Source organism: Zerene cesonia, chromosome 13 (genome assembly GCF_012273895.1).
Source record: "Zerene cesonia ecotype Mississippi chromosome 13, Zerene_cesonia_1.1, whole genome shotgun sequence".
NCBI classification, from domain to species: Eukaryota; Metazoa; Arthropoda; class Insecta; order Lepidoptera; family Pieridae; genus Zerene; species Zerene cesonia.
In genome coordinates this window covers 9936490-10080668 of record NC_052114.1, presented here as the reverse complement: position 1 = coordinate 10080668, position 144179 = coordinate 9936490, and the positions used below count along the sequence as shown (strand labels likewise).

Genomic DNA, 144179 nt, shown 5'->3' with positions numbered 1-144179 from the left:
CGATAGCTCATTGTACGAATACGCCATTGAACAGCGGCCTGCGGTTACGCATACTTGAAATATTCTATCATTGTCTGTGGTTAACTGGATTCGCGCCAATGCTCCGCGTCTAGGAGGTAAACGGCATTCGTGTTTGAAAATACATTTTGTAACGAGATAATTCTAGTGTGGAATTAATTGTGAAGGTTTAAAATAATTGGAATTGACAGCTGTTACACAAAACAGGTTGTGGGATTTATAAATGTCAAAGAGTCGATCGAGGAGACGATTTGATTTTCTCGGATGATTTCAAAGCTTGTTAGTTTTTCTCCAGGAATTGGTAATGATAGAAGATTGCTTGATTTCTTATAAAATCAAAGGGCAATCTTAGCCTTACATTTAATTTAATTTAAGTAGCAAAGACAAAAATTTCTTGCTATATAAATTGTTGCTTGTCAAATTCATATTTAGGCGAAGGTTTTTATGATTTTTCCACAAGTTTAATTTTCATTGCTATACAAAAATTTGCTACATTAAAATAAAACATAATCAAAACCCGTTCATCCCACATCACACGGTTCGCAGACTTTATCTGATTTGTTGTGCCTTTTAACTAAATACTCCAACCATTAGTATGATTTAATACGATATTAGCGCAACAGTAACACGCAGTGACTAAATAAAGCGTGTTCACACTAATACCTCTGCAAGTTCTGTCTTTGATGTCGGCTTGGCGCGACACCAATGTGTATCAATCTTTAGGATTCATACTTCGTGAGCGGCTGATTGAACGTCTCTCAATAGATTTACAGTAATTGGCGAGATGGTATTAATTCGTTAAATACATGTTTCCTGTACGGCGGTGTTTCAAACGGTGCAAATGCAGCGCAATCTGAGGGTACAAAGTTGATTGGAAGAAATTTAAAAAAGAAAATAGTGGGAAAAAACTTTTTGACTTTAACTCCTTGCTACTTTGGAATACGTTATAGGCATTAATTTTAGTTAATCATTTCTATTTGTGTAAGTTGATAAAATTTTAATTAAATCAGAATAGTGGAATCAATTACGTCAATTTGTCACTCTTGTCAGAATATTTTTATGTTTTAGTTTTTTTTTAGTTGCGAATTGTTATAGAAATCACAGTGTGTCGGAAACCATTATTATTACATCGCAGTTTTATATAATATATGTTCTGACAATTGCTCCAAACCTTCAGGTAATTATATTTAATTCTAGCATTAGCGACTGCGATTTCCACCGTTGACAACATTTCTTATAGTGACGTTGTTCCAATACTATTCAAGAACGCGTAGCTTTTTGCACAAGCACAATTAAAGCAACATTGTAATTACACAACTAGACACAAAGAATTTCAAATCAGTCGCACATAGGCCGATGTTTACGGGCGGGCTGCTGGCCGATGCATCTCCCGTGACATATTTACGGCGTCCCCACTCCCGCAGTCTTGTTGCATTGCGGCGAGCGAGCAAATAAATTAAACTAAATGGAGGAAACGTCCAGTGCCTCTGCTGAGCTGTTTATTGTGTTAAGACGAGTAGATTTATCGAGCATAATCGCCGACAAGTGCGCTTGATCGATCGCCGGCTGCTCATCAAATGCTGTCGTTATGCAATGGTATTGCAGATCAGTATTGCCCCTGGCTTAACTGACCATATGCTGTAAAGTTCGCTGCCCGGTGTATGGGGGAACGCATTTTGCATCTGTTTCGCTGATTGTCTTTAGGTGTTTAGCGATTTGAATTGACACTATTTCTTTATTTTTCCACAAATTGGTCGAAATGGAATATATAGATTATGTAACGTTAGGAAAAGCATCAGGCAAGTATACATTCCTAACATTGCTGTCTTGTTTCGGTATCAAATACAATTAAGATTAAGAGGATTGTTTAGTAATTTAGTTGAAATGACTTAAATAAAACCCATCTTAATTCAATTTTAAAATTCTTTTATTAGGCATGACACTTATAAATCATATATGTTGTTATTGATGAAGAAAAATAGTTTCTCAATTAAAAATCAAAAACTTTATTGCTTTGAGGAGAAACATCACACAGTAATAGCCGCAGAAAAAAGAGAACATAGACAATGAAGCAATAATTCATATTTACAGATTAAACAATACATAAGGAACGAATTTATTACAACAATTAGCTTCACCTATCAAGGATTCATGGGAAACCCTTTGTACACAATCTAAACTATATGAAGTTATTAAGGTTGTGGAGACGTTTCACTTGTAAAATCTGACCATCAATGGGCGTATTCGAGCACTATTGTCTCGTTTACTGGGCACGTGCGCACGCGCAAGTCGATAAATCACGCGGTATCGCGGCCGCATAAATCCTTCCCCTTCCCCTCCCCCCGACACTTCCCGTTTCAAATATAAACGTTAAGTATTGTAGCAGCGGTTTAAAAAATCTTTTGTCTCGTTTCGGTTATTGCGGGAATTTTGATGTAAAATAAGTACTGTATCAATTGATAAAGGAACATAAGGTTCTGGAAATAAATCTATATATATAAAATTCTCGTGTCACAGTTTACGTTGCCATACTCCTCCGAAACGTCTTGACCGATTCCTCTGAAATTTGGTAAGCATATTGGGTAGGTCTGAGAATCGGCCAACATCTATTTTTTATCCCGATATTCCTACGGGATACGGACTTACGCGGGTGAAACCGCGGGGCGCAGCTAGTTATATATATATTAATAAGACTCCTTTGATGTTAGTACTATAATTGTACAATATTTCGTTTGTATTTAATAGTATCTTATTTTATACGCACTTAAAGATGTTGTACCTATATTCGGAACATTAACTAAACATTATAGTAATAGAAATCAATGAGCTATATTGTCAATCCCTTAGATTAGATCATACGTTATATACGTATATAAAGATATATAATAGGTTCGAATTCATATTGCAGAACACGTAGACAAAAGATCTCTCTTAAATATTGGTTCGGTGTTCCTAAGTGATAATGACAAAATACATATAATTATGTAATATTAAATAGGATCACACCCTCAAAAAAGATCGGCGTGAAATTGTAGCATGCTAGGGAACTCTAGCCCTTTGCCCTTTTCTTTATCCTTCCCAGTTATTTCCATTATTCCTATCAATTCTTTCTTTATGCCACACGTTTTAAAGCCAGGTATCCATTAGCAGAGACTAAGGGTCTTACGTTCCTGCACATTTTCGTGACTTTTTATCAGGCGACCCTTTGCCAAATATAATATAAAAAAGATCAAGTAGATACAGGTCACGTACAGTACAGAGTTTGTTTTTACAGCTAACTTAGTCGCTGGGCAAATAAATAAAGGAACGAAACGAAGATTCATTATATTTGTTCGCAAATAACCAGATATGTGAGTGTACGTGATTTATTCTGATCTGCAGCTGCACTGACACTAGCTAGGTTCACTGCATCTTGCAAATGAATTTATGACAATGTCATAGTAATAATTAATTGTGGCCGTAATATGGTCGTTCTATAGAGAGAGTTATAGAAATTCGATTGCTAGCGTGGTTGTGGGTAACCCAGAGGTGGGGTATATCTTTAACATTAATTAATGGGACAATAGCGCTTCTGTAAGCGTCTGTGACGCTGCTACACTTAACCATGCTATCGATGTTTTTTTAATAATTGATTGAGGCTCTACACTTAACCATGCTATCGATGTTTTTTAAAATAATCCTTTCTGATTTGCGCTTATACCTATATACCATTTTCTACCACCGATATAGCATTTTCTTGTACGTACCTAGCAATTGCAAAAAATGTTTTTTATTCTCATTTTAATCCCTTTTAAATTTTATTGCAATCATTCGGGGAAAACAATACGAATCAAAATTTAGTTAAACTTTAAATTTTGTTAGGTTGTATATGATGGATAAATATACAATTCAACTATATATGTTCCAGTAGAGCAATAATTATCCCTTTAAATTTAGTGATTTTCATATCGAATTGTAGGGTGCATTCCTATCAGTGAATTAATATTGCACAAATTATGCACTCGATGTATCCCGGTTATGCAGCCCGCATCCCTCTTTCTAATACACATTCAAGCTGTTGTATGTCCTATAATCAGTTGTTTAGAGTCCGTTTTTCTATTCGCTACATAGCTTTATCAAGTAGGTCACCGATTCTCTTATTAAAATTGCAAATAGTACCCCTATTGGCAGGAAATTTTCTAAAGATAAAAAAGCTAATGGTTTTTAAATTTGTTTAGGTTTTTTCAAGTAGATATCTATTAATTCATTATTATGGCCTTTTCATATAGTGATTACTATGCGATTGGTTCATCGGTAGGTTCTTTTATGCTCTAGTTATACGCATAACAGAACATACACTGAACACTGATTTCTATAGCATAGGCGATAGCTAATATAATTCAGTTTATACGTAGTGACTACAATGTGAGAACAAAAGTAGTCTAGTAACGCTCAACATATGCTCCTTATCCAGGGCTGGGAAGTCCCATGGGCTCCGTCGACTTGCGTCATATTACCGGGGTTCGAAGTGGTATATCATATAATAACTATACAAAACACGTATAGACCTCACACTTACGTCGCTAAGCGGGCTGAACACCACATCTCGTGTCACGTTATCTCATTTGCCGTCCTCTTAAAAATGCCGCCTTAACATCGCAATTGTGTCAATATTCCCACAAGTTCATGTGTGTGCTAGTGTGCGGGTAGGCGGGGCTGGGCCACGCCCACCGCACCATCTCTGTGACGTAACCCTCCCCCCCGCGAGCCGGGGATTCCGAGCGTTCTCCGCGACGACATTGCAAGGTTAGAAGTGCGATACGTGTTGACACTTTTCGTTATAGGCATTCATTGTGCGGATAACATCGCTGATGAATTCTGAACGTTTCGGTTTTGGTTGGCCGTGGAAATCAGGGGGTTCATTTTTAATGGTAAGCTTTCAAATTGGGGAGCAAATTGGGTTTTTTTTATGTTATAATTTTTTCTAAACTCTTGGTGACCAAACACTTAAATTACCTAGTAATTAACAGCATGGTCGGAAGGTTTTCCAGACTTTATAAAGCAGACAAAAATATTTCACTTGATGCTGAAACATTTAAAGTAGTGTTCCTCAAGGAAAAGTTATATAAATATCTAGCGGCAAAAGTTTGAGTTATTTTTAGATTTATCTGTAGATTATGTCCTCTTCAATCAAAAACAGAATTTTTTTTTTTTTTTTTTTAAAAAAAAAAAAAAACAGAAATATAGTGAGGAATCCGATAAGAAGAATAAAAAGTTTGTGGACGTGTGTCATGTGCAAACTCGCACTTGCCAACGTGGTAGGCTCTACGCCCCAGCAATGAGAACAAATATAGGACTTATGAAATTAGCAACACTGTTTTCATAAATAAATCATAATATTGTAGTTATAATATTCATAATCAAGGATTGTCTACAACCCCATCCACGATAAGCTTAGAAAAAGCGTATATAATAATAATCCCTAGATATAAGTGTACAGATTAGATTATATATTTAAACAAACGCAAAAGACAAATAACCGAAAGCCTTATAATATTAATAGTATTTACACATTATGTATAAAGTCATCTAACAAACTCTATGGAATGTATTTTCATATTCTTGCTTACGTGAAAGGGTATGAATATATCTAGAATGCTATCCAGCTGGAAGAAGCCAATCTTGAGTAATTGCTCTACAAGTAGCTGTTCCAAAAAGTTCGATATTCGATCTAGACTCAGTCCAATTTACGTTTTAAAAGAACCATTTTCAGTTAAACTAATTATACTAAAGCGGCAAGTTATTCTCAATCCAATAAAACTAAAACATGAAGCACTCCAATCTTAAAAGTATGCGAATTTCATGTTTTTAATTCATTAAAATCATTACATGCTGTAATCGTACGTTGACACCAATATGGCGGCGCCGAGACAAATCTGTATCTAGGCTAATGTCGCAATTTTCATGACGTGCGCGCCACTCGCAAATTGAATAAATAGTTACGACAAATGTTGGTGGTCACTCGCATCAGTCTAATCATTGTAATCGAAATAATGTGTTTTTCATCAGAAGTTCGACTTCTGTAACTAGGGTTGCTTTTTTGATTTTTTATAATTTCTGTTTGCAACTATCAAGAAATAAGCCGCCGAATGGTTAACTATAAACGAACGTTACAATTCCTGTCTCCAATGTTACTCCTTCACTGACTGTAAATGGCTCTCTCATTAGATGGGTGAATGCATTTGAAATTTACATATGTATTGTCTATGTTTCTCCTACGCAGATATTCGTACTATATGATATCCCTTTACTGATATAATGCACTTGATGTTTAAATTCTAAGATTCTAGAAAAAGTGCTTCAATATCAATTTATTTAATTTCTTATTACATATACAGTCTAGATGAATCCATAGAATCACGGTCTAAATAAATAGGAGAAAATGTGTCCACTTTATGGTTCCTATTAAGTATGACCAAAGATTATATTTTTGATGACAAAAACACATCGACATACAATATTTTTAAAAGCATGCTCAAGTTTAGAGGAAATATATTTCAAGCAAACCAAAACATGTTACAAGAAGCAATATTCCTAAGATCTAAGTTTAAGTTTCCAATTGAAAAAGGCAAGCGTTTTTATCAATACCATTTGAATTTATAAGTTAATACTCATTAGTTATAATAGCTTCTTGATACAAATATCCACTGATTGCCTCTAGATGCTTCCATGTACCACCAGCGCAGTAATCACGGTCCGATTTAGCAGAATCTATTGAGGCGCGGCTCGCTTGATTTAGATAAATGGCGACTGGACATTGGCGCGCGAGGCATTCATATCGATGCTATATGGATGCGTTGTAGGTTCGAGAATGTTCTAGTCTGTTTTAGAAATGCCTCAGAGTAGGTACTATATAATTGGTTTGTTGGAGTAAATTTTTGCGAAATCGCATGCGTTGCGTTTCGTATGAAATGTGATGCAAGTTTCACTGAAATTTCAGGTTTTTATCTTAGACTAGTGTAATTTAAAATATCAAACATGTATGATGTGAAAAAAATTGAGTTGTTTTACTATCTCTCTCTCTCTCAAATACATATTTTCTTAAATCTGATTTTTTAGACAAATCCCAAGAAAGTTAAATCAATTTTACCTTGTCACCTGAAAACTAGACCTTTACCAACCCCCACAATGTCAACTTTAGCCGCAACACTGCCACACACGGTACGTACCCACGTATATAAACGACCGCATTAGCATTGCATTATGAACGAGCTCGCTATTAACTACCTGTAGTACTGAGAAAATTGTGATACTTGTTATTTTTTCGTGAGACCTGCAACCCTACACTACATTGTAATTAGGGTTGTCAACGACAAATCTTCGAATCTCAGATACCTTGGACCCTTAATTTTAGGAAAGGACCTTACGACTCTCCAAATGTTCATGGGCGGGAGTACCACTTACAACCAGGCGACCGACCAGCTCCATTGCCGACGATGATATAATAAAAATCATCATCAGGTCAAATATGTTCCCACTACTGGGACACGGGCCTCCTATAAAGGTTCACCTTTTCCACCACGCTGGCCACGTGCGGGTTGGCAGATGTCACATGTCACATATCGTCGAAATTTTGATTGTTGGACACAGCGGTTTCCTCATGATGTTTTCTTTCGCCGTTTCTAGCAGTGGGGATGTGGATCATGTGAAAATAATAAAAAAAAAATTTTTTCTTTTCTTCCGCTCGACCGGTCTCGAACCCCAGAATTATCTACTGCCCAAGCACCACTGCTCATATATACTATAAGTGAATAATTCAGTAGGTATCTATTCTATTATGACAAATATTCATTTCATTTCATAAGATCTCCTTGAAACAAGGAAAGTTTTATCGATGTTAAATCGCAGAAAATGTATGTATTAATATGAGAATGTATGCTGGTATTTATCGTTATGACGCAGGTTTAGATATAATGACATTACAGTGACATGTGATATTCATTACACATGTATTAACTATAATTGGAATTAATTTAAATACAAATTTGTTCACATATAGATGTGTTCAATACAGTTTTCAAACGATGCTATATACTAATTTGAAATTAATAAATTACTTTTTGAATAAACTCAAACTGTAACTGAAATTCAAACATTTGATTATTCATCTAGACTTCGTTGAAACACTTTTAAATAGACAAACAGAAATATTATAATTAAGCACCGATTCAGTAAGCAATTTCTACAGAGAAGAGCCGGCTGTGTAACGATATTTTACATATAAAATAATCATACCAAAAAGTTGTCCTGAGGTTGTTAAGCGGCAATATTCCATGGGTCCATCTTGCATAAATTCATAAATAACCCTTACAAGTCATACTATATTTTTAACAGAATTAAAATTAGGCCTTCTAAACTCTTTGATACTGTCAGCAATTAATTTTTTAACGGTTTAACATCTTTCAAAAGTTTCAATATGCCCAAACATCTCCTATATTAATATCCCATATTCAAAGGATTTTCTATAAAAGAACTTTATCTATGAGAATAAAAAACTTTAATTCATAGATCCAATTGTTGTATCCGCACCTCTCCATTAAGCCACAGTGCATCAAAAGCAATCAATCGCACCAATACTACCTTATTGTCGGCGCCTTTGTAGCCGAACGAAACCAGATTCCTAACCCTCTTGTAATGGATACGGAGAGCGCGGGGCGTGGCCTGAGGGAAAGGGGGGGAGAGTAATTGGAGAGGTTTTTGCACAATCTAGAGGCGGTGCGGTTCCGCGAAAGCAATTACGGTCGCAGCCATCTTGCTGGTGACTTATGAAGCTCAATTATACGCTATTAACATAAACAACTGATTTACTGAACTGTTGGGTGCCTTGTTTTTGTTTTTCGTTTGGTATCGTAACTGTTTGGTTAATCGATTGGGTTAGTATGGGTAGTGGTGATATTTTTGTCATCTTAGTTACTGTATAGAAGAAAATGTTTGTTCTATTTGTATGTAATAATGGGTTGCAACTTGCATCCTTATTAAAGTGGCTTATCTATAATAAAGGTGGAATCTGTTTACGAAACTTGATAAATCATATGGCAGGAAAACGGTTATTACGAACCGTTGTTTCATTGGTGTTCCACTATCGTTGGTCGAAGCGTAATTTAATATAACAGCCCATAGCCCGATCTCGATAAATAAACTATCCAAAAATAATATTTCAATTCAAAATTTTCATTTCTAGAGCTCTATCAATAAAACAAATATATCTACATATTTGGCCGTATTTTATGTAAATTATTATCATACATCAATTGTGAGACCGCAGGATTATAAATTATTACAGTCAATAAAAATAGATTCGAATAATTTTTTTATTATTATGAAATCACCATGAAATGAAACCATCATCAAGATCTTGCGCCTATACTAATTGCTACTGTAAGTACACGGGCTGCTGTGAGCACTTTGGGAGTTCAGTCACTTTTGATCTAGGACTAGTCGGCACCCCCAGGATTTTTCTTTACCGTTGGGAGCTTTCAACATAATCCCAAACTCAAACGTACATTTATCCAATTAGATTTCTAATAGAAACAATTTTGAATCGTCATAGCATAGATTTAACTTTTACCAACGATTGGGAAAGAAGTTTCTATAGAGAAGAGCCGGAAAGAATTTCTGTAAAAGATATACTTGTTGAAACATTTGGCGATTGTATTCACAATTACAAATCTCGTTGGAATGTCTCAGTCTCCTCACAGTCTGGACCGCTCAGCATCTGTTTACATATTTAAATAATAAGCTAAATGTTTCAAATTCCGCGCGTCATATTGGCATGCTTCTGCAGTCCGTATTTACATATATTTCGCGAACGACCTATGGGATGTAAGAGCGATGTATTTTATTGAATATGAGAGCAACAAATAGATAAATTAAAGATAATTTATTGATACTGTAATATAATTGGCTACAGAAATATTTCATAAGACCCCGTACGAGGCAACATGAAACGAAAATTCCATTAAAATCGGTTCACCCATTTCGAAGTTGGCTGGGAATATTAAACCCGTAGGTTCGACAAGCAATAAAAAAAAAATGTTTGCGAAAAGGTACAAATCAATAGGTTTAGTTAACAAACAAGAGATAGGAGACTAAAATGTTATGTATTCCATGGTTAAGAAATTAATTTATTAATAGTGTTACGGCAAAACACGTGTAACTATGCCAGACATCTTGAAAACTCACAAACAAAACAACATCACAGAATGTGTCAAAGTATTTTGTAATTAAGAGTCTTTATTGATTATCAATACCAGAATCTTAAGACGTACACACGTAATTGATGAAATGTTCAATCATGCAGGCAAACACTAATAAAATATTGAAAAATAATAACCTTAGTTTATCCTCTCTGATTATAGTAACTCGGATATATGTTTGAGTAATTATCACTAGATTTGCTACCTTCTTTCATATGCTATTAACATATATTTTTTTAATAAACACACCCTCAAATATTTTGTATCTTGTATCTTTAAATTGTTATAAGTAATACTCAACAAATCCGATAAATTCAAATACCAAATAAATTCCAGCATCCTAACTCAATACTTAACATAAAAACCCTCTCGAAAAGCATCAAACACGTCTCCAAGCCCGCACCCATCTATATCAATAAGAAGATCTCAACAAAACGTGTCATTAACTTGAACGCGGCCTTTTTATTAATTAGAAGTATTCGGTAGCGATCGGACAAACAGACAGGTGGCCCATTGAATTTAATTAGCATCCGACGATTAGAGTACACGGAGATAAGACAGCGCGGCTTGCACCTTACTGCGACGAGATAAAGACCAGATTGTACACATCAAAGGGTGTCGAAAGAACCCTAAACCCGATAAGAGGGTTTAGTTATAGCGACCGGCTCGCAGACAAATCGTCACTCGGTCTATCGCTCCCGACATCACGTTATTACCGAAAATCTTATCAAAAATATCGCCCAAAAATGTTAATAGACTGAGAAAGAATGTTATTATAACAACAGCGTTAATTTTAATTGTTAACCGTGGACAATTTCAGCGCGCCGGCGAGATGCAATCAACGTTCCTGAGAGCACTAATTGCGTAAACAAATGTAAGTGTAGCTGGCTGGGCAATAAATTAGGGTAATTAATTAGTTCGCTTGAAAAATTAGAATAAATCACGCGACGCCCCCCTCCACTTCCGCGGTTACCAAGCCATGCCAAGGAATGTTTGTTGTTCTGCACAGTACGAGCTATGAAAGTTTCCGCCGTAGGGTTTACGGCCCGCTTATCATGTAAGAAACAATTGTTGAACGTGTAGCTAGATAATAAAACGGTGTTCGAGTTTTGTAACCGCATGTTCAAGGGAATTTATAAATGTAGCTTCAATATGGTAACTTGTTCGTAATATGCTATTCTAAAATCACTTATTTTGTTATCTATATATTTCAAACTGAATTTTCTTATCGATTTTGTCAACGAAATCATGTAGAGGAAAGTACTCTCCATTATTAGATGTAAGTTGGACGGCATAGTTTCAATGATGTTTCAGTTTTATTTCTCTAGTGGATCGTGAACGAATCATTTTTTGTCTGGTGATTTTTTGCAAGTGACAAACTAACGATTATAATAATAGACCAAAGTTCTACAATATCTTCTTTTTGTTTGCTTCATTCGGATCACGAGGAACGAATCCTATTAATATTATAAATGCGAAAGTTTGTATGGATGTATGGATGTTTGTTACTCTTTCACGTAAAAACTACTGCACCATTTGCCATGAAATTTGGTACGTAGACAACTGGATAACTGGAATAACATATAGGCAACTTTTTATCCCGATATTCTTACGGGATACGGACTTACGCGGGTGAAACCGCGGGGCGCAGCTAGTATTTAATAAATCTACTATACCACAAAATGCCATAGTATTTCTAACTATCGAATATAATATTTGTATGTGTTATTTCATCAATTAACAGTTAGACTGTTAATTGATTCAAAGAAGTGTTATTTTATTAGTGAATTTCTATTTAAAATATCTTCACGTGTTTTACAGTTGATCTTCTGGTTCAAAATCGACGCGAGCAACGAAACTCGGTAAAGATATCACCAACTGGTATAATCTCCTGTTTACATACATTCACGTAAATACCGATGAGACCAGAAGCTTGCGTTTAAACGTCGTTGAAGAAATAGTTTCGGCCACAGTAATAACGTGGCTTCTGTTAGCTAACATTAGATAGATGCTATCTATGACATGGCAGCTATAAATTAAGACAAGTATGTGGCTTTTAAATTAGATTACAAGCTCCGTGGAGCGCTTTATTTGTTTTATTAATAGAATCGATAAATCGATTGTGACATGAAAAAGTTTTGAATATATATTATTACCGAAATATGCGGCCGGGGTCAACGGTTCGACATTCTTTACGTGTTTGTCAGAATTGATGTCTCGAATATTTGCTTTTTATATAAAAACTTTGACATCTCTGTTCTTCGTTTTTGTGGCAGAATTTAGATATGTGGTGGCAGGTGAAGGTTATCTATACTAGAAGCAAATATCATTAAAAGCATTTAAAATCATTTGTGTCATCAATCAAAATTAAAAAACATTCAAATAGAAATTAAAACTTTTTAACGGATTTTAAACGCGATTTATTCATTATATTATTAACCCGACGTTTCGAACACTTTACAGCGAGCGTGGTCACGGGGAGACTGGTCGTTCAACTGTGTGTGGCTTCATTCGACTTCTGTGATGCCGTGTCTGCAGCTTGTTTTCACGTAGTACTCGCTCGACATGCTGCAGTTCCCCGCTGAGGTGGGCAGCATCACAGAGGTGGCAGGCTCTCTGAAACAATGATTTACCGACAGAAGCGAGTTGACAGGGGTGGTGGTGGGATTCACCATTGAGGTACCTATCAGTATGTGTGGTTTTCCTATACACTGTGTGATTAAACATCCAAATTTCAATAGAGAAGATGGTTTACATCTTTCCAACACCTGGGATCCTGTTATCAAGAATTTAAAACCCCATGTCAGACATACCAAAAGAACAGACGACACTATCAGCCAATACTGCCAACATCCAGAAAAATACTCCACATACTAACTGCGGAGAAATAGGTGGAGGTAGTTAACAAACAACAATTTTTGTATGACCTTCAAGACATATAACATCTCAGTCTCCGCGTGACCACGCTCGCTGTAAAGTGTTCGAAACGTCGGGTTAATAATATAATGAATAAATCGCGTTTAAAATCCGTTAAAAAGTTTTTAATTTCTAAATGTATAATACTCGCGAAAAATCAAACACAAGAAAATACTAACATTCAATAATTAATTGATATATTTTTTGAGTGGGGAATATTGCATAGATACCCACGGCCACCGGGGAGGCAGCCGTGGGTTGTGTCGGATTCCTACCCACTAAAACCCTATTGTATTCCGTCGAACCGCTTTAGTGAAGAGGCCACGGGAGCTGGGAGCTGGTAAGGTAAGGTTCTCGATCAAGAATAACAACAACACTTCTTTTTTTAATATTAAAATTGTGAAGGTAAAATGCACTTTCTCGTGTTTCATATAAAACATATATATTTCAATATATAGATAGCATCACTTAGAATATATACAAAACAATTACGGTTGCCTAGTAGAGATGACTTTTAGCCATAAGTCCGCCATTTGTGTACTAGTTTTAAGTTACTGCTTTTAATTTTATATCTGTTTAATATTTTTGTAAATGCGCTATGAAGAATAAATAAATAAATAAACAATACAAACAATCGTAAGCTTATAGTCATATAACATACACTATAGAGGCATATATTTTATTTGCATTCCAGTAAATAGTGTTGATATTTATGAGTTTGGTAATATTCTGTAATGGCTAGCCCGAAGCCGAGCGGCTCTTGTCTTATCGTTCATCGATGACTTTAAATCAATAAAGGGTTTTTGTTTTTTGACCTCTACTAGATTCAGGGGTCTAGTTTGTCTATTGGTTAGTTGTGTTTTGTTATTTTTTATTGTGTTGATTTATTGATATGAGCGTGAGTATTTATTTATTGATTTCACTAAACCTTAACGTCTATGTCGGTGTGATACTAAGACCAAATCTATTCAATCAAAAATTGCACAGCAAGAAACCTAGAATATATTCGAGACGACTCGATTAGTTTTACCTAGTTTAACTGAGAGCCAGAAAGGATAAGTCTTGATTTGAATTTCATACTTCGTTCCAATTACGATACTTCATACGTACTTAGAATGGATCACAACCCATGGATACAAAATTAAAATCAATTGTGATAAAGAAATATTGTACAGAAAAATCAATTGTCATGAATGATTAAGATCCATTATATTAATAAGTACCTACTTATTACTAGTTTTTAGGAATAGGGACGTGGTATAGCTGGTGGGAGTTTATTTATAGCAAGGAGGGGGTCTGACGATCATATTGAAACTGGTCGTAGTTTTTGTCTTTATATTAAAATTAAAGCGAACAAAAGTGGAGCTAGTGATTTGAGCTTTTTATATTATAAATCTCAACCCCTACAATAATCCTATTCAAGAATCTGTATCTGCCAAGTTCGAAACAGTACAGCTCCCATCATCCGCTCCCATCGGTTCATTTAAATTAATTAGCCACTGATCTCGCCGGTGGAATGTCATCGAGATACAATCTGGGTCTATTAATCAATTATTATTCGTCGTAATTTTCCTACGGGGCGCCACCTACCGGCCATAAATCGTAGACAATGCGATGTGATCCTTGATATAGACGTTTAGGGTGCACCCGCGGTGACTGCAACTGTCTCGGTGCGCGGCGGGGGGCGGGGATGGTTTGTCGCAGCTTTGTTTGATATATTGGTATGTAATTGGACGAGAACTCTTGTGCATCATCCACTGCTTGAAACAGTGAAGGAAAACATCGTGAGAAAATCGACATGTCAAAGAATCAAAAGTTCGGCGATATGTGACATCTGCCAACCTGCAGTTGGCCAGCGTGATAGATTGTGGCTTGAACCCTCTCATGATGCTCGTGTCCCTGCACACAGTATATATTTATAACATCTTACACGTAGATAATAACATCGACTTACATACAAAAGTAGGTGATAGTCATAGTTATGACACGAGGAACAGAAATGACATTGAAATGTCTATTTTCCGGCTTATTAAAGTAAAAAATTCATTTATGGGAGAAGATATACGCTTGTACAATAGAATTCCTCATAGTATTAAATCGTATAGTAGTGCTAAATTCAAAAACTATCTTAAATGTATTAGTTCAGAGAGCCTACTATAGCATTAATGAATATATGGAAGATGACAATCCATGGAATGTTGTCGCTTAAGAACCACAGGACAGTTCTTGGGCATCATTGTTATGTATATGTTACATATTATGTAGAATTAAAATGTAAAATTTAGGTATATTATTTTAAAAAATCAACTACAGAGTTTCTTGCCGGCTCTTCTCTGTAGAAACAGCCTTCCGAACCGGTGGTAAATGTTATAACTGTGTAATATGACGTTTCAAAAGTGCTTCTATAAGAAGTCTAGTTGAATGAATAAATGTTTGAGTTTGAGTTTGTAGTAGGAATATCTATGTGAGCTGATGATGATAATGATGATCATGTAGTGAAAAACCATTAGCTGATGTCGTCCTACATTTGTGGGTTTGTGTATTTGTGCTTATATGAGTGTCTACCATGAGACGTAGGACTACTGGATCTCACATTTAATGTGTAGTTGAAATTTCAATATTTTTCATTGGTGTTTGCTTCACAAGTTTTTTCGAGAATATTAAACTACCTTCGCCTAAAGAATAATACCTTCCTTCTTCCACAATGTATCAAAATACACACAAATTAAATTACCATATAGTATATTAAAGCTGTAGTCTGTAAAAACAGCAGTAGTATCAAATTAATTTTAATTAATACCACTTTAAGGAAATAAATTTGTAAATTTTCCCAGACTGCGCTAAAGAATTTTCCATATTTTTTGCATAAGCTCGCTATTTTAGAACAAAAAATTATAAACATTGCCAACTTTACTCTACATGCCACGCGTTTGCGTCTTATAAGGATACAACGAAAACGTATGGAATATTATATGACTAAGCGAGCATAAGATTTGACTAAATTGGAATGATTTGAAAGTATTTAATGATTATTAATTAATGTACGTTTCGATTCCCACGTAAATCGGTAGCTAGGTATGCTACCGTGAGATATCGAATGCTTATAGTTTAGAATGTAGGCTATATTAATATGCTTGTGCTCATTTTAATAAACACATATTGCAAATGCATGAATTACTTTTTCAATCATTACTCCTATTCGGCTACACAGCCTCGGATGGCTGGCTTAAGAACTAAGGGTAAAATTCGAGATGTGAAAAAGACATATAGGTTTTCTAGGATTTACGTAATCTTACAGATGAGGGACTTTGGGAAGGCTTATGTCCAACAGAGGACGTCCTAAAGGGTGGATTAGGGAAAAACACTTGTATCGTGAGCCATGACTCTGTTAATGTCGCGGAGATAAGCAGAGGTGGTAGCGATAAATATCATATTTTCAACTGTTTTTTTTTGGCTTTATACTGATCTTTTTACCGGGTAAACCAATTTTGATAATAATCTTTTCTTTTATTTCATTTCTCTCATTAAAGATCTAACCACACTATTCCAGGCTATGAATAACCCTCTCAGTCTAGTTCATATATTAAACTATCTTCACGAAACGTGGCGATTTAAAACAAAGGAACATTAATAGTCTGTGGGATTAACAGAATATATCGGTATTGGAATCAACGTGGAATCCCTAAATAGTCGCCGGCGGTTTGGGAAACACACGTTTATTAGTAGGGCTGTCCAAAATTTTATAAGGAAAATATCTATTTATAATTAAAAAATTAAACATATTGATTATAAAAGTAATGTTATTGTTCAGCCTTTTTGTTGTTAGGCCATAAATATTTTAGGATTGAGTCTAAAGCTAAGCTCAGTCATATAAAGTAAGAAACATGTACGAAAGGCGCGGATTTTCAGCTGGCCACTTGACTAGGATTCGAAAGCGGTAAATTTACCATTTTACGATACGCGTTTTTCTCTTGAACTAGGTAAAATAAGTGTAGCTTATATTAATTGAACGTACTTATTTATAAATATTAGTTAATATGACAATAAGTAAACAAGCAACACTACCTTTATAGATTACGAGATTAGTTGTAAAATTCTTTGTGGAAATCGAGCCCACATCCCCTGGAGTAACAAGAATCGTTACCACTGCAGCAATAGATACCTATTTATTATATAATATATTTTTTCTGAAACAAAAAACTTCAATAACATTTTCTATAATAATAAGCTAGCACAGCTGTTAGATATTTTCAATTATTTTTATAACATTAATATGTTAGTTTTTTCTCTGAATGTCCAAGGTTTTTATCGCATTCCGCATAATAATTCATTATTCTAACGCTCAACTGTGAAAACATACCAGGGGTTAGGTAAAAAACAACGGTATGATATCTAAACTAATTAATTAATATCATGGAACAACCCTAGTGGAACCGATGTTTGGAAGCCGGCAAAAAATGTCCACCGACTGAAATAAAATTAGAAGTATTTGATATCCCAGATATGGGGAAGTACCAGCGGGCGACGCATCTGCCCTAACAATTTATAATAAACATGTCATTAGCAACTGCTTTTATTTTTTACTTGTAATGAAGACTTCTGAGTCAGGTGAAAACCGAATGGCTGAAAATCGGCGCTGTTTGTCGGTATAATTGAGTTTTCGACAGTTCTAACGAAGGCCTCTCGCCTTTATTATTTGAAGAATACATCAGTTTTTTATAGTTATGTAATGTGTGCGACTCACCATAGTTTTGACTTTTAAAATGCTTGGATCATTTAGTTGTAGAGTTGTGAATTTTGAACGATTTTCTACATTGCTAAGTTAAGGTTTGTTAAAAGATCAGTGTTATATCTCATAGTAGGTAAAACATATTGTGATTTCACCGATATCTCATAAAAATGAAACATAAAAAATGTAATTCTTAAAAATGGTCATAAGGTATAATTTATATTCATTCGAAGGTATAATTGACCTATGTTTAAATAAAATGACAAGCAAGTTTACGTTCTTTATGTATTTTCAACTACGCCTTGTATTCGTGTTTATAAGCGAAGATTCACCGCTAATGCCTCTTTTAAAATCATCCAATTACAATTAATGCAATACTCATAAACTTTTAATTTTTTACTGCTTTAATCTCGATTCTTATGATTATGAAAATCGAATAACCGTAACTTGCGTGATATACTCAATTATATATAAAGAATAAAACGAGTCTTGCATAGTTATTGATTAAAGGAAAAAACTAATATCACTTCAAACAACCAATTAGATTAGAATTGGTAGCGTGGTATGCGCAGGAGCATATAGGAGCGAGCCGACAAAGCACCCGCCATATTTTTTGTACGCCGTCATTTTCGCGGGCTTTTTGATCGTTTGGTATAAGCCGATATCATCCTTCCCCTGCCTATTGCCTTGTAACATTTTATTGCTTGCAGAAATAAGTACATTTGTAATACACTTTTTTATATAAGTGTAGTTCAATGAATAAAATATAAATGATAGTTAATTATCGTATATTAAAGTTTCCATCGAATGTTAACATTGTTATGTAAGAGGAAGACTTTAATAGTTTATTGCTATAAGTAACGCTGTGTTTCAAATGCTTTGTGGAACTTATTTGAAAAGGAATGGAGTATAATAAATGATTACAAGATGTTTCTTGTGGTTCTACAATGTGCGTTAATTGTTAGTTAAAAAATTGTTACAATAACATAGGTAAACGAGAATATATATATCTAGCTTTCCGCCCAGGGCTTAGCTCGCGTAGTCAATGGAAAGTAGCCTATGTCACCCTCCAGCCTCCCAACTATCTCCAACACATTCATGTCATATATTCGCTCCCTTGACACGTGAAAGAAAGAAAACAACCCACAAACACACTGTCGTATTTATAATAAACTTGCTTTTGCCCGCGGCTTCGCACGCGTTAAATTCAGAGAAGTTTAATAGATGTTATTATACATATAAACCTTTCTCTTAAATCGCTCTACCTATTTAATAGAAAACCTTATCAAAATCCGTTGCGTAGTTAAAGATCTAAGTATACATACATACAGACGCGGGAAGCGACTTTGCTTTACAGGTACTATGTAGAAAAGTACATATTGTAAGGAAGAAAAGAACATGTAAATTAAGTACTGATCTATGTCTACATCGATTAATGTAAATTGGTTAATATTAATCTTAAATCTCAGGTTAATATTGTCATATTCTATTATTTGGTTTCCGATCGATTCCTGCCACATATTTGAATATCTATCCATAAAAATACATATGAGCATTGTATAGTACACACAGTAAGTTGACCGCTAATGGGATTGTTACATACAAATGACACGTCCGTCCAAAGCACATTTCTCAGGCCGCCAAATAAACAGCGGCTTTATCGGGAACAAATTTGCGGTAAACCTTTACACGCGACACCGCTTTTAATTAAATTTATCGCGTTTATCTCTTGTGGGAAACGAATGCAAAAACTCGGCGAATATTTCGGAATCTTCGGGTCTGTGAGAACTGTCCGTGGACCGCAAAAAGGTGAAGCAAACTGTACATAATAGATATCGCTCAAATATCTGTTAGCAGATTTGTTCTTGCAATATTATTGATTGGTAGCTACCGGGTCTCAGGATGGAGGTCTAAATAATATTTTCGGTGATGTTACACAACCAGTTAATACAGCTTTATGTATAACTTTCTATGTAGCATTGTTAAGGAAAAATGTTGGTTTTTAGTTGGTAGTAGTTGTCGGTTCATTTGCAGTAAATGTGGATATAGGTATACTCAAGATCTAGATAAATATTTAAGTTATCCAAATCAGCTTTTCGAGTATTTTAGAAGTTCATAATTTAAGTATGAAAAATCTACTTAGGCCTTTTGAATAGGGCAGGATATTAAACGTGCCAATGTTAATTGTATTAATTTGTTTTAACACTACGTACCTCTAAAAATTCACTTTAATTAACTAGGTGGCATTTACTATTATGAAGAAGTGAAAGTAGTGAATTTATTGAACAAAAGAAGAATATAAACATTTCAACGGCATCATCATTAAGGAGGTGATATAACATTATAGCCGACATTTCTATGTATGAAAAAATAGAATAGTGCTCTCAAGACTCAACGCAGTTTGAATTTATCTTATTTATAATGGAGGTTAAATGACAGTTCTGTAATTAATTTATGCGTAATAAATACGTTTTTATAAACGTTTTTAGTTGAAGAATAAGGGAAAGGAAAGGTTTTTTGCATTCAGTTGAATTATCGCTAGATTGCCATATCTTGATGTTCGCTGTTTATATATATCTCCTTGCTCTAGCTAACTGGACATGACAGTCCATTGGCAAATAATTACATCGAGTACATTTATAACTCGACACGGAATTTCATTGTGTCGGTTTGTTAACTTGTATCGATGTCATACAGGGGTTATTAATTCAATGCATGTACTGATAGGTAAAATCTATCGGAATTACAGTACGTTAATGATTATTATAGTTATATAATATACAAAGCATTATCTACTATATTTCAGTGCTCCAGTCGTAGGTAAAGTTGGTGTAGGATATAGAATAGAAAATGACCTTTAATATTGTTTTAATCCCAACAAAGCCTTCCCAATATTGAACACTATCGAGATGTATGCCGCTTTTTGACTGTAGTAAAAAACAATACAAATCGTCAAACAAGATCAACGCAATTGGCAATGACGTAGCAGGTCCGGTAATTTTTTACGAGTGACAAATGATGGGACGTCACGCGCGCGAGACGGGACGGGACGGAGGCGACCCGACAAGATTGATGTCGTTACACGCTATCGGTCGGATCGGATCGGTCCGGCTTCGTTCCGTCGCCGCGGGGCGTCCGGCGCGGCGAGTTGCGGTTAGGTTGTCACCACCTTCCTTGTAACTGTTGTTGGTTTAATGAACATCGTTATGAGAGACTTGCATTCTTTATATGATATCGAGTTCTTTAAATTCGTATGTTGTTTTTAATATTTTTTATTCCATAAGCGGTCAAAACCGCCCATGAACATTCGCTGGGATAGTGCCTCTGCGAATGCGCTGACCGCATTGAGGGGTAAAGGGTTAAGAAAAGGATTGACGACTGGAAAGAAGGAATGGAATGTAAAGGTTGGGGAAAAGGAAACGGGCTCCCTCACCCACCGTACGAAACAATACTGTGTTTTCAGTGGGGGTGTTGTACTGGCCCAACTCCGAAGCGTGCTTGACTCCCACATACAAAGGTTTAAGCTCCTCAGAGGCGGAATAATAATAAAAATGGTTGCGGGTTAACGCAATACGAGAAAAGGCGAGTTTACTGTACCTACATACTTCATATATTTGAGATCGATCTATTGAGTTCCTATCATAAATAACCACATAGAAATAAGATATTCCTTTTATGATCGATTTGCAAAAACCCTCGACCTGCATGAAATTTAAGCAATAAACCCACTTACGAATGAATTACCAATGAAATCAACTTACCCGACTGATCAAAACAGTCGCTATCAATTAGCTCTAGCCTCTAACAATTGACACGTGTCCCTCGTCTTTCATAAGGGATACCATTTAAAATTAAATTAACCTTATGCGTTTGGTGCTTAATATTAGTATTCCCTTTATTACGCTTTTGGAATAGGTAGGAGTCTTCGGATGCTCACAGAGAAGCAATTAGATATAGCTATGCTATAAAATATACATAAACATTTTAATATATAAAAACATGTATATCATACCCACTTATTCTAAAGCAATATTTAGAATCATTATATGAGGTTTGAAGTCAATGATAATTTTCATCTTAGCCTCAGTACAAAATATAGTATAAATTGCCTTATGAATAATTACAGTTACTCCTATATACAAGAAACTTAGTTTTTTTGTATAAGGAACAAATTTGGTGTACCTGGCGATCAAGCAAGCATAATTTTATAATCGAACCTCTACCCAATCTTATAAATATGTGAACGTATCACAATTCGATGAAATTTCTATTAACCGTTAACTTATCTAGAAATGTTGTAATATATTATTCTCTAAATATGGACTCCAATTACTACTTATATCCGTCCTTTGTGAAATATTTCAGAGTTTTTCTTTTAAATTTCCAAGTATTCGTAACTCATTAGGCCCCCGTTGATAATAGTGTTAATGTTTTTATGCAATTTCTCTAGAAACTTCGCAAAAACGAATAGTTGATATTTATATAAATTGAAAAATCGTTTATCCACACACAACTGACTATTTCATTAAAATATTTTAGCCCGCACGAATTGGATATAAAAAAGAAGTTTTTCCCCTCTGTTAGTACAGTGGCAGCTTTTTGTGAGAAACCTGCAAAGAAAACAGGGTTTTTTTTTCTTTTTTGAGATGCCTTTGCTATTCATTTATTGCGATTATAATACCGAGACAATGCGTCAGAGCAACTTCCGCTTGCACCCTCGCACGCACATGCTTAAGACCACATATTTCGCACCGTTTTCAACTTATTTTTACAGAAAAACATCCTTATATGTTTTATATAAATCAAGCATAGGTACCAAAACCATGAAGAATGTTTCAAGTATAATTTATAGCTGTGGTAAATTTGATTATCACAGAAGCTGAATTATGCACCGAAATTATTGTAATTTAAAACGGCCAAGTGTGAAGCGCTCTCTTACGCATAATAAGATTGATTCTCGCTCGCTTATACGCATCGGGCAATTACATGACTTTGGTATTGCCATTTTACGGGTACCCATATAAAATTAAAGTCAATTGCTATTCGATGTACATCTTTTGTATCATCTTGCAGTAGAAACGTGATATTCACCTAAAACAATATTATAGATTATAAATCTCTATGGTAAGCATACATACAAACAGTTCCACAGTACCGTTGTTAGAACGACCAAAAGCGGCTGCTTTTAGGAGTTCCAGCCTGGTTGTCAACCCCACGGGGGAGGGCGGGGTTGTTTGCACATCTATTAACATCGATTACGGTAAGCTCGGCTAAGCCTCTCGACCTTATAACTTAGTTGGGCTATGAGATCATGCAACTTTTGATATGCAATATTTTATTTATTACATTTTTATATAAGAGTTTTTCAAGATTTGAATCACAATTTTTTACACATAATACTAAATTCAAAAGAGATAAATCGCTATATTTTAAGAAAATTGTTTTGTTTAAATTATTTAAGATATCTCATCACTATTTTAATAAATATTTAAACTGCCTTGCCTAATTGTCAGAACTAGTCCAAATTTAAATGAAGACTATATACTAGGCTTTCAATTAAAAAAAGAATCATCAGAATTGATTCACACAATCAAAATAACTGCGGTAGCAAAGCCAAATAAATATGCAGTCGAATTCCTCCCAAGACCTCCTCTTTTTTCGAAGTCGGTTGAAATGACTAGATACAATATCAGTAGCTTTAACGGTGGTAGCGTACCGTTAAAGCTACTGATATTGTAATTATCTACAATGTTCGTAATAACACTTATCACAAGATATATTTATCTTACTATTTTAAAAAAGCGTATTATAGGTGCCAACAAACAAAAAAAAATACTTATTTTTTAAGTATATAAAAGACAATTTAAATAAATACGGTCCACAGCATCCTCTATAACTAGTGAATCAATCAGAATACATTTCTCGCTCCATTCATAGCCCTTGTCCCAACAACCCTTGCCTCCCCGCATTACGTGTAATCAAACGGAGGGTGAGTTTGACGATGAAAATATCCCAACAATCTTCCGAGAGTCTCCCCGGTAGACAATTTGTACAGAATTATTTGAAATTAAGCTGTAATCATGTTACAAAAGCGGGGTGTGACGCCGTGCAAAGTTTTGACATGACTAATATTATGGCAAGAGCTGGTGAAATAATGGAAAGAGATGCTCAGTATTGTAGACTGTAGCCAAACAATTAATCTTACAACTTAAGTCTTAGTCTACTGCGTATTTGCCTGTGATATAGAGGTGAAGACTATTTTTATCAAAGCGCAAATCTCAGAAAGGTCTCGATCGAATTGAAAGATTATTGAGAGATATGAAAATAGTCCATTTCTTGAAGAAGCCGACGTGAGTGAAACCACGGTGCATAGCTAGTATACTAAATATAACCAGCTTTAATTGGCATATTTCATGATAATTTGAAGATATAGAATTCAAAAACAAAGTAATTTGGATTTAAATTTTATGCAAGATTCACAAAGCAGTGATACCCATTCAGATTATCCGTGACAATGTAAATAATTCGATCATTATATAGAAAAGAGAAGCAAGCAGTTGATAAAGCGCCGAGGGGCGACAAGTGGAGCTTTTGATTACATCAATCGCGCCATTTCACGCGTCAGTAAGCGCCATCTTACGCGCTTTACGCGTTGTGTTGTCAACATCTCGGCGTAAAGAAGACGAATTATCTAAATTGATGGCTTGGTGACGAGGGGAGGATGACATATAATACATTTTCGTTTCTCTGAATTAAATAGCGCATCGGTAATTTATATAAGTTAAAAAATTTTAGGTAGCAACCGGAGAATAGAATGTCAATTTATTTTTACAAATCACTTTATAGTTTCGTGTTATTTTATAGGCCTATACATGCCAACAAAATTATAAAACAACATTATTTAAAACACGATTTTTATACTCGTTATAGTGAAACTTATTGAGGAATAACTTTTTGTTTATAAAGTGCTATTAGTATTTATTATATTTGATATTTATAACTTTATTTATTGTGACTATCTTTTGTGTTTTACAGACAATTGTTCATTTGGCCCCATCACATCTGAAGTGCTACCCTCCAGGAGCGTCGGTGACTTGAGCTGAGCTTGATGTGAGTCTTTTTTGAAGAAAATAATTATTTTCACGTAAGATTCTTTATTTCATAAATTTGCAATGTACTTACAGTATAAACACAGACGTACAATTAACAATATTATATTATCACAAATTACAAAAGCTCCAGGTACTTTGAGTATAACTACTAAGACACATTATCTACTACCTACAATTGCCTACATATGTATACTTGCTTACCGCCCGCGGTATATAATATAATTAATTATGAGCAGTTTTATTGGCACGCGTTAAATTCGGAGTGGTTTAATAGATGTAATTATACATATAAAACTTCTTCAATCACACTCTATGTATAAAAAAAACCATCAAAATCCGTTGCGTAGTTTTTAAAATCTAATCATATGTACATACACACGCGTGATATACAAACACGTTGCTATATATAATTCAACAAGTAGATACATGTTCCTAAAACAGTACATAGCGTGCATGATGTAAGGTATCACAGGTCCCCTGTGCCCCCGCCCCCCGCCCCTCGCCCCCAGCCCCCCACGCCGCAGTCAAGTCTTGTGGAAGATGAACACATCTTCCTCGCGATTTGACAAATAGTCCGTAGTCCGTACTGCTTTCTGGTTTACTCCACTTTGTACTGACCGCTTTTATTCAATTAAAAATGTTATAGCACCTTAATTTTAAGTAGATATAACGGTATTTATACTCACAATTCCAAGTTAATTATTTACTTCTCTATTAATTTAATAAACCATTTATATATTAAATATTATTAACAAGTTTCAAGCAGTTTTTGTTTCTTTAATCGGACCTGTACACATTTAATTGTATTAGATTAGTTATTACTGCTCTGGTGCAGTTTTTGTACGAATCGAGACAAAACAAAACAATTTGCAGACAATATATACCTACTTATTGTCTTTTATATATATATGTAGATAAATCTTATATATAAAATTCTCGTGTCACAATGTTAGTCTCTATACTCCTCCGAAACGGCTTGACCGATTCCTCTGAAATTTGGTAAACATATTGGGTAGGTCTGAGAATCGGCTAACATCTATTTTTCATACCACTAAACGATAAGAGTAAGGAAGAACAGCGTTTGCCGGGTCAGGAAGAGTTATCTATATAACAAAGACCCAAACAGATAGCACACAAGGCACGCGGCACGGGACAATATTAATTCGGTTTTATGACATGCGAAATTGCTCTCAATAAATTGTTGAGAGGGCACACACGTGCGGCGATATTAAACTTTTCATTACTTGGACTCGAACCCTGACCCCACTTGCAGCGAGGGCACAGCCACCTGCAGACCAACTTGCAGCATATTTTATCTGTACTAAATTGATTATGCTTGTATAATTAATTATGAGCAGTTTTATTAGTTTCGGATTCGCTGGGGTGAAATCACTGGACAATGAATAAAATTATTTGCTACTCGAGTTGGGATAGTAGTGTTTTTCTATGTTTTTTTGTTGTTTTTAAGACAAGATTTAAATATATAAATAAACTATACGACTGACTCATTCTAGAACTGCACTTATATTAAGGATAAAAAGTAAACACTGCGTCACTAAGTGACATCGTTCATTTCATTGGAGTAAAAATTGCTAAATCAATATATATAAAACAAGCAATAGCAGTGGACAAACATAAATACACACGAGCCCTGTGGCCTGCAACAAATAAAACTATTTGAAAACAATGCAACTAGAGATTACTTCAAACCTTTGTTTGATTACATCATAAATTACGAACAATTCTCATTCAATATGACATTTTCAGTGTCTGAATTGATCGTCATAATCCATAAATTATTATCCATAATGACTATCTCTTTACAACGGACACGTTCCAATATTAACCGAATTAGGGCCCAGCCCCGGGCCCCCAGCGTGAGGGTAATTCTCTACACAACATTATTTGATTTTTAATTTCACCAATGCGACCGGAATGCGCTTATAAACTCACTTCACTGGGTCTCATCCCCTTTCGTTTTTTATAAATACTCGACTACGTTTTGTTGTTCAGCTGTTTACGAGTGGCAGTGAAGTGTTTTAATATAAAATGACTTAAAATGAATTCCTTTGTAGATTATAGTCATTTAAAAAGAAATACGAATACTTATAATCGGTATCGGGAAATAAAAATACCAACTTGCAGTGCAACTAACTCATCTTTGAAACGGCGAAAATTTCGCTAAAGATGTTGAATTGTCGCTGTGATTTCTTCAAGTGCTCTGTGTTATTGTTAAGTCTAAATATTATATAAATTTAAATTGTTGAAATGACTTTTCACACTATAATCTATCTGCACACGAAACTTTCTCCTAAGTGTTTCGTAAAGCGTATTTCCCTGCAAAACTGAGTTTTACGTGGGAGTCATTAGTAAATAGTTATTATGCGTAATTAATACACGTTTTAAAATCTTGCTCTCTGTAAACTTCCTTGCAACGTAAATTATATACAATACTAGACACCATTAATAATCGTAATAAAATGAAATAAAAATAAAAATAAAAATAGATCAACTCAAACAAGCAAAATCAATATTGAAATAAACAATTGCGTTGCAAAAACGATTAAACATCCCTAAGTGTCCATATCAATTGTTCCCGTCTCCGCATGCCTGTCGACAACCCTCGATACGCTCTCCATATTAGTTTTTTCGCGGCGACAACCCTCGCGCCGCATATTTCCTTTGATGACACGTAGGGGTGCCGCCAATATGTTTTCGCCCTTTGTCACTCGCGAATTTGAATTCTTTACTTACGGCTAGCAACGATATATTTGTTTTCAAGAGATTGATATTTGTTTACAAATTTATTGTGGTTTATGTGCGATAAATTACCTAGAATGCAATTTTTTTCTTTATTGCTCGATTTATTTTTAAATTATTATCTGTTAGGTAAGTGTTTAGGCTGTTCACGAGATTTTTATTTATTATTATTTAATAAGAATTGTAGTTGGATAGAATATAAAATGTCAATCTTAATTCCTACCCCCTGTATTGTATTATGACATTAATATTTGAGTTTTTTTTAATGTTCATCTTTGTAAGTGTGACTGGTTATTTTCGCAATATCTATGTAGCTATTGCTTGTTAATTGTTACTTTTATATTCTTATTTAAAGGAGCTTTATTCTTGTCAATTTTTATACTCAAAGCTTCAATCAATAAGTAAAATTAGCAGATAATTATTCAATATTATTTCAGTAAACATTAAAGATTTAAATAAAGATCACACACAATCAACGAATCAATAGTCTCAGCTGGCTCTGGCATATGTTTCGATGACATTCATTCTTCTGTTTTTAATGCGTAATGCAGCTTTTAGCTCAGGACTAGTTGAGCTAAAAGCTGCATTACGCCCTTACGAACACGTGTATAAGTGTTTAAAAAATTCGCAAAATTTGACCCATATCTCAAACTCAAACTAAAATATTTATTTATTCAATTACACTTCTATAGAAGCACATGTGATAATTATAATGTATAGGGTATAAGTGAATATATTTTAGTGTAGTATAATAAGTTGTGTCTTCTTGTATTTGGTCTCTTTCCTACTTCGTCCTCAATGGAACTTCTTTTCACCCATTCATTATCTACAATAATTATCAAAACTACTAATTATCGCTATGATTTAAATAATGAGTTTCTTAGTAATTAACAAATTGTAATATCTCCATACCTAATCGTAATGTGCTGCTTCTGTTAATTAACCAATTTAAATTTGGAACAAGCTTACGAACTGTCAAATATAAACCGATGTTAACAATAGCGGGTGGATTTAGCTGAAGTGTGACGTCACTTGAAATATGGCGATCAGCTACAATGGGCTTGGCAAGGTGCCACGCCTCGATACACGAAAACATGACACTCGCCACTTATATTATATTAATTACAACCATTTAATTGCTTTTGGCGCGAACGTGATGGATGCAAGGGTTTTGAAATAGGCGCGAAATATACAATTGACAGCGATTTTGTAATGTTAGCTTATATGTATTCGCAAATTATATTTGCTTAAAATATAAACCAATTTATGATTATAAAATGGTTTCGTAAATTTTTAATATTCCTCTTGGGGACTTTTGGTTAAAAATACCTAATATCTATATCATGAATAACTGGGCCAAAAGTGTATGAAGCGTCGAATAATTTAAGTTAAGTAATTTTGCTGTCTGTCTCTCGCTTCATCACGCAATAACAACGGAACCAATTCGCATCAATTTTAGCAAGATAGCTGACCTGAGAAAGGACATAGGATACGTTTATCACGGAAATTCAGGAGCTTTTGAATACGCAAGCGAAGCCGCGGGGGAAAGCTAGTACATTACAAGTAGGTACATTTGACAGCCATATTACTACAATGTATAGTTCCTAATACACGTACCGTACGTTACCTCTACTTACAAAAAACAGCTAAAAGCTCCTAGGTCTCCACCAAAGCAGTCTCGTCCAAAATCCATACAACAGGTTCCCCGATGCGTTCCCACGGTATTGTTGTTTCGCATATTTGCACCCGACTCAAATAATAATTCACACTTAAGTGAAATGGCTTGTTGGTTTATTTTTTTATCTTTGTCTCCACTGCCTCTGTGCAGACGTGATTTTATCTGGTAATTATTTGAAATATATTGGATTCATGCTGATTTAAGTCTTTATTAAAATGCTTTTATATCAATATAAGAATTACTGAGATTCAATTATATATTGGTACTATATTAATATAGAGATCATAAGTAACTAACGACTCGAACCGGTTTGAGTTTAGACCAATGATTTCAGTAGTTTTACATTCAAATTACATCCTCCAAAAGAATTCGTAAACTTTAAAGATTACCTTATTTATATCATGTGCATTGTGCATGGAAGTGTTGCTTTCTGTGTCGTACATCAGTGATAAATAATTCTTATAAAATATTAAAACGTATGTTGTCATAAAATATATCCAAATTTATTATTTATCTTTGAAACAGTACCGTGATTCTCTGAAAGCTATAAGTTATGCTACTATAGAAAGATCTTGAAATTACAAGGCAATAATATATGATAACGGGTGTCTAGATAAACGATTCGCGAAATCAATGATTCCCCGAACATAGCACGATCGCCGATGCTTATGAGATGTCCTCTCTCAATAAATCTTGAGGCGAATTCACAGTTCAATGCCCTCAGAACAAAGCCCTCTCTTCCTCTATATTTAGATCTATATCATAGCTTGTGCGCCTTTTGTCTTTATAATAGTCGTATTGTCCTAGACTAGCTGTTTGATGCGGTGTTTGGTTTTGAATTAAGTAGATATGTACTATATTATTACTCGATTATGAGTTGGTATGTAGATTGGTGATGGTAAAATAATTATTAAAATCGATTCACCAGTTCTTGAATTAAATGGCAGGAAGCAAACAAAAGTAGGAACCATTTAAAATTGTACGTTTTTTTTTTAACATAAGCGGTCAACTGAGCTGGAGGTTCGCCTGATGGTAAACGATCACCACTGCCCATGAACATTCGCGCATTCGCGAATGCGTTCCTCGCTTTTAAGGGGTAAGAGATACTGAAAGGATTGAAGTCTGGAAAGAAGGACTGGGAAGGGTGAAGAAAAGGAAACGGGCCTCCAGATGATTTTATTGTAGTTGATTTTAACATTCACAGCTGGGTCATTACTAAAATATAACGTGGTGATTGCCAAAACTGGTCCATTAGACTGGGTTAATGGCCAATTCATCATAGCTCTCTGTAACATTATGGTCAATTTATTATGTTTGAGACATTATTAAAATTAGACAGAATCTATGTTGGTCTTTATTAGTGCGGTAATAAAATGGAAGAGCAGTCTAGCGTTCAGTTGTAAGCTGTAAATAATCCAAAACTAATAGGAATAATATATTTACAGCAACAACGCAAATAAATTTAGAGACTCGATGAAGGACCCTATAATTTTACGTTTTTTATGACAAAGTTGGTTAAGGAGCTTGTGGATTACTTGACGGTGAGCAACCAGCACCGCCCGTGAACATTTGCAGAGGTATGGCCTCTAAAATATAATACATAAATAGATAGGCTACTTAAAAATGTACCCGTAGATGAAGCAGTAGTAATTTTCATGGATCTACCCCACGGAGAGACTATAGTTACAATAACTATAGTTAATTATTTTGAAGACTCTGTGGTTTTAAGAAATGGAAGTTTGTTTTGTCATTAATAACTTTAAAAATTATTTTAAGAGTAGAGAGAACATAATTCCAATATCTCAAATAAAATACGCAATGTTTTTATTCGTTAATAAGATTTTTTATTCGAAATTACAATAGTAAATAAATAATTCATTTGTTTGTTTCTCCTCACAATTCACAATCACATGTTAGTATACATACGTACAGAATTATCAAAAATTAATAGATACTTTAGTTTCACGTCCAACGAAGACGCAAGGAAAATTAGCAAAGTACAGTTACCATGTATACTAGTACATATATCAATATATTTGCTGCCTATTCCAGATCCAACTTCATTCTGAACTTTAATTGAACATAACATATCAAATAAACTAAAGCCAAAAAACAAACCGCATTCAACAACCTAACATCACCAATACACTGTACAAAGCTACAAAGCAGCTGGTTAATATTGCGAATATCTATTTCCAATACAGTACATATGGTGCGGCCGAGTGACAACTTGCGACAATATGTGACAATGAGTGACAATGAGTGACAATATGTGACAACGAGTGACGCGCAATCACGCGCTATGCATCAATATGTCAGCCGATGCATACCGAGCAGGCTCTAACATTATTTCTAACCTAGTTATTTTTATTCTTAGTTCATTTCAATGGAGCTAAATTAGCACTTCATCTGTCAGTGGGCTTTGTAGTTATATGTGAATAAGATTTGTTGTTCTGTTTTGGGGTGATTATTAATAATTTCAATTGTATTCTTTTTGTTATTGGCAGGCAGTTCTTGATCTGAAATCAGAATAGTTTCTGGATGCGGCTAAGCGTATCTCTCTAAAGAATTTTCATCTCTATTTCCTGCTTTGTAATCGCTATAATAGTAACGTATTTATATCCTTAGACATAGTAAAAGAGCAACAGTTTATTGCCGGCTCTTCTCTGTAGAAACTGCTTACCAAACCAGGGGTAAATAGCAAAACTTATATAATGACGATTCAAAAGTGCTAATGGATCATGACATTATTCCTCATCCGCCGTTGGTTTACGTGCATTGGGTTAATCGTAAGTAAATGATAATGATCATATGGGAAACACGTATAATACATAAATATATAAGTTCATTAATGCTCCTGCAATATGATGTATAACTTCATTGTATGATTGTATTTAAATATAATGTCTTCTTGATTAAACAATTACTTTTGCAATATTTGTACACTGTACCTAGCCGTTATTTTTAAACATCCAAAAGATTCTTTATTTAAAGATTGATAATATATTTTATTTCGGATATTAAAGTCGGTACCTACATATTAACTTAAAGTAGGTACTTACTTCTGTATATTATATTGTTATTACTTAAATATCTTTTAAGATTTAGCTGGTATTACAACAATTACGAATGTATAATAAACCCGTAGAAGTAGTATAACCACAGATTATATTATTAAATAACTAGCTGCGCCTCGCGGTCTCACCCGCATAAGTCCGTATCCCGTAGGAATATCGGGATAAAAAGTTGCCTATATGTTATTTCAGTTGTCCAACTGCCTACGTACCTAATTTCATCGCAATCGGTTCAGTAGTTTTTGCGTGAAAGAGCAGCAAACACACACACATTCTAACAAACTTTCGCATTTATAATATTAGTAAGATATTAGAGGAAGTAGGTTTGTTATTATTTCAAAATTTTTTTAAGATTTACCTAGTATTACCTCAATTACGAATATAAAATACACCCGTATATGTATTATAACCACAGATTATTAAATAATTGCTACGTAAGTAAAACCTGTATATGCGTAGTTATATACAGTATACAGAGTATACGTTATTTCAATAGAATGACATTTAAACATCTTCCTAGTTTCAATCAATGACAATTAAGAACAATTATTACCCACACATCAATCACGGAGGCGAACTGTGAGAAATATTTAAGGTGTTTGTGTACGAGCGGCTTTACTTATGTCATTTTGAATATTGTCAAGGGGCGTTTTATTTTAGGCGCAGATATTATTAAGAAATAATATTTTCGAAGTATCTTCTTGGTCTATAATATCCGGATCTGATCTAGGATTATAACAATTATGTTACAAACATAATAAAGCTATTTTAATACCGTAATGACAAAATCATTTAAACGATTAATAAAATTATTTGAACAACTCAAAATACAAACACGCAAAGAATGTGCGATGCAGTTCTGACTTCTTAAGAAAAAATGACGTATTTATTAACTATCTTCTATCACAATAAGACGTTCCAAGTTCATGCTAGAAGATTCTACCAATAATACCAATAGAATAACCGCATAACAAACGCAGCGTCCAACCGCCTGCGCAAGTGTCGCCGTAAACAGCTAATGCTCTCAGAATTTGAACCGCGCCAAACGCGTCGCGAGCGCCCATTGAGCAGTGGGTAAATATAAACGTTGCAACGATTGATTTATAGTTTCAGATCTAGAATTGATAATTGTAGTAATTTTATTTATCACTCTCGCTTTGCGGTCTACTGTCTTATTAATTGATGATAAGCCAGTGGGTATTTATGTCTTTATTTTGTGCTTGCCTTCGCGTTTTATAAGACGTGCAATACAATTTTTTTTTTATTAAAATATTAGCTAATAGATCGCTTGAGTGGAAGTTTTAAACACCTATTTATCCATCCTCACAGAGGCTGATTAGCATGGTTTCAAGAGTAAGCAGAAAACAAAATACCCGACTGCTAATTTGTTAGTTTTAGTGAATTGATAATTTTACGTTCTTTCATTTGATATAGGTATTGCTAGGATAGAAAATAAAAGCAAATACATCTCGTTTTTTTTTACAATTTGCGCCATTTCGTTAATGATATAGCCTATATACAACAACAATTGTGATGATACAATGACTTCCAAATGACTTCTGTACAGCGGGTACAGATTTAAACATAATAATATGTACGGCTGTTTGGGAAGTTGGGCAAAAGAAATAAGCATTAATAGTCCTAAATATACGTATATATATAAGAGTCATACATATATGTACAAATACATACTTTGTATGTGGTAGTCGAGCACGCTTCGGCACGAATTGGGCCAGCTCGCACCGGGGAAGTACCACACCCCCACAGAAGACCGACGTGAAATAGCATTCTGCTGTGTTTCGTTCGGTGAGTGGGGGAGCCGGAGGCCCATGTCCTTTTCCTTCCCCTTCCCAGTCCTTTCCTTTATTCCTCTCGCCAATCCTTTCTTAATCCCTTCCCAATATAAAGTCGGCAATCCATTTGTAGAGGCGTAAGGTCTGTAATCGACTTTACGTCTCTACAAATGTTCATGGGCGGTGGTAGCGCTTACCATCAGGCGTTCTACCAGCTCCATTGCCGACTATGACATAAAAAAAAAAAAAAAATGCACTCGAAAAATAGTCCAACGAGTCGCGTAAAAATATAGATGCAAGATAGATATATGAAGTGGTTTGATTTCATTACCCGAATAATAATTACTTTTCATTGCTGAAAGTTCTCAACGGAAATTTGACAATGATAGAATTATCTCGCCGCAAAAAATAAATAACATATAAGATAACGTACCTTGTCTTATTAAAACAATTTTCCCAAAAGCCATTGTATAACATAACTATATCTCAAACGCGACCGCGCGGTACCGAGAAATGTTAAACAAAACATCCCGACTACAACATTATGTAGAATCAATCAAAAATCATAACGATATCATAGAATTTAAAGCAAGCCTTTCTTCCCTCTTAATTACCCACTAATAATTTTCAATACATAATACATGAGGGCAATTAATGTTTTTAACAACTAATTGAGATTTGAGCGGGGCTATAAAAATATATGGAACAAATTTTAAAGGAAGGCGTGTCCGATGTTGAAATATCGCTCTCATGATTTAAATCCAAGTATGTATTATTACGTTGATATGTTCGGGATATAAAGTTTATTTTGCAGTTTGTTGCATTTTTTTAGTGGTGTTTGTTAATACTTTTCTCAAAATTTAAATCTCATATTAGAGAGAGCTACTGCAGAAGCAAGGTCACAAAAGTATAAAGAAATTAAGTATCAAGTATGTTATTATCATCATCATCATCATCTTCAGCCCATATGTGTTCCCACTGCTGGGACACAGTTATATTATGCGACAAATTATTTTTTTTTTGCCTTGAAGGAATTTTATAAAGAACGAACAATTAGAAATATCAGTGTGCAGAAAGTTGGGAATTCTCAGACGATAACTATCCCTCGATATACACAGACGCAGACACAGAAAAACCTTTATTGGGTCAGTAATAAATAGACAAACGTGTTCTCGAACTTTTGTGGCAAAGAATAGAGGGCTAGTTAATAAAAAAACGGGGAAAGCCACAGACAAAAACTAATATAGCTCAGTACCTACACTATAATATGATGTAAACGACCTCGCTTACATAGTAACAAGATAGTATCTACCAAGTCTTGCAAGAAATACATGTTTATAATGTTCATTTTTAGCGGTATATTTGATACACTACAGGAATTAAAGAAAAACATATAGCAAAATGACTAAAAAAGTGTATTATGTTTGTAAATGTGGTGGTTTGTGTTTGTTAATTGTACAATTAAATGTTTATATTGAAACTGTGAATTATGTAAACATGAGATACTGAGATATTTTTTGCCAGTGCGTCACTTTTTATAATTAAGGGCAATCTTTAAGCCTTTAATGGGTTGAGGAGGCGGCAGTTTTATTAAATTTTGCTTTTCTAGATACGTTGCGACTTCTTCACTTGTAAGTCTCGTTCTATGTAAATTAAAATTAACTTTATTGACCAATTAAAAAGTCTAATTAAAGCATATGTGACTAGCATAATATAGCAGACAAGATTTAAGTCACTTAGTCACATTAGATAAAGTATATGTTATAAAGGATATAAGTAAATCTGTACTAGTGTTATCATGAAGAACAATTAGAATGTATGTTTGTAATGTTTCACACCGAAAATACTTGACCGATTTCAAAAATTCACCATTAGAAAGCTGCAACTTCACGGAATTACATAGGTATATATATTCTAGTAGTATAGTAGAATAGCTAGAATTGATTGAATAAAATGATTTTTAAATGTGCCACGCAGCAAAATACAAAAAGAAAATTTACTTATATGGTCTTAACTTGTTCCTATAAGAGTCAAGGTACTAGCAAGGGCCTCCTATGACATCAATGAATATTTAACGTATGATAATATTATGTTAAAACAGTCGATTTTATGCGTGAGACAAATTAAATGCAGAATTAAAGGCGACATGCTATTTAATTAAGTGTAATTCAATGGTGTGATTTATTTTAATTCTGTTTTATTTTTGAATAGTATTTTTGCCTCTTGTTACATTCGCTCCCGCCTCCATCTGTGTTGGTCTAGGATTAAACGAAAATAATGTATAGGCCTTATTATATTAATTGCATTCATTGTTCCACGCTTTTTTTTAAATAAAATATTTTTTTTTTTACTCACGCTAGTATTAATTTATAATCATTGAAATTTTTAACACTATTTTCTTAATTTAAATTTCTTTTAAATTTATTTTCTATTTTTTAGTACGGTTTTCTATAAAAAGCGTGTTTTTTAGTTTTTTTAAACTATTATTTATTTCAATAAGCATTTGAATGCTATAAAACTAAAAATTAGAGGCGTTCAATTACAAAAATTCGAAGCTTAATCCATTCGGATGTGCTCCTTCGTCTGCACGTCAATTTAATAATATGAGAGCATTACCCAATGTTAACGGTCAGAGGAGTATGTCTCGCAAGCTATGAACACGGAAGGCATGCGCGCTATGCGAGCGTGGCAGCGCTCCGTTTGAAACTAACCAACCGATATCTGGCATGTGTTCAACTAGATTTCCTGGCGCTTCGGTTCGCTTGTTAGGTTATCTATCCGTAATATTATAAATGCGAAAGTATCTGTCGGGTGTTGGGATTTCACGCCTGTTTTCCAGTGTCAAATAGTTTTATAGATATGTAGGCGGAATACTGAGTAAGGCTTCCGTTGGTTGCGAAGAAAACGAACATATATTGGGGACCCGGTATTTTTTTTATATCATAGCGGGCAACCGAGCTGGTAGGTTGCCTGATGGATCGCTAATAATATCCTAGCTAATGTGTTGCCAGCTTATCGGGCAAACAGGATGAAGTAACAATTGATGACAGGAATATCGGAATGGACTAGTACGAGAGAGAAGAAACGGATACGAGCCTCCGGCTTCACCACTTACACCACCACTTACTAGTAGCATGCAGATTTTCGATTTTCTTCTTTCTTTGTGGGAAATTTCCCAAACCCCCACAGGAAATGACGACTCCACGATTAAAAGCGTCCTCGATTCCTACAATATGGTATATCACCTGTGTTATACTTATTTGAACTGATATACGTAATTTGACCTACACAATGATTTAACACTTAAATTTAAAAACACGTAGCACGGTTTTTGTCATAAATATTTTTCATCGAAAAGGAAGGATGGAAAGAACGACTGATCGTCCATTAATTCTTATGATAAATATATTTATCTACTCTATAAAAACTGTTCCGCTTTTTTTCCTTTAAATTATCAGCTATTTGCCCGACCATCTTCAGGAAAAAGGGAATATTGTCTTTAACTCGCGTAATCAGCTCAGTGCTGATCAACACCAGGAAAAACTGCCAATTAACACCACTTAGAGCCCTCTAAAGGCGCACACGTAAAACCAAACAAAACTAATGCCCTCAGAAGTCCACCGCTCCAAACATTGATTTGAATTCCAAAAACACGACGCTGATGTCTCTTCTCGGAACAATGCCCTTACGTGTGATCTGTTTTTGCGTTCAACATGTATTGGGACCATTTTCTCGCTAAGTCTTTCTTATATAAGAGTTAGTCTTAGCTCATTGTCTGATACATTTCCACTAAGTGTATCGCAAAAAGCGTAATTGCTTCTGTCAGCGGGATAACTAGATGAATGTAGGCACGTCTTATATAGCTGCGAGTGTGCAAATGTTTTGCGATTTTCCCGGATTTTTTGAACTACACTTTATAATCGATGTAACGGAAAAATTTATAACTGAGGTGTGATGGAAGGTACAAAGCTTAGTAGGTTGTCACAGGAATATCAGAATAGTGATTAAAAAAAAAATTAATTGAAGTTGGCAGAAAATTCCACTTTATTTGTTTGTTAAGTAAACTACCATTTAGAATAATATTGCATTCGATTGAAGAAATTGACATGACCAAAATTTCGCGTGATTGCTTAAAAAAGCCGAGGCACCATTTATAAAGTAAAATTAATGAATTTTGTGAAAAAGATTTTTTCATTTTTTTATTGTATTAAAATTTGAATAGAAGTCAATATAGATAGGTGTTGGAAGAGTTTTTTAATTCGAATCATTAATCTGCATACAACAAATGAGTCCAGTCATCCTTTGGTTATGTACCACATATTATCCCCAACATCCACTCACATTGGTGCCCCCAGCGCGACATTACCGTGGCACGAGAGGCGCGGGCATATCTTGCCCATATAGGGCCGCCCCCCCTCCCATGCACCGTGGGCCTTATACGACCTCATTACGCTAAACGCGGACATAACATTTACATATGCTCATTTTATGCGAGCCTGTGTCAATTAGGAGCATTCCACGTTGTTTGGTGGTCATTGATGATTGACAGGTTTGTTTGGGATGTAAATGGTAACTTTGTATTGTTTCGAGGATAGCATTATTTATGTTATGTAATTTGTGGTTTCGATATGCGTGTTTGGTATTGGTTGAAGAGTATGAGGAAATTGTATGTCGTTTTATCAATCTAATACCATGTTATAAGCGCGCCCGTGTTAAAATGTAGTAGCCCTTCAGGCTAGCATTAAGATTCATCTCAAAAAAAAAATACCATGTTATAAGCGCTTATTTTAGGTTCTTTTTTATTTTTTATTTTTTTTTATGTCATAGCGGGCAACTGAGCTGATGGTTCGCCTGATGGTAAGCGATCACCACCGCCCATGAACATTCGCAAAGGTAGAGCCTCTGCGAATGCGCTGCCCGCTTTTATGGGGTAAGGGAAAAGGAAAGGATTATCGACTGGAAAGAAGGAATGGACTGGGACAGGTGAGGAAAAGGAAAGGGGCCTCCGGCTCCCCCACTCACCGTACGAAACACAGTGGCATGCCACTATTTCACGCCGGTTTTCTGTGGGGGTTTGGTACTTCCCCGGTGCGAGCTGGCCCAATTCGTGCCGAAGCGTGCTCGACTCCCACATACAATTGTTGTTTTTTTGTTTTTATTGTTTTTATTGTTCTTCTTTAGAGGTTTGATATTTTGATCATCATCATCGTCATCAGCCCATCTTCATACATATTCCCACTGCTAGGACATACGCCTCCTATGAGGGTCCAAGCTATAATCTACCACACTGGACAAATGTGGGTTAGCAGCTGCCAAATGTCGTCAAACGTCGTTTATGTCTTACAGCTCGCCTGGGATGGACCCTCGACTTTTATGTCCGAGGTCCTCACCACTGAGCCACCACTGCTTTTTTATTTGCATGCAATACGCATTCTTAATTATTCTCTATATTGTTCGACTTAAATCTATAGAATATATGCCGTTGTGCAAAATAAATCTATGCTTGTTCATAAAAAGCTAAACTAAACTACTGGAACGATAAAAAAATCTCTTACCGTCATATTTGTAAGTGATCCTTGATTGTACTATCCTACTAATCCTACTATTAATATTATAAATGCGAAAGTTTGTAAGGATGTGTGTGCGTTTGTTGCTCTTTCACGCAAAAACTACTGAACCGATTGCAATTAAATTTGGTACGTAGACAGCTGGACAAGTGGCATAACATATAGGCACCTTTTTATCCCGATATTCCAACGGGACTTACGCGGGTGAAACCTCGAGGCGCAGCTAGTATACTATAAAGTTAGACTGTATGCTTCTAATGTTTAAGATAAGACGTTGTCTCAACCGGTTCTCTATAATTTAATAGAATTAGAATCTGTTGTGTGTTTGTTCCTTCCTAGATACTGGATGGATTTACTCGCAAAAAAGTAGTGATATTATGCATTCCTCATCGATGTTAGTTGTCGTACCTACCGCGGCTAGCTGCAACTTTGTTTCAACAAGTTTCCTTTATCTGTATGATAAGGTCGCCCACTACTTAGATTGTGTGTTGTTTCATTTTAATTATTTGATTATCTGTCGAATTATTTTATAAAACCAACTCGTGTAAACACATCTTTGAAGATCGGTCATAGAATTATTAAAAAAAAATCGAGTGCCACGCAAGCGAAGCCGCGTTCAAAAGCTTGTACATATAATGTAAGGATTAAACTGCGATTCAGAGTAATTTTCAAGAAGAAATTTTCAGATCTCTTATAGTTGAAATAATAAAATAAAAATGATACGAAAACAGTTATAGAATTATTTATATGTATGTTTGTATGACTTTTTAAACAAATAAACCGATTTTTAGTGGGGATAAGAATAAAAGTCATTGATCACACATGAACCAACACAAGTGCAAAATAAGTAAGATACTTTGTAACTTAACACACATACATGTAACTAAAAAGCAAATAAAGTTAGTTTAAATTTTAACAAACGCACCTATACGTATTAAGAGTTATAGCGAGTTTTGTGTATTGTTTAGATATTATAATAGAACATACATAGCTCAAAAAAAACTGAAAAAAAACATTTACAATATTTTCTCACTCGTTTCTTTATAGAGTATACGTGTACTAATTTCATCATGACCAATCCTTATCAAGATGATAACAAAATATTATTATATTAACTGCGCCCCGCGGTTTTACCCGCGTAAGTCCGTATCCCGTAGGAATATCAAGATAGTAAGTTGCCTATATGTACCAAATTTTATTGCAATCGGTTCAGTAGTTTTTGCGTGAAAGAGCAACGAACACATCCTTACAAACTTTCGCATTTATAATATTAGTAGGACTAGTAGGTTAGTAGAATTTATGTGTGTTAGTGTTGCTTCTGGTATAGTATTATAGTGTCTGTGGTATTTCGTACGTGATAAATAAAGCGATATAATAATCACCTGAAGCGAAGGTAAAAGGTTAAAGAAACAATTTCGTCTTTAACAATGAAAATTGTAGATTCAATTGAACGAACCGGTGCGCAGTGGAGTGAAATCGCTAAAGCATAATGGAGGAAACTAAACGAGCTCTCGTTTTGCCTTGTTGCGGTGTTACTGAATAAAAGTTCAATAACTGAAATTGAGTGAACACAGATTATACCTGATATTCATAATTGTACAGAGTAGAATTTTGTAGCTGGTATCATTGCAGGAGGTTTTTGATATAATTGGAATTTCAGTTAACTTTAATATTATATCTAAAATATAATTAAAGTAGATATAGTGAAATTTGTCATTTAACTGTGTCAGCACATGATTTATATATGATAAAAATATTGCTAAAATAACATTTTAAATAAAATTATTACAATAATAACTGTGTTGAAGGAGTATTAATCAAATAACGTACAAAAGGTTTTTTTTAATAATCTTAGTCTAGCCCTAATATGATGATAATCATCATAAATCCCATTTCTAAGAAACCTAAAATTGTGTTATTGTTCTATTCAAAAACCTTAGATCAACTCTATACATTTATAATCTATGGCTCCAGTGTGGGCGGTGTGTGCGAGGTTTATGAAATTGATCGCTATAACCATTGGCCAGCGCAGCGCATGCGCGCGACTGCACCAAGCATCGATCCGACCGAAATATAGCCTTTTGATGATGCTAGGATGGAAATAAAAACATTGAATAGCGTGGTCCAACAGTATCTAATTGATAAATAAAAATGATACTGCAAAAACTTTAATATCTACCTACCTAATATACCTACAGGCTGATAGCTAAACAGTGACTAAGTTTTGTATAACTTTGTATCATACCATTAATTGTATAATTGATTTAGTTTGAAACTTACATCCAATTTACACGACTATTCCGTTCATTTTATTAACATATGGCCTAATTCTAACAGTAGGCGATTGATATGTTATCTTATGTACCTTTTTACTTTTTTTTTCGCATTTATTCTGTGCTTAAAAAACATAGATAAGATCTTGTCTTCATGGTGAGACACCTTTAATGTACCTATAATTATGTCCCAGTATTCTGTGTAATGTAGGTATATGATAGTATGTAGGGAGCCGAAAAATGTTCCCCCTTCAATATTCGTAATTGCCAGCTCCAAATGATATATTTCATATGCATATATATCTTATATACTTACGTGCTTCCATTTTTACTGCCTTTTCGTTTCATTGTATTGGTAAAGCTGTTGCTTAACCCAAATTTTTAAAACGGATAATTGATAACCAAATGCTTAAATCTATTGCCAAAATGTCATTTCGTAAACGTTCTTTGAAAAGTAACGAAATTTAGATTTTGACTATTGGTTACAATTAAAAGTCAAATTTAGAAAAAAAAAACTCCAAACAAATTGCTATTACTAAATAGTTTTATTATTAATTATTTACTCAATTACAAAAACAATATTGACTAATAAGATACAAAATGTCGCACATATTCTGCAATCGGTACCTCATTCGTTGCCACCAGTACCCCAATCGGCAAGATGAAAGCGTCGGTCAGTGAAGCTCACAAACTGACGTCACAGACTGACTAATTACTATCGTTCATCTGTACTCGAGCTGAAACGGGTTCGCATTAGTTACTTGCGGTGCCGTAATTGACTATTCAGTGTTCGCAGTTGAATAGACTGTTATGTAAGTCGTAAATGAATAGACCGATTTCGAGCTGTTAATTAGATAATTTTGTTTTGTTTGTTAGCCGTGTTTTATTTCTCAAGGTATATAACAAATAATGCTTATACGATATAAAGAATAAAATTTAAAATTTAAAAAACCCCCGACGCAAAAACTTTTTCCCCTTAAAAAGTAAAAATAATAAAAGAAACTCAATCTTAAAGTACCTAAGAATGTATTAATTATTCTAAAAAATATATGTTGCGTTGGGGGACCGCTCCTAAGTAACAATTTAAATACAAATGGTCAGGCGACCCACCAGCTACTTTGCCGACTATGACTTAAAAAATGTTTATTTATAATTCGGGTTTCGGGCAGGAGCTACAACTTATTTGTATACAATATTTAACGAATACTTTAATCAGTGTCAATTCACTTGGATTTGAAGTAAAATAATATTACGATCACGATATAAATTCATATAGACAATTCGGCGGACAGCCATGAAATAAAAGACGTTTTTACTACTTGGTCAAAGCAAAAAAGAAAGGGTTTTTTGTTGAAATTGGACAAGGAGGTAAGCATGTCGGAAGTATTATTTGCACACAATGCAGCAGGTGAACTGTGCTCGAACCTCGATACTACACCTTTGCGACTGTTAAATCTTATGTTGACTTTCTTGCGAGTAAACCTTTAATAATTCTGAAGTTTAACTCGTCAGTTCTGGAACTGACTGGTCTTCAGAGTTTTCTTGATGCCTTATAATTTTACAAAGCAAAGCTTTGGCAAGTACTGATGAGCTACTACTGATAGCTATGGAAAATAGATACCTTTACTCATACGTAATACATATATTTACTGGCTTTGCACCGCGGGTTCACTCACGTCGGCCATGATATTAACCTTGGTTCTTCTTCATTAACGGTCCATGTACTGAAACAATTTTACAAATCGGACCACTGGTTCCTGAGATTAGCGCGCTCAGATAAACTCCTCAGCTCTATATTATAATGTATAGAATGTGTAAATACATACGTTTGTGAAATGTTTATTAATAATTTTTATGACATAATACTTTTCGAATCTTAAGAATCGGACCTAGAGCCACCTGACCCTTCCTACCAAGGGATCGGCTAGACCAGTCTTATTGTTTGTAGAAATCAAACACATACTTTGATTTCAATTGTAAGCTCGAAACGATTAAGTTTTTCAAATGTCATTCGCGTCATTCGCCTTGTACCCAGCTAAAAAGTAGCCTATGTGCCTATCCAGACTATAATCTATCTCTGTATCAAATTTCATACAGATGCGATAAGCTGTTTTCGCGTGAAAAAAACTACATCCGTACGTCTATCCATACTTACAAACTATCGTGAACATAATATACTTAAATACTACGAGTATATGAGAGATTATTTCTTAAAAATACGTACACAAAAAAAAATGCCATCTGAAGTTTGTAAAGATTAATAAATATTTATACTCGGATATGTGTTTTAGCTACGACAAAATCTCCACGTAGCTTATACAATCGTACAAGAGATAAGCAAAATATTTAAATTGTTATGTCCATAGTTCCCCCATTGGCCAAAATAGCAACCGCCACACATCCAACCATCCAGCTAATAAATTCGCAACGGCAATTGAACAGGTATGTAAGTAAATATGCGACATCCGGCTCCGTTCGCGTTTTTGTTTGACATTTGGACGCGTGGCCGGCTGATGTTGATGAATAATGTAGCCCCGTATGTCCGTCTGTCGCACACCTCATATAACTAAATATTGGCATAGACATTTCAAGTGATTTTGAAGTAAAACATTTTGTTAATATAATATGTATCTATACAAGTGTGCAATAAATAGTACAGAGCTTTGCTTTAAGAATGTTTTTCGGGAATTTTTAATATGTGATTGTTTGCGTTGCCCTACATATAAAGATTGTGGCATAGATTCATCATCATCATCATCAGCCCAAATATGTTCCCACTGCTGGGATACAGGCCTCCTATGATGCCATAATCCACCACGCTGGCTAAGTGCGGGTTGGCAGGTGTCACATGCCGTCGAACTTTTGATTCTTGGACATCTTTGCAGGAGGTATCGAATATAGATTATTATATAGTTTTTAGGCGATAATCCACTACATTGACGAATTGCTATATGACATGTCTTTGATTGTTGAACATGCTGTTTGCCGTACACGTTTTCCTTCTCCGTTTCGAGTCGTGGTGATGTAGACAATGAGCAGATACATTGAAAAATCGATGTATTTTTGACACGCTTGCACGGTCCCGAACTCCCGACTTCTCCACCAATGAGCCACCACTGATGTGCAAGGTAATCACGTTACCTACCAAATTTATTGAATTAAATGACTGGATCAAAATAAATCATATACAAATTCATATCTTAAGCGTATATAAAAACACCAAACCAACCCCAACCCCCATTTCTGAAACTGCAAACTCACGTTATTTTATGAAAAATGTTCCGTGTTATCATGCGAGGGAAACTTAATCCCCCACTTCATTAGAGAGTGTGGATTAATAGCTGTTGAGACAACTTTGCCTTGCTCCTAATGATGTTTGAACTTCGCATGAAGACGTAATTGGGAATGTTCCAGAATGTTTTAAAATAAAACGTTTTAGGTCGATTACGAAAGAGATGGTTACAATTGTATGTTCGTCAGACCTTAACAGTTTGGTGTGACAAATGTCTATGGTCATAACATATTTTTTTATGTTACTCTAAATTCAACATGGAGTATATCATCATACGTAATTATATGATAAGTTCTATTAGTGCAGATTTTTGAACTTACACGAGAAATAAAAAATATTTTGCAATATAATGATGCTATTTAATAAAATTAAATTATTGTTTCAGCGATTTTGTTTTTGTTTCTCTAAAAGGAATTTATATTCATATTTATATAGTTCTCTTTAGAAGGCATTTATATACAGTAGTAATAGATTTAGACAGAAATGATGATAAAAAATCACACTAATATTATAAGTGTGAAAGTCTGTTTGTTTGGATATTTGTCCGTCAATCACGCTGAAATTTAGTATACAGACAGGGAGCTGACTTAGGTGATAGGATACTTTTTATCCTTATTAAATGCTAATCTGAAATCTTGAAATCCGGGCGGAGCCGGAACGAGCGTCAAGTTACTTATAAAATCGATGTTTGGCATGTTCCATATGTTTCAAAAATTAGGGCTAATTTGTAGCATGATTTTTTTTTTAAGCTATGAAACTCTTTACATAGGTCATAACAATATTCAGGATTCTTCTTTTATTTTTCGCATATTCTAGCCCAATTTACTTATGCTAATTGTAATTTATGCTTATGCTAATTTTTGGAGATATCATTTTTAAATCCATAGACTTTCGCCGCAGGCGATTTTTTACCTACTATTTCTACGTCCATAAACATTCGAGCATATTTCAGGTACTTTTCCATTTTCCTACCTAAACCTCTTAATGTAACTCATACCTATAGCTGTAGTATATCTTTGATTATTTCTTCTAATAATTTCGAACAGACAGTTAGTTGCGTGGGTTAGCTAGTTCAAAATAATATACAAGTAAAAAAATTCTAGAAGGAACGTCATAGGTAACTGTGTAGTCGCCTTGTATATATAATAATGAACATATTTTTTATCTTCTATGTTTACACGGAGCACTTCGTGAAATGGCGGATTACACAAACCGCCTTCAACACCTGTTCCATTTCATATAATTTTTCAAAGAAGCAATAAACTTGGCATCATAAAAATACAAAAATGTCATAATTAGGAAAGCGCTCGTGCATATTCACGACGTATGACTCTCGTAAAAATACTATAGAGTGATTAATAGGTGAGTAACTACCTCGCATAACCTCCTCGCCGCTTGTTTAAACATCAATCATGTTTTATGGCTAACCTTAAAATATTATGGGCATTCCATCGCAGCGAACATTGCTTCTATGTTTATGGCATCCGTTTAAAGAATAATAAAAGTAAATAACTAAATAATATGGAAATAAAATGCGCTGAAACGTACTCGATTGTGGGGGTCATTAAATTTATGGGTACCAAATACGGGGTATATAATGGTTGTAATATGGTCTAATGGTCAGCCTTCTAACTTCTACGATCTACCCATATAAGGACCGAATCAAATTTCTTTCAGGAAATAGGAACTTATCTAACCGTCCGTTTGTCCAACCGTCGCGTTGTCGAAATATCGCCAAATCAATTTTAGAAAATATAAATATAAAATGTATATATATAAGATTAGTAGATTAATTATCAAATTTATTAATATACTGTAGAAATTTCAATAAAAACATTTATCGTTAAAAGACCCTTGTGAACTCATATTAATTAAAACAAGCAATGAATGTCGAACTAAATTAAAAAGTAAACCGAAATTAATTACACGAAGCACTTAAGAGTCGGCGTAATGAAAATTTTAAATAAACTGTAAGATTTAGCTACTGCAATTTCTCCTTCATCCACGAACCCTTTCCTTTAATAAAGGGCATTTAATTTTGTACGTGACTCCATCTTCAATTTATTCCGTTAGCAGTCTCGGAAGGTTTTAAACAAACATTTCATCCTACTAATATCATTATACAGTTTTTATGTATGGTTGGATGGATATGTGGATGTTTGTTACTCTTGCACGCGAAAACAGCTTATCTGTATGCAATTTGGTATAAAGATAGATTTAGCCTGGATTAGCACATTGGCTACTTTTTAACAGGCTCCGGCTCGTAGGACCAGACCGCCTCCTTGGTACAGTGGTTAACGCGTGACCGTAGAACCGAGGGGTCGTGGGTTCGAATCCCGGTGGGGACGCACAAAAAAACATGTCTGGGTCTGGCAGGACACAGAAGGCTGATCACCTACTTGTCCATAAAGAAAATCGATCAGTGAAACAGATGAATATCATCTGCCACATAGACTTGGGACTTGACTACCACATGTTTACCTTTTACAGCCTTTTTAGTCCCCACTGAGAATCGAACCGAACCAGACACCTCTTGGTTCTACTCTCGCTCGTTTACCACTGTACAAAAGAGGCGGTGCTATCGTAACCTTTTTTAATGTCTGAATATCCTAATGAACGAGGGCACCAAATAAAGATTTATAATAATATTTTACATACGGTTAGATTAAATGAGATAACTATGTACTAGTAAAAATTAAGTTAGATTTAATACATTAGCAACCTATGTTCGAACTGATGTTTGTAGATAAGCATCTTATATTATTTAAAACTTTACAATCACATCTGATATGTTAAAATTAATTATGAGTTCTAATCAAAATATCTGTATTCAATGCGAAGGAATTTACGATTTTTTAAACGAAAATTATTAAGTGTGAACAACTATATTAAAAACGATATAAATAAAATTTGAATGCCTGCAAGCGGACTCGTTAACTAAAATACAGTGTTAATTATATTAATTTTTATGTTTTTATAAGCGCATTTTTCTCGGATAATATTTTCAGCATTATAAATGAGCAATTAAAATTGTAATTAGCGCCTGTTTTCGGTAGCGAGATATTTACAAGTAATTATATATAATTGGGGGTATAATGTATAAATATGTGAATGGATGTTTGCGGTGAGATTTGTTTTTTGTGTGGTAATTTGGCTTTATGAAAATATTTTATCACCATCATATTTTCCGACTTATTCTTAGGATCGTTATAAGAGCATTGCGCATCAAATAATTGCGTCTTTGTTAGTTACATTATAATGAGACGTTGTGGGTGGAATAAATTGTGTTACATATATGTATATATATATACAATGGGTGAAAATATGTACTATCGCGCATTTTTTACGGTATTTCTGTCGGCAGGAAGTTTTAAAGAAAGTTAGTAAATTAATTAATATTTTCATAAGATAATTAACAAAGAAACCGGCGTGTGTAATTTAAAGACTATATAATACTCATATAATTATGTTTTTAATGCGCTGACACAGGCCTCCTATGGTGTTAGGCCATAATCTACCAAGCTGGGTAAGTGCGAGTTGGGAGTTGATTTAACTTTTGATTCTTGGACATACTGCTTTCCGCACCATGTTTTCTATGACCGTTTCGAGCGGTGGTGATCTGAATAATGTGCCTACAGATAATATCAAAAATCAATTTTTTTCTTCACGCTTGCAAATATCCACCCCCCGTCTTTTTGCATAAGCCCTAGGACCCAACGACTGAGACACTGCTTTCACTGTTGAATATAAATACAATACGGCAATTATTTTATTCGTTAAATGATTCTCCAATCCGTGACTGTACAAAGATCTCCTCCCACACAGATAAGAAACTCAATTCCCGCGGTTTCACAATGGGCACAGATAAAACAAAGAACATCCCATCTCATTGTTCGCTACGCTATCTGTTCTAATTGTCTTCAATTAGATGCGAGACGATTAAGTAGTGAGAAAGTGATGTATTTAGATATTCATTGTGCTATAAGTAGATTTTATATTGATATATTTTTTACTACGAGGATTTATGAGATATTGAATAGATTATCAGCTTTCATCTTCATCAGCTCATACATGTTCCCACTGCTGAGAGACAGGCCTTTTACGGGGGTGCTGGCCATAATCTACCACGCTGGTGCGGGTTGGCGGATGTCGCATGTCGTCGGTAATTAATTTAAGCAATCAAAAAGGTTTAAATTATAAAATAATAAATATTAATGAGAAAACTGACTCTTGAAATTCGCACGACCATTAACCGTTTAAATTTCAATAAAACATTCGTAGTTTGTTAAGCGCGATCCTCCATAACACGTATCCCATGTGGGGCGTACCGCGGCGAGATCAAAGCGGCCCCGCCCTGCGCACGCGCACAATAACTAACGTAGTCGTTATTGATCTTTAGAGTCGCCATTTTTTGTCTCCAATGTGGTGTGTAGAACACTTTTCTGTTATTATGAGGTTTGTACGACGAAATAATAATATGGCCCTGAATTATGCAAAAACGAATGTTTCTAATGGAATCGATCCTTAACTGAAATTACATTCATAGATAGACAAGTGAATATTTTGAGACGGTCATCAGTCAGTCATATAAAATACTAATATTTTAAATGCGATAGTTTGTGAGTATGGATATATGTATATGTGTATGTATGTTTGTTGCTCTTTCACGCAAAAACTACTGAACCGATTGCAATTAAATTTGGTACGTAGATAGCTGGACAGCTGGAATAACACATAGGGACTTTATATCCCGATATTTCTACGGGATACAGACTTACGCGGGTGAAACCGCGGGGCGCAGCTAGAAAAAAATAAAGTGAATAGTATGCATATAAAAAGACATACAGATACTTTGACCTATTGCTATCTTATAGCTAGATCAATGCGGCTTATAATTTCATGGTCCAAAGCCACAGGCATCTCAGATATCTTTGGGCTATTAATTGTTTTATAGACAGGTTTTGGTACCATTAGACTTACGGTGCAAAAAAAAAAATTTAATAATTGTTTTTATTGGGTACACCTACTTCTACTTCCCAGTCACGATGATTATAATAAAATAATCACTGTACCATAAATATAAATTTATACTAATTGTATAAAGCGGAAGAGTTTGTTTGTTTGAACGCACTAATCTCAGAAACTGATGGACCGATTTCAATAATTTTTTACCGTCGGATTTATATGTGAATCCTGAATGTTATAAGCTGTTTATAGCACGGGCGAAGCTGGGGCGTATCGCTAATACAATTGTTTTATATATATGTGTACATATAATAATATAATTATTTTTATCCATCCAGAATCTAAGGAATTCACGTCGAAAGTAACTGAATAAAAATAGAAAACAACTCAACTGGCTATCTTTATCTCATAAACTATCGTATCTTAAAGTCATGCAGACTTAAATATAGTTTAGTAATGACATCTACTTGTTAATTCTAAGAGAAAAAAATTAAATCTATGTCATTAACACGGGGCGAATCATTCTTAATGGTACATTGAGTAAATAATAGTATTTAAGAGCAAAATAAACGCCAATTCTCTATGCAAATTAATAATATTATGGGATATTGATTTAAATATGATAAGGAGGTACGGGATTTGAGACAGTTATTGTGCTGAGTTTTTTTTTTTAATCACGTTTTATTTATTACAAAAATCGTGGCACTTGGAATTTTTATAAGTTTGCACTAGGCTATAATCACGCTGAATTAGCTTAAGTTTCTAATTTATCAGTTAGAAATTAAAGATATTTAAACGGATTTTAAGCGCGATTTATTGATTATATATAATATATTATTTGAGCCAACGTTTCGAAAACTTTACAGCGAGCATGATCATGGGGAGACTAAGATATAACATGTCTTGAATGTGTATCTTAATTATATAATCAATAAATCGCGTTTAAAATCCGTTAAAACGTCTTTACGTAAAATAAAAGCACAAAATTATACTATGTATTTTTCAGTATCAAAATAAAACCTTACTAACATTATAAATATGAAAGTGTGTTTGTTTATCCTCCTTTCATGTCACAAACGAGCGATTTTTAATGTGATTTTTGTATCTGGAGTTAACAGGCTCGAGAGATATGGGCTACTATGAGATGTTCCTTTGAGTATGCGTGCAAAACGGCGTGCAAAAAGCTACCTCATAAAAAGCACCTCTCTCGCTATCCCTTTTTCTAACTGTTATATTTTATTTTTTAGCAAAGAAAACAGAATTATCACATATCCTCAAGGTAATAAAAATTTTCTTTAATTCTATATTAAGGCGTAATAGCATTCCCCCTTATCTTTAGGTAATTAGCTAACACATAAAGCTGTCATAGTGTTCATATTTCAATTAGTGCATACATCGTTATCTGGTAGATAAGAGCTGGTTTATGGCAACCACGGACGATGATTGATGGTCTACTGTGTGCCAAGAACGTCCAAGGGGCAGGTACTTTTAACCGACTTTCAAAAGAGAGGATTTTGTAAAATTTAGAAAACGTTTTATCCCGTGCCGTTGTTATAATGGATGTTTTTGAAAATTGTTATAGATACAAGTATGAATAAAACAGAGATTTGCATTTTAGTCACGTTTCATTAAATTGCACTATAATAATATGTTACAGAAATTTAGTAAGATTGATTTGTTATTCGTAATGAATACAAAATGACGAGAAAAAGGTAAAGAGGCTGTACATTTTAATGTAAATCTCAATCATATTCGTAAGTAGTTATCTAAAAATAAAAATGGTTGCCTGTAAAGTCGGTTTTACGGGCGAAGATTTTACGTGACAACGTCTTTTTCTCGGTAGAATATTTATTGATATGAATATTATTAAATTGCACAATAGGAACAAGGAATTGAATGAAAATAAGAATTGCACAAATTTTAACTATAGAAAATATATTTTGTTTACTAAAAAGACAGAGACAGAGACACAAGCACGCGCCGATTCAATTCTCTAGTGGTGCGCGCGCGGCGGACCGATCATAGTTCGGTGACTCATCGTAACGTTACCGGGCGTTACACTTTTTCATGAGTGACTCCGAGCCGCAACCTAATTTAAGACGTTGTCACGTCAATAAAACATTGATAGATAAATCTAAGTCATCGTAATAAATGTCAAAAACTTTTTTTTAAGATTACTTTTTTGCAATATTAAAAAAACAACTTTGTAAAAAACACTGCCCTCAAAAAAGGTGGCAACCCTAATTATTACCTGGATGGTATATCTGTTCATTCACAACACTATTTTGTGTTTATTATTTACTAGCTTATGCCCGCGGCTTCGCACGCGTTAAATTCCGAGTTAAATAGATGTTATTACACATGTAAACCTTCCACTTATTTCACTCTATCTATTAAAAAAAAACGCCATCAAAATCCGTTGCGTAGTTTAAAAGATGTAAGCATACATAGGGGCGTAAGGACAGAGAAAGACACTTTTACTATTTTGTGATGATTTTTAATATGAATTCAATTCAATTCATTTAAAATGTTTTCGTTTTTGTTTGTCTATTGCTTTCTATGTTAATTATTTCATTGTACTCTTTAGTACGCATTTTCGATTTTCAATAAGCAGGTAACTAGGAAAAGGGAAGACAACTGAGATCTCGTTAAACTTTTAATTTCATTTCATAAATACTTTTTTAAATCAGTAAATCCTTTATTTACTTCTACTTCTCTCATTTCATCGAATTTTGTCAATTTATTTTCAATAGGGTTAAAAAAAGAGCGAAAATAAAATCCCAACAAAACGATTGAATGATTCGTCTCAAATTTTATCAAATGCAGAGACCCTACCGGCGCTCAATATATCATTGATAAACTAACACGGTAACAAGGAAGTTCGCAGAGACCCCTGACTAATTAAAGATCAGCTGGCCCACCCAGGAGCTCGCTAGATCCCCACCTTTTATACCCTAATTAAGCTAATTTATCGAGACAATACGAAAAATTATCGGTTGGTTAGTGGTCCCTTTATGAGCGGTATTAAATGTTGGGTTTAAGGGCTACCGCGCTACACTGCGCGCTAAGGGACTTTCAATTGGTGACCGTGGGTTTGGGGATCGTGGAAGTGTGGGACACAAATAATTTGATGGGTATGATGCTTCATTTATAATTGTTTCATGTTATCATCTACATATTTGTACATATGTAAGTAAAGATGGATGCTAATTTGTTGAGTATTGAGCATCCTTTATCCTAAATAACTATTAATAAATACTTTTAAGACCTAAAGAACTTGATACTGATTTGAATGTAAATAAAAATGTCATTATATATACTTATTTTATTTTTTCCTTCCAAACGGTTATTTCCTACATAAAAATCAAAATAGACATATGACAGATATTACATCGACACCTGTGTTTTGTGTTAGGTCAGATGTTGAGTGTCATATAATAATCTGCGTATAGACTGACATTACATTAAATTAAATTGCCATATCCTTTTTTTAACCCACTTCAGAGCTTCAGTGCCACACGGTAAGTCTATCCATTTTTTTTTATTTAAAACGTGTATTTAATTATTGACCCATTATCCCAGTATCCCTAAAAGGTTGGTCACCACACCATCAGATAAGTTCGTATATAAGTTCAATAATGAAAGCGGTGGAATGTTCTAGGCGGCACTCTTCTAGTATGAGAGAGATAAGAGGCGCCGGCCGCTGAGCTAGTGATAAAAATGAGTATTTTATGACGGTAGCCGATCGGCCGTTGGGACAGGGTTGGTGCTTAATAAATTATTGGAAAGCTAATTAAAAAAAATTGTGTGAAAAATTACAACATATTGTTAGTGCATATATCCTTGTTAAAAACCCGTCATTTGATTGCGTCAAAAAAAAATATAATAATTAAACACAATGCAAAACCAATTCTTAATGATTTTTAAACAAAAAAAAAAAAAGAAATGGGATAAGACTTTCCTTGATTTAGCAATGTAAATGGGAATGTTTAGAAGTTAACAAAGGAAAGTCATACAATAGTAGGATGAAGTGAGGAGATATCTAGTAGATTTCTTATGATATATTTGTTTTCTATTCTAGTTCAACTTATTATCTAGGATATAATTTTTATAAAATTATAGCTACCTATAAATTTATAATCAAGTATCAAGATGATTATCTTGATACTCTGATTATAAAAGATCGACTTACGAAGTCCAAATACGATATTGTTAAATCGGCGTGGTGGCAGCCCTATAAAAACATACAATCAAAAGATAGGTGGTAACTTTATATTCAAGAAAAGCTACCGTTTTATCAAAATATGTGGTTATTTGTCACTTCCCGAATTCGTTTAGTGAAATTCAATCGGGTTTGATTCGATACCACAATCTCTTAAACTCGATAATGGGATAATAAAACGTGTTATTGTTTTTTAATAGTTTCTCAGATGTAATTCGTGCTGTGATTTTGATTCTGTTTATTTGTTAACCGACTGCAAGGAGGATGTTTTAGTGAAGACGTGTATCGGAAGATTTTTTATTAGAACCATAACATGAAATATCATTCTTTTACAGTAACCACCACGCGTTGCTAGTAATTCTTTTGCTGAATGACAGTTTTAGGTCCTGGAGTTTAACATATAGGTACCTTTTACATTGTGAATACACCGGGTACTAAATAATAACTAAAAATTAAATGTAAATTAAATGTGTAAATAATAATAAATATCTATAAAGAAAATTGAAGTTTATGCGCCATTTTGTTTCAAGGCAATATTATATTTGTTTCTATAGTTATTTATAATTGTCATAATATTATTGACGTAAATTGAGGAAGTACCTACCTATATTTTGTTTTCATTTTTATTATTATATTAATATGTATTATGTGTATTAATAAGTATTATGTTATATGTGCTAGTAATATATTATCTGTGCCCGAGCCAAGCCGAAGTTAGGATGAGCTGCTAGCTAACTAATAAAGTACGTCAACTTCAACATAAATGATAAACAAAATGTTATCAAGACCGATTAATTTACTAATTTCAGGAGTTTAAAAGTATATATATGTAAAAAGCTGCGAGTAACGGTGTTTAACACACAAAGAGGAATTGATGGGCCGAATTAATTAAATACTTGAATGCATTCCAAATTCATTGAACTTTTGATCGATGCATCGAATTAGAATTGCATATCGACGACATATTCGATTTACGAATCGATATAATCAATACATATAGATAGATAGATTTAATATTACAATACAGTATAATTTATGTACTCTTCAAAAATTGAACAAGTTTTGGATAGGTTGCACAAACATTTTGATACCACTCGTACTACGATTTCATACGATAACAAGGCAAAAGGGCACATATTAAGATTACCTACTGTAATAAAAAAAATAAGCTTAAGTTTATTTGCACCAAAAAGAAATACACTGCAGACATTGAGTTACATAAATTATGTAGGTAGGTAGGTACAATAGAGTTTTGTGGTTTAATTTTTTAACAACGATCCCTGTGCTAGGTTAAAATCTGTGTTAATATATTTTTCTAATTTTTGCACCTGTATCACAGTATAATGACATAAGTATAATATTTTTATTTGCCTCTCGTTCATAACTGATAAAGGGCACAAAGGTCAATTAAATATAGTTTTGTTAAATAGCAGTGGTCTTATTAGTTATTAAGAGTAGGTGTTATCACCAAAAAATATTAAATCATATAAAAACTTACCAAAATATCTTTTGAGATTTCAAATCTGCATATAAGCAACAAAAAAAATCTCACGAAAAATTCAAAGTAAATAATAAACGAAAAAAGACCTACATTAATATTTTATCATTTTTCATCTGATCAGTCGGTTATAAGCACAGAGTACTAAAGATCATGTTGGTATTAATAATTTGGTAATACATATTAAAAACTGGTAATATCTAAAGAATTTTGAAAGCCTTGCCATCTAGCGGTATAACAGTTAAACAAATTTTGATTGGCTTCAGCGCCATCTATGCATTGTATAACACAATATCAGTACATAAAATGCGTTTCATTGTGGCGACTGACGGTGCAGCGCGATCATTATTTTGTAAACATGTTTTTTTATTAGTTACATTTAAATTTAGCAATACGTAGTGTTTTAATCGCTTTTTTATATATATTTTATAAAAATTACACTAGTATTTTATAAACTTTGGTACATAAACAAAGCGATAATAGATCTGGCAATAGCAACTGTGATCACTGACCATAGAGTAAAAGTTTCAAGTTTGTAATATTTTGTCAACAGTCGAAACTAAGAAACGGTTTTGAATTTCTAAAAGTTTTAAAATTTCTAGTTTGTATTTTGTAAGATTTTACTTTTCACTAAATCATTTAATAGTTTTCATTCTTTCTTAAAATCAAGGAATTAGGCGTATAATTATCATCTGTGTCTTAAGATAAAAGTATCACCATGTCGCAACAACAAACGAAAAACTGCATTACATTACGAGGATCGGCGCAAATAATTTGCGAATATTTGAGTAAGTTGCCATTTTCTCACTCTATATTTCTTTAACTTATTGTTCAAATTATTACCTTAATTCAATAAATTTGTAGCAATATGCAGTGTAAGAGTTACTAGTATCCAGTGTAAGAGAGACGATTTTGATTGTTTACTGTCTTTTTCAGAGTTCGCAATCAATTCTGTTCTATTTCAAAGAGGATTATACCCCCATGAAACATTTAAGGCAGAACAGCAATATGGAATAACTTTACTTTTATCAGAAGATCCACAGATCAAGAATTTTTTAAATAATCTATTGTCACAAAGTGAAGGTAACATATTCAAATGTTTATATGCATATCCAATGATGGATGTGTTATAAAAAATTGTAATTTTGGTATACTCTGTATAAATACATTAACTAATAGAAAAATCTAGTGTTATTAATTAGTCTAATTGCAAAATATAACTCAAAAAAAGTAATGCAAATAATTGGTAACATAAATCTATCTTCAAAATCTCTTAATCAGTTTGGCATAGATAATTGAGGTCTTTATATTTTTGGACAACATGGAATATATTATTTGTTAATTTGCATCACAACAATTTCAGAATGGATAATCAACAAGAAAGTTAGCAAGCTGTCATTAGTAATTTTGAATGTAGCGAACAAAGAAATACTGGAATGTTGGGATTTCAACATACAATATGAAGAAGGTGATGTTGCATTGTCAAAAGAGAAGAACGAGCAGGTTGGTAGCAAAGATCTCAAGAAGATACAGCAAGAGATAAGAGCCGTGATGCTTCAAGTAGCGGCCACTATATCGTATCTACCGTTCTTAGACTGTAGGTGTTCTTTTGATGTGCTAGTTCATGCCAAAACGGACTGTGATATACCAGAAAAATGGGCGGAAGCTGAGCCAATAGCTATAACAAATGTGCAAAATGTACAACTAAAGTCGTTCTCAACGAGTTTGCACAAAATGGAGACTGTTGTTAGCTATAAACTCACTGATTGATGTAGTTTAAGTGTAAGTTCTATTTATTTCTACTATATATTTATTTCTACTAACTCAATTTTGAAATAAGGGAAATAAAGGATTCAGTATCTAGTGTTAAAATGATATCTATGATATTCTATCAAACTTCCCGGATTATACATTTGAATGAGTTAAATAGGCAACAATTCAATATAAACTTTTAAAAGTACCAGAAACTGAAAAATTTGTGTAATAACAGTGTGACTGATTTGTCCGAGAATAGCTCCTGGTACTTGGAGAAAGTTGTATTCTTCACATAAATTTTTTTATGTATTTCCATAATTCCTTTATTTTTTTGTAAAAGTATTAATATAAACTCCTGTGGTCATCCTATAGTCCCATATTTATTCATATTGCATTGAAATAGGCCGTTGGTATAATAAAACCTGTATTCCCTGTGTAAAGAAAAATAGGAAAGTCAGTTTACTGTTTGCATTTAAACACCAAATTGCATAAGGCATAGGCCTATACATGGCTATATATTTGTTATTAACCTATTCCGCAACTAATAGAGGCTTAATAATACACTTAATTTGCCTTCTTGGTAAATTCCTTAATATGTGAAGTTAGCTCACATATTGCACAATACCAGGATCTTACAAATCCCTATCTACTTTCAGATTTGATTTTTTTTACAAGTAAACCTAAATTTGCATAAACAATAGATTGTGTTCATAAAGCTCTTATTATTTTAAAAAATATAGATTAGAAATATTAACCAATGGATGTACACATATTAAATACTGGATCTGTTTGCTTCATATATTATTAACATAATGAATTTCAAAAGCATAATATTTTTATAATATCAATATGCACATTTTTGCTAATTTCAATGGAAGTGCTCTGGTATTATGTTAATCCACTTTTTAATATATAGGTAGTTTTTTTCATTATAATATCATGTTTGTGATTGATAAGGATCCAATGTTTTAAATTTTGTTCAAACACTAAGTACATACAATAAAATAGTATTGTTATCTTAAAAAAAAGAAAGATGTAATGTATATATTTTTATATTGACTCAGCTCTCTTTATGCTATAATATGATCCAATTGAGGATAGGATTTATTATATTTTTATTATCACATGTCATTTCAAATGTAAGCTTTACTCGGAAATACTTTTTGCTGTATGAATATTAATTTATTTTGCCTCAATCTTACATAGGTGCTTGGGTATTTAATCCAGGCAATTGGCCCACGGCATACTCAAACAAGTTTGCGCGTTTTGTGCAGCTAACTATATTGTAGACCATGGGAGAGTTGTAGAAAATGTATTAATGTGTTTCGGAGTGATAAAAGACATATGTAGAAATGTTATCTACAACATGTCTTAACAAATACATTTGCATTCTGCTTAATGAAATCAAGATCTTGTAATAAAAATAGCTTTTGCCCGCATTAAATTCGGAGTAGTTTAATAGAAAAGCACCCCATCAAAATCCGTTGCGTAGTTTTAAAGATTAAAGCAAGTACACACGCGGACATAAAGACAGACAGAAAGCGAATTTGTTTTATACTATGTAGTGAAGATGGCGTTATTCCTATGGACCCTAACCGTGATCTTATCTCCCATCACTGGTAGAAAATACTCAATACAGGATTAAAGTGACGGCAATTTCTATAACATAAAATATAATTTATGAACACCGGGTATAATATGGTCAAGATTTTTGGATTGAAATATTTTATTGCTCAACTTTAATTTAATTAAAATGTGAATTGGGAGTTATGACGTCACAATATGGCGCAAAGTCGTTTCTTTTCTCAGTTGGATCGCAAAGAACCTAATATTTTTTAATTGCATGAAAATATAGTATACAAAATTGAGTTTACTCAGAAGTTATCCCAGATCTTTAGATTCATTTGTGTGTGTACTATCTTAATTTGTATCGATCATGTGTTGGCATCTAAGGGATTATTTTAAAGCAGTTTCATGGCTCTATAATTCCGCATTCAGAAATTTTCCTGCTATTTAGAAATTAAGGGAGTTATTAATTTTTAAAACTTGTATTCATTTCACCTTTGTACTACAATATAAATAGGTTCGTATGAAATATTCTTGAATAATTTTATTTTTTGTAACATATACATACATACATGTAATTAGCTTTAAAGTTAGGCTTAATTCTAATCGTGTGTAAATAAATGTTAAAATTTTTATGAATATTTTATTAAATATAATGTATCATATAGGTAGTGGATGGAATAATCGCTTCATTATTATTTATCACTAGCGGTCCGCCCCGGCTTCGCTCCTGGTACATATAATATAGCCTTCCTCAACAAATGGCCTATCTAACACTGAAATAAATTTTCTTATCGGACCAGTAGTTCCTGAGATTAGTGCGTTCAAACAAACAAACAAACAAATAAAATCTTCAGCTTTATAATATTAGTATAGATGTCATAGCTTAAAGTTCGTCGACATGTGATATCTGCCAACCTGTAAGTGTGACATCTGCAAGCCTGGGAAAGCCAGTGTCGTGGTTAACAGCCTTGTGTGCTGTCTCTTCAGTGGGAAAAATTCGTGCTGACAATGATGCTATTTTAATTCCTGAACATTATGCTACATAAAAATCTATAGATACATTTTCAATAGTTTAATTACATATTTTTAATTCGACTCTCATTATCAAAGGAGGATTTAAAAACAAAAGTGTGGATTTTTAATTGTTTTATTTAACAAGCACTTAAAATTAATAGCAATTCAGCTAGAATAAATAAAGTTATCCAGCAAATAATACTGTACAATAATAATTACAACTTAATTTTACGGGATTACACGAGGTGGTCCTTGGCAAGAATTCATTATACGTAATAAACATACTAACTGATTAAAATATCAGGTCTATAATTATTTTGAATATGGCAGTTATATTCGAAAAAATTAAATTTAGTAAAAAAATTGTTTTAAATTGGGAATTTACTGATATAGTTTGACGTGTTTTAATTGATCTAGTAATACTAATTGTCTAAAAAAGTATCGCTTTTTCCAGCTGTCAATATTGTGCACTAGATGTCGCATTGTTTTTAATTATTTGGAAAAATTATGATAATTAACCATGTGACATGTATTTATTTCAAAAGAGCTTTTTTACATCAATTAAATATCATCTACTTTAAGATATTCCCGTATTACATCCGTACCTATTTTTAATCAATAGAGCATAGCTTCTTGTACTTATTATTCTGTGGCCTAGGGCAGATATAATTAATAGATATTTTTTTTATTCAATTTGATGAGGTGGGAAAAAGGTGGGATTACTTACTAGGAGTTACTGGCCTGTTATAAAACACGAATATTAGTAAAAAATGGGATACTTCAATACGATTAAATTTACACTTATTAGGCACTCTGTATAATATTAAGAATTAATGTTCGGACGTTATTTATTATGGCATATAAACCTTTGTAAATTGAGTATTTAAATATAACAGAACTATTTAAGCAGCATTATTTAGTAAAAAAAAAACCATTGCATTAGTATCATAAGTATTTTCATTTAAGTCTTTTTCACGATTACTTGTCGTTATTTAACCTCTTAATGTAATAAGTAATCAATAAGGGACAAATTTAAGTTATATCAATGGAATAAGAAAACTTGTCTATTATCAAATTCTATAGAAAAATATATACTAGCATTACCGCGCTAGGCTTCGTCTGCGTAGTCGAAGGAAATTCGTGAAAAAGTAGCCTAGTCATATTCCCTAGAATCTACTATTTCCAGACAAAAATCAAACACTTTCGTATTCATAATAAAAACATCCGTATCTATAATTTTTAGTTTTAAAGCATAAAATGCTCAAAATTTATCGAGTGATTATGAGATATTTTTGTCTCTAGAGCACCCACCATTTCGTTTATCTACGCGGGCGAAGCCACAGGCAGAAAGCTAGTTTTATCATAAAACTACTATGACTATGAGTACTGTACAAATTGTCTTTAACAAAGTATCATACAAAGCATTAATAATAAACAACCATAAATTAATATTAAGGCTTTTCACGCCCATGAAGCTAAAATTTAATTAAATATGACTGAGGTGGGTATTGCCGAATCGATTTCAAATTTTAAAAATGTATATATTTTCATCAGTGTGCGTTTTTAAAGAGTTCATTATACATTTGTAATTTTTTAATAGCAAAATAATGATTGATTCTTTTTTATTTATCTATAAATCGCTACTTTAAATAATATTACACGGTCTAAGGCATAATTGGGTTACATTCGGGAATGATTTGTGACATTCGTGCAGCGTTTTCCGTTCTTCACCATAGTCGTTCACCCAGACCTGTTCACAGAAAAATTTATTAACACCAAACAAGAATTAACATAAAAACATTAAAATTGTGAGTAACAAATGTATTTTAAGGAATCACCCCTTACATAAATGTGTTATTATAATTATTAGGTGCAATGCGTATTATATCCTTTAATATAATCGAGATATTCCCAAAAATATATTCAAGTTTGTGGAAGAACGTGTTTAGTTGAACATGCACCGTTACTTGTTAAATATATTCTCACAACAAATATTAAGTACAATTTAATATTATTTACAGTTATCCCATAGACATGCATGAAGCATGCTCCCTCAGACATTAGTAGAAAGCATTAATTAATTTACAATTATAAAAAAGGATGAAAAAATGTAACGTTAGATTAAAAAAACTCAGGAGGCACCGTTTCGTTACATTCCTTCATTACTTAAATAAAATGAGTGCGGATAGGAAAGGTAAGTGCATGTTAAAAATGTCCAGAAATACGTACCATTTTCCACTTTAATTCCATAGATTTTGAAGGATTTTGGGATAGTTCGAGAGAAAAATAAAAACAAAAGTTATCGCCTCTCAGTTAATTCCATCACTCATTCTTTTATTGTAATTTTGGTATCATTGTTACATAACTAACATTTGTGTGTTGCTTAGTATTTGTTGTGAGACTTAGAAAAAGTAATGTGACGTCAATGCAACAGGGCTGAAAAATATATGGTTATTTGGTTAACAAAAATTATGAAAGCGTATGACATCACTTCACCTTAATGCCCTACAATCTTCACATTAATATAATAAATAGTCAATTCTAGTTTAATTAAATATAAATAATGGACTTATAGAACTTTATACAAAATGAAAATATTGATAACAAAACCATTCATCGTACAGTTCGGTCCCATTCAGAAAGTTACATGAAAGCTAGAAACTATATAAGGGCAGGAATCTGACGTTTTAAAAAACTCACTCACTCATTAGACGCACTCATGAAATCCATATATTATAAATAATAATTATTTGTTTACTGCACTTTGACTAGGAAAGTAATAACAATGAATTGAACGAAATTTCATGATCTTTTGATAAAATTAAGTAGTATTAAACATTAATAATTTCACAAAACATACGGGACTGTAAAATTCACGTGTGCAAGGCGAGAAAGAGTCTAGAATTTTTATTAATAGAAAACGATCCTAATAAAACCTTACCCTATTAGATATGTACATTACTTGCAAGTCTCTTCATCTGAATATTACATACTAAAGTTATCAAACCTTATGAGTTATAACAATATAATAATTCGCAAAATACAGTAAAATATTTACAACTTCGAAAACCGAACCATAAATTCAATAATAATCAGCATGTAAATTTTTATCGAATTTATTTATCTACCTGTAAGACAGGATCAATGGACAATTGTGTCTATTAATTACTGAAGGTAAAATAATCCAAATAGTAAAAAGATTCGTCTATTAAAAACGCTTAAAATTATAATCTCACTGGGCCAGCTATTTATACAACTAAAAAATAATTTAAAGCTTTGCTAAAATATAAAACTATCGAAAACAAAACTCAGATAATATAGAATCATCTTGTATTCTCGGTTTGCTTGTAGTCTCGAGAAACAGAGTTTCTATAAGAAAATAACGGCCATGCAAACAGCTGGCCCTAAAACGATTACAAGTTGTCAGCAGACAACTGTTCAACGAGCATAACGAATATTTCTAAAATATCATCAGGCAAATAATTGTATTTCTAGGCGTGAACATTAACATTACTATTGCAGTCTTGAAATATTGGCGTTATGAAATTCTTTGCATGTCACAATTAGAAAATGGCAATGCTTTTTTTTTTAATCAAACTCGTCAAATCAATGACAATTGTTTTGGCGGTAACATCAGCATCGTTTGGATGCTTGTACCTAAATATTCATCAGGGTTGTATGTTCGGATATTGTTTTTTCTAGAATACATAGAGGTGGGTGGGATGTGGTCGAAACGCTCGCTAACAGTAGTAGGACGTGGAGAGGCCCAGTTTGCATGTGTAGGAATGATACATACTGCTCCTGTTCGACACGTCCTTGTTCTCGCAGCGTTGTCCATTGAAGCCTTCTGGGCATCTGAAAATTGTGTTAAATGTACGTGAATAGCTTGCTTTATTTTAAAATAATATCTAACTAAATATTGGTAAAGATATATTATGTATAATAGTAATATAACCATAAAATAAACAACCATTTAATAAATAAAACATCTTACTTGCAAGCCTGTTCTTGAACAAGCTCGAAGAATAAACAAGTGCCTCCATTGAGGCAATAGGAAGAGGGGTCTGGCATAGGACACGGCGCCCCAATCATTGCTGAAACATAATATTTTTCTATTAATGAAAAAAAAACATAAACTTCTGAATCCAACTTCTGTGACGTTAGGGTTTCAATAATTAGATGAAAAAGGAGAAACTCAATAATCCTTCCAATTTACCGAAATGTTCTTTCCTAATAAAAAATAAACTAATAATCGTTGTCAAGGTTCGCCTTCTGCGTATAATTGACATCCGTTATGCACATGCAAATTCGAGTCCCGTTCATCATCACAATGTTATAGGTAACTGATTGCGAGGCATTGTCGCATTCACAGAACAGATTTCGTTCTCACATGCTGTGTACACTGACATGTATACCGGTCGCACACGACACCCACAATAGCTGTTAGCTGATACACTTCAATGACATAATTGTGATGGAACGTAACACGCGATTGTACAAGCAAATGGTGCTGGGAATTGATATGCAGTTTATTTGTTGTAACAACATAAGCGCGAAGTTGATGTTGGATGTTTAAGGTGTAATTTGGGCTGTCTTTTTTATCGTTGACATATAATTTGACATAATCAGTAGAATTTCAGTACATATAGATATAGACTTAAAATAATCGACCCAATTGAGAGTATAAAATTTTGCTCACCGTTAGTACCTGTATATAGTATGAGCAAGAAGAAAAATATGACTTAAAAATATGAGAAAGTGGGGATGCATTTTACAATCTTCACTTTTATAAATCAAGAGTCCTCGGGAAAATCTTCAGTAACACTAATATAATCTATACTTTTTATAATATCTTCTTTACTCACAAGTATCTGGAGCTGAAGTGGCAGGCGGCAACACGCTGACGTTAGCGGAGGCGATGGCCGGCGGGCCGACGGCGCCCTGCGCCCTGCATTCGTACGTCGCGGCGTCCTCGCGCCGCGCGTGCCTTATCACTAATACCGAGCGCCTTCTGAAATTAAGTGAAATTTTCATTATTACATGTAATTGTAAATTACTGCAATTTAGATTTATTACAATACTCTATTCAAGTTGGTAATTTTTTTGATTAAATTTGCTATAGAATCAATTTTCTTTGTAGTTCTTCTATAATAATATTATAAAGAGGACATCTTTGCAATTTTGTATGTTTGTAGCGTATTCACGCATAACCTGCTGGACCAATTGCACAAATTCTTTCACCATTAGAAAGCATAGCATAGCAGACAAGCTGAAATACAAACAAACAGGCACAAATCTTTGTAAAAAATGCCTTTGTCATGACATACGGCTCGTTTAACTAAGTACAATTACGTCACAAGATATGAATGAAGTCTTATCTAAAGCAAATAAACTAACGGGAATTAACGACCCGTGAAATTGCAGTTCGCATCACTTGATCATAATTGCCTCTCATAATTGGTCCTTCTAATGCCCTCTCGGTTAATAAGCGTTTTTATGACTGTTTACATAAATGTGGTACATCACAAATCTCAAAAAGTCGTATGTAACATCGATTTGATTGGTTATCGCATTTAGTCCAGGAAATGTTGAAAAATATTGTGTTGTATTTTGTCTAAGAAAATGGCTAATTTAATATCTTATGGCATATTTATATTTTGTTATGAGTATTGGTATCACAGGTTGTACTAGAGAGACGTATTAGATCTTGTATAAAACCAATTTTTAACACGTTAACCCTTTATTACTTATCTGCCTCAATTGAATTCATAACACAAGAAAGGAAGGAACTATTTATTTATTATATTTTTGTATGCTGATTTTAAATAATTTTGTTATTTTTAAATATAGGGAAAACATTTAGATACTTAAAATCCGAAACAATTAACTATCAATAAGCTTTTTACAAAACGATTTCAGTAAAATTCCACTAGATGTCACTTTAATCAAAGCATGGTATCGACCATTCGTCTGATGTAGGCTCCATATGTATTGTGATGTATTTGGATCAAGATCGACTGCTTATTGATCCGTTAATTAGAACATCACATGTGCAATTAATGGCGGTTTGAATTAGCAAAGACACCGACTAATGGCGATCATTAATTATTTCAGGCATAACAAATAAAGACTAGTGTGTATTACGCATTGAGCTGATTTCATAGTCTTATTGTGATTGGTATAATTGCTGTTTTATAGTAGTTATTTACAAAGCCCTTTTATAGAATTTCTACAATTTTGTTTAATATAACGAAATTCACATAGAAATCAAATGCTGAAAAATACTTTGTTCCTTTTTTATAATGGATATACAACACAACGAAATTGGTAATGATATTAACATAGAATATATTGCACGTTCTTGTTGAACAAAGGCATATTCATTACATCACTGCATAGTATTAGACAAAGCCGCTTTCTCTGTTTGATACTATGTCCCTGTATGCTAAAGATTTAAGCTACGCAAAGGATTTTGATAGGATTTTGTTTTAATAGATAGAATGATTCAAGAGTAAGGTTTATATGTATAACAACATCTTTTAAGCTACTCCGAATTTAACGCGTGCGAAGCCGCGGCCACAAACTTGTATATTATATTATGAAATATTACCTGAAACTCTGCACCCGGAATCTCTTTAAAGCAATATCAGACACCGGCCGGCCGTCCCTGTACCACGAGATCCGCGGCGGCGGTCGCGCGCTCGCTCGACACTCGAGCTTCACGCGGCTGCCGCGCGTCGTGCGTACTGACTGCATCGGCTCGACCCGCGCGGGACTACCTGGGTAGGGAGGAATCGGGTTAGAATAAGTGGAAAATTGTAGACATAAATTAACAGATGAAACAGAACTTATCCATATCGATTTTCCCTTTTTTTACAATCGGTGTTATAATAATAATTATAACAACATGTAATTTAATATATCGTCCCAGCGTAAGATAAGCTTACGTTAGGAGGGTTCAGCTGGAAACTTAAAGTATGTTTGTGTATAGTTCAGTATTTAATAAACAATAGGATGTCTGGTAGATTAAGATTAAGGCTGGTTTCACAGTTTCCTGATATGTTCCGTTGAAATTATTTATCATTTAAAGTAACAAATAAATTATGAATCTATCAAAAACATTATCAACAAGCGGTGAAGAAGGAAAGCAATGACATATACCACAGCGTTTTATTTCAATAAAATTTTCAGTTTACGATTTTGCTCTCGCAAATCAAATAACCGAAACGACCTATTTGTGTGTCACAGAATAGCAAATGTGCAGATACATTGAATTCAATTATAAGAAGTTATCTTTCCGGTCAGTAAATACCATTAAAAAAGTATGATATAATATGTGAGTGACTAATTATGGAGACATCTTCACGCATATTTAAAAGCAATTGCCGGAGCAAAGAAAGCATAATTACACGTTATTTACAATACTTTGTCACCTTAAGACGAGGAATTATTATAGCGATTAATTCACCTCATTACAATCAATTGCCAAGTCACTTGTATTTGAAAACAAACATTACGTAGATATATTCTCAAAGCGTTAAGACGACTTTAAAAGTTCCCAACTAAAAATAAAGCCCTGTCATTAGGCCAACGGCCTTATTATACTCTGAGACGAGTTACATATGTAGGATCGAAATAGCATAATATCCATACGCTCTTCTCTATGAGGGTGACAAAAAATTGGCTCCATTTCAGTTTTAGTGTAATTCATTGATATTCTTGGAGACTAAACGGTCGGACAATGTGATGTATGGTGTCATCAATTAATTGTTATCGAGCTTTTATTTTGCATTTGCGAATTGTCAAGGTGTTAAAGAATGATTGCATTTATTGCGCTGAATAACAAGGCTGGATGAAGTGGAGAAACCCAATCTTTAGAAACGAAAAATATTATGATGATTCGTCATCACATTTTGGGGTAATTCAGAGGTTAATTATGGCACTGAAAGATTCTGTTTTCATTTTATTCCGTCGTATTTTCGCATTTAATATATTGCCAAAATTTCCTTATAGTTCGAGCTCTAGTGACTCGAATCGTTTGCATGCAACATTTTAACAATGTAACTACTGTTAAAAGTATGTCAAATTTCATACTTTCATAATTAGACTAATATTCTCAAATCTTACTGAAGTAGCCATGCGTGTCTCCAAGAATAAGAGCATCTTACGTGAACGTGTCATTTAACTATTCCCATTGACGATAGATCTAAAAATACAGTGAATGTGTAAATAACAAAGGCCCATTAAACCTAGTGTCAGTTCTGCCAATATCTGACGTCAGCCCATTGAGCCTCCTACGTACTACTTTCATTCACAACTTCTAACATGGAATTTCTAGATGCTGTCATTGCCCTCACCTAAAAATATGACGATTTATACTGTAATAGATTGTTAATGTTATATTTGTTGGTGACCCTTGGTCTATTTCGAAATAAAGAAATGGTTAGGGTTAACAAGTATGGTAATGAATTAAATTTTAAAAGAACAATAACAGTGTTTCTAGAGTAGAAACTCCTTTTCGAGCCGCTGGTAAATTGTTATTTTTCTGTATAAGGACGATTCAAAAGCGTGTTTGAGTTTGAGTTTTTAAAGAAATGTATTTTTTTTAAGAAATGTATTGAGCTCAGAGCTGTTAACGAAGCCAAATTTCAATACAACTCACTTCAATAATATTTCCAATCAAACGAGATATAAGATGCAAGAAAACAAGATGTATTCCAGTAGGACATCATACTGCCCAAAAGACGGTAGTGTCAGTGCCATACACTTACTGTAGAGAATATATCATAGACGCGCCTTATTCACATCATCAAATAGTATCAACGGTTCAAACGACACTTATATTAACTTTGTCAACGGTTGGCGAACAGCCAACTCACCTGAGCTCTTCCTGTGGATGTGCCGAACTATTTATGAAGCTAACCAACTGACGAGACGGGTTAATTGGCCTGCCCAGATCTGTGACGCCAGTATTTTTTATATTATGAAATTGACCGCTCATTGAATCGTCAAAGCAAGAAAATCTATAAAGTACACTTGAACAAAGCAAGGGAACCTGGAAACTGTTCACGGTGGCGCCTTACATCAAATTATCTATAGATGGCTGATGCTTTTCCTGTATAGATGTCATTGACAACTGACATTTTTTCTGTAAACACACACTCACACGCACACAAATCACACACACATCTATCATCCTAATTTACTTATTATAAAGTATGCATGGATTTATAGGTCATCATTAGACGTTGTTGCTCTTCCTCATAGGAAAACTGGAGCATACTTCTTACAAATAACCGAGGCAATTAAAGACAGGCGGTCAGTAAAGTGTTTGAAAATAAACGTAGTGCATCACAATAGTACAACACTTCGTAAACACCGGCTCGAAATAGGCAAGCCTGCGCCAGAGAATTGCCCAAAATGTAAACAGCAAGCAATTTTAGTATCTATTAATGGTTATAATATTAAATTGATCTTGGAGGTAGATAATTCAATGATGGTATTGGATATCCTCCTCCTAATATAATAAATGCGAAAGTTTGTAAGGATGTGTGTGTGTGTTTGTTACTCTTTCACGCAAAAACTACTGAACCGATTGCAATGAAATTTGGTACGTAGACAGCTGGACAACTGGAATAACATATAGGCAACTTTTTGTTCCGATATTCCTACGTGATACGGACTTACGCGCGAAACCGCGGGGCGCAGCTAGTACTCGTATACATCTAAAATAGGACTTGACAACAAACTATCATCACACAAATAGATTCATGCCAATCGTTTGAAATCTCACGGAGTTATCGCGCAACAAAACAACAAAAATACCGTCGAGTCATATCTCCTTTATATTTGGGTGTGTCGGTAAGCAAAGAAATACATAATCTCTTGGTCTAGGAAAACCCGCAAACCCCAACAAGTCCATTATAATGGACTTTAATTGAAGTATAGCTTACAAACAATATAGATTTAATAACTCTTAAAAATACATCGTGTGTGATCCTTTGCCTTATAAAACAAAACTTTACAATCTTTTGCCGCAGTTTATTGCTCGGTACCATCAACACACGCACGAATTAAGTTATATAAATGAAAATATTATGTTCATAGAACGCGTAACGTCGACGCCGTAAAAAGATAATAATTTTTATAGTAATAACTTTATATTTATTATCTTTAACACTTCATTCAGACTATCGATTTGTGTTTGCGATTTCGATTGAATCATTCAGATATGTATCACAAATAAGAAATTTTAGATATTAAATCGTAATTCACAGATAGACTAAATTGTTTTTTGAAGTCAATGGATTGAATATTGACAATATAAATGGAAAGTAGTACAAATGTTATTCTGGCAACCGTTTGTATAAGCTTTGAAATTTCTTAGAAATTTATATCAATATGTAGATTTAATTAGGACAGAAGTTTAGAACAGTGATTCACCTACTGTAAAAATTAGGTGTCCGGTAAACTTTCATTGAGATAGATGTGCCAGCAAAACTAATTGTATTCTTTTTGGCATAAGATATATGTATGTTTAAAGGAAAAGTGTACAAAACCGACAACTTTCGAGAAAAATAACAAAGAAAGACAATTTACTTATATATCATACAATATACTTCGTATATCTTTTTAAATTCATCAGATGTGCCTAATTAATAACTCATGAAGCTAAACCCCATGAAATAATCACGATTTTCAATCACGTACCTCCAACAGATTAAAAAAGAATTCACATTCAAACGAATAATTGCAACACAAAACACAACCCTAATCCAGACAAAAAAAAATCTAATCAACGAAATTATCAGAACTCGAAATTACACATTCAAAAGTCGAAAAAAAAATCGATTATTAAAAACCGTACGGCGAACGACGATGCAGCAAGTTTGTTTACGCCGTAGTAAGGTGCGCGGGGCGCGGGGCGCGTGGAATTCTACTACTACGTCTGATGAGTCCGTTTTTTTATCGCATTCGGGTTTCCTTTTGATTCGCTTACTTTTTTCGTTAGCGCCCAGTTTGGTGATGGCAACTCCATAAACAGTTACACTCTCGAGGCAACCCCACTGAATTGTTTTTAAATGATGGCGCGCCGTTGTGCGCGCGCGGTCTCCTATAGTGCGTGCCTCAAATTTTAGTGCGCGTTTAGTTTTGTTTTTAAATCCTTAAAAGTTTGACAGAAATAATGGTAATGAGATAAATCGTTTGAATTCAAATTGACGTGCATTTTTTCGGTTAGACGCTTAGAAATTCATTTTGGGAGATTTGCATACCGTGAATTCAGATTATGAGAATTCGCTGCAATTTTTTTGCTGAAGGTCCAATGCGAGCCTTTATGATATGCCGATTGCTTGTATGCTAATTTTAGAGAATAATATCGGATATTTCATTTTTTGTTCTACGATGCAGTGGCCAAATATCTGCTGTAAAAATACTTAAGTTTGGCCAGTTTTCTTCGCAGAATTTTTGTCCTCATTAATTCAGTAGTTGATTAAAATAGTTATACGATTACAATAAATGTAAAAATCGATATAAAACACAATCTCGCACCAAAACCGATCGATCGCAGTGTAGTCGGCAAAATCAATACGGCCTTTTGTTGGTCCCCAAATGGCGCGGCCCTACGATAAGCGCATCGCAATATCCATTCCGTCTAAAGACAGTAAAATGTACATTTATATTTTTTCTCCTTTATGTTATGTCTAAATTCAGATTTTCCTTATTCCGTGCGAACTCCTGTTTGTTTTAACACTCTTTTGGATGTATTCGTTTACGGATTTCGGGGAATGGTTCATTGCGTTTCGTGTGAGAAATTCAGCAAGTATAAAACAATACTATTGTGTGTTTATCTTTAGTTGCCTTGATATTAGATATTAGTATACCTATTAAGAAAACTTTATAAGGTAATAATATTTTATAAGGTTATGATATAACAAATAGCTAAATCATCTTCATATTGTCGGAAATAGACAAAATTTAAATAAGACATCACTCAGATGGATGATCATGAGATGAACCAGCTTTCAAGTAATAAAAGAACCATTAAAATCGGTCCAACCAGTGAAAAGTGAAAAAAAACGCAGGTGACTTGAGAACCTTCTTCTAGTTGAAGTCGGTAAAAAATTTAACAAATTTTCTCCTTATTTAACGAACACACAAAAAATGATTTTCCATAAAAAAGTTCCCGTGAGTTCGGTCAAGTATTGCATAAATTCTTAACAAGTAACCCAATCTTATATTCAACAACGTATCATACATTTAACAATAATTGCGTTAATAAAACGAATTGTTTGAATGTGATATTTTAATTTAAATAGCGCAGTTTGCATGTATGGTAATGCACATACCTTGCATGGGAGCGCTTCAATTATCCACCATGCCGCTAATTTGTGCCTCCGAGCTCGAGGCATTATTTAATATTAATAAGCGATGCCTGGTAGCAAATTTGTATTATTTGTGAGGCTGCTTAAATATTTTTACATAAGTATTTTACTATTCGAACATTGCTATATTCTTTATTTAGATTTTAAGCCTTAAAAATTTTGAATAAACCATTTATTGTAATGCTTCCTTTATAATTGTAAAACTGAGAACTTTAATACAATTAATAAATGATATCATAGCAAAAGTTTTAACGGCCCCATGATCTGATATTTTAAGACTATTATTACATATTATTATAATATTACTATATACATGATATTTTAGGACTAATTTAAATTATTATTTAAACAATTTTTTTGGGTTTCTCGGGATATAAATCAATATCTCTTATTTAAGCGCTGAAATATATGTATACAAAATTCTCAAATCTGCTGGTACGCTCCATACATTATAATTTTCAGGCTTCAAATTCCTCGAAATTCCCAAAAAATTGCAAATATGCGCATGCGCATGCTAACGATTATCAAGGATGGTATAATGACTAACCATCGCGTGCCAGGACGTTAACCGATTTAGGAAATATTCGAAGGTTCGATGACTTGTAGAGGTCGTAGCAGTCACAGGATGAGAGTGGTTTGAGGCACTATAATGTTGCTGGGGTGATATGTAAAGGATAGTTGGTCTGCCACCAAATTAATAGGTACCATATGTTAATAGGATTCATAACCAAACAAACGAATTAGCGATCGAAAACTGAAATACGTTAAGACGTATTAAATAATAAGTTATTTGTTTCTTAAATAGTCTTGCTGATTCATATTAAATAAACATTGTTCAATAGATTATAAATTATTCAATATCAATGAAAGTACTTGGTATTCTTTTTATGTTTTTAGCTACTCATCGTCAGAATCAAACAAAATACAATACATACGCAAATACTTAACACTAGAAACCATTGGTATAATATGAACGACTTAAAATTGGATCACGAAGGTATGTTACTGATAAAATAAAATCATCACTAAATCGAATGAATAGAAAGAATAGTGTTTTCTGTTTTCTTCGTTGCGCTGTCCAAATGATCCCTGTGACCAAATTTATTCTATGAGTGTCAGAAACTGAGACGTTGTTAGTCAGAACGTTTTTCCGAAATGAATAAATCCATAGTCATATGATACAATCTATACTTAAACTTCCACGAAACCTAGTAATCCGGTAATACTGTGATTAATGATGGCTTCATATAAATTGATTCATTTTGGCGTAATGCCTGTTTTTGTAAGTGATTCAGTGAAAACAATTATTGTTTTACTTATATATAGACTAAAATAAACGCACTGTTCCAACGTGAGATATTTTCGGCTAGAGTAAACAATGGATTTGTAATTTTTGCACCTAAAAATATCTGCGTGAGATATCTTTTTCAGTTTCGTGAAATGTGTTTGGAAGATTGATGTAAGCTCACAGCTTTATCTGTCAAAATCTAAATTTTCAAAACCATTTTCTAGTGATGTATTTTTCCAAATATTTTTGTTTTAATTTTCCCATTAAAGTAAGGCAATAAATAAGTTCCGTCACGTAAATTAAACGGTGCAAGAATATTTGAAATCCAGCAGTTACTGAGATTAGCGCGTTCAAAGAAACAAACAATTAACTCTCTAATTTAGTAAAGATATAGATAGATACACACAGGGACTTTTTCTTTGATATTGAATGTAGAAAAATCACTTACACATGGCCAACAGACATGGCGTACGTGATATTTTAATTATTTAAACAATATTTCCATTACTAATTTGCTATGAAACGTGCACTTACACGGAGTGTTTGTTGTACATTGTACGTGCAACTTGTTTATTTACACAATATCGTTAGCTAGTATTTATATTATACAAGCAGTAACCCGTGGCGTTACTTGCGTGGCACCCAATCCAGACTAATCAATCTCTGTACCGAATTTTATACAGTTTATCGTATAAGAGCTGTTTTCGCGTGAAAGAGTAATACATACATCCATCCATCCATCCATGCTTTCAAAATTTCGTGTTAATAATATTAGTAGGATATAATAGTACAAGAATGTCTGTAAGAATCGTTATAAAAAAGCTTCCGACATTAAAAAGAAGTTGAGAACTTTCATTAAAATATTAAAATTATTCCTACCAGTAATTAAAATAATTAATACACTTTTCAGAATATACGGAAGCTATAAAAAAATAAATAAATATAAGTAAGAAAATAAGAAAATGTGATTCCCGTAGAGTAAGTAATAATGGCCGCCGTTATAGTTGAATTATATGAGACAGTTCGTCTCATCTTAAAACAATCAAGACTTCTTATCTTTATAAATACGTATGTAATGCATTACTCGTAAATTTTCACATTTACAATTTGATTTCCCGTCAATAATTGGATAGTGATATTTATCATAAAGTAAATTTCTTAAATAATATAATATTTTGTGTTACGTTTTATCGTGTTTAATAACATATTTTTTGTACAGATTCTCATAAAAATAACCATATAGAAAAGGATGACATTTGTGGCATTTGACTTTTGATATTTGATATTTTTTTTTATTGTATTCTAGGTATATTTTTTACATTTGTATGTATTTGTATGTAAAAAAATGTATCTAGAATTGTCCAGGAAAGCGAAAGGGAACAAAACAAGCCGGAGTTCGCCATCGTAGCCTCTAGAAATTCCTCGAAGAATCGCCATCGCATTTGCATCGCAATGCACACATCTAATTGCAGTAATACCTGTCAGACTCACCTTTTAACCCACTTGTATCTGGATTCCATTCCATTGTCACAACCACTTCATTCGTATTCCGTCCACAGTTTCATCAAAAGCCGCTATTCGCTCAAGTGTTTCTAACTTCTGTCCCTTTTCATCGAATACTATGTCTGTGTGCTCATACGTTTTACCGTAATATGCCCAATCCATGCCAGCATTGGAAAACAAACACGCGTGTCTATTCGCTTTGTGATCAAACAATATATGAACAAAGTCGGTAACAATCTAATGTTTGCATATGAAATGCTTCGGTGTCTTTAATTCCAACACCGCCTACTATCTGTTTGGTTTTAACATTATTTCAAGTGTAATGTTCTAATTTCATATTTGTTTATGTGTGAGAATCTTAATATGTCAATACAAATACGTCGCTCGAATTCCTTCGTAATGGCCATTGATATATTTCAGCGCTTTAGAGTAAATCACTGTTACAATTTTCTTTATAAGTGCATTTGTAGTTCTTTATGATATAATATGCATTTGATCTATCTTATCTGAACTCTTGTAATACATATTAAGTATTTATGAGTAATTATTTTGAGTAATTTATCAGATTAAAGCATTTTTATCCTACTTTGCTTTTGTATCGCACCTATAAATGTTATAAACATCATCAACAAAGAATAACCCGTTACTCTTATAAAAAGGGTAATCCAAGTAATTTAAATCGAATCCGTCCGTCCGTACACGAGGTCTGCTCATACTGGGACATTAAAATGCAACTCAAAATGACCGCACAAGTCGTCGGCATCTAACGTTGAGCCAATTCGATAACTCTCCCTAATGACTTCGATTAAAAGCGATTATGACCCTCTCGGCAAAAAGCGACTCCTTCGTCTTCAACAAAACTGTGTAATTAGACAATTTCTTGCCATATATGAGCGGGAATATTTTAATGCCCGATGTTAGGAGGCAAATAAATGCTTTGCATAATTTAAGATGTGCTCGCGATTTCACTTGTTTGTTTATGTTTGTGGTGATCTAGTTTATTATACATTTAGAAAGACTTTTTGTATTGTTCGCAATTGTTTTGTATTGTTTCATTTACTATTCGATTGTTAAGATTGTATTTTTTACCCTTTTAAACCTAACCTAGAAAATTATAGAGGTGTTTTCTCACCTATAGAGGTGATAATTATATGTATGTTTCCTCAATTAATTAGTAGATAGTTGATGATGTCCAAGGCAATTAAACACCTAATATCTGCATAGGTTTGCGTTTGGAATGTATAGAGGGCGCCCACCTAACGGCACGGGCCTTTTTGCTAACAGTATCTCAATTTTATTGTCCATAGCTTCATACTTTTTGGTCGTTTTGCGTCTGCTCCCAAAAGATCCTAATCTTTGATTTAGGTGCCTTCCGATAAAGACGTGTTTAAGAATAACTTTACTGTCTTAACATATACCGACGTGTGCTTTTATTTGAGAAAAAAAGAAAAATTATGAAATGAGCAATTTATAAACAATGTTTGGTGGAAGTACCTTGTTAGTTGAAGTTTATTTCACGTATTTTATAGTGCCTCCTTTATTTAAAATTTCGCATAATCTGTGCGATTATGAAGGTAGATACGAATATACGGCCTCCCGCAAATGGAATAAAGAATTACCTCATAATTATAAATACTTTATTATTGTGAAATGTTATATCATCATCAAATATATCCCTTTTAATATATTATACGTAATTACGTAGCAACTAGCAACCCACATTACAAGAAGTCCGCATTGAAGCATTGTACGCATCCGCGAATCACTGCATTTAAAATTTTCACTTACGCAAATTATTCAGATGCCCAAGCCATATGGGAGCTTAAAAAATAAGGCCGTACGAAAGAGTGGCCACTGGAAAGTGTTACAACGTAAAAATTAAAGGCGTGCGTCTTTTTTCGAATTGTTTTTAAGTTTATTTTCGGTATTCTATTTACATAAATGCGCGGGATCTGAAACGCCGACTATCTGACCGAGTATCCGTTCTCACATTTCTGCATTTGATTTTTGAATCGATTTATGGAGATAGGCTCGTCGTTTACGGATTGCCTTTTGTGCAATTATGGATTTGTTTTAGCATTGGAATGTTATTAGATATGCTCTTGATAGGTGACGTGTTCTTTGACGCTTAAATTGAAGAGCATACTAAATTGAAACTGGAATGAATTTGGTTGTGTAAACTAAGGCATTGACGATGAAAAGTGATTGTATCCTGTCGTTTTTAGGTTGGGCATTGATGGTGATTATTTGGCATACAAAAATATTTTGGTCATTGGCAAATCCAAAAGTTTTCACTTATATAAGTTATAACATTTTTAATAGTTCATAATCACAGATTTTTAACTTTTTTAAAATATACAGAACTAGCTTACCGCCCGCGTAATCAAAAATAAAAAAGAGGAAAATCCCATTTGAATGAGATGTTCCACCGCCGTACATGTAACCTATGACTCTCTAGGCTCTTATACAGGTTCAGGTTCAAAAATGATATCATAAATTCGCTCCATTGCGATGTGAATGAGGTAAATAAACAAACAAACTGACACACTTTCGCATTTATAATTTATTGTAATTATTAAGAAGGATTTTCAGAAGTTTAGGAAGTCGTAAAAACTATACCTTGAATTTTATTTCATTAGAAAGAAGTCAAATGATAAGATCATGTGCTGATTAAGCCGGATAATTCGGTAGTTAATTATTTACTATCAGTCGGAAAATAGCATGTAAATGCTACATAGATGCTAATTTATTAATGACATCAATATAACACATATTGCATCAACTGCGCTTCTTTTTCACACTACCTTTGTCATGATAATTATTATATTTCGAACGTATCCTGCGCTCAGACTGCCTTTTAAGTATGCCCACTGGTAAGGCTGCTCAATTCGATGATCGTTTTATCCCAGTTCTAGCTAATACTATTGAAGGAATCTGCGTGCTCTCACTTGAATCAAATCATCCCCAAGCGACCGAATTGCAATTCATACAACACCTAATTGGCCGTGGCTCCCAAACCGATAAAATCTCAAACGGGCCGCGGAACATTAATCATCCTGCGATGGGTTTACTGGCCCTCACACCCTATTGTTCATGTTACGAATTTGCACTGTCCGTCTGTCCGCTGTACAAATTTCTGATCAGGGTTTCATTGCTGCACTTTAATGGACATCTCTCCTGATGAACTTCAGTAGAAGAAAGGTCTGTGAGAAAGACAGGAAAGTCTAATTGAAGTTTTATGACATTTTTATACCATGAACATCAAGACCGAGGATGTGGCAGGCATACATACAGATTTGTATAGAAGTACCTTTGACAGATTTACCAATATTCAACGATCACATATTCATGTGGGAAAAAATAAGATAAAAACCTGTAGTGTGAGGAGAGAGTTGCAGAGCAGAGTTGCAGCAGAGGGTTCCAAATTATGCAGTGTCGTTTGGTCCTACAACTTTTTAATGTTCAAGTTCATTGGATTAATATAAGGTAAGGTCTTGTAATCAAATATGTTAACATAAATTGAGGAACACTATCAAATTTCGAGACCAAGAATTTAAAGCAGATTCGTGGCAAGGAGTCGGAACCTAGTATATAAAAATAAAATTCACAATACGCTACTAAGCCAAGAGGGAACGTTTGAAACGCGTTTGTTACGCCAAAATCAACATTATGCCTTGCGAATAAGGTTGTTCGGGTGGTATATAGTGTATGTATGTTTGTAATTAGATTCTGACAGGCAAAGGAGCCGATTGTCAAAAACGCGGCGCCAACGCACACGCGTCGTAAAGCCAGAAAAAATATAATAAGATTAGACATTTTGAAGTTAACCGATCGGCGGAGGTGAAATTTTTGTTTTTATTTACGCGCTGTGGTGCTTGGTCTAGATTTAGAGGTCGTAGCATTTGCATGGTTTGAAATATATTGTTTTTGTTAAACTTCAATGACATTGAATGTCTCGATATTGTTTTGTATGAGTCTGGTAAGCGAATTGGAGTTAATTCAAAAATTCTAGGATCATTTATTTTACAAGAATATAAAAGAACATTCTATACACTATGTTTGATCGCATAAACAGCTGAACTGATATCGATGAGCTTCAGTATAACAAAGGGACTTTACCATGACATAGAGTGTTGAAGCATTTAAATTCTCAATAACTGTAATATATTCTACGAGTTTAATATTTCTTCCGTCATATCGTACTTAGAGAGAGATGGAATGAATACCTATTAACATAGCTTTTAATGAACATCTAAAAATGAATTGGTTCGTCTCTGTGACGATCATTTCTGTGACCGTAATATAGTGGACATACTAGTGGCACAAAATACTTCTTCTGAGTCACTCCTGAATCGCGTATCGTAAGTTGTAACAAAAATAATGCGCTGCAGTTGCCAACACTGATTTTTCAATGCATTGAGCTAATTTTTTATTAAATTTACGAGTTTTAAATAGGCCAAGAGATATTGGAGGAAATTCAGAGCAAATGGGTCGAGTGTAAAGATTTAAATATATCTATTGGTGTTTAGAAGGTTATTGGTGTATCTTGACATGTATTTATTGTTTGAGAGAAGATTTCAGCGGAGTTAGTTGCCTAATGAAAATATAGAAGTCTAACAAGTATCTAAATAATAACTAGGATCGAACGTCGATTGAAATTGGACTATTTTATAACTATTCTTACTTTTACTGCACTTATCGTGATGAAATGAAAATATATGATAAAGGGTTATATCCCAAATCATTTACAAGAAGATTTTTATTTATTCCACATTGTAAACTTCTTTTAGAAGCTCTCTTACATTGTTATTAGAATCCAATGTGGCAGAATGCAGGGTTTTATAAATACTTATAATTAAACATATATTTCTGTAATAACAATTTAATTATTATCTTGTGTATATGTATGTATATAAATACAACAATAAAATTAAATTTAAATCAAATGACTAGTTGACGTGCGAAATGTTTACGAATAACAGAAAATACTTGATAATGGTCCTGTGGGAGGTAAAAAGTACATTTATAAAAGTGTTGATCCGTATTTATTTGCACAATTTGTCAACGTAATTATGTTTCAACGAGAACATTATTGGCTTCGAGTTCAGTTTTGTATATAATATTTAACGTCATATTTGCAAGACTTTATGGCGATGCGATTTATGAAGATTGTTTGTATCAATAAATTACTGTTTATTTGATAATAATGAATTCGGTAATGTTGTTAAATTCATTAGATAATTTTTAACTGTCAGTAACAGTCAAACAGCTGTTTGGGCTTAATGAGCTTAATTAGTTCCTAAATAATTATGGTGTTTGATGACTATACTTCTATTTTTTAAGTTGGTTTTACGGCACAGATTACCTTTTCTGAAAGGCTTAGTCTATCTATTCATCTTGAATACAACTGAGTTAGAGTTTCTAGAGGATACATTATATAATATATGGCTATATATATTAAAACGCATTAAACTATAAAAAAGTTATGATTTAAGAATTAATAATAAACCGACCTAATTCTTTATATCAAAAGAACGACCGGAGTCGTGAATTCCATTTTTCCCCGACACTTTCTTAATGGTAAGTACTTTTATTGAGGAAAATTCACGTACAGATGAAAATTTTAAGTGTACATAAATTTTATGTAATGTATATGACATAATTGGGACGTGATACTAACCTCGAAAGGATTTGAAGTTCGCGGAAACACTGAGTCAGCTTTCGATGCAGGTAATATTGCGAATTTATGTCAGTAGCACAATCTATAAATAGTCATATAAATAATAGGTAATAGTAGCATCCGTGTTGCCATTTTTCAGGTTTCACATTGACATATCTGCTTTCACCGAAAATTTGGCGTATTTAAAAAACTAAACGTCATTTCATTAGCTCATTTGTTTTAATTTTTTTAGTTCCCAATACATAAACCCCTCATTTCCCCTAACTATTATCTGTTGAACAGACTATCAGAACAATACATATGTAATTGACATACAGACACACAAATTATCTCAAGTATATCAATGGGATAAGTGATGTAAAAAATTGAAAGAGGACACCCACTTTTCAGTTGGTACGCGTATGTAATGTCTCAATTCAAATGCGTCAAAAAAAAAACAAGTTGTGTACTTTCAGCAGAAAAAACTTTTATTATTTCAACAATTATTCTTGAATGTGAATGTGAATGATTTGTATGAAAATATTTATAAAGAAGTAAGTAAATAAAAATGTTCTATTTTAACACTTTTCTTCTTAAATAGTAACACGATTATATAGGAAACATGCCAAACTTGGATGTATACGTTTATTAATAAGACCATACCTATCAACACTAATATCATAATGAGGAAACTTTTGTATTTTTGTATGTTTGTGACGTTTCCACGCAAAAACTACTGGACCGATTAAAAAAAATATTTCGCTATTAGAAAGCTGCAACATTACTTAGTTACATGGGCTTTATACGTAACAGGGACGAAGCCGGGGCAGACAGCTAGTGAACAATAATAATAATTACGAAAGTTTACCGATTAAGGAATCAAAGTTTACACGGGTCAACCAACTGCTTTTAATATCGACAGAATAACTAGATACAATGATGATATCTGACGCATTCGCAGACCGAATAATGTTCTTGGTAAGAACACCTCACCTCACATCATTGCGTAATGATTACAATATTTGGGCGATAATTGGGCGCGAACGGATTTGTTGAATTGCGATAGAAACATCCGTTGTAACTATTTATTGCACTGTAGAATATAATTTGGCATAGAAGTACCATTTTAATACGTCTACGAAGAAGAGGATGAAAAAAACTACGATATTCTTGTACATTTCATTAATTATATGAATGAAAGTGGGATTTAAGTCCCAAATATCATCTACTGGATATCTGTAGGTCCCACTGAGCCGCTGTTTTTAATCGAAAAGTCGAGAAGTCAGAAGAAGTAAATAATCAATCATCAGAAGTAAATAGAATTTTTAATTTATCTGCACGTCATCCCCATCATTACTGTTCGAAACGTTGAAGAAACCATCGTTACGAAACTAGTAAAAGAATTTAAAGTTTAAGGGTATATGATATGGGCCTGAACTTTTCAGAGAGTCCTATAATTGCAGTAAGAAAATATATATTTACTATACATATTAGAATAATATTAGTAATATCTCATGTTATTATGGCGAAGAAATGTTATTAATGTGGAATCAACTATTCAAAATATCAATGAAATGTCAATAGGACATTAAAATCCGCACACATTCAAGCAATTCGTCACAGCGGACTCTCACTTTCAAAATAAATGTCGTTGCGGACGGTACGTCGCGTCTCGTCTATTTCGGGCGCCCGCCCAGCCAAGTTTATTGACTCACAGTATACCCGGATTCTAACACTTTACAATTTCTAATGCTTACTGCGAGTGGCTGCGCCTTTCAGACGGTTTGTGGTGTTTACTGCTAAAGGTAAAACGTTACAAGGAAGGTATGAAAGGGGATGAAAATGCTTGTCTCGTTGATGTATGTATTTTATTCTTTAGTGATTCTAGCACTATCATAGAATTGTTTATCTTAGTTAATGTGTAACTGAACTATGACAATTTGTGGTGAAGTGTAAGAAAAATCATAAAATTGTACCGAAAATGATGTCCTTGATAAAAGTTTATATCAATTAATGGTCACAGATAATTAATATTTTTAAAATAAATTAAAGTTAATATCTTATTTCATAAGGATTTAACAGAGATATAAATTAAAATAATACTTTTCGATTATTTTAATGGCATAACCACTTTTAAAATTTTTTCACATTTTTTCACAAGTTTTCGTTAAATTTGATTCTTCCTCATGACATTCATAATCTCACTCATGAACTCTATGGACGATTATAATAGTAAATGGTAAAATTATCTTATGCCGATATGAAAGCGCACCGCAGTACAATTCAATTCAAACTTGGGTTTTTGTAAACACATATCATCATCCAGAAGAAAAAACGCCTAGTACAATAATTACTATTTTGTCTTAAATCGAAACTTACTATGGCAACACACGTGGTTATCAGTACGCCGTTCAAAAACCATCAACAAGCAAACAACTTTCGAAAAGATAGAACAAATTTAAAACAACATAGAGTTGAATTCGCTTGATAATTGGGACTTTACTACTAAAATGTTAAGCCAGAAGCAGATGCACGCGCCATCTGTCGTTGGCACGAGACTGTTTTTTCACCTTTTTTCATTAGTTCGCCCTTGAATTTTAACAGCAACAGTTATACTACAGCCTGATAGTATTTTTTTCAACTTTTACTCGTATGCTGACGGGCGAGTTCACGCAACGCTTTTGTAATGCATTAAAGTCGCTATTAAATGTATTATTATTGTATTTTGCGGCCATAATATTACTATACCTACTGTACAAATAACAGACTTACGTGACAAATCACTACCTATTTTTTCGAACTCGGTTAAAAAGATTTATTTTTATGTTATAGCGGGAAACCGCAGCTGGTGGTAAGCCTGATGATATCGAACACCGCCTATGAATATTCGCAGAGGTACTGCCTCTGTGAATGCGCAGCCCGTTGTAAAGGCGTTAGGGAAGGATTGATGACGCAAATAAAGAAATAGACTGGGAAGGGGGAAACACAGAAGCATGCTGCTATTTCACGCTTGTCTTCTCTGGGGGTGTGGTGCTAGCTGGCCCAATTCGTGCCGAGGTGTGCTCGACTCCCACACTCTACAGACTATCAATACATAAGTGGACAAAGATATGTTATTTTTTATACGCCATTAAATCATTAATGGTTGAGACGCATATCATTAATGAATTATTTAACCACAAGGTGTTAATGTTAACGAGGTCGCCGACTCAGTTAAGAGTTAAATTATTTTATGATTTTACGCACATCATTATATGAAATTAATGTAAATTGAGTAGACACTAGTTTTCCCGCGGCGATGCTTGCACCTTGTTCAGTTTATTCGCTTTTTATTTATACCTACTCTATAATACTGTCGATTATAAACAAATTTTTATAGGATTTTATCTAACATTATTTAGATGTATAGATATATCTACATGTCCGTTGAAGGTGTGATTTATTATTTAAACTGTTATTATGTTTCTTTTGTCTTTTATTGGAAGTTTTTAAAAATATAAGATCTCTTTTCGTGTAATCCGAAAAATAGAACAACAAACCATCACCACCAGGTAGGTGACAGTTAAAAGAAAATGACTATCCATATACATAATACTGTTAAAAGTTTACATAAAAAACAATTGCGTTTGACGTTACCCGTTAATTAAATTAATCGCATCATAATTAAGACAAAAAACATGATTTAATTCCGTTAAGAAGCTTATAAAGAAGAAATAGCACACAAATACGTTCAGTCATTTAATAATTTACGTCCACGTGGTGCGACAGGTGTACCGCGTACAGTTTAATCTTTAAATTACTAGTATTGACTTTTAATTATAGGTTTATAGTTAAATGGCAGCGTTTAATGGAGATGCTTAATCAACAAGTCCAATATCACCTGGAGTTTATATTTATAGTCTGTTTGACTTTCATATAGTATATATGCAATTAAAATTCATAGATTGAGTTTATCATTATTTGAATAGTAAGATATAGTGGATATCTCGTTCCTTACCTTTCTCATTCCTTCATTTCCATAATAAATCCTTTATTTAGCCAACATCTTTTAAAGTCCATTTGTAGAAGCGTAAAGCCTTCAAATAGCCCGCCGTTGCAAATGTGGTAACGCTTACGCTTCGCTTCGCTAACCATCTGGTAACATTACTTATCCCCTCCATTTAACTTCCAAATATTCAATTGAAGTTTCTATCAAGACAATTCGTGATGTTTTTCTCGAATCTTCGTTTAAAAACAGCAACCACTTTTGCGAGATAGTTTGAGTTAAAAAGGATCGACGTTCAGCGATACAAACAAACGCTAACACACTTAATGAGAGCTAACAACCGGTGCAAGCGCGTTTCTTGTTCATTGTGCGAGTGTTCCCACGTCCTTAGAGGTAATACATTTAATATTTTTTATGATAATCTGCTTATTTTATATATGATGGCTGATGTATCACGTCTGTATGTGAGACGCACTTTATTACTTTGTTGTTTTCATTCAATGGGAAACTACGTGAAAAGCTTTTTGTGTTTCAAATAGATAATTTTATACTTAAAATACGGCCGGTTAAATTATTTTATTTTAATAAATTATTTCCGAAGATTATTTGGAATTTTATTTCTATGTATGGAATAAATCAAAGCTATAATCCTTATCTAATACCCAACATAATATTCGAAATTATTACGCAAAGCATCAAAGATAAAGTGACTCGCAGAACCACCATTCAGCATCTCAATAAATCAACATCCCTTCATACTATAAAGTTATTAAAACGACTTATTTAATATTGATTGATTGCGCAGTAAAATCGTTACGATCAATCAAATTATTCCAAGCATCAGCTTCGGACATATTATTAATGCAATAAAATCGCCAATGCTATAATAAAATGAAAGTTTATCATATCAATATGTGTAATTTTGTGTTGAATGCATGCGAAATTGTGTTTTGATGTGTGTTGCGTGTTAATGGACATTTAATACTAGATTTAAATGTAAATAGAACCAATATAAGTTGATAATAATTATTTCTTATGTATCGGATAATTGCATTTCGCAATAATGTGACGATAGCGCCAATTAATTTTATTATCTTTAATGTAAACATATTTAAAAACAATAACAATGCTCTCCACGTGATCGCTCTGTATAAAGATACGATAATAAAATGAACAATAAACGCAATTATGTTATTGATATGAATATGAGCTGCGAGTTTGTTATGAAATTAATGTTATACGACGATTTCCATCTACATAGTATTGATTGCTGCTGATTTTAACACCAAATATTATTGATAAGTGTAAAAATTATGATTTTTAATTCAAATGATATCAGTAAAAATGTTGACGCTTGAAATATTTAGTTATGTTGTAATTTTAACAATCGATTAAACATCTAAACGTATAATAAGCTACCGGCAACGATATCTCCAAACGAATTCGGTCAAATACTAAGAATGAAAAATTTTGTGCCCGGAAAACTCCATTCCGGATTGTATATAGATATGGTACTAGTCATTCCAATGTCGTACACAAACCCTCCCCTCAATTACTTTGTTCCAACCGCGGAAAACAAATTAACAACATCATCAAAGAACAGTAACCATTGCTATAACAGGAATTGTGTTGAAATTTACGCAAGTGAGGCAAAACAAACAGAAATATATCGGCCGTCTCCCCGGGGCCGTTAAAAGCGTATTCCGTTTAATCAGTCTCGCAGAGGCAGTTTTATGATAGGCATTAAAGTCGTACGTGGTGGGTCGCTGAACTTTGATTGGACCAAAATAATGGATCGCCTATTAATCTTGTACTCGCTAAACATATCCGTGTGGATTCTTACAAAAAGTACACACTCTGTGGCGTTTTTGATTAATACTGAAAACATTCAGTATTGTCTGTACCTTATTATGTGCTATGATTATGACATTGTGCTATGATAATTATGGAAAGGAGTGGTCTTAAGTGGGAGTTGAGCACGCTTCAGCACGATATGGCCAGCTCGAACCGGGGAAGATATGGCCGCATTTACCGAGTACTTTCTTTTATTTCCTCTTTCAATCCTTCACATATTCAGTAAATTGGCAATACATTTGCAGAGGCAGACGACCTCTGCATATGGAAATCTCTTGGGCTGTGCCGGCCGCTAATATCCGAGCAACCTCCTACTTGTTTACAACAAATAGAACCAGATCTACCGAGCAAATTGATTATTTACTATATTTCGATTACGCTGTATAGATATCTAATCTGTCTCAACGATGAATTTCTTTTTCATGAATTTTGACAATCAGCCTTCACCCGGCGAGATCAAAGCTTGAAATTACTCTGTAGCGAGACTCAAATGAACCAAAACTTGACACACAACTTTACCGCATAACCTGTCAGAACTGTCAAACATTATAGTAACATTAGCACAATACGGTCTTCTTAAAGGTAAATAAGGTGGTCTCATGGTTATTTTTAAGGAAATGCATCACAACTCAATACTTACCGGAAAATTTTAGCTCTGTTTTTGATACTTAGATATGCTAATAGTTTTAAAACGCATCTGTGTGAAACTAGCAACCAATATTCAAAATACATACAAACTATAACAGTTTCTCTATTACTTAAGAAGAGATCATTAAATATTGACGAGATTAACCGGCAAGCAATAAACGCTACGTTTCAGCCACTGGATGTGAAGGAGCTATTTATAATCTGTGAGTTGTGACACTTATTTCGGCTATTACACGTAGTTGACGAACTCCAGTTAAATGACTAGTTCAGGATTATCAATGGTACGCGATAATATGGGCTTTAAAGACAGCAGAAATAGAAGGATTGAAATAAAAATACAATTAAATACATAAAAAGTGGGTGGACATACCTGAAGGCGCCAGAAATGTATCAGTTTTGAAAGTGCGTATATCGTAATAGATCGGATAAAAAAAATATATTATATATATTATTCACACACAATACAAGTGTGTGAATAGATTAATTAATTAATTAGCTTAGTCTTTACTTGCATAGTTTCTATTTCCATAAGCTTTCCAGTATAAAATTCTCTGTCCTTTCTCAAGTCTCAAACTATTTCTGTATCTAATTTCATCCAAATTGGTTGAGTGGTTTAGATTTGAAAGACGGATTACTTTCACATTAATAATTTTAGTAAGCATTTGTTTACAGGATCTGATAAAACTTTCGTATGGTTATTCCACAATTTACAAATTTTCAATATTTCACAAGATCTGACTCATAAAAAATATGAATGTGAAAAAGTGTACACAGATAAAAAATACAGTCCAATTGAGAAGCTCTTTTTACTATAAGCGTCAGTTGAAAATATCAAAAACCCTCAGAAAACGATAAACGATTATAGCCTTTAAGATGACTAATGTCTAGTTCAGTCTCATAAAAAAGCCTATAAAATATGTACAATCTACTCATCTACGACTGGAAAAGCGTTACTAAATCATATTTACGTTTTAAAAACTACTCTTGGCAACAATAACGCGGTCCACCCTTGACCTACCTACACAGTATTGGCATTTGCTCTCATACACATCTGAAAGATTCTAACGGCTTCAGTGTAAATACATCTCAACCAGTAGATATATATGTGTGAATCACGCTTGTAGAAGAGACATTGTGACACATCAGCGGGGAATATTGAGTCGTTATTGGAAGGAAAAGAAGATTATTTAAGTGATAGGCGATACAATATAATGCTTTTTCTATTTATAAGGGTATGTAACTGAAGAAGGTATACTTCAGTTGTGTGCAGGCCTTGATGAATAAGCTACTGTGGCCCATTTACTAATTTATCATGAATTTTTAAACTCTTTCATAAAATTATAATGTACTGTTCAATTATGAAACATTGCAATTACATAATACTTGAATATAATTATGCATATCTTGGCATTTACTAGTTCAGTGTAGATTTTACACCAAATTAACGCAAATGTAACCAGTTAGCGACACATTTCAACTATTTAATCAACAATTAATGACATACGATACGCCGGAAGGCAGGTGCTAAACTTTCCGATAGCTGCGCATCTGTTGGATTCGATCTCAAGTGATGTGATGAGAATCATCGACACTCGATAATTTCAAGTGGCAACCGATGACAGATGTCGATAAATATAAAGTTATTGCTGCACTTGAAACATTTCACGCTGTATGTTAGTGCGTGAAGTTTGAGTATATTGCGACTTATACTAAAATAATGTATGTTCTGGGTATCGTGGATCAAATTTAGCATGAAACGATAATCAAAACGTGTTTATTTTATTGTAAATATTTGAAAAATACATCCACATACAAAAATTTGTTATTTTAAACATTAATAAGAAGCATTAATTGAACTCAAAAGTTTTATAACAGTATTCGTTCATAAATAAACATGTAGTAAGCTATTAATTTTAATCTCCTGCACAAATGGGTTTCGGTAGCACGATCCTATAAAAAGTGGAGTAAAAACCTTAAACAAGAACCGATAATTAACCTATATTTAGCAAACAAATCTGGCTATTAGATATATACCGAAATAAACGTGGTAACACATTTATGGGTGTATTAATATCTATATAGGATCTTTTATGGATCTCTTTTGAGGTATGAAATGGTTTTTAATAAGATTCAAATGCTCAATATTGTAGGTATTTAGTCTGGCTGGTTTGCAATAAAAGTAAGTCTCTTTTCAATTTAGTGGATGAAGATACAGCCATTATTATAAACAATTTCATAATTCGAACTTTTCAATAAAAAAAAATCTACCAATACAAAGTTTTTTTCCTTCTTCGAACGTATAAAAGTTGTGTAGTCTATAAATTATATCAATAAACAGTTGACTACATATTGCTGAATTCCATTGCAAGTTATTAACCTTTATTTCGAATATTATATCACAATGATAAATGTTGTACATGATTCACGCCGGTCAATCCGATTTCATTGCGCTTTCGCGTGGTTTCTCGCAACTGAAGAATTTTCTTGGAATCTTTCCAAATACCGCTCACTCCGTATCCATTGTTAATTGGATATTTTAATTATGTCCTTTACAATTTTTTGAGCAATTACAAGCATATTACGACATTGGAATCTAATTTATTTCGAATTTCGATATAGACTTGCTGTAACCTTTATTACGGATGGGAATAATATTTTGATAATTCTTCTGTGTAGTCTTTTGAGTTTTTGTATTTTATAACAGCATGTGGAAGGATGGTTATAATGTAAGAATGGTTATAATTTAAAACTTCATTGAAAATAATGTACTTATTTAGTACATATAGTTTAAATGTATGATTATAGTCGGATATAGAAAATAAATAAAACAAAATGTATTATCTATGCGATGTTTAATGAACTTGTTTGAGGTGCAATGTGTTAATGAAAGGTCAAAATTGATCGACAAGGGGCACGTCACTAGCAGGTGTTGGGTCTGATACAGTTTATATTGTCATTGGTTAACATTTTAACTTAAGCATGACGTTAAGATTGTATTGCATTGTACCTTTGAATTTACGAGTTAAGTTTGTATTTTTTGAAGCTCTAAGTATATTAGTGAGGTATATTTTTAAGTAGTACATAATGTATTGAGACTACGTAGTATCGCTTATCGCCGTCTGTGGGTGTCTGCGTAGATCTTTAAAATTACGCAACTGGCTTTGATGGGGTTTTTTTAATAGATAGAGTGATTCGAGAGGACAGTTGAGACGAACAATCCAAAAAGCTTTTTTAACGAGATTTACTTTATTATGAGCATGATTTTTGAGTTAAATTTGAGGAGTTTTTATAAAATTACAAGTTAACTACCAAATTGCGAAATATGTTTAATTTTAACGAGAGTTTCACTTGTTGTGGAACTTTAATAAATGAAAATAATAATAATTAATGTTATTAAAATTTAAACTGACTTCAAATATGTAGTAAGAAGTAGACAAAATTCAAATGGGACCAAGAGTCAACACTAGCTGTCAAATGAGAGAGAATCACCAAAATCGGTTCACCTAAACAGAAGTTCTGAGGTGACAAACATAAAAACATACAATCAAATTAAGGACCTCCTTTTTTTGAATTCATTTGAAACTACGATAACATCATATTATATTTACTACAGTTCTGAAAAATTGCTAAAATATATCCCATACTTTCAGATGTTACCTCATACTAACCTATATTTATTACTATAACAACAAGTTCAAAGTGAAATAAATCCGAAAAGAATGTTGCTTTCATCCGAGCGTTGTTTTCCCACTGAAAACATTGCGTAAACGCCTAAAATCCAAAGAGGAGCGTCCCTAAGACATTGCGTGTGTATTTTTTTATAACGGAAGCATACCTATGGCCGTTGCTAATGACCAGTCGCTGATGTGTTTGCGACTGATTATCTTTTATATAATCTGTGGGTTAACGCTTTGCTATCGTATGTTGAAAATCTAGACGGGTATAACGCGAATGAAATAAATAACTCTGTATTGAGAGGTGTTGGGTTATGTTATATATTTAATTGATTAAACCTGATAAAATTTAAAGTAAGAGGCATAGACGTACATAGAACGTTGTGTTGTCTTTTATAAAATACTATAGATTGAAGAAATCGCACTCGAATCAATACAATCGTTTGGGAGTTTCACGAATACACACAACTAATTTACGTTAAAAGTTTTCGTGAATAAAAATTTTATAAATGCGACAGTTTGTGAGGATGGGTTTATATATATGTTTGTTACTCTTACATGCAAAACCTACAGAACCGATTGCAATTAAATTTGGTGCGTAGATAGCTGGACAACTGGAAAAACACATAGGCAACTTTTTATCCCGATATTCCTACGGGATACTTACGCAGGTGAAACCGCGGGGCGCAGCTAGTACTATATAAGTATGACTTACAACTTACAAGTGATAGTATCAGATGTCGCACCTGTCGCCGCGCATACCAAGTTTAAGTTGTCACGATAACGTGTTCCCAATGCGTAGAGCCTACCTAATTAATTAAGTTGCAGTTTTTAATTATCGATATTGACGTCGCGTTAACATTTAAAAGTATCGATAAGGATCATGACATCCCTATAGGGCTTTACGTGTTTTTGTTTTATATATAGCTAGCTGTTTTGCCCTGGTTTTGCGCAGGGTGAATCTGGGTAGAAATACTATCTGCTTATGTAGGATATAACGTAATTGGGGAATTTTATAATATATAATAATAAGTTACATAAGATTCAAGTTAATACAATTTTCAATGTATTTTTTTCGAATAGTTCCAATTTCAAAATTAGAAGGTATTTAAATATCGAATTATTAGTGTCGATGAAAACGAAATCGATAGTCTATGCGGTGGACCGTGCACCACACTTATGTACAGATAGCAAAAAAGCTACTTTAAAAATGGCAATGTAAAATAAACTCAATATTGTGACACGTATATAAAATATATTAACACGAAGCAAAAATGAAGTCATGACCTATATTATTTCTTAGCACTAAGCATTTTGCAAACTTTATGGCTCACTTGATAATATTTACTTTATGGCCTATTATTAATTTTGTTAAATGCATTAAAAACTAAAAACAGGTTTGAAATAAAATCAATATATGTAATATTAAATTTTTTTTTTTTTTTTTTGTGCACTGTACTTCCTAGTGAAAGGAAGCGAAAGGTTGCAGGATATTATTACATCGTTATTAATTTTCAGTGGTATTTATTATATTACAAGTATAATTATTTATTATTAAGTAAAGTTTTTTTCAGATCAAATTTATAAATACACGAAGTTCAAGGTTGCCTGGCAGAGATCGCTTATAAGTGATAAGGCCGCCTATTTAACCTCATAAATATTTCTTTTCTTTCCTGCATCTTTATTTGTAAATCATTTATATGTGTTGCTTAAATAATATTGTAGTGAAGTTCTATTCGTATAGTTAGTGGCAGGAAAGATTAGAATAATATTTATATACATTCTAGGACTTCGCCCGCAACTATACCCAGTAGTCAAAGGAAACTCCCTTGGGTATGTTTCATCTCTAGCCTTCTAACTCTAAAAATCTCCAAGCACAAACATAAAATCGCTCCGTTGCGACGTGAAATAACAACACACGAACACATTTATAATGTTAGTATTAATTGTAAAATTAAAGATATACTAGTATGGCATTATGTTTTTACTATTTAAGAGAATAAAAACATACAGTATTGCAAGTATATTTATCTGGAATCAGCTGATTGATTAGGCCTTAAGTTTAACCTAGGATCGTAGAGTGCGTGCTTACCATATATGAAAACTAGCTTCGTTGAATAAGTTATTAGTAATGGGTTAAATATTTCCAATAAGGTAAAATCATATGAAGATATAAAATCAGATAAGAATATTTATTTTAATGTAAAGAGGACACACCAAGTATCTATAAACTTTTTAAAAGTCAGATTGACTTTAACAAATATATCTTCAACTATTGGTTCTCCCCGGCTTCGCTTGTGGTATATACATATTATATAGTATAGACTATATAGATATGACTCAGTTAAGAAACAGCATTCTTATGACGAAAGAATTTTTCAAATCGTTGCAGTAGTTTTTGGGTGAAAAGCACACTCGAAAGCATTATAATCCCACATGCAAAAATTTTGTTTCAAATCTATGCTAATATTATAAAGCTGAAGAGTTTGTTAGTTTGTTTGTTTGAACGCACTAATCTCAGGAACTACTGGTCCGATTTGAAAAAATCTTTCAGTGTTAGATAGCCCATTTATTGAGGAAGGCTTAAGGCTATATACGGGGCGGCCCGCTAGTCTTCTTATAATATTATATTATAGAAACTAGGCATTAGCATCTGAAAATTGTGTTTTTAGTTTATTTATTCACTTGGTAAGCCATCACCCTTAACCAAAGGTTAATAAGCTAGATTTAAAGAAAAAAAAAAGGTTAAAAATGTTCAATAAACTCGCTTTCTTTTCAAATACTCCAAATCGAGTAACGAAAAACCAATATTGTCTGCATAGCGAGCGAATTATGATCGTGAGAAATGATTCCCAACGCAATCCTTGCCGCGAGTAACAGCTCACATATAAAAGAAATGTTTCTTAAAATACAAGCTCGGCGGATCTTTGTTTGTCGCTCAATAATAGTCAAGTAGATCATATTTATAGATCATAACTCATCACTTGTTAAGGCCTTGGCCATTGAGTGGGAAGTCTCACTCGATACATTGTTAGCTTATAGACTATAGACTAGATAATTTACCGTTCGTTACATGTATAATGATAGAAGATTTGAAGATAGAAAGTGACGATAGAAAATATTAAAAAGCATTATTAGTAGAGTAAAATGAATCGTGTTACATTGTAGCAAGGTAATTTACTGCTTTGAATAATTTGACGTATTGTAATCAATTTTGTTAACAATTAAAATTTCAGTACAATTGTAATTTTATTATAGCTTATACAATGCATAAAAAAACTTTACCTTGCTTTCTTTAAGTAATCATTTTATTTCTTAGAGACATTAAAATGTGTTGTACATTTATTATTTTGCATATATATTGAAAAGGTCAATAACATAACATACATTAAATTTAAAGACATAACATGCCTAGATTTTATATGATAATTTTTTGTACAGATTATATAAACAATTCTATTTATGCAATATGGCCAAGCTTTCGTCAATACTTTTTAAGATTTATTATGTTTTTCGACACCGGCAACCTTAACCGATATCAATAAATATTACAGCAGAGAACAAATTATCCTATTATCTTGTTAGACCGACCTTTATAGAGGTGGTATGCAGGTCCAGATATAAACTAAAATATATTATAAATATCTGCATGCAATGAGTTTTAAGTAAGATTATTGTATAACGTAACCCGCGGTGTTTCTTGCGTGGTACTCGACTAAAAAGTAGCCTGTGTGCTAAACCAGACTATAATCTATCTCTATACTAAATTTCATTCAGATACGTATAGTATACATACAACCGGTTATACATACAATCCGTTATTTTATTTACTTTCGCGTTTATAATATTAGTAAGATATGATCAGAAGATAGATATTTCTATCAACGCTAAAGTAATAAGTACTTACAATTTCCAATCCCGATACGAAAAATCAATTCATTGAAACAAAATGCCTCTTTTGTAGTAATCCAAACAACAGAAGATTAACTATGATACTCTTTCAAGATAGTAGCTATGATAGTAATAATTAGAAGTAAAATTACGGTCTTAAATAACTAGCGGCTTCACGCGGTTTCGCCCTATATGCTATATAGCCACTCGGGGGTCACCTACCAATCGAACGGCGACAAAATTTTTGCAATTAGTCTTAGTAGATACTGAGATTAGCGTATCCAAACAAGATCTTCAACTTCTTTAATGTAGGTATGAATCATTTGACATGGAATTCTTCACCAATATATACTCACAAGAAGTACATTTTCTAATAGTCTCATCTGATAATAGCTCGTTTGAAATAGGTTTCACTGTTTGCGTTATGTTTAGCTCGTCTAGGCATGTATTGTCAGAAATAATTTATTAAACGGCGTAGCCTCTTCAATGTTTACTTCACTACGCGGATTGTTGGCGCCGACCATTTTCTGGGAAGATGCTTTCTATTCTCGTATATAATATATTTGGGTTTTGTTTGTTTGTTGTCTTGTTGGAACTGAATGAAACTCAGAAAAGGAAACTTTTGGAGGCGTCATTTATGACACGGCTTGTATAATCTATTTAATTATACATTAAAAATACAAAGCAAGTCATAAAAAAGTGGTCCAAAGGTCATATTGTCTACAGCGATCTCTGTCATGCAACCTTTAGGCAGTTATACATATGTCAACGGGGAAAATTAAAACATTAAAACATAATTTTGTCGACGAACACTAGCTCGATCGCACCTCATTCCCACCTTTAAATTGTTTATATAATAAACTGCTATAATTCCGGCCGTCTGCAAATTTCAGCGCAGAGTAAGTACGTAAGTACGTCGGAAGATAACGCGCAAATTACATGCACACTAGTGCTCTTAACACAGTCAAATTCTGAGAAATCAAGTGCATTACTGATGGCTCCATGTCTTCGATATATACTACCGGCACTCGGTTAGCTGCAGAAGTTTTCGTGGACTCCTATTTGCTGTAGAAAGAGGGTGATGAAATTATCTTTATCATTGTATAATTTCAGAAAACAGTGTCTGTATTTCGTTATATAAATGGCTTTTCCAACTATCATTACACCTATAGCTGCATCGATTAGAAATTGACTAAAATTAAAACCGTGCTAAATTCTTTTAAGTCAATTGTGATTAAGGGACAGTTGTATTTCGCAAATGACTTCGCTTCCAACCTACAAGTAACACACGACCTCTCGCTACTGAAAAGGACAGAAAAAAGACACATCTTTTAATTTCTAACACACACAATAAAAGCATGTACGTAGGTGAGAATTTCGTATGTATAACATAAACAGACGGGTCAATGCATTGTACAGTGGATTCCAAGAACCACGTGAACTAGCCGTATATACTTCCCAAGGTAACGCATGAATTACGTAGGCTTTGTAACAATTTTCGCAGTGAGTTTCCACGGTGTAATCAACGTCTGAATAGACTAGACGGAAACGTTCCTCGTTTCTTCTATTTTCGTATGAAAACTGGAGTGGTACGTGCCGTATTCTGTAGTCGAATCATTTTAATTCTACGGTTATTTGCGCGGCGTATGCTTGTTGCTGTGATTTGTTAAATATTTGAGGAAATTCTGTACTTTTAGTTTTCATATCCATTTATAATCATATGTGAGTTATTTTATAACATAACTACTTCTATTTTTATATTATGCTTGATCAGATTTGTCTTGGCAAAAGGTATTTAGCGTTGAAAAATACTTATAATATATATTCAAAAAGGTTCTATCTAACAATAGAAATAATACATCAATAAAGCGATACAATTTAATCCTTTTATGTTTTTACATTACAAAGCCAAAACCACAGCGACAAAAAAATTAATTATCATAAAATCATCTAAACATTAACAAACAAAGCGCTCCACAAACGTTTACTATAAATACTAGATTCGCCTTGCATTCAAGCATTGCGTACGCGCATCACATACGCAACCAAATATGTACTCCCTCGACCTCGCTCGCAAGAAGTCGATAAAAACCGATACACTTAATAAATGGGTTCATCTTTTATACGGATTACTAGACGGCTGTTTATTAGCTGTGGTCGAAGACAAATATGTGTGTTAGGGAAAATCCTAGTGATTTTATTAAATCGTCTGTTTAGATGCGCGAATTTGAGTTACACCTTTACTTAACAGCTACGAATAACGAAATAACTACTATAATGTAACTAATGAATAGGTACAACCTAAAATAATATAACCATTTAACACATAAGGATAGTGGGCAAACGTGTTTTCTAAATACATTCGATTGGTAAATTTTGTTTACTTTAATATCAGCAATTTTTGTGTAAAAATATGTATTATTTTAAGTTAACTATATAAAAAACACGTATTTTGATACTGGAATATTACTACTTACACGTTTTTCAGGCGTCGTAAAAAAGTAAATTAAATGCATCTGAATAAATATATCGTTTTTTATATCATTATTAGACTATCAGCCATTTTATATGTATACACGTAATTTACACAAAGAAATGTATTTAGTCTCTTAAAAATGATCCATAATTAATAAAGTACTGCTAAATTATTCAGCCAACATCACAATAGGCTTCAATTGAACCACCAACCTGTTTCATTTAAACATATAGTATTATTCCTACATATATAAGTGACATAATGTCTGTATATGATAACATTATGTGAACACATTGGCATTAACACATTATTTTGTACCGTCAGCGCAGAAAAAATCTTGAAACGGCCATATTGTCAGCTTTAGCCTTATTGTGCTTGTATGCATGAATTATGTGTCAACGAGTTATATAAGGGTAATTTAAATGTGCTATTTCTATGGGAAAATGACATAATGCGTCAGTGAATAGTTTATCGTGAGTAATTGGGAGTTTTGGAATGCCTTTATTTGATATATTTCCACAAAGATTTGTTGGGAAAATATCGATTTAAATTGCTCCAGGTGGTGGTCCTTGGACGAGTTTTGAGAATATTAGACATTAATTTGTTTAATCCTAATATACGCATTTTTGTTAAAGTACTGAGATTAATTACATGAAGTGAACATTGAAAGTATCTAAACTGTTAAATAAACTCAAAAAAGCTCTATATTCGACTATATGATTTTTCTATGTTTAAGATTATTATTTGATAGGACCTAATTAAACCTACTCTAAAAACATATGAACGTACATATCTTATATATAAAATTCTCGTGTCACAATGTTAGTCTCTATACTCCTCCGAAACGGCTTGACCGATTCCTCTGAAATTTGGTAAGCATATTGGGTAGGTCTGAGAATCGGCTAACATCTATTTTTCATACCACTAAACGATAAGAGTAAGGCAGAACAGCGTTTGCCGGGTGCAGCTAGTAACCTATAAAATAGTGTATTTTTTGTGTTAAAGGAATAATATACACTACTTCCGTTTATAGGTTATTGCAGCTTATGTTCTATAAAACGAAAATATTCAGACACTTAGATAGATCATTGATCTTTATTACTTTAACAGACAGATAATGGATTATAAAATATATATGAAATACGATGGATACTTGCAATTATTACTGTTTTTATTAGATGATAATATTATAAAGATATTTTTGAAATCTTAAACCAAGAGTGACACTTTACTCCTCGTATATAAAACGTAGTATATTTTTTATGGCTTAATTAAAATGTTAAATATTGGTTTCTTTTAGAGAGGTAGCTATATTCAGCTATTAGATCTGCTGATTGCTGCGGTCTACCCAAAAGTATAACCCAAGGTTAAAGTCCATGTTTAGGTATCCAGCAAATATTTGGCGAAGCATCCTGTCTGGAACTAGACTAAACAATTCCAAACATATGATATGAAATTATCCTTACTAAGAAATCGCGTATCCGGCGCCCGCGAGATCCGGTGTGAAGAGATTTGGTCACGTCGTTTTAGTGACATTTTTGGTTATTTGATTAAAGGTAAAGAAATGAAACGGTGGCATTACAATAATGCATAAAATACGAGAATAAGTATAAAAATGAAATAAACAATAAGTATAATGTTGTTGGGATGAGCTTTTAACGAAACATTTTAAATTCTATAGATATAACAATATACAGTGGGCATCTAACAATTAAATACGACACGACAATACTCTTACTAGAATTTTGAGCTTTGACTGCTGAACAATTAAAATAAGCGCGTAAAATCTGCATCCTCATAGAAATCTATGCGAGCGAGAGGCGAGAGTTCGACCCATCCACTCTGTAGGGTAGCGTCACTTGCTCTAATCGCGAGATGCAACGCGTCACGTGTGGACAAAACACTTTAATGACTAAGATGCGAGATTACCAGCGGATTATGTCACGGATCTATTTCGATCAACAAAGGGCGGTTATATTTAGTTCCATTTATCTTACTAGAAGTACTACTTTTATAATTCAAACAATCGTTTACAAGGGAAATGTTTCAGAATTTTTACTAGTTCAGTAGTTAATATATATTAAATTATATTAAATTTGTTTCAAGAAATTAATAATAACTGATAGCTCATTCGAGCTGATATCCTTCAATATAAGATCACTGTCAAGATAGAAATATTTGAAAGTGCTCATTTGTAGCAAAAATAAAAATTACTCGAATAATATTTAATTCCTTGCATCCAGTATTTGTTATCACAGCATATTTCCAAACCTGAGTATTCGCGTAGGATTGTTCACGTTAAATATATTAACTGAAGTATTCATTTAGCACGAAACATTCCAATAATTGTCAAGATGCATTTAAAGCAATTTATCCATTACCATCAATTGACAGAGCTTATAGCATTATTTACGATCTTACGTATACGTTTGGTAATGAAATTAAACCTCAGTTATCGAACCATTTATCAATAATATAGGAGTTGATATTATATTGACCGCATCTAAATTAAAAAATCCTTACAGTTTTAAAGCTTTTATTCTCAACGTTAATTATTTTTTATTTATTCTACACTCATACACTAATATAATAATTGGACGGTTATTTTTAAGCAGATGTCAAAAAAAGCGGGAGGGTAGGAGGAGGTTCTTAATTGGACTCTATTGTTTGTATGTTACCAACTTTCAACTCGGTGAACCCATCGGTTCGCTGATGGTAAGCGAGTACCACTGCCCATGAACATTCGCAGAGGTAATGCCTCTGCGGATGCGCTGCCCACTTTTAAGGCGTAAGGGTAAAGGAAAGGACCAACGAGAGGACAGAAGGAATAGGCTTGGGCGGGTGAGGAAAAGGACACAGACCTCCTTTTTTTTAATACTGATGCCTTACGTGTGGTACTATTTAAATTAGGTCTAGTTCTGACAATCTGCAGGCCACTTTTTGCCAAAAATAATTATTCTGAAATTTGCAATGTATAAGCTTAAAAATACATCTCAAATGTGAAAATTCTAACATCCATATAAAGCTTAATCATTACTGAATGATATTTTTTTACTTTTAACCTGGTTCAAGCACACTATAATTTTTTAAATAAAATTAATTGAAGTACTATATTTTGAAACGATTCACACTATAAGGTGTTGAGTAAAAAATATAAAGAATAAATATGGGACATGATTCCTAGTTTTTATTTCTTAATAAACCACCTGACCTCAAGCTTCATAATATTCATCTGATATGGTAGCAGCATCTTTTTGCGGAGAAGTATGCTCCGTTATCCAGCTGTGTGTTTGATATGAGACTTGCGACTCTATGTAGTTGTATTAAAGAATAAGGCGCGGAAAAGCTGCTTACGACTAAGTAAATTTATTAAAACAAATAGACGATTGGGTTCTGTTTAGTTAGTTATATTATTTGTGTGCTTTTCTATGTTTTGTACGATTAACGAATATATTTATGAATGCAATGTACTTTATTTAATTTTCGAAAAGCCTTGTTAGCGGTGGATTTATAAATATTTTATACATTGTGGTTTAACTGCAAATTCACCAGCTGACATTTTATTCTTCAAACGATTGGAATAAAAAACATTTAAAATTTTTACATTATTCCGTAGAGAAAAACTACTGATCTCTGATGAAGATCTTCGCATATTTTACGAGAATAACTTGAAAAGTCCGCAAATAAGACACTTTTGAGTATCCCAAAACACCTATTTAAGATGTATCTACTATAGGTATCAACACCTAAATTTACCTGTATCTATGTGTATATTATTATAAGTAAAGAATGTACAAACCATGTGCTCTCAATGAAATTCCACCTACATTTTGATCAGTGACGTAGTACGTACGTTATGGCTTCTGTAAAGCACACGACACTCGAAATTTTCACATATTTTAGGGAATTTTTGAATTAGGAACCAATTTTTAGGATACAGCAAAGTTGTATTGATTCACAATTGATAATATCTTTTAAATAAACGTCAATTCGTTGGTACATGATTAATTTCAATCGAGTTCAAAATTGCAAATAATCTCTCACATCTTCAATGAAAATAACATCTAAATGGTAAAATTTCGAGGTCAATTTAATATATCAAATATTTTTCCAACCCCTTTTTCTCTAAAAACGCTTTAAGCTCGAACTGGATCAAAGCTTTTTCCTGAAGCATAGAAATATACGTTGCATTGCCTTAATTGTACATATAGAAGTGGGTTAATTTAATTTGATATACTAGTAAAGGTGAATAATACTAAGAATTAAGAACCATTTGAGTATTACACATCCACACCGTCGGAGACCACTATTCGTTGAGTGATATGTGACACATGGCGCTTGCGCATATAACGTCAAAAGCGCACACTAAGACACATTGCAAAATAAACTTTAGCTTTTGGACACGAAGATCTATAGTCCTCTGGTGGTTGGGTGGACTGAAAATAATATTACAGTTTCGGCTTGGTTGCGTAACCGACGTTATAATTATAAAGGTGGGTATAACGTGCACATGCTATTTAGTTCAAATAAGTTTAGTGTTTGGGAATAAAATAGTTTTAGATATTGTTAGAGTAACACTGTCTAATTATTTATTTATTTACTAAGTATCAGCACATTATTTGTAGAAACGGAAGGAGTATTTCTTGCTACAATTTTGCGTTACAAACGCTTCGAATAGAAACTCTGACTCTAGTTGAAATAATGTATGTTTTTGTTTGTTTATGCTTCTTTTTGAAGGAAAACATTCTATAATTGCACGCTTAGTCGAACTACTACAAATCATAAAAACTGTTTCAACGCCGCGCACATAGAGTATGATCATAGAGTATATTGACCAATGTTTATAAGTTATTACTTTAAAAATCAGATCAATGTCCTTCAGACGTATCTAAATGTGTTTTATGTTTACCTTTCTGCAACGTCGGAACGGAGTAACTATATGGTTTAATTTTTGTGGCTGGAGATTGTTAGGAGGCTGGAAAGTGACATAGGCTACCGCGGCGAAATATAAAATATGCTAAGGGAGCTCTTTGAATTTCAGGCGGAGTAATATATGTATACTTTTAATTATTTAATGCTTTTGAAACTTATTTGAATAACATTATTTGTACTCCCCTATCGAGATTTTTTTTATAATTTTTTTTTTATACTGTCTGTCTAAATATAATTTCACTTAATCGCTAAGCGTTGCCACGCTTTGGCGAAATGCCGCGGGTTTGAATCCCGCCTCATGATAAAAAATCTTTAATAAAATCTCATTTGAATGCTATAAAACAAAAAAAAAAATAAAAAAAAACAATCGTAAAATCTAATGGCGAACTTAACACGGACACAAAGAGTAATATTTAACTATGTATGGATGTGGTATTAATTTGGAATCAATATAACCAACTCCTATTAGGGTATGGCGCCAGGTGGCCGTGAGATCTGTCTGTTTGTACGTGCGTATATATTATATATGACTAACGACTGCTTTCGTCTTTGTCCGAGATCTAAACAACCTTATTTGAAAAATAAAATATCACTAAATATTTAGACTTTAGTCTGATAAATAGTAAAATATAAAGCCTCTTTGTCTTATGTGTTTTGTTATCGTATGATATAAAAGAAAGATTTTAAAATTTACATGTCGTAGACGCTTTGGACTCCAGTTGCGGCGGTTTATTATATGTGTATTATTTTTATTATTTAGTTATAAAGAAATACATGAATCAATTAAAAGCATATATTAAAATCTCTCACTTTAGCTTGTGGTTGGTCTATAAGTCTGAACCGGGGGTAAATAATGATTTTTCTGCATTTTAAAGATTCATAAACACCTCTAAGCTAACCTACTTAATTAATGTTTGAGTTTGAGTTATGTAGTTCAAGGCAACAAAATAAATCGAATTAATGAAAAGAGTTTCACAAACGAGTAAGAGAACGATACTAACTGTAATGATAATTTTTGCGAACCTTGAATTGAAAGAATCATTCATCCCAACCAAGCGGTACTTTCTTTAATATTATATCCCGTAGTTTTCACTTACGCGACCGCGCCCATTAATTAATTCTAAATGTCATATGAATCGGGGTTTTTGTTGTGCTGCAAGTGATGAGCGAGAGCGACGAGTGGAGCGGTCAGCGGCGCGATAAGCGTTTTTTTTGGACAAAGTTTGATAGGTGTGTCTGATTGCTATTACATATGCAAGGCGAATATGTTACCTTACACCATTTTTAATGAAGGGTTAAAGTGCCACTTAAATGTGACTTAAAACACCCTTTACGCGCCTTTACTTTTTACTGCATCATCGACTTTAGCAAGTTATTTTGAAAACAGTTTAATCAGGTCACGGATCTTTATAGTGTAAGTTCTACGATCTTCAATGTAAATAAATAACTCGTAGTCGTTCGTTCAACAACACCTTTTAATCTTCTTATATATAAAATTCTCGTGTCACAATGTTAGTCTCTATACTCCTCCGAAACGGCTTGACCGATTCCTCTGAAATTTGGTAAGCATATTGGGTAGGTCTGAGAATCGGCTAACATCTATTTTTCATACCACTAAACGATAAGAGTAAGGCAGAACAGCGTTTGCCGGGTGCAGCTAGTGATTCAATGAATATAACATCACTATTCATATTTTAGGAGACGATCAATATATTTTATGTCACTAGTAGTGACTAGTATATAAACCTTTACAGTAACCAAATTCAGAAACAACCGAGTTGCGTGCCTTCGTGGTCGAACTCACTCGAGGACGTGTTAAAATTCGAAAACACATTTTGAATAAAAACTTCAACTGTTAATCGATAGACATAACTTCTTAGTTACTTCTTACAACACGACTATGGTCTATCTTGTTTAAAAAAGCTATTTCTCCCGTTTGATTAGTTTCGCTATAGGTACAAAAGTGACCTCTGTCATTTATCGACTTGAGTTTAGGCGATAAACGACCTTCTATTCCTGGCTTTTATTATTATTTATGTAGCGTTATGGAAAGTGCCAGAGTGAATAGGGTTTACCTAACTGGTATGCTTATCAGAAGGACATCTACCCATCTGCTAATCTAACTTCAGGTGTTTACCCAGGGCGACTTAAAGTAGTATCTGCGTCTGAAATTGTTGGCGCTATACAACCTATATACCTTTGTCCTTTTCCCACACTGGAATTAATACTGCATAATGACGTCATGACAACCCTCCAGGCGAGATTGCGGCCAGTACGTCTCATGAGTCAGCAAACAAAAGAAAAACATAAGAAGATAGATGTACACTGTTAAATCCCTCCGCACTTCTCTCATACCTTAAGCCTTACCCTCGACATTTCAAAGGTGAATTTTTGACCAATTTTGCCAGAAGCAACGGTTACACAATTCGCAGGTTATCATTTTTGTTCATTAAATTTATTGCTGAAAATGTATTGCGATCGTTAATACTCGTTAACACATATAGGATCGTTTTAGCTGGGTATTTAACCAAGGCCAAATAGTATTATAGTACAAGAAATTACTCGTTTCACCAAATTCTGTCTTTTTTATTTTTAAAAATTTAAATATTTTACGTATTTTATTTATTTAAGTGGAAAGTTGTAAATTTAAACCCTTAGTTATAAATATATTTCCAATTATAAAACGTCTTTTATTAAACAAATATTATATGTTCTTAACCCGGCGTACATTTATGAATTTTCAAATGTAAACATACATAATTAATTTTTTTAATTTGTTTAAAATTAACACTTCCTACACCTGCATAAGATAACTTAAAAAAAAGCTTTAAAGTTCTCAAATATTTACATACCGCTAGTTTATGAATAAATTTATCAAAACTGAATAAAATCGATATAAAAATTGCATAATGTGCTAAATATCAATAAATTAGCCTTAGGAATGATGAGCTACAATCAGTGTAGTGACGCGCGGTAGGCCTGACGTGACCACACGCTTGCGTTTTTATGGGACTGTACGAAATAATAGTAAATTCATAAATACATATAAATCACAAAGCAATTACGCTTATCATTTATTTGTATTCTTTGCGAAACGATTTCTTATTAAATCGTTTATTCGTCTTTCATGATCAACTTAACGGGAAGATAAAGTGTACAGACGTGTGTTTTTGGCGGAAATCATTTTAATTATTCAATAATATAATAAATTGCAACAAAATAATATGCTATTCTGTTATAATAACGAAATAAGAACAACAGATTCCCACACAGACTATTTGATTGGAAAATTTAAACATCATCACCCATTAGGCAATGGGCATATACTTTCTACATATTTTTACTATTAAATATTTTTTTCCCACTGAACCTATTAAAATACAAAACTATAGTAATCCGCAAACTGTAAGTACTGCACATACCGGTACATATTTATGTAATAAAAATTGAAATTGTCCCTCATTTAGCAGACAAATGGTCACTCGTCAGGGCGCGGTAGTCGGACATTAGGGGCCACCCGCGTACGTAATGAGGGGTCCGTTAGCTCTCACACTGGAGGAAAATATTATGGATTCAAATCCCCGCCCATTTGCGGCCAAGTCGCAGGCACTGTGATTTTTCACGTGCCAATTTCACTGTTATTTTTCGCGGATAACGGTATGGAGTGATTAAACAGTGTTATTTGGGCGAATATTAAATCAGGGTACAGTTTTCGTCAAGTACAAAACTAAAATATATAACACAAGAGGTATAATTCTAATGTACATAGTATTTTTTGGGGCGGTTCTTATTGTGAAGTACTTATTCGTATACAAATCGAGTATTTGACAGTAAGTTGTACTACTGGATTTCTTCTGTATAAACCGCTCGTTTGACTAACCTGACGTACACGCCACCGTAAACAACATATCAAATTAAAATATAATTAAAAAACCGCTGACCCAATTTGCAACGAGAGCTTAATACTTTTACCTTTAACAATCACTTAAAAATGATTTACGGAGTGACATTATAATCTGTCAATGACTAACCTTTACCTTTGGAAATGTCAATTATTAAAACCGCCCGGTGTGGAACGGTCCCCTTTCAATTATGTAAGCCTGGTACTTCGCCGTACATTTTTGATAACATCTCAATACTTAACCAACTCGTCGCAAATTTTCGAGCATATATTATAGCAATTAGCCCGGTTCACATATTATTAAATAATTATTTGAAAATCTTAACTGATGACTTAATTTCGATGACCTTTGCGTATGAAATATATTATCGATTACGGTATGGATGTTTTAAATTATGGTTATTTTACTGAGTAACTATAGGACTTCTTGAGTTTAGTGATTTGCAAAAAACAATTATAAGATGAGTTTAAGGTCTTGTTCTTGATTAATGTACTTTTTTCGAGGAGCGTTATTTCAAATAATATTTACTTTAATTACTTTAATTGAAGAGACAGGGCTTAAGTAGGTACATACAATTAGAAAACATTAATTGTCGTAATAATTAAATAATATTTATGAGAATGGTTTTAATACTGTCAACATGTCTTAAAGGATCAACACTGAGCAGTGTTGCAACTAAGCAGTGCAACACTTTCTCAAAGCACTCGCAAAACAGAAATATTGAACATCGTATATGAAACAGCGTCTCATCAATAAAATGTCTAGATATTTTCGTACCGGCGCGTGTAAGTCTGCGACAGCCACAAAAATACAACTGTACGTATCTTATTTCATATGCTTATAGTATACCGTGTACGTGTGTGTGTGCACGTATGTGTGACGTCATAGTTTGGTGGGGCAATTAAGGGCTGGGGGAACTTCGTCAGTTAGAAGCGAGGATGGTTTTTCAAGAAACCTCTCATTAATACGAGTATGTCAGTTATAGTGTTGATTAATTTTATGTATTAATGACATTATAGATACCTTAAGTTTGCTTAAATGTGTGTTTTGTTGCATTCCATCTAGTATTATACAAATTATCTTGTCTAATTGAAGAATAAATAAACCGATAGATCCAATATTACAAAATTGAAAAATACGAACAACAGAAATGTATTAAAAACGTACTGTTACTATGAAAACAAGATCCAATCCACCAATACAAAAATTTTTAAAACAAATTCCAATGAAATGTTTGTATTTTAATTTAATTTTACCGCGTCTAGCTGAAAACTGGAAACGTAGTATAATGACGGTCGCTTCGATATGCTGTCTCGTAATAATTTTACACCGTCTGCGCCCAGTCTATATTTAATTTTTCGTATAACAAAAGTTAATATTATCTATCACTAGCCTAGTCTTTGAGAATAATAATGATACAAAGCGATATAATTCTCACAACATATTTTTCATTATTTCGTTACATCATACTTTTATAAACCCTTTTATTTCTCTATTGGAAACTTTAGTATCATTTTATTTTCAGTTTGCATAGACGTTGACAATAAATAATATACATTTCAAAATAGATTGTGAAATTTTAAGTAGGTTTTAGCAACAATCTTACCAGTGGCTCTACAATATGTAAAATGCAATATAAATATATAACATGATGTCATAAAATATGTTAAAACTCTTATGTATGGATGTATTATTAGATTTCTCTGTAACTTGGTACTAATTTGGTAAACAGATTAATTCTTACAATATTTCAGATTTACAATGTCAATCACTGTTGTTTTAATTCTACTATCAGTTATGTAACTAAAATACAATCTAATTTTCACAAAATAACCCTACAGTTTGTATGCTAGCTGACACATTTTGAGCAATAAATCGGATGCGTCACTTAATCACCGATCAACGCTGAAATCGAGTCGAGAACAGCATTATCGTACATCACATAACATTTGATGGCTTTGGCCTTACATTATCCAGTTAACGAATTTCATCGAGAAAATTCACTTGTATTTTTAGACATTGGTATTGGAAAAATTAAAACTCTTCTCGCGTAATGAGAGTGATTCTAACAATACTTTACATATGCTTGAACTGTTGAAGTTTCCCTTCGGAAACTTGATGGTAGAATAATTTAATATTGTCCCAATTTCTTACATATCTCCTGTAAATACACAATATTTATTCATATTCAACAACACTTATATGTGAATGTTATGTTTAACGATATGTCAAAAACCTATAAATTCAGATATCGATATATTTAAGCGAATCAATATCATATAATCGACAATCCATCGAGCAAGGGGCATTGAATCGAGACTGTACATCGGATACACGCGTTAATAGCAAGGACACGGCACCAATATACTGTCGCTATTGTCCAAAGTCAGCCATCAGTGTCGACGTCGACTTCCCATGGTGACTAGGAGACAAGGAAGTTCAAGGATCTGGTATTTTAGGGTTACTTTTGGTTAGAATTAATTGGCAACTTATCAAACTGAGGTGAGAATGCATGTAACTATTAGACTTGTAATGGTCTGGAACAGTTTCAGAATACTTCTGAGGGCGACTGGGAGATTAGAAATTTCAGGATCTGGTATATTCCGGAGCTATTTGTACTTCTGTTTCTGCTCATATTTTATTGGAATTGATTGTCAGCTAAAGAAACAGTTCTAAGCTAAGATTAAGGATAAAACTCATGATGTTCTTGTTCACCTCCTCTGGCAAATGATAACGAAGAAGTATCAAAACTTTTGTGAACTAATGAGCTCTAGGTTAAATAAGTGAACCATCAACATTTTTATGTAAAGAATGGGTGGATAAACTGCGAATATATGATATGATAGGTATGGAAATCATAAATATTTCAGACACCATTCTGTTTCAAGATCCTGGTGTGTTCCATTGGAGATCCCGGGATCCCTGCTATTATGCACTGAGTTTGCCCACCGAGGAGGTTTTAGTGGGTAGAAATCCTCCGTGCTCTACTCTTCCCCCAAAGCTAGAATATCTTTTGAAAATTTCCTCCTCATTAAAAAAATTGAATTCTTAGATATTTTAAACATGTGCAAGACAAAGTTAAAACTGAACAGGCGATGTCAGAAATCATTATATAAATAATTGGAAAGGCTTTAAATTATTTGTTTACTTGGACATATTTTCGGTCCTTGGATCTTTTTAAACCTTAAGACATTATAAACAGATATCATAGATAGTTCGATTCTATGTAGATTACAATACAATTGCACTTAATTGTATGTTTAAGCTGATACATTTTATAGTTTTATAATACTCTATTCCATACATATTTCATTACAATGTATATTCTTCATATTATCATTAGTCATCACAAAGATTGGAGAACATTGGGCTACTTGGATATAAGATAATTAATTAAAAATAAAATATACTATTCAAATGAAGTTAAACATTATAATAGAACGTTAGAATTATGCTACGTCTACACAAAGTCAACAAAGGGCAACGAACGCGAATTCTTTATACGTCTTAAACACTGAAACTCAAATCGTTGCCTAACGATTTGATTTCTGACAATTTATACATAAAAAATATTAGAATCATTTCTTGTCAAATAGATACAGATAGTGTTTATGAAAATTTTTGAATGTTATAAATAACAATAAGAATTACATCTCAAGAATAAAAACTTAATTAGTGATACTAAGTAAGTATTTGGTACATACAAGCAAATCATTTTTCGATTGAATTATACTACTTGATGACTCCGACTCATTATGGCTATTTCTGTCACCTGCATTTACCCACATTCTCTTATAAATGAAATTTGAATTTGAAGTTTAATTCCTTGGCCATCACAGGCACGTCGTAGGCCCAGTGTAGACGGAGCATAATAGAACAGAATGACCGACAGAGCGCATCGTACATAATGGTGAACCGGCAACCCGTAACGTCTATTATGAAATAAAAGGTTTTTAATAAGACGCCATGTGACTTAGGACTATAGACTACAATGAAGGTCAAAGGCTCGAGTTTGTAGAATTTCCTGTAGATGCATCGGATGGTTGGTGTAATTAATAACTTTATTACGAAGCTACTACATGTAGAAGTTAAGTTGGAGTTGTTAGAAGTGAGTTTTATAGTGAAGAAGTTTCACAAAGAATGGGTTGTGTTTGATATGAATTATGTCCCATAGTTCTTTAATAGAACGTAACATGGTTTATTTACACTTGATAGGTCTTATTACATTTCTTAGAATCTTGAATTATCTAATCACAATTTATTTATACTGTGACGTTTACAGAGCAATTTATGAAAACGTCGAGACCGTAATATGAGAGATGTTATATGTTAAGAATAATATATATGGAATAACATTTTACGCGAGACAGCAAACGTGTATGCTACATACACTATATAGAATGTTTATAGCATCACAATTTATTTACTCCAATGCCATTTCTACGTTTAATATTTGTAGTACTACATATCACCCACCAAAACGATGAACAATAAACACAAAAATATCAAGCATAAATTCTATCTTGATCTACGACCAATGCCAAGAATTTCACAAATGCTAATATTTATGGGATAGGCTTAAAAAAAATTGATTTGAAAACGCGCACTTTGACAGTCCTAATGACTAAACGTTTTTAAATCAAGCCGAGACAGATTTACAATCAATAATGAGGGAAACGAACATTAACAAAAGGAAAACGACAGATAGCAACCAGATTGATAAACATTTCAGAAGCACGCGGCAAACGTAAACATAGCAAGCGCCACTCGCCGAAGCTTATGAGCAATTGGACTTAAAAAAGATTGAGAATTGTATAATTTCATGAGTCACCTAAAGATCATTTCAAATTATATTCTTGAAGACATAAATCTGAGTTGGTGATGGACATTTCTGTTTGTAATATTTGGAATTGCCTATCGGAAAAGTTCAAACATTTGCTGATATTCATCCGCTAAATATACCGTCTTAACAAAACACTTTTTACGATATATTATTGTCATTTAAATAGGTATTTCTGAATGTACTCGATGAAACTTATGATAAATGTCATAGTATTTATTCTGTTAAGTTAAGAACTACAAGTGAAAATAATTCGCAAAAGCATACAAATACATCACATTCAATTTTAAGTTGTTAAACTATAAACTATAAATAACAGACTTGTCAATAGACCTACATTATAATTGAATAATTACTTTTAATAATAATTAATTGATTTTATAGTATTGTTCCTTATCAGAGCGACGGCGTAAACCTACAATATAATATTTCTAGGAAATTCCAAATTATCGTAATTTATTACTTGGCAACGGGTATCTCATAAAATGTTTTAGGACAGTCACTTGTTCTCTATGCAGATTAATGTCAAACTATATTACTGAATGAAATACCATATTGGCAAGTGTCCCTACATTTAATTTAAGCCTTGGCGGTACGTTTTTTACTTTGTGTTTCTCTATCGAAACGGATGAGTCAATTCTAATGCATTTGGCGATTGCTATATCACTCTTGCTTGGATAATGAGGCGTTTTCATAATTAGTGTCAACGTGAGTCTAGCTTTTATATTATTTACGAAGGAATATGGTAGTGCTAGTGCAGATAATTAATCCAATATTTTATACCCAATTAAATAATATATTACGCAGATGTGTAATCAAAACTAGATACGATTAATTTAAATCTAAATGTGTAATTCCACACCTTATATTGTTATTTGAACTAAACAAAAGTCACGATCACCTACGAGACTATCTGTCGACCGTAAAGTATCCGATACATATTGAATTCAAATTCATTGATGATTCAACAGATGAGTCTATTGGAGATTTGCTATCGGATTAATCGAAGGTAGTTGTGACGTCACTCCACGCTCCAGTTCCGACCTGTTCGTGCCTGTCTGACAAATGTAGCGTTACGGCCTCTTACGTGAACTCTGCGCTGTTTTTTTGGCACTTGCTCCGATATTTCCGGAGCGCATGAACTTTCTACTATCGGATTAAGTTTATCTATGATTGATTTGACGATGAACAAATGAATATTGCCACAAAAGCTCGGCCGTAAATCAACAATCGTCAGAAAACAATAACTGGATTTCACGGTTCACGCACGGTTTTAGAATTGCAGCAATTCTCAGTTGTGAAGTCAAATATTATAAAAATAATGACCAGATGTTCGATAAGGATGCTTTAATTAAGGAGTACTAGTAAAAAAGCGTTACTAGCTTTTATCTCACCGGTTCCAACGGAGCGTGGGAACCGAGCAAATTTTACAGAACTGTTAATAATATACGGTTTAATTTTTTGCTTACTTAACAATTTGAATTGTCTCAATTCATTTATTACGTTTAAAATCAGTTCCCACCGTGGGATGTACATTGCTGGATTCAACGATATCGTATTTATAGTTTATCATTTAATAGTGTTGATGTACGTGCTGTATTGAGAAGAGTTCTGATAATTTTCTCCAGTTCAAAGGAATGGTAGCGATGACGTCTGACGTCTATATTTTGTTAAACGCCCCGGCTTTCGAGATTTAGTGAAATGTTAAGTTTAGATACAATATCCCGGTTACTGGGAGTGTTGAATGTTTCTAAACATGGCTTTAAATTTGTTTTAGTTTTGTACATTTCTGAGTATAATAGCTGAATAAAACTGCTATTCAAATACTGGAGTTTTATGCAAATTTACGTTGAAATTAAATTATAATGAAGAATAATCTGACTTTAACTAGAAGTTTACACAAAGTAGTAATGGAAGATTATTTAAATAAAAAGCGATCCGAGTTTTAATCTATGCAGCGTATAACAATGATAATATCTTTAAAACACTTGAGTGCAATTAAGCCGAAGACTTCTTTTCCTTATAACCGTTTGTGAAGGGTGCATAATAAGAACAAGCTAAGTACATTTAGTATACGTTTTGCTACACTGGCCACGTTTGACTATTTACACTGCACCTAAAATGGATTCATAATGGCTACTTGTTTGTACGATACACCTGCCTCGGCGTATTTGTTAGCAATAAAATTTATGAGTGTCTTTAATATTACGATTACGAGTAATGCTTGTGTTATGTTCGTAGACAAAGACATGCGATATGTCTTTGTGATGAATTTGTCTTAGGGAGGCTTTTGAGAAAGTTATCATTTGAACAATATAAGACAAACATAGAGTTATCAGTGAATATCTTTACTTCTCATAGACTCCACGTAGAGCACTGCATTATAATTTGAAGACACACTTCTGCGTTATTTTTAAACATTCATAAATTGAGTGTTTAACATGATTATTGATGGTAATTTTATCACAGATGCGAGGACAATCAAGTTACAATGCGTAATTAAAAATTCAAATTGGCAATCCTATTATCAGTGTCAATCAACTCGTAAAGTTATTATCATAATTCGATAAGCACACCGGAGTTGGAAGCGAGGCATGCAACAGCATAGAAGTTGATGATCGAAACTAGTGTAACGACTGAAAACTAAACAGGGCTATACCTCGAAACGCTCGCTTCGACGACGTCAACTTCCATGCACTTACGAAACACAAGACACTCACTGTAACCAGGCTTGTAGACCGCGCGTATCCTCCTAATCAACTTGCCAGTCCTTCTCAACGGGGGCCCGAGGGCCACGGCGGCATGGCCCCTCCTTTCCGCGAACACGATATAGTTCTTTCGATTCTGTAACGGCACTTCGAAACGTCCGGAGCACTCGAGTGAATCCTGGGGCAGTTTGAGCCGGATGATGGCGTCTTCCCGGGGCCAGCGGCCCTGGCGGCGAAGAACGCGCCGTACTTGCACTGTGGCAGCGTCTTTGGCGAGCGATTGCACGCGCGCTTCGAAGGCGGCCGGGGCCCGGTAGGCTCGCCATGCGACGTCCGCCCGCTCGCAGTAGAGGCGGCGCGGCGCCGCCAGGCTGCCAACGAGGCAGAACAAGGCCCAGCAAAACGCCGCGCGCGCGCACGTCCTCATCGCGCCATCGCAGCGCACTCGCGTCGCTCACGTCGGTGCGACCCTTGCTCGTCGGCGGCCGGCGCGCGACTACTCCCTCCGCGGATACACGCCCCGCTTACACCGAAATAGTCTACTGTGCGGTGCGGGCACGCGCCGATATATCTCGCCCGATGATAAATTTGCGAGTGCTCGATCGTAATTAGCAGGTTAGCGCCTGATCGGGGTGCGTTCGAGGGCCCCTTATTAACTTTTTAGGTGAATAGTTGGCTTTCGGCTTGTACAATTCCGCTGATAAAGCCGCCGGTTTTTAATGTGCATATTTTAAGTTTGATGCTAATTTTTCTTATAAAAAACTAATACTCATGAGTTACGTTACTACAGGTGAATTCATTTATAACAATGATTAATTTAATTTATTATTAACTTGTTTTCGCAAAACTCGATCCACATGGTGTAAATTAATTAACCTGCCACCATTATGTGTTTTTTGTTACCAAAACCACGCATAAATTTAATTGTGATTAAGTGCTAATTGTAAGAATTACTATAAAAGTTATTTCATTTCAGTTGTAAGGTATAGTGTCTAGAACCTGACCTCTCCTAATCATTGTTTTTAAATGATAAAAAGAAAGCAGAGCTCGGCTCTGTGAAAAGTCATTATCATTTGCGATGTTCGTACTATAATTGAGTAAATAAAACGTTTTCATTTGAATTTCATTAATACAAAAAAAACATACATAATATTGAGACTACCGTCACAGAATAAAAATGCTCTCCTTCTTAAATACATTCAAATTCTATTTTTTTATGTGTTGAAACAATCATATAGTATTATGTTATCTGTGGTCATACAAATAAGTCTTAGAAACTAAATACCGTTTTATAACATTATTTATTCAATACATCAGTTGGAATAATTTGTGTGAAATAAGAAATTTTTATAAGCTTTTTGACTTTAGAACTTTCTGAAAAGAAAATTAATAACGTGAAACTATTGTAATGCATACGTTAAACTTTTAAGTAGAAAAATTGATGAAAACCAGATATTAAGATGGAGGTTTGATTCAGAATTTTTTCGAATTCCTTACAGAGGATTCCTCTATTCCTGAAAATGTTAAGAAACACTTGTAAAACAGGTTCATAAAAGATCCTCTGAACATATATTTCTTAGGTTTAGCTCTAAAAATTTATCTTTTCATGTTAATATGCATGCCTAAGTACATCGATGTTCGTAGCGCAGGTTTTCATTTAAAGAGTGCCGTAGCCTGCTACGAACGTAGACTGGGCTACGGTTGCTTTCGCCTTCGTAGTTTCTCTACTAGAGATTTTGTCTAGCAAAGACAAGTTTTATTTTCAGAGGCCTGGCATTTGTGAGAACTGATAAGTGCTTCACTTTATAACTAAGTTTCAACAACAATACATTGTTCGCATAAGTTTTATGCAAATAAAAAAACTTCAAAATAGTATTACTGGATACGAATGAAGAAAAAAAGCCTCATGTTATTGATATTGATATAATTCAAAGGCCCAAAATTATTTATTAGTTACTTAAGCACTCAGTATGAACAAATATCATTTGCCACCGATGAAGCTTAAATTCAAAATTCATTTAATTTTCGCTAGAACACGTACATTACATGTTGTCTTATAAATTTTGTTTTACAGTATTCGCTTTGTGAACTCGCATGCAATCGACATTTTTAACAGACTTCAAAAACCAAAAAGGGAGATGTTTTATTTTCGTCTGTTTTTTTTTTTTTTTTATTATTTACATTACATTATTTAGCTATCAACTTTAGTATAAAATTATTTAATTATATTATATAATGTACTGTTCAGTAAAATCTTTAAAACGGCAACACATTATTACAGATGAAAACTAAAACTTTTCTAGTCTTCGTAATTAGATTACAGTATTTAGAATATCTCACAATTCGTATTACCTTAAGTACAGCATAATTTTATACCCTTAAATAAACACTTTATCCAATTTAAAGTTTCAATAACCGTTTTTTTACTTGCCATCTATTCCATAATTACGTAAAAAACCATGAGAAAGACAGCAGGATGTATTTGTCGAAAACCCAGTGAAAGGATCTTATATACCTGTTATAAACAGGAAGGTAATCTTTTGTCGCAACTCATTGGTTAAAATAAAACAATTTAACGCATGGTTATGGCAGCAAACGGTTCCCACGGCCCGGGAATGCGATAATACGATAGAAGTGTTCATATTATAACAATTTTTTACAGGACAGAGTAACCGAGCTGGTGTTTCGCCTGATGATGAGCGATCACCACCGCCTATGAATTTACAAAGATAGCCTCTTCAAATGCGTTGTCCGTATTTAAGTGGTAAGGAAAGGAAAACGAAGGGAATATAGGAAAGGAAAAGCTGGCTTCCAGTTCTCGCCGTGCACCACACGAAACACGGCATATATCGTATGCTACTATTTCACTCGGATCTTTTGTGGTATTGTATCTTCCTCTGAGCGACTTCGCTTAATCCGTGCCGAAGAAGGCAATGTATTAGTTTAGTAACAGTTCCTTTCTGTTAATGGGATTTTTAAGGGACCAGCATGGAACTACGAAAGTACATAAAATTGTAAAATAGTATAACATAAGAACACGAAACTCGACATGTAAGGGTCAATCAATCCTTACATACCTCTGCCATCTTGATCTAATAAATAATAATTATATATAATAAATAATAATTTGGTTAAAAGTTATATCTATACACAATATATTAAAATACAAAAATAATATTATTTTCTTATCCTATCCTATCCTATCCTACTAATATTATAAATGATTTCACATTTCTCGTAAAATTAATTCACAATAAAATTGATTGTTCACAACTTCTGACCAAATTAAATTTTAATGTTCCTCGTAGGTATCCGCGTAACCCTATTAAACTTTTCTCCCCCCCGATCCGTAGAACTGTTCTTGGCCAAAATTCCTTTTTTCCTCGAATTTGTCGGCTTCTAAATCAATATAGTTCCGAAATCGACATTTTCAGTACAAATTCATGCCCAAAACTCCGCCGTGCATTTCTAAAAATATTATACCACTGATGTGTGTTATGCAGTATAACATTGCAATGTAATACTTTCGTTTTTAAGATGTTTTAGTTGTTTAATTAATATGCATGTTGTGTTTACCTTTTAAAGGTGTGCATTTAGCTCTTAATTTTTTTTGTATTTACTTGATATAATTTCTTTAATGTAATACCTGTTGGTGAACCTTAAATAAATAAATAAATGCGAAAGTTTGTAAGGATTTGTGTGTGTTTGTTACTCTTTCACGCAAAAACTATTGATCCGATTACAATGAAATTTGGTACGTAGATAGCTGAACAACTGGAATAACTTACAGGCAACTTTTCATCCCGATATTCCTACGGGATACGAACTTACGCGGGTGAAACCGCGGGGCGCAGCTAGTACTTGTATAATGTATATCATGTTCTAAACATAAACAAATAAATGTCCTCAATAAAGTAAAGAAACGTCATAAGAACTGATTCCGAAAACTCAGTACCTAACGGGTCTCCACTCGGTTTGCATCCGGACCAAAAAAAGCGTACGGAAACAGGGCCTTACCTCTAAATACGTTACTTATCTCAGGTAGGCTCCATTCATAGTAAAACATCAATGAATGATTTCTTTGTAAAATCGCCGATTAGGCTCTTACAATATCATAAGCTTAAGGCAATGTAAGCTTTAATCTAATAGAATAGAGTTCATTTTGCTTTGTCGTTATGTTCAGGTACTATACTAGAAGCTTGTCTCGACAATATGCAAGTTACTTATTCGTACTATGAGATGTTTAATGTAAATCTAAGTTTTGGAATGTATCTTTATTAGCGAACTTTGTATATTTATTTGACCAAAACGTGCATGCTATTTTGTGCCTTAAACTCATTATGCTAGAGTCGATAGCAGCTTGATAGGGATGTCATAGTAATACAACCTGAGAGGTCTATTGTACACGCACGTGCGTCACGGTGGGCTATTGTCACACACTGACACCGCAGCGTAATACGATTTGTATAGGGATGAATGAAACAATTTTTTCCTCACCTTGGGTGACTCATTCGGTGTAAAAAGTGTTCAAATAAAAATGTTTTGTGAATGGTACGGGTGGATGTTTAATCAGCATATTATACGATTCTAAGTTGATTTAAATACTGACTTCTTTTTATTATGCGACGTAATTTTTTATACAATGATATTAGGTACATTTTTGTTACTTATTTGTGAAATTAATTATAGCATTATATCGAAATATTTTTATTTTCAACCAAAAATTGTTTTTAAAGTTAAAACGTATTCAAATGTTCATGTCCACAAAATACATAAATTACAAATTAAAAAGAAACTCATTAATTAAAAATAAAAAAAAATACAAAAAAAAAACATACCAAAAATTGCATTTAGAATGTAGACGTTAGTGTCATTTATAGCTATTTCTACCTGCGCTTCCGCTGCTTCATTATGTCGGTGCAAATTATTCATTGACAATGGCATTAGTAACATTTGTAATGTATCTATGTTGGCAAACACGTGGAAGCAATTAGTTAAAGGTGTGAGAAAGTTGATCGCGAGAATGCGAGCGAATTGTTCGGCGCGGCTCTCGGAGGTGTAACAGATGGTCACTTTCGATTATTTCAAATGTTTTTCGTACAGGTGGTGGAGATTAGTGCGATGTTTATGGGTTTAATCTTTTTACATGCCATCTGCTAAGCAACGGTAAGTTAAGGTTTTATGAGATGGTAGTTACTTGTTTTGTGATATTCTGAGTTTTTGACGTCTTAAGCACTAATTGCTAGAATAAGTATCTTACTTTTTAATAAGGTTAAGTTTAATTTTATGTGTATTACAGAATTATTTCGTAATTTATGTAACCTATCTGATTTATTTTACATGTCTATAATTTGATATTTATTCATCATTACGGAACCACTTTACCAGGGTAACATAATTTCAAGTTTTATATATTTTTTTATTTAGTACGTAGGTAAGGTGTTCAAAACATCCATCAATATCAGAACATAAAAATATATATACGCACAAAAAAACCTAAGCCTACCTACCTATACATTTTTAATTAGTTGCTAGTATTCGTAAAGATGTGGTAACTCCCATTTTACAAATTTGATCAAAATCATCCCATCGCCGCGTTTAAAAATGTGTCTTATAAATTATAATAGATCAATATTTGTAGTCATAATATTGGTACTACAAAATAACGCTTAAGTATATATTCGTATAATTGCAGAATAAATCATATTTATTAAGGATGGAGTACATTATAAGCGTGAGCACGGTGGCTAGACGCAATTCAAATAGTCGCGTGGCTTATTTCACTCACACCTGCGAATAAATATAACTCACACAGACGCGCTACTGTTGTAACTCGAACGATTCTCATATTTTTACTCGAACGATTCTCGTTTTTTTTGGGTTAACTTTTTTTTTTTTTTAAATAATAAACACAATTTTTTATGGTATTGTATGTTAAACACTTGATACTTGACAAACACACTTGCACGAAGAAGGCAAAACTTTTCTAAATAGATAAATTCACTTCTGCTTTATGTAATATATATTCATCTATTTATATGATATTATTAAAAAACTGGTACAAACCAATACAATTTTTGTATCTGCATTGTCAATCTATCTAATACTAACTAGATGTAAGAATACTAATCTGTAATTAAAATAATAAACACAAATCGAGAACTAAATGAGAATCGATAGTAACATATCCTTGATCTGTTACGAGTGCCCTCACCTTACTATCCCATGACACTGATGATAAGCGATGCAATACTTTTGTGAAATATAATAAACTATCGGCCTGCCCCGGATTCACTCGTGGTACATATATAGCCTATAGGCCTCAAGGATTACGTACATATCCAAAGATGAAAGAATTTTTAAATCAACCCAGTAGTTCCTGAGCTTGGCTTGTTCAAACTAAATCTTCTGCTTGATGTTATAAGAAAGACAATTCTAGACATAAACTTAGATTATTAAGAAAGTGAAGTCCCGTGTCCACTACTGGGGTATGGGGCAGATGATATACATCTATTTCACTGATCGATTTTCTGGCAAGAAGGTGTAACAGCCATCTGTGTACTGCCAGACCGAAACATTTTTTTGTGCGTTCTCACCGGGAATCGAACCCAGGACCCGTCGGTTCTAAGCTCACACGAAAATCACTGTACAAAGGAGGCGGTCTGTCTTAGACTATTATTTATGGCAAATTAAATATGATTTATCCGAACTACTTTATTATGCTGACTCATGGTTTATTTGTATTTACAAAGTTTTTTTTTCAGAACAGATTAAAAACAAACAACCAAAACCATTAAGAATGTACCAAATCAAAAATAATTTTTTATATCAAAACAAACTGTAGCTGGGAAATGATAATAAATGAAAATAAATGATAAAAATTACTGTAATATGATTGATTATATATTTAATTATAGTATGAGTAGAACCTTAACAATTAGTTGTAAGTGTGTGTAAAATTTTGAGTTTGAGTTTGAGTTTGATATGTAGGTATTTCTGATGTTATAGAATTTTCGTTACTACGCCTTCTGTCCTATCCTACTAATATTATAAATGTGAAAGTTTGTAAGGATATGTGTGTATTTGTTGTTCTTTCAGGCAAAAACTGATTAGTTCATATTAATACTGATTAGTTCATGATTAGTTCATAGTAGTTTATTTTTCTATTTTTTGGTACGTAGACAGCTGGACCACTAGAATAACATATTGGCAACTTTTTATCCCGATATTCCTACGGGATACGGACTTACGCGTGTAAAACCGCGTGGCGCAGCTAATTATTCATAAATTTCTCTAATACTTTTTTCTCTAAAATAAAAATATAAGTTCTAAAATAACTACAAGAATTGAACTTTTTTATAAATTTGCCTCTGTTTCTAGTGAACATAGAATCGTCTTTCGCATCTATTCACCATGTTGTTTTGTTTGTTTTAAATTTAAAATGGAAATAAAGTATGGATAATACAACAAAACATAATTAAGCCAGCGCCAGCTATTTCAGAGCTGAATATTTTCACATGCAAACACGCTGCATATCGATAAATTACAACAAGTGTAAATATTTCCTCGATCTGATAACTTTTCGTAATAAAATAGTGAAATTATGATATTGTTTATTTTTTATAAATTAAAAACTTTTAAACGGTTTTTAAATGCGATTTTTTCATTTCATGCGGGAGCGTCATCATATTAGGCGGGAGTGCCTACCATCAGTTGACCCACCATTTCGTTTATCATAAAATTAAAACGTTTGTGGTTAGACTTGGACATTATCTGACACTGGCTATAACAAAATGTAACATTAAACGCATAGATCATTCAACTCTCCCTGCCCTTGACATTAATTAAAACATGCCAGGCATTTAGGACACAGATTTAGGTTTCGCCACCAGCGAAGTAAAAACTAAAAAAAAATAGCACCCGACAGCAATAAATTACCTTTAATTTAATGGCCAGAGAAATATTTTAATTAAGAGATACTCGTACAGCCGTTATTTATTGTTATTGATTAGTAACAAATAAATGGAAACGGTTAGGTAGTTGATGATATGATAGCATTAGCACAATGCTGGGTTCATCGTATGTATGTCATTTTTTTATGTCATAGCGGGCAACTGAGCTGGTGGTTCGCCTGATGATAAGCGATCACCACCGCCCATGAACATTCTCAAAGGTCGCTCTGCGAATGCGCTGCCCGCTTTTATGGGGTAAGTGAAAAGGAAAGGAATAATTACAGGATAGAAGGAATGGACTGGGAAGGATGAGGAAAAGGAAATAGGCCTCCGGCTCCCCACTCACCGTATGAAACACAGTGGCATGCCACTATTTCACGCCGGTTTTCTGTGGGGGTGTGGTACTTCCTTATTACAGAGCTATAACTCAATAGCTGTTCGCCCCAGCATTGCCCGTGGTATATAGCGTATGTCACTCACTGAGTTTGCATCTATCTAATCGTGAAAGAATTTTTGAATTCGGTCCAGCAGTTTTGCGTTAAAAAAAGTTACAAACATACAAAAATACAAAAGTTTCTTATTTACGATATACCTACCTATGTAAGTCTACACATTATAGAGGAAGGGCACCGGCAAATACCGTCGGCAAGGGCCTCGGATATTAGAGATTTGTGTTATTAGATTCTTGTGTTAAAATAATATAGGCATCTAAATGTCATAAAAATAGTACTGCTTGTTGAAATGAACAAAAGTTACTTTCTTTTGCAAACTTAACAAACAAATTCAACAAGACAGAGGTCTCTTATAACTGACTTAAAAAATTCAAATACTTGGGAAAAAAATAAATAAAACAGCGACCAGTATCTTATCAATTATGTAGCCTTCAACTATTGAAATAAATTTTACACTAATTCAATAATTTTGAATCATTTATTAGTTGAGCAATTGTATTATATTTGAGTTTTCAAAAACAAAATGGTATTGTTTGTAGTACACTCAAAAACATTACACTTCTTCCGTCGCAGTCGGGTAACAACAGAGTACAACACGACCCGATCCGCCGGACTGTAACCGACATTCCCAGACGTGGCCACGGAAAAACAAATGAATATCAACGTAATGCGAAGTTTTCGCAGTTTATATGCAAATCGTATATAATGCTAGATAAGCTGTAATGTATGTGTGACCTAAATATGTATTTGTTTAAATATATTTCGTAACTAATTCCTAAATTAATTTTGGTATCATTTTATCCACCTATGTTGTAGGTACATGATTAAATCCAGATTTATATTTATACACTTCAACAAAAATTGTATAAACTTTAAAAAATACATTAATTAAACAAAACAAAAAAAAGAAAAAGAGTACTATTTATTGGGCGGCCTTATCACTCAGTAGTGATCTCTTCCAGGCAACGTCGTTAAAAAACAAAGATTTGTTTTTTAACGACGCGTCTTCTCTCTTCTCTATCAGGGGGAAATAAATTTTTTTAGTGTCAGTATTGTGACCAGAACCAGAAGACCATAGACCATTTATTGGACCAAAATACAACGTAGATATAATTAAGTTTTATTCTGTATTATTGAAAAAAGAATGACTCAATTCTACATAAAAGCTTTAATTTAAAAAAGTCTTTATCGATTTTATCAGATGTTCCCAAAAACAAACGATTCTCAATTCGAATGTTTTATATTCGTTTTTTTTTTTTGGCCCTTGATAGGAAATTGTTGTCATTTGATCCCATTTTAGAATATGAAGGGGTACCTTTCCTAATAACATCAGGGCCCTAATGTTGCTGATTTTTTATTTATTATTAATTCTAAAATCCCTTTTTTGTATTATAAATTAAAAAATCACGACTGATCATTATTATGATCGATTTAAATCAACATCATAATATGTTTTGTCAAAGTACATCTGTATACGTAATACAGACATAACGGCCTAAGATTCGTGACTCATTCACTAAAATAATCATAAAAACAGAAAAAATATTCTTAAAAAAAGAAATTATTATAATAAAAAATGAAGTTTTTATAAACATATCTTTCATATATAACTAGAACAGTCACGTTTAAACATTAGCGTTCATTCAAAGTCAGATTAAAACATGCAATAGCTTGGTTTCGTAAATCCACCATAAATATACACCATGACTCGAACAGAGGCTAGAGGCTAGACTGGCGACCTCTCGTTACGCACCGGAGAGCACGCCCGCAGACGGACTAATAACACGATAAAATTCACGGCGGCCCGAATGCACCGTCCGTAACGGGCATCGCGATACCGAGAAAGTAAAGTCGTAGATTTGTACGATTTGGGGTTCTGCTGCATGGGTTATGGTTCCTTAGACAATTTTATATCGAGTTTTTATTTGAGAAGTTGGAGATTGCATTATTTATTGGGCACATGACAATACCTAGGGCCTAGATAGTTAGAAGTATTTAAGAAATAAGGGCTGTAGAAATGGAATAGGAAAATAGAAGGTGCGAAATTATAATAATACGCGGGTGAAACCGCGGGGCGCATCTAGTATGTCATATAAGCTTGTTAGATAAGCTGAAATGCATTATATTTTGCATGGTTCCCTAGTCCTCACTTGTATTGTAGGAAGTGAGGTCCAAATTTCAAAAGAAGGTTTTGTCGTGAATTAATATATAAGACAATCATATTTTTTTGTCGCAACATCAAAGGCGGTATAATTAGGCAAGATTATGCCTTATACATTGCATTTAAGCGGTACGTTTCCCTTTTTTGGAAATTAATTAATTACTCTTAATTAATATTCATTTATGTGCGATTAACTATTGGGCAATTCTGTTTTTGAGTAATTAAATTGCGGGTCAATAAAGGAAGTACTATCCCTTGTTGCAGCATGACAGTTTTTTTCATAGATGTCGCTGTGGGAAAAGTCAATGTAATTAAAAAAGCCTTGGAATATATTAAACAATATTTCATAATTTAACTTATAACTTACGGGTACAACTGAATTAATTATAGTTAATTTGACAAACGAACATTTTAATTCGTTTTATTTTGACATAGAGGTCCTCTATCTATTTCTGAATGAAACTTCATTAAAAAGTTATTAACAGTATTTAAAATCAGACAAAGCAATTCGCTATTTATAATATTTTAACATCTTTTGTAAATTACTTTTAAACAGCATTCCCCCATTAATTACGATGATATCTCATCGAAAATTGACATTACGTTTCTCGAACGTTCGTTGCAATTAAAGCTCCGAAGGTCTTGCATGAGAGGACGTCACGGGCGAGCGCAGAGGTGAGATTGCGAATGATAAGAGGCACAATAGGGGGTGGGACGCTTTCACTCGGTTTACTATCTGGTACACTTTAAAGTACATATATACAGCTACTGAGTCAAATTGCCTCGAATAAATGCGATCTTAATATTGTGACATGAACATCAGATATCACGAAGAAAAAGGTTGTGTCAAACTGAAATGTCATGAACGTCGTTGCATTTTGATACAAATTTCAGATATTTTCAAAAATAAGTCATAAAACAGTTTTTCACACACATTTTGGGAGCTTTAGACAGTTTGCTAAACAATATGGCCGGCGGCCAGTGTCTGTATTGTCGTCTCGTTTTTAGCTAGAAGAGATTGATTGTTTGTTGGTTTGTTAGAAAAGCTATTTTAAGGAACTGCTACTTCACTGTTGGATTACGTGATCTCTGAGCGGCTATGCAACATATTTCACGGGCGAAGCCGGGGAGGACCGCTAGTTCGCAATAAGTATTAAATCGTTTGTAAAAGACGTTAACTTGACAAACTCATGAGTGTACTTCGAACGAGTTGACTATAAGAAAAGTTCGGTAATACCCACTCCAGATCTTTGTGCAATGTCGAGCTATTTAAGTATTATATAATATCAGATTTAATCAAGAGCATGCTCGAAAATTAGAAAAAAAAACTAAATGCCATCATGTCATATTTATTACAATAAAAAACAACGATCGAAGTGAGACAATTTACACACGATTATGTCGAAATATTGTGCGAAATATTATCATAATTTTCGCACAATGAAATGCAAATAAAAAACACAATTCATTATTCATACTCGATTGTATAAAAAAACAAGATGTCTGCTCGCGATAGCAATTAACAGCCTATAAAATAAGTGTCTGTATTCGTCAATTTATTCATATATTTTCGACAATTATGAGGGCACTTTTACAAACATTACAAGTCAGTCATCATACGATAATTGTGTTGCAATTCTGTTGATAATTATTGACGATTAGCGGAGGGGTCAGCAAGTAATATAAAGTGAGGTCTGGCTATAGTTGGAAAATGACAGAGGTTTTTTCTGCTTCATAAGTATATTGAAATGAAATGATTTATTTATTCCATATTTAAACTATACAAAACTATACAAAAAACAATACAATCAATATTAATACAAATATTATTATACTTTGATTATACACTATGCATCTATATTATATACATTTTGTACAGTTGATTAGAAAAACTTTCTAACCAACGAGCTCGAGTTTTTTAAGAAATACCATTGTATATTTTGATAACTATGGATTTTAACAGATTTAATGCATAATGTTTGGCAGATGTATCATTTCTAAAGTTTTCATAAAACTAATGAATTTGCCATATTATTTTTAATTTTATGAATACAATACTTGGTTTGCCTGCAAGCTTGGGTTGCGTGCTTAACTAAGTAGTCTAAAGTTTTGTAGTCCCGATAAAAAGTAGAAGATTTTGAATACCATAAAGAGATTCATGAAAAGCAATTCGTTAATCATATATAGTATATCTACAACAAAAAACAAAGTCGCTTCCCCCTTTTCCCTACTATGCCCAAATTTTTGAAAGTGGGATTTCGATGCGGGGTTTTTTTTTAATAGATAGATGATTCAAAATGAAGGTTAACACAATTATAAAATTTATAATTGAAAACGCGTCAATCCGAGCGGTTTTCTAGTATTTCAAAATATGCATTATACACATTAAATAAATAGATACAGAATTAAAAAATCGAATCAAGTACGACGATTATGTATAGTTCGTTTTAAATATAAAGATAATATTATATCAATCTATCTTAAAACTTTTGCCCGCGGCTTCGCATGCGTTAAATTTGGAGTAGTTTAATAGATGTTATCATACATATAAACCTTCCTCTTGAATCAATCTATGTATAAATAAAAAACCCATCATTTCCGTTGCGTAGCTTTAAAGATTTAAGCATACTAAGGGACATAGGGAATGAGAAAGTGACTTTGTTTTATGCGATATCATGCCCATAGAAACTTTCCATTTATGTTTGCAAAATAAGTTTGTAGATTGCAGTGGTATTTTATTTATTTATTTATGTCTTTACTCTTTCACAAAGTTTAGTATTTCCAGCATCACCTCGTTAATAACAAAGTAATATTTAAGTGTAAACGTATCAATTGATATTAGAAATTTTATAGTAATCTTTTGCGAAAGACACGCGCAGTAAATTGTATAATGTTTACGATGATAACTGCTGATGTTACGGTTTTATATTGTATTTGTAAAATATGACGGAGGCATTAGTCTGTCGACTGTGAGTGGTAGCCAGAGCGACGCCAAGGTTGGCGCCGTCTAGCCGCTACAGACGATGATATAGAAATATAGATATGAAACAGATTAAAAATAAAAAAAAAACCATGAAGGTCGGTTGCTGTCAAATTTCTTAGTACATGCACAGATAATACACAAGTATTGTTGTATATATGGAGTCAATTAAATTAAAAAACACAATGTTGTTTGTCGTTCGTTGTCTTCAAAATTTACGCCGTATTTTATGATAACAAAATAAAATAATGTTAATTTAAATATTTAGCAGATTACACTTAATTCTAAATAATAAATTATATAAGTTGTGTACTTTTAGATGCATAATGTGTTTCGTAAAACAACATTTGCTCTAGATATTCATGTTATATATTAACTATTTTTATATTCCGTTTTGAACAAATAAACAATCATTGATTGTAATAATTGTGGAGGCCACCGGACCCATCTTCAATACAAAAACTTTATAAACATTCTATCAGCTTACAAACATAATAATGTACAATATTTTTAATCCAGATTTTGATTTTGATCCAACTATGGGAGGATTGTAGGGGAATGAAACGTATTGCCTCCTCCAGTATCTCTAAATGAACGTCTTATCAACAAAATAAGATTTTAACCAACATTTTATAGATACACACGCTGATTCCATCATTACTACTCGTATTATGAGTCGTAAATACGAAATAAAATAGTAACAGGAGATAAATGGTCGGTCGGGCGATATCCACTACGTTTATATGATTGTTTTACAATAACGCATAAATACCTTAATTCTGATAAAATTTGTACGAATGAAGGTTATAATTAGGATTCGATACGATCTTAGGAGTACTAAGTTCATAGAAAATATAAAGGAGTTGCAAAAATGTCAGTTAACAACGCATTACTCACCAAAATTTGAGAAAGATTCAAAGAATAGAAATAACCTAAATCTGGTATAAAATAAAGCAATAAAGGCGCTGTATTTTATTTATTATTTATATTATGGCATTACAATAAAGCATTTCAGAGGAAAAAAAAGCTAAGAGAGAGCTTTGACACAAATGGTGTTAGTAGCTCCTCTGGTAGCTGGTTTGCCCACTAGGACATAAAAAAAACGATGTAAAATGCGACAAACCTGTACTATGTTTCTATCAAACCCGTTTTCTTTTCCTCACCCTTCGCAGTCGATTCATTTTTTTCCAGTCGTCAATCCTTTCCTTTTCCCTTTTCCCTTAAAAGAAAGCAGAAGCATTCACAGAAGATACCTTTGCGATGTTCATGGGCGGTGGTGATCGCTGAAAATCAGGCGAACGTACGAAAAAATGTACCCACCACTACCGCCCATGAACCTTAAAAAACTGCAATGCTTCCTGCATTTACCCAAACGATACAAATTGGCATCTTACCACTATCTATATCACCACGCTCTATTACTTAAAAACTCTTTGGCACTATACTTATAACAAACTGCCCATATCGTTTTCCTTAACTTCTTAGTCTAGTCCTTTATTCGTCTCGTCAGTTAATACTTTTCCAATTTAAAATCGACAATCCAATTATAGAGGCGTTAGGACTGCTGACCTTACGCCTCTCCAAATGTTCATGGGCGGTGGTAGCGCTTACCATCAGGCGACCCACCAGCTCCATTGCCGACGATGACATAAAAACACTGCAATACTAAGTGCGTTTCCCACGACCAGCGCGCTCGTAAAGTCGTCAAATTGGGCAAACTCTGGAACGGGCCGAGCGGCGACCACCCAGCCGCATTGTGTGGTGTCGCTGCACACTTTACACTTGTGTGCGTGTGGTGTAGGTGACAGCGATTTGGTGCGAGTGACGACCGGAAGCGGGTAATGTTGACATTGCAATTTGCGCCTTGATTTGGTTTTATACAAGTTGTAAAAGGGTTTTATGTTTTTACCTAGTATGTCTACGTTGTAAGCACTATGTTACTTAATTTTATTAGCTTATATATATATGAACATTGCTTTTGAAATGGAATAAATATAACAAATCATATATTGTTTTGGCAAAATGGATGAGTTGGCCACCTACAATCTGTTTAGTCCTTGAATAATTTACACTTGTATGCGTCTATACGCATGTATAATTTACACTTCTATACCAATATTGGCAACGATCTATTTTAGGAGCAGAAGCGTATTATTGCGCTTAATATTTTATGCTTTCTTGTACCATACTTGCCACAGTGCAGCAGTGCAGGTAGCAGCAGGTAATTTAACATAAAAACATACACGTAGGTAAGAAATCGTAAAAATATAAAAATATGAAATACGTCTGTGTATATTATGTAATCCATATCTTTTTTGTGAGTAAATCACACTTTTGTTATAAATTTATGTATAACCTTGATATATAGTGAATAAATAGTGTGATATGTATAAAGGAAAGATTCGTAGACTTAATACACGTTTATGAAGGAAGAAGAAAGATACAGAAAGCACACGACTTATATTAAACTATTTTGTTATATTTATAAGCAACTATTTTAAGTTACGGAACATCAAAAAATTTTATACTTTTAACCAGAAAAATTGGGTGTTTCGTTTCACCTCTCTCTCGGAATAACAAAAAACCATCCTCTTAGTATCACAAAAAGAGTCACATATATATCAGGAACTTCTGTGCGGGTTCGGGTGATATTTGATTTGATAAACTCATTAAAAGTAATTTATAAATAAATATCATATTAACAGTTAATTCACCACATCGCGACCTCCTCTCCATTGAGACGCAGTCCAGTCTCCGCCGTGGGAACTCAGATTCCGCGCGCTTAATCCATCGGTGGACGCTTCCCCGCTTTTGCATAGTTTATTTATGTCGCCAACTTGCTTTGTAGCTATAATTGTAATGGTACGTCCATGTAGAGCCTGTAAAGGGCTGCGTACTGTTTATCGCGTGAAATGTGGACGTTTTGAGGTTCTGTGGTACTCTGTGTGGACGAACCATTGACACATGTATTCTATTATTGAATAGATTGGCTTGCCATATACCTTGCCCTATAGTTTATACAAAAGAATTTAGTATGCAAATACTTCTTTATACAATTTAAATTAATATAATAATGAGATTTATATATGTGAATAAATAACAAATGTACTATTACATATTTAGAAGTGGTACTCAATCAAACTCCAATTAATAAAGAATTAAACACAAACAAATTGATACAGGATTTTTGGAGCAATCAATTGTCAAATCATTTTTGTTTCTTTTTAAAGAACTAGAGAACTACAATCCACATGATTGTAGAAAATAGTCATCGACAATGCACATTAAATTTATTTACCTAATTAAATTGAATACACTTTAAAATTTATTGAGTCATAAATTAATTAGCCTTTTTCAATCGAACCTTTACCCGCATAACTGCAGTATCTCCCTTATGTATACGATAAATTTATCACTTTCAATTTCTATTGAAATTTGACCTGAATTTCGTTATTATTATGTGGTTAAGGAAAAATGAGGATGACGTAATGTATATGTGGTGTGGTAAGGAAATTGTATCATCAACTAATTGTTTATGGTTATACATGTGGTAATCGAGCACGCTTCGGTACGAATTGGGCCAGCTCGCACCGGTCAAGTACCACACCCCCACAGAAGATTGGCGTGATATAGCATTCTGCTATGTTTCGCTCGGTGAGTGGGGGAGCCGGAGGCCCATATCCTTTTCCTTACCCTTCCCAGTCCTTACCTTTATTCTTCTTGGCAATCCTTTCTAAACCCCTTCCCAATTTAAACTCGGCAATCCACTGTAGAGGCGTAAGGTCTGCAATGGATCTTATACCTCTTCAAATATTCATGGGCGGTAAAGCGCTTACCATCATGCGTCCCACCAGCTCCATTGCATTGACATAAAAAAAATATATATATTTAAACCCGCAACTTGCCCTGCCTAAGGAAAAGAGAGACAGACAATTATGCAGAGGAGTTTTCTCTGTATAATTCCTGTACCAGTGCGTAATCCATGATTAAAGCTATCCTATGTCCTTTTGCGGGTCACGGAGTATCTTTGTACGAAATTTCATTTCATTAATAGTTTAGACGTGAAGAAAATACTATATATACCATGTATAATATATTACTATGTATTAAAAGTGATTATTCAATAAGAATAATTATATATTGAAGCTAGCAGTAACATTCATTTACTTCGATTATCACTCCAATCCTAAGCGCATCCACTAACTTCCTCATTATAAACGCTAATAAATTCTCATATAACTTATCCCGAAAGAAAATTTGCATAAAATGTTCCCTATTTCGTTTTAATAATTCTATTTAACTGCGGAGGTGAATATTACATTCCCAACATGCCAAAGGGCTTGGTCCAATATACAGTGATTTCAATTTTCTGTTTTCCATTATCATATTTTTAATGTATAATATGTTATCTTCAAATGAATTTATTTAAAATTGTATTTACGCTTCAATTTTTCAACATAATTTCATGAATGAGAGCTCTGTATTGAAATAAAAATAGCAAAAACATAAGTGATTTAATTTCAAAAATATAGTACCTATTATCTAACGATTAAGTTTTTGTATTAACTTAGCAATAATTACATTTATATTGCTGAACATAATGAGGATTCTAGTAAAAAAATCTCGATGATCTATGAAGAAAATTCCCAAAAGTTTCAAATACAAAAAATATACATTTGTATAGTGTAATTTATAGTTTATTCGCCTGCAATTGATCATCACTGTTCATCTCATTCAAACGCATCACATAAACTTCATATTCTCTCCCGCTTCCGCTTAGCGTACAAATCGCTGAGCACACAACTTGTACCACACGTCAAGGCGGTCGATGTGAGAATTTGCATCGAATGGGACAGAGACGGGGCACCACCACTGAGCCGCGCGGTATATTACATCGACTTAGCCTTTGTGCTCCGTTTATTGACTTGGCGTTTAATAAAAATTATTGTTTCTATGTTATTCAAGTTTATTACGTTGCATTAGAAATTGTGCTTTATCCGAATGCGATGGAAAAAGGAATGATGTTAATTAAATTTATTGCCATATTCTGTACTGTAAAACTTACTATACTTAATTTTTGTATTTGCCTTTTCATTAAGAGTGAAATAGTTATATTAAAATTATTTAAATGACCCAAATTGTATACGTGTAATGTGTACCTACAATATGGCGCCATGATGAAATAACCATCTGCAAGTTATATATCTAACTAGACGTTATTCCCGGCTCCGTCTGGATACCAAAATTTCTGTTTTATCCCAAGGGAGCATTTAGTCGGGATAACAAGCATCCTATCACCCAAGTTAGCTCATACCCTGTCTGTATACCAAATTTCATCAAAATCCGTTCAGTAGTTTCAGCGTGATTGACGGACAAACATCCAAAGAAACAGACTTTCACATTTATAATATTATTATATTAGTGTGATTGGTGTGAATGTCAAAAGTCGAACGAAGTCGCGGCATCAGCTTGTAAAGCTCTCTCTCAACATATAACCATCAAAATAATATTAATTTCACAGTATTTCTACGCGCGGCGCATCAGAAAGAAATAACAATGACGTTATTTGCGCGTACGTGTTCTGAACCCCTAATGGGGGCTTAACCAACAACACAAAGGTGCATAATGCCCAAAAAGACACGTATAGGTGTTCCAAATTATTTGATTGTCCGTCTGTCGGGAGGCACGGACTGTGAGAAATCAATCAGCTAATATTTTTGTTGTAAACGACCCGTTTGAGTCTGTTTTGTTAGAGATCTAAAGGTAATGTTCACAATTAAACCATACTGATGTATTGTTGAGAATTTGAAAATCTATTATATAGAACAAATAAACTGTTTGTCTGTATATTTAATAGATAAATGTTATGTCTGTAAACATACGTTTGATCGAAAACTAAAACCTACGTAAGTTAATGGGAATACCATTACGTTGGAGAAAAATAAAGCATTTTGATGAAATATAAACTATGTTCTATATTATATAACCACTCAAAATAGATCAAATATGTATTGCAAACTGAAACGGTCACTAAATATTTTCTCAACAAAGATTTACCTCATTGCCTCAGTAAAGATGTCCGAGTCATAAGTAATTTTTTTAATGATTTCAACTGTCAAATGCAAAGTCTACTAGAAAACAAGAAAACTTCAATACCACATTATGCATATTACAATAATATGTTTAAAACTACTCATAAGTATATATTAGCATACCACGACTAACTCACAGTTAAATAGTATCGTACGACAATATCGTATGACTAGTATGACTCATGAGTATTAACTCAATACTGATTAAGTAATAACGCAACATTTGTCTATTGAATCTTACAACAAAAAATCTCCCGTACAAATAATTTGCATGAACGAAAATTACATCCATCGCCCTTAAATTATAAACAGTGGCCCAGAAATTGGTATCTCTGCCTCAGTTTTAATCAAAATAATTAACTATTGACTTGATTTATTACCTCTACGGGAGTGACGAGGAAAAAAAATGGAAATGCCACCGGCGTTGTGGATGTTGGAGACACTGATATCGTTTAGACCTCATATTGGCGACCACCGTTGAGATAAGTACTCTATTGTGTGGAGGTTTTTAAATATTACTGAAGCGAGTGGGTATGTGTAATCTTTATGCGCAGCGCTTTGGGATTTCAGTCGAGTTAAATACTAAATGATTGAGGTTTGGGATTGGAGTGGTGGATTGTTGGAATTGTATTTGAATAACTTATCTAAAAAACAGTTTTTCATCTGTTTCTGAATTAACGCTGGTCGTTTATATTTAATTATTTAGGTGATTTGATGTGACCGCCTCCTTGATACAGTGGTTAACGCGTGAGCGTAGAACCGAGGGGTGCTGGGTTCGATTCCCGGTGGGGACGCACAAAAAAAAAAATGTCTCGGTCTGGCAGAACACAGAAGGCTGATCACCTACTTGTCCCTAAAGAAAATCGATCAGTGAAACGGATGTACATCATCTGTCCCATACCCCACTAGGGGATACGGGACTTCACTATTTAGGTGATTTATGAAGAACATCTACAACAATCGGTGATCAGACGTGTTTTGTTTTTTTTTGTTTTGTGGAAAATTATTATTTTTGCTAATTTAAGTTTATTTATTACATAGTTTAGAACGTAATAAAGATGCCTGTGTCACATATACTTATTTAAATTAAATGTGGAAAGTACTATTTCTTTATAAACCTTCAAATTGTAAAATTATGTTTGTGATGTTCAACCCGCTATCATAGTCAATAACTCTGTCTCATCATTTTTAGACCAATAGGAGCAGTGGCCAATGAAAATGATAAAAAAATGTGCCGAAGTATTTATTTCGTATCAATGGTGAATTATTAATCCTATGTGGCTTAAATGATAGGTTTGTAACGAATGCTTAAAACAGTGAATAGAATATATAACAGGAAGCGGTTGTCGTACGTTTATATTCGTCAGTATCATTGAGAAGCCACAAGCAGTTTCCAAGTCACATAAACGTTTTATTCGAAAATTTGGTATGTTTAAAAATAAATCAGAATATAGTTGTGTGTCGTGAGAGTGCCTGGCATTGAAGCTATTCCATATCTAGCTGCCGAATGCTTATCAAAAATAATTATAATTAAATGATTCCATGGAATATTTACTCAAAATTTAAATAATTTTCATCAAATCTAGATTGTTCTGATGCCAAACATAAATGTATTAAGAGTATCAAAGTATCAAAATAGATTAAACAGGGGTATGAATCTGGTCAGACTGGCAGTAATCAAAATACCATAAATTTATGTTATTTTCTTAAAGATGATATTGCTCTACAATACATTCTAATTGGATAACGGATTTTATAGCAGCACAAAGAAAAGCTGATAAATTTGCGATTGTCCAAAAACCAACGCACCCTCCACTTTCCAAGTCGGTAAATAAATAAACAAACACGGGTTATCGGACCGCCGGCGAGGCAAAAAGTCAAATCCGTACAACTCAATTTTGGCACAACGCGAGAAAATAAGAGCGAAAAAAGTGCGCGTGCGCATTTATTCGTGTGCGCCGTGGAGGGATATTTTTTAACCGATTGAGAAAAGGGAGATATCAATTTATTGTTTATTTCATCACCCTGCACAGGTTTGGGACCTCGGGCTGTATGGAATAAATATGTTTTCACCTCCGAGCTCTTAGAAATAGGCGAAATTCAAACGAGAGGCACCAGCTTTCAAATAGGGAAAAAATCGTCAAAATTGGTTCAACAAGTAAAAAGTTATGAGTGATACTTCATAACTGGTTGAAAGAACACCGTCGTATCGAGAACAGCCTCCTTTTATTAAAGTTGGTTTCAAATGATTTTATTGGTTTTATTATACTTCCCGTTCTTATATATAGAACTTTACAAAAGTAAAAGCAAAATTGCAGAATATGAAAAAAATATAATATTACCCGTGTGAAGGATGGTATCTTAAAAGATTTCAGTTGAAAGGCATATATAAGTATTTGAATGTTAATTAACAATAATATTACGATATTACGAGTTAAAAGCATTGAAAGCTGGTGAGGACCTGGGACTTAAAATCGATAAGTCGGGGTTCGAGACCCGACGGGCGTGCAGGAACGGAATTGAATTTTCAATTTATCTGCGTATGTGTAAGATCACTACTGCTCAAATGGTGAAGGAAAACATCGTGAGGAAACCGGCATGTCCAAGAATCAAAAGTTCGACGACTTGTGACATCTGCCAACCCGCACTTGGCCAGCGTGCTGGATTATGGCCTGAACCCTCATAGGAGGCCTGTGTCCCAGCAGTGGCAACATATATGGGCGATGATGATGATGATTATGAGCTTGCTTATAATTGTAATAAAGAGGTTCTAAATAAAAAAAAATCATTACAAATCGTTCGTACCTTCTTAAAGCACTTCAGTAAAAAGTTAAATATCTATTGACATCAATTTTATTTAGTGAAATATCTAGATATAGGTAATTAAATTTTTCAGAATTATGAGTAATCAACGTATTACTTAGAAATCATGAAAAATATCGCAACTTTCTCCCCCTCACTAACAAAGTACTGCGGCCGTGTCGCGCGCCGTATCACAGGGCACCGCGTGCGCCGGTGGTCCCCTGCCCCCCGCACCCGACGCCCCGCACCCCGCACCCCTCACCCCGCCGGGTCCCGCGCTTCGGGACGATTCATTTGCGAATTTAAGGGGACGTGTCTGTATTTAAGATGCTATAAATTGCTCAATCCTGATGATTTTAATAACGTTGAGTATTTTTATTTTTTTGGTTACTGATAATGCCTACTACACTAGTATTTTTTTAATATGTAAGACGTGTCTATAGGTATCCTTTGAAGCCAGGATAGTATGGAATAGTTTTAACTATATCTTCTCTAATTACAAGCTCGTGGCATAGAGCGTATACTGAAACTAAAAAATTAATCGGAACCGTACGGACATAATGTGATCTGTGCATTGCGAAATTCATTAGCTCCCAGTAGAGAAAGCTGTCCATCAGCAGATTTTCTTCTTCAACAACTATATTTGAAAATATGAATTATTAATTAATATACATCAGATACCTTCCGTGAATCATCCTAACCATTGTTAAACACTGTATGAAAATTATTTGACTGACTTTCGAGCATACCGTGTTGACAGCTAAAAAGCTGTTACAAAAACGTACCTATTTACTCGAAGTTTGTACGAAATAATATATTATACACGCACCAAAAAAGGACAAAAACAAAGGCTATCACACAAAATTTTCCAGTACGGGGAGTTCCAAAAATCCTCTAACAAAGCAAACGCAGTATTTTCAGAAACAGACAGGATCTAATATGCCACTATTGTCAATGTGTGACTAATTAAGAGCTGTGTGTGAGTAAGCTATGAGTTAATATTCATTCACACGTTTCGTCTATTTGAGCTTTCGCCCACTCCGAGTGTAGGAAAATAGGTCGCCACCGCGATATAAGTCGGGAAATAGTGGTCATCGACTGTTTTCATTTGATACTATATTGGATTCTGTTACATGACGGGTTTATTGGAACATCTGAATTTGGGGGTTAGTTTGTTGCGTGGTGAGTGAATTTTGAATTGTAACATCTTTTGAATTTGATTTGAATTGTATCTAGATACAGCGGTTATAATATTCAAATTGGTCCAGTCGTTATCACGTTTCCGTGAGACTAACCTTCGTTATTAAAAAAATATCATCACTGAAATTATATTATTGTTCATCTTTATTACACTGGATTTTTAATAATTTAGTATTTTAACGTAACTAAAAAGAAATTTATTAAAAAAAAAAATAAAATTTATTAAAGAATTATTTTTAATGTTATATATTATTTGTTGTATTAGGTATATACTAAACTTATTACTTTAATCAATACCTATAATGTAATACTATTTTGAAATATTTTTAAATATCATCTTCATAAATGCTCTTCTAAATCCGACAGTCCATTATCATACGAAGTTTCTTAAATATAAACTTTCCGCGCAGGTTACTTAATTTTTTTTACCTATCCTATGTTTGTTGATCTGTTTAGATAAAACATAGATCAAACATCACCTGAGCACCTAGTTGTATCTCCTTCTATCCAGATATCGGAAATGTAGGGCACTCGCTAAATATAGCGCAATCAAAAGACGATATTTGAACACGGAAGTGTGGCTCCTATCGACATGGTAAAGGTGTGGCCATAAAGCTTCAGGCTGGAGTATCTTGTCTTCTTTGAAATAAGGAGACGGTTAGATTGTATTTTTGCTTTCACCTCTTCTACCTCAGAGTTTCGACTGGATAAACTGAATTCGGTGTTTCTTCTTTATTTGAAAGCTGGTGCTTCCGTGTGGTCCTGATTAAATTTGGTCTAGTTATGACAATTTGATTTTTTTTTATTTTCTATCCTTGTTTTTTATCTATATATTCACGTCTTAGGCTGGTTTTTCATGTGCTTGTCTCAATACTTATGAGTATTTGGAATTATTACAGATTTTTTGGGAGCTATAAACAATAATGTATTATTATTCATTGTGATTTAGGTATTCATTTAAAATTTGTTCCATAATTTTTGAGAATGATATCTTGTAACATTGATAAGGTACATAATGAAATTACAATTGTAATAAATAATATAACAATGCTTATGAAACTGTACAAAATTCTTAACCCATTTATAGAATGCTTTATTTTATATAAATTTATGGGTAATAAATCGATCGAACAAACACTTATTTTATGGAAACGAACGCGAACGGTTTAAAATAATTGTAACTTATCAGGCAGAATATTTTTTCATAATCAATTTTTTTATGTCACAGTCGGCAATAGAGCTGGTGGGACGCCTGATGGTAAGCGTTACCACCGCCCATGAACATTTGGAGAGGTCCCTTGCAGACCTTACGCCTCTACATATTATGGATTGCTGACTTTATTTTGTTAAGGGATTAAGAAAGGATTGGCGAGAGGAATAAAGGAAAGGACTGGGAAGGGTAAGGAAAAGGATATGGGTCTCCGGTTCCCTCACTCACCGAATGAAACACAGCAGAATGCTATTTCACGTTCTTCTGTAAGGTTATGGTACTTCCCCAGTACGAGCTGGCCCAATTCGTGCCGAAGCGTACTCGACTACCACATATTTCATAAATAAATAGATTAATACTTTTAATAAATTATTACATAGGTAGAACAATTTGTTATTAATTACTTCCATTTTTATAGACGTTGAAAAAATAAAAACTGTGATATAGCTATTTTAGTGATATCTAAATTTACATAATTTGATTGTTGTTAATTTTTTAGAGTATATTGAAACACTGCCATCTAGTGATGTATGTAAGAAACATGTTAGTGCAATGCGCCCTCTATGAAATCGCAATAAAACGACGTTCTACTCAATACTGGGCTATACAAAAAAATTGTTCTTTTGTAGATGGTATTATTGCTATACTTAAGGTTCTCTAAAACTGAACTAGATGGCGCGCTTTCATGAAGTTACAGCAAGTGAGAAAATGTAAGAGGAGTTTTGAAGTACATACCTGGGTTTAATTATAAATGTTTAAAAATTTAAACATTGAAGAATTTGAAATATGTTGAAGGGAAAATAATATCTCTTTAATATTTAAACCTAACCTTCTAATAATTAAGTATTATTTATTATTATATTGTTTGACAGATCGTAGATTTGTTTGTTTTTCAATCCCCACTAATATTTAAAATGCGAAAGGTTTTATTGGTTTCTTTACCTTTTTTTCACATCACAACCAATAAGCGTGGAGGTTAGTGCTGAGTGTCATTGGGCACTTACCGCCGTTAAACGTTTCATTCCTATGGGAAACTTCTCTGACCACGCGGCATAAAACTAAAAATTATTGTCTTAACCTTGCATTTCTCTTTTCATTTAAAAAATAACTGACAAAATGTTTGCCGATTAGAATCCAAAGAGCTAACGTAACGATATTTCTCAGTGGCCACAAAATAAAAATAATAACATACATAAAATTAAATGGTGGATACACAGAAAGCCAGCTAGTTGTCAAACAAAACACATTTTACGATAGCTCTCTTGAATTCGTACTTGTTAAACTGTAGTACCGTTTAAACCATACGATACGATACGATATAAACTTGTAAATAATAATAAATAATCTATATAGATAAAACTGATTCACCAAATTTTAAAGCCACGAGTAAGGTATGTATGGAGAGAAAAAAACATACCACGGTCGAAGACGGGGCGGACCGCTAGTGAGGTAAAAATCCAAGTAAAAGCATTCGTAACAATAAACGAAAATGTTCACTTTGAGCACAGATAACATATACTTTTTTAAGCTTTATTTGCGCCACGATAGAATAGCGATTACAATATTAAATTAGCTCTCTCAAAAGTATTACATCAAAGTCCATCCCAATCGAATTAGCTGTGAAAGTATGAAAACATAATTCTCATACTAATACTAACATAATTCTAACTCAAACATTTATTTATTCAATTGGACTTCTTATAGAAGAACCTTTGAATCGTCATATTATGCAGTTATACATTTACAGTAGATCTGGCAAGAAACTCTGTATAAAGAAGAAAGAAGAACTAGGAAGAAACTCTTTTTTTACTCAAACAAATTATGGTTTATGGGTTATATCGCCATCATCGGACTAACATTAACAAACATGGACGAGGTACATTACTTAATAAAACAAACCACAGTATACAAAGTTTTTTTTTATCTTTATCATAAATTATATTCATGACCCACTGTAAAATTAATCAAAGTGGTTATGATTTTATTAAATTCAATTGAAAATTTTATGCAAAAAAATTATGTGAAACTTGTTTTTTTTCTACTCCTATACCTACTGCTATTATGTGTAAAAAGTTTTAGTAAAAAATAATTCATTATCATCAACTCATATATATTTCTTTTGCAGGAAAATCAGCGCCCCTGGTCAGCTACTTGCGGGTTGGTTAATCTCACATGCCTTTAATCATTTAAGTAATGGAACTATTCGTCTAGATCAATTTAAACTCGTAATTTCAAATTGCCGGCTTTCTGATTAAAACTTTGAACTATTAAATCACCACGGTTCAATAAGCAACTAGCGTTCGCCATACAAATAAATTATCATTGAATAATTTTATAATTATTAAATTTAAAGTTTTAGCCATTATTATACCATGCATACAATACAGAATGAAGATATTATAACAATTATAACAATCCGTTAATATATATATATGTAACATGTTCAAAAATACTCATAAAATATCCCGAAAGTAAAATAAAATTTTAAACCGTAGTAAGGCGTGGTATTGTTGTCTTCAATGACAATAAAAACATGGTGTACTAAAATTTTCTTATTTCGTCGTGCGATTATCGTTAAGTTCAAATTGCTTAAAATTATGAATAGTGATGTGCGAGTTACAGGTTCGATATTGTGACTACAATATACAATAAAACTTAATATTATTACAATTCTTAATTGTGTTTTTTCGAGTACTTGCCCGTGGTTTCGCCCGTGTTAATTTCGGAGTAGCTTAATGGATGTTATCATACATATAAACCTTCCTCTTAAATCACTCTATCTATTAAAAAAACTGCATCAAAATATAGAGCGTAACGTTTTAACGTTATACTTAGATCTTTAGATCTAAGTATACAAACCCACAGCCTACGGAAAGCGACTTTGTTTAATACCATGTAGTTATGATTAAAATGATTTTGTGATACATGTTATAGTATGAAAACATTTTCCCATTCTTTAAAAAATACGTTAATTGGACTACGAGAGTTGGAAATTTGTTTTAAGTTAAAATTCAGGATCCACTCCAGTCAAATCACAGAAAAATGTCATGTGTGTTCTTCAGAATATCTATCTATTTGATACTGTGTTGAAGGCATATCGATAAAAAATTATAGCAAATTATCGTAAATATTCGGTACATCACTAGTCAGCAGTCGGCGCGGATTGGTTTACGAGCGTCCCAATCAAGCGGCGACGCGGCGGCTAACTGCGGCTCCCGCGGGAACTGTATGTAGTTACACGATTTGTTTAAACGATAGTTAATGAAAGATTGGTTAAGTTTAGTTTAACTGGAAGTCATGGTTTAGTAGACGTGTGCAGATCAAGTGAACGAGATATTTTGTGGAAAGTTTACAGAATTAATCTAACAAACTCATCGTAATAGAGATGAAAACATTGTTATGAAAGAGTTGTTGAAGTAGAGAAATACATTATTGGGGATACATAAAATGATGAAAAGATGTATATAATTACAGAGGCAACCACGTGAAACCACAAGATGGAAGAATTAATTTACTTTATTAACATTTTTTTTTTTTTTAAATAAAATAAAAAAAAATGGACTTATTTAAAAGATTACAGTTAGGGCATATTATTATGATCTAGGCGTGTATGTCTGAGAGCCTATGTTTCATTGAATATGCTGATCATTAAAGCAGTCTTATGAATAGTATACAGCAATAGTATGTAGTCATACATGTACAATATGTGAATGAGTAGAGTAAAAGAGTTTCGTAACACAGAGTAAACAAATTTCGATCGAGTATAACTATGTAGGAGTAAAGAGCTCTATAGACGTATGTCTAAACGTCATGTGTGTAATGACGATACTATTTCTATTTAGAAATAGTGTTGTCACTTGATCATATCTGTAACCATTTATTTATATAAATCCGATACGAAATACGTCATCGTCTCGATTTGATCTTCATTATTTGTTTTTAAATCAAACTATTTTATTTACATACAATCCGGATTCACAACTAAATCAATACTTGAATCCGCAGTTTGAGCTCAACTAAATCACATCAAATATCTTAACCGTAGATTAACTAACCGATTAAATGTAACTAACCACTATTCGTGCCACCAGCCACAATCTCGTTCAATATTGGTTAATAAAGCAATAATCATCAAAACTTGGCGTCGGCAACATAATAGTGTCAACTCACACACAACTGCCACTGTGCACGACACAGGAAATTTTTTACTCCATTTTGCATATCCAGCGGACACAGTGTCGTCTGTTGGAATGGCGTAATTGTAAATGTTTGAATTACACTTTGTTTCGATGTTGTGTTAATAGCTTGTTTATTGTATAACGTTTATTTGTGACTTATTGTTAGTGGGTTTGCTTCAATCTTTTCTTATTAGTTTGTTATTGGTTTAGTCTCGTTATGCTTGGATTTTATTTTGATGTGGCTGCGATATTTTTCGTGGTAAAATTGTTTTTTCAACCGACTTCAAGAGGAGGTTCTCGATTCGATAATATTTTGCATCTTTCTGTTAACTTAGATTTTCAGTGGTGGGTGAACCGATTTTGATGATTCTGTTTTATGTGAAAGTTGGTTATTTGTTCGCCTTCCATGTGCTCCCATGTGAGGCGGTTTAATATTTTTTCAAATGAATATTTTTCGAACGAATCTTCTGTGTGACTAAGTTCGTAAAAATACTTCGCAATTATATATAAAGAGAAAAAAGACCTAATAAACAAAATTATACAAATTAAAAACAATCAAATATGTTTATTAACTAGAAAACAAAGACATCGGTCAAGTAAATGACCCCTACATTGCGATATTTTTTCAAAACAGTAATATTTCTCGAAGATTCTTCAAGCTTATGTTAACATAGAGGAGACCGGTGCCACAGAATGATATATTCGTAATAATCAGGGATATAACTCATAATGTTTTCGTGGTATATTTAATTAGGCGTAACGCTGTGTAAGATATTTCAGATTATTTATTGTTCTGGCCCTTTTGTGTGGTTGTGTGAACATACGTAGTGGGTTCTAGGATCGAAAATACACTTAAATTTTTTAAAACAAAAGTTTTTGCATAGTTTAGTATAGTAGTTTAAAACAAAAGTTTTTGCATAGTTTATTTCCATGTCGATG

General features: G+C 33.5%; 2 protein-coding genes across 3 annotated transcripts; one reads left to right on the top strand and one right to left on the bottom strand.

Moving 5' to 3' along the window:
* Positions 1–56681: 56681 nt before the first annotated feature.
* Positions 56682–57928, top strand: LOC119831468 (mitotic spindle assembly checkpoint protein MAD2A). Its single transcript, XM_038354832.1, has 3 exons — positions 56682–56920; positions 57069–57215; positions 57496–57928. Exons 1-3 carry the CDS (start codon positions 56851–56853, stop codon positions 57900–57902), a joined length of 624 nt encoding a protein of 207 aa, XP_038210760.1. The 5' UTR covers positions 56682–56850; the 3' UTR covers positions 57903–57928.
* A 3376-nt stretch (positions 57929–61304) lies between these two features.
* On the bottom strand, positions 61305–114717 carry LOC119831173 (protein vein). 2 transcript variants are annotated; one of them, XM_038354456.1, is made up of 6 exons: positions 114226–114717; positions 67081–67249; positions 65336–65481; positions 64465–64564; positions 64267–64325; positions 61305–62220 (listed from the first exon to the last, which is right to left on the bottom strand). In XM_038354456.1, exons 1-6 carry the CDS (start codon positions 114638–114640, stop codon positions 62198–62200), a joined length of 912 nt encoding a protein of 303 aa, XP_038210384.1. In that variant the 5' UTR covers positions 114641–114717; the 3' UTR covers positions 61305–62197. The 2 variants fall into 2 exon arrangements, with proteins under 2 accessions (XP_038210384.1, XP_038210383.1); XM_038354455.1 differs by lacking the exon at positions 61305–62220 and having other exon boundaries at positions 62770–64325.
* Positions 114718–144179: the final 29462 nt, after the last annotated feature.

What these genes read in the sequence shown, in the direction of transcription:
- LOC119831468 (XM_038354832.1), top strand. Translation starts at nt 56,851, where the DNA reads ATGTCGCAACAACAAACGAAAAACTGCATTACATTACGAGGATCGGCG. An exon ending in AATAATTTGCGAATATTTGA is followed by an intron (nt 56,921 to 57,068) that starts GTAAGTTGCCAT and finishes TGTCTTTTTCAG; the next exon opens with AGTTCGCAATCAATTCTGTT. An exon ending in TCTATTGTCACAAAGTGAAG is followed by an intron (nt 57,216 to 57,495) that starts GTAACATATTCA and finishes CAACAATTTCAG; the next exon opens with AATGGATAATCAACAAGAAA.
- LOC119831173 (XM_038354455.1), bottom strand. Translation starts at nt 114,640, where the DNA reads ATGAGGACGTGCGCGCGCGCGGCGTTTTGCTGGGCCTTGTTCTGCCTC. An exon ending in CACTTCAGCTCCAGATACTT is followed by an intron (nt 64,565 to 65,335) that starts GTGAGTAAAGAA and finishes ATTATGTTTCAG; the next exon opens with CAATGATTGGGGCGCCGTGT. An exon ending in GTTCAAGAACAGGCTTGCAA is followed by an intron (nt 64,326 to 64,464) that starts GTAAGATGTTTT and finishes CACAATTTTCAG; the next exon opens with ATGCCCAGAAGGCTTCAATG.